Source organism: Dipodomys spectabilis, unplaced genomic scaffold (genome assembly GCF_019054845.1).
Source record: "Dipodomys spectabilis isolate Male_0828 unplaced genomic scaffold, ASM1905484v1 ptg000210l, whole genome shotgun sequence".
Taxonomy (NCBI): Eukaryota; Metazoa; Chordata; class Mammalia; order Rodentia; family Heteromyidae; genus Dipodomys; species Dipodomys spectabilis.
The window spans coordinates 3,333,251-3,469,993 of record NW_024870887.1 but is presented as its reverse complement, the minus strand read 5'-3'; the positions used below and the strand labels follow the sequence as shown (position 1 = coordinate 3,469,993).

Here is a 136,743-nt window from a genome sequence, read left to right as displayed (position 1 = left end):
CTTTTAGAAAACATGGAGTTCAGGCAGGCACTATTGGCTCATGCCTGTAATCCTAGCTACTCAGGAGGCTGAGATCTGAGGACCACTGCTCAAAGCCAGCTTGGGCAGAAAAGTCTGTGAGACTCTTTAATTAACCAGGAAAAAAAAACCAGAAGTGGAGTTGTGGCTCAAATGGTAGAGCGCTGTGAGTGAAAAAGTGAGCTAGGGCAAGAAGCTCTGAGTTCAAGCCCCGGTACCAGCATAAACCAAACAAAACCAAAAAGGATAGTTAGTCCTTTGTTTCATCCTGCAAAACTACAAGGAGGGTATCATCAAGCCATCAGGGGAATGGGCACCATCCACAGCAGAACTGCAGGAGGCTGCAGTTACCCAGCATGCTGTGGTGTCCTTGTACAAACAGCAAGATGCTTGCCAAGAGAGTTAATGTGTGTATTGAGCCTATCAAACATTTAAAGAGCTGAGATAACTCCCTGAAATGTGTGCTGGAAAATGACCAGAAAAAGAAGGAAGCCAAGAGAAAGGCCTCTGGGTTCAAATGAAGCACCAGGCCTCCCTGCCCAGAGAAAGCACCCTTGCAAAAAGCAGCCGAGAAGCCTGAGGGGGAACAACCCATCCTACGTGCACTCATGGCATAAATGGTGCCAAAAAAAACACCAGCCCTTGGGGCTCAGTGGTAGAGTGCTCGCCTTGCATGCATGAGGCCCTGGGTTCGATTCCTCAGCACCACATAAGCAAAAAGAAAAAAGCCGGAAGTGGCTCTGTGGCTCAAGTGGTAGAGTGCTAGTCTTGAGCTGAAGAGCTGAGGGACAGCGCCCAGGCCTGGAGTTCAGACCCTACAACTGCCCCCCCCAAAAAGGAAAAAAACCTGTCCAAATTCTGTATATTCTGGATGTTAGTTTGATGCAGAAATTCTTCTCCCACTTTTTCCCTTTTCTGTCTTTGATTATACCATTTCTTTTCACAGACTTTTTAATTTTTTTTTTTTTTCTTTTTGGTTGGTCATGGGGCTTGAAATCTGGGACTGGGCACTGTCCCTCAGCTCTTCAGCTCAAGACGGGTGCTCTATCACTTGAACCACAGTGCCACTTCTGTTTTTCTGGGAGTTAATTGGAAATAAGAGTCTCATGGACTTTCCTGCCTAGGCTAGCTTTAGACTGTGATCCTCAGATCTCAGTCTCCTGAGTAGCTAGGATTACAGGTGTGAGCCACCGGCGCTCAGCTTAAAATAGTTTTTAATGAAAACACCATCTTTCAGTAAAATGATTTGCATTACTAAATGTCAGTGGCTTACACCTGTAATCCTAGATACTCAAGAGGCTGAGATATGTGGAATTCTGGTTTGAGGCCAGCCTGGGCCTTCAAAAGAACTGGTTAAAACTTAGCTAGAAACATGCCTCAAGTAGTAGAGAACCAGCTGGGTAAGCAAGCTGGATACCACCAAATCCTGGTACCAGCAAAAAAAAAAAAAAAAAAGCATTTGTTTTAAATGTCAATCTGCTGTAGTATCAAAATTTATTGTTGCTCCTTGTTCCACAGGTTTTTGTTATGTTTTGTTTTCTAGCTGGTTTTAAATGCCCGACACTATGAATTGTCTCTGCTCTTAGATATGTGGTAGATACATTCTTTCCTACTCCAAATTGTGATAAGGTCAGGCCTTGGGGCTTGGTTCTTAAACACTTCCAGTTTGGGAGCTGGGAAGGTGGCTCAGTGGTAGAGTGTTTGCCTTATATTCATGAGGCCCTGTGGTTCGATTCCTCAGCACCACATAAGCAGAAAAAGCTGGAAATGGCGCTGTGGCTCAAGAGGTAGAACGCTATCCTTGAGCTGAAGAGCTGAGGGACAGTGCCCAGGCCTCATGACTGGCAAAAGCAAAAACAAAAAAAACTTCCAGTTTTGCATTCATTGAAGATACATTAAAATTTTTTTTTTTTTTTGTCCAAGACCAGGACTCAAACTTGCTATCTGATGCTTACTTTCAATCACTGGCTGCCACTCTCTACCAGCTGAGCCACGCCTGCAACCCTGAAGATACATTCTTTTTTTTTCTTTGTTGGTTGTGGGGCTTGAACTCTAGGCCTGGGCACTGTCCCTCAGCTCTTCAGCTCAAGGTTAGCAATTTACCACTTGAGCCATAGTACCACTTCCAGTTTTCTGGTGGTTTATTGGAAATAAGAGTCTCAAGGACTTTCCTGCCCCTGCTGGCTTTGAACCATGATCTTCAGATCTCAGCCTCCTGAGTAGACAGGATTACAGGTGTAAGCCACCAGTGCCTGACATTGAAGATCCATTCTTGTGAACTCATTAATTTTTTTCTAACATATTTATTATATATTTTCTCTTACCTGAACATCAGACTGCACCTACCTTTCTTCCTTCCTTCCTTCCTTCCTTCCTTCCTTCATTCCTTCCTTCCTTCCTTCCTTCCTTCCTTCCTTCCTTCCTTCCTTCCTTCCTTCCTGTTTTGCAGCACTGAAGATTGAACTCAGGGCCTAGTGCTTGCTAGACAGGTATTCTACCACTTGAACATTCCCAGCTCATTCTTCCATTGGTTATTTATTTATTTTGCCAGTCCTGGGGCTTGAACTCAGGGCCTGGGCACTGTCCCTGAGCTTTTTTAGCTCAAGGCTAGTATTCTACCACAGTGCCACTTCTGGCTTTTTCTGTTTTTATGTGGTACTGGAATCGAACCCGGAGCTTCATGCATGCTAGGCAAGCACTCTACTGCTAAGCCAGTTTCCCAAGCCCCATTGGTTATTTTCAAGGTAGGGTCTTGATCTGTGCTTAGTCAGGCCTGGACTTCAATCCTACTACTTGTGCTTCCCTGGTAACTGGGATAATAGGTGTATGTTATAATCTGTGGGGATGGAATTTTGTAACTCTTATGCCCTGGGTGGCATTGAGCCCATCCCCCTATCTCCACCTCCCAAGAAGTTGGAAATACAGGTTTGAACAACTTCTGCTTGCTCAATCTGCAGGTTGGTAAGATTATCATGGTGTTCAGGTGAAAACAGATGTCACAATCTTTTATGTCTTCTGGGTTTTATAACTTGTTTAACAATTCATTCTTTTTTAATTATTATTTTTCGTTATTTATGAGTTCAATGCCTTTTTTCCCCCTTTTTTTTCCCCAGAGCTGAGGACTGAACCCAGGGCCTTGTGCTCGCCAGGCAGGCGCTCTTCCGCTGAGCTAAACCCCCAGCCCCTCAATGCTTTTTTTGGGGGGGGTACTAGAGCTTGAACTCTAGACCCCATGCTCTTGCCTTATCACTCAAGGCTGGCGCTCTATCATTTGTGCCACACTTGCATTTCCAATTTTTTTTTTTTGGTTGGTCATGGGGTTTGAACTCTAGGCCTGGGTTCAGGAACTCATGCTCCTGAGTTCTTTTTGCTCAAGGCCAGCATTCAACCACTTTGAGCTGCAGCACTACTTCCAGTTTTTCAGTGGTTAATTGGACATAAGAGTCTCACAGATTTTCCTACCCAGGCTGGTTTTGAACTGTACGCCTCATACCTCAGCTTCCTGAGTAGCTAGGGTTACAGACTTGAGCTGCCTACTCCTAGCAGTTCAATACACCAGTGTCATTCTTTCCATCCTTCTCCTCTTTCATCTATCCCAACCCTATCCATCCCCAAAGAATTTTTTTTTTTGGGTCCAGTCGTGGGGCTGCCCTCAGCTCTTCAGCAGAGGGCTAGCACTCTACCACTTGAGTCACAGAACCACTTTTGGATTTTTTCTTTTTGCTTATGTGGTGCTGAGGAATCGAACCCAGGGCCTCATGCATGCAAGGCAAGCGCTCTACCACTGAGCCACCTTCCCAGCCACCCTCCCCCCCCCCCAAGGAATTCTTAACCCTTCATTATTGTTGCTTTGTTTATTTATTTATTTTTATTTTTGTTGGTTGTGGGGCTTGAACTCTGGGCCTGGGCACTGTCCCTCAGCTCTTCAGCTCAAAGTGAGCACTCTACTACTTGGAGCTACAACACCACTTCAAGTTTTCTGAGTGGCTTATTGGAGATAAAAGTCTGAAGGGCTTCGCTGCCTGGGCTGGCTTTGAACTGTGATCTTCAAATCTCAGCCTCCTGAGCAGCTAGGATTACAGGCGTGAGCCACCTGCAATGAGAGCGCTTGGCTCTTCAGATTTTTAGGAAGATCTGGTATTGAATTTTGTTTAGCATTTGTAAGGTCCACCCTGGGAAGGCAGACCTCCTCCCTTCTCTTGGCTAAGTCTCTACCTAGTACTTTGTCACCTAGGTAACTGGCACACCTGGAGGCAGTCACCGCCCCTCCCTCCTTCCCTCCCCCCCCTCCCGGCCATGTGGTCTCCTTCTCCCACCCCTGGCCTTGATTAAGTCCTGGCCCTACTGTGTGGTTCTATCTTTTTTCCCAGCTGCATGGGCTTCCAACTTGACTAGCGGCATCATGCAGCTTGAAAATAAACCTTTCCCCTGCCTGAATACTGTGTAGTGCTCTCTCTTTCCTCAGCTGCTGATTTAATTTACCCAACAGTAGTGTGTGTAGAACCAGGGCCTTGAACATACTAAGCATAGGCTCTACCAGTGAGCTCTATCTGTCTTTGACAATCTTCTTGAAATCAGAATTCTCAAATTCCAATTTAAACATTCCCTAAAGATCTAGGTAGGATTGAATTTGTGTATCAATTTGATTATCTCAGGCAACAACAGACTAGAAAAGACTTTTCTAGAATGAGGTGAGCAGCAGACACCACAGACTGCCCATTTAATCTCCTTGCTCTATATGAATTGTCCACAAGGCGTCCCCAATACCTAAAGCATGGAGAATGCTTACTACAAGCTCTTCTTGCTCTTTATGTAAGAACCTCTATAAAGAGCAAGCGGGCTTAGATGCAAAAGGCTTGACTTATACTATTGACACACAGAAAGAAATGTCCAGCTGGGTACCTGTGTTCATGCCTGTAATCCTAGGAAGGCTAAGATCCGAGGATTGCAGTTGGAAGCCAGCCTGGGCAGGAAACTCAGTGAGACTTTTATCTCCAACTAACCACCAAAAAGCCAAAAGTGGAGCTGTGGCTCAAGTGGTAGAACACTAGCCCTGAGCAAAAAAGCCCAGGGACAGGGTCTAGGCCCTAAGTTCAAGCCCCAGGACTGGGGAAAAAAAAAAAGGAGCATGTAACTCAAATGAATATGGCATGAATTGGGCATTATTGATAAATTGTCACCAGTGCAATGGTGCCACATGACTGGGTGCACAGTACAGTTGTGACATGTGACCCCCCCACAGGGACCAGACACTTCGGCACATGACCTCCATTTGCACTTGGCAATTCTGGTAAACAGTAGGGCATATGACCAACATGTGCACAGGATAAGGGTGTTGTAAGGAGAATCATCCTAGAAGCCACACTTGGGAAGGTTGGAATATTGGAGTCTTTATTATACAGTTAGCAGGCTGCAGGCAGACAGTCGTTACAAAGGCTTGCAGCCCCCAAATACACACTTAACACGGTTAGAAAATAGGCTAGAGAGAAAAGAAAGGACAAAAACAATACCGAGAAACCAATTCAGCTCTGATGAAGAGCTGAAATGGGAAGCCGTGATGACCGGAGATGAGACAGGAGACATCTCAGACACACATGAGGTATGGCGGCTGGGCTCCAGGCCTAAATAGGGTCCGAGAAGGGGGCAGGTCCACGGGACATTCCCAGTCCCAGGCACTGGACTGACAGATTCAGTAACCTATCAGCCAAGTGCCTGCCCCTGACTCCAGGGATCCTGGCATGTCCATGACCTGGGAGGCAGGTGATGGGCGGGGCATTCCCTGACCCCAGCATGAAGACAAGATGCCACACCCACTGGCCAGACTTAACCTCCTTACTTCAAGGGGGCATGTGTCCCTTTATTTTGTGTCCTCAGCACCTGGGGCATGTAACTGCCCAGGAAACCAGCACATGCACAAGGTAGTTGGAGCACTTGAACAAGGTGGTTTAGGTAGATGAACATGACCACCTGTGGACTAAGCATTTTAGGCATAAGACCAGAGCATGTGCAAGTCACTTTGAGCACGTGACCACCACACACACTTCACACTTTTATCACGTGACCCCCATATGGACAAGGCACTTTGGTCCTGTGTCTAGAACCATAACATTGGATCATGTGACCTTCGTGTTGACAGGGCACATTGGCCACATGATTACCATGTGGACATGGTGTTTTCATCATGTGATCACCATGCAAACACAGTACATGACACCTTGGTCACATTATTAACATGTGGACACTGGTTACATGATCACCATGTGGACATGGCATTTTGGTCATGCGATCACCACATGAATGGGGCATTTTGGTCATATCAGTGCCACATGGACATGGAATTCTTGTCATGTGATCACCACATGGTCACGGCTTTTTGGTGCAATGGGGGTATGTAATTACCATGTGTGCTCAGCCCCTTGGACATGTGATTTGCACTTGCACCTGGCACTTTTGACATGTGACTACTCTGTATAGAGTGCAGTTGGGACATGTGAGCCTCTCATGCACCCTGCACTTTATGTTTGTGACCGCCATATGTGCAGAGATGTGGCATGTGACCCCCATATGCTCTCAGCCCCTAGGGGAGGGACATGCCCATCATGTGCACAGAGTAGTTGGGGTACACGTCCCCCATGTGAACTCCTTCCTAGGAGTATGAGGTGGCTTTGAATCATAATCCCCAGATCTCAGCTTTCTGAATAGCTTGGGTTATAGGCATGAGCCCCTAGCACCTGGCCTACTGGACTTTCTGGCTCTATTACATAGCCCCAAGCATAATGGTGGCTAGTGTGTGTGTGGATGTGTGGATGTAGGGGTGTGTGTGTGTGTGTTTGTGTGTGTAGTCCAAGATCACAGCTTCACAGAATAAAACCAAAATTCTCAGGGTCAGCTGGCTAACTAAGATAAACAGTGACAGATTTTTAAACACTAAGATGTGTGTAGGGCGTGTTATAATCTGCAGTTTCTATTTATGTGACTCATAGTTTTAAAAAATGCCACACAGTGTTCCAAGCACTTAACAAAGAGTGAAACAGAGAACCAGCGGTCTTTTCTCTGTGGAGTATTTCACAGAGTACTTCTGCCTTTTAGTGGACGCTTGGGAGTGAAGATCAAAGTGGTGAAGAAATGATGAGGGTGAAAGGGAATGTTCAGTATGGGCCACAGTCCACTTCGATGCTATTTTTAAACTTTCTTTTTATAAGGGAGTGATTATGATGTACTAATGAAAAGGCTTTGGGGTACTGATTATAGGTGTGAACACTGGCATGCCACCCATGAATAGACACAAAGCCACAGCTCCATCGCCAAGCCACCAGCTCACTGCTAGTGAGCTACTCCCACTCCCACACTCTCCTTTTGGGGGGACGAATTACTTGTTGGCTGCACACCCCATGAACTCTGGACCATTGCCCAGGCAGCTCTGGAAATTCTAGTTGCCAGACTGGAAACCATGTGACAACTCTTTTAGTAAGTGTGTCACTCTGCAGACAGAAAAATATCATGACAAACACCTATATTTTCTCAGACTGGCTAGAGAACTGAGCCTTAGAGATAAAATTTTATAATCTATGCATGAGAAAAGAACATCCATTAGTAATATCATCTTGATTAAAGAGAAGCTCATGAGACTGGGAATGTGGCTTAGTGGTAGAGTGCTTGCCTAGGATACATGAAACCCTGGGTTTGATTCCTCAGTACTACATACACAGAAAGTGCTAGAAGTGGTGCTGTGGCTCATGTTGTAGAGCACTAGTCCTGAGCAAAAGAAGCTCGGGGACAGTCTCCTGAGTTCAAGCCCCATGACTGGCCAAAAAAAAAAAAAAAGGAAGCGCTCATGTAAGTCAACACCAAAGATGCAGTATGTATTTATTGATTCCAATCTGGATCCCCACTGTAATAATAGCAAAGAAAAAGACAGGAATCAAGAGTTCAATTTGCGAGGAGAGTGGTGGGCCCTCTGGCAGGAGGAGAGGCTCAGCCCTCGGGGAGCTGTGGATAAGGTGCTGCAGGTAGATAGATGTAGTGAGAGACATCAATAAAGCAATGTTAACTGGTGGAACCGAGCACAGAAAGGACCAGGAATGGAAGGTGCATTGTATCTCTGGCAAAACAGATTTGTTCTGTGTTTCTTTTCTTTTTTTGTCAGCCCTGGGGCTTGAACTCAGGGCCTGCATGCTGTCCATGGGCTTCTTTTGTTCAAGGCTGCTCTACCACTTGAGCTACAACTCCACTTCTGACTCTCTTTTTTTGTAGTTTATTGGGAATAAGAGTCTCTCAGACTTTCCTATCTGGTCTGGCTTGGAACCATGATGCACAGATGTCAGCCTCCTGAGTATCTAGGGTTACAGGCGTGAGCCACCAGCGCCACTAGCACCCAGCTCTCTGTTTCTTTCATTTTCCCCTTTCCAGGACAAGTATGAAGGCTACCGTCTACTTCTGTCACTTAGGGCAATGCATTTGAAAGTCATTTCTGTGTTATAACAGCAATAGTTTTTCCTTTTAATGGCTGGCTAGTGTTCTAGTTGTGTACCACAATGTGTTGGATTATTTTCAAGAGTTAGCTATGGGCTGGGAAAGTGGCTCAGTGATAGAGTGCTTGCCTTGCATGCATGAGGACCCTGGGTTCCATTCCTCAGCATAACATAAGCAGAAAAAGCCAGAAGTGGCGCTGTGGCCAAGTGGTAGAACGCTAGCCTTGAGCTGAAGAGCTGAGGGACAGCGGCCAGGCCCAGAGTTCAGGCCCCACAACCAACAACAACAACAACAAAAAGTTAGCTATTACAGGGACTGGGAAGGTGGCTCAGTGGTACAGTGCTTTCCTTGCGTGTATGAGGCCCGGGTTCAATTCCTCAGCACCACATAAGCAGAAAAAGCTGGAAGTGGCACTGTGGCTCAAGTGGTAGAGTGCTAGCCTTGAACTGAATGAAGAGCTGAGAGATAGCACCCAGGCCCAGAGTTCAGGCCCCATGACCTGAAAAAAAAAAAAAAAAAGTTAGCAAGCTACTATAATAAAAAAAAATGTGTGCAGTGGTTTTTCTATAAACTTACTTATTTGCACTTTTTTTTTGTTGTTTTTTTGTCGGTCATGGGGCTTGAACTCTGGTTCTGGGTGCTGTCCCTCAGCTGTTCAGCTCAAGGCTGATGTGCTACTGCTTGAACCACAGCGCCGCTCCCAGTTTTCTAGTGGTTTATTGGAGATAAAAGTCTCACTTTCCTGCCTGGGCTGGCTTTGAACTGTTGCACTTGGTTTTGAACTCAAGACCTTGCACTTGCTAGGCAAGAGCTGTATCACTTGAGTCCCATCTGTAGTTCTTGCTTTAAATTTTTTTCAGGTGTGCTCTTGTGTTTCTGCCTGGGAAGGCCAGGACTGCAATCCTCTTATTTATCTTCTTACATAGCTGGGATATCAGGTGTACACCACATGCCCAGAGTATTTGTTGAGATGGGGAATCTTACTCATTAATTTTATGCCTAGGCTGGTATTAGTCTGCGATCTTCCAGATCTCCAGATATCAAGTAGCTGCAATTACTGTGCTGGGCTAAACAGATTTTTTTTTAATTTCACTTACGTATTAGGACTAGTATTCCTATGTTATGTGGTATGTACATTTTCTAAAACTGTGTGAAACTTCCAAACTGATTTTCAGGGTGATTGTAAAATTTGCACAGGGCTTTTCAGTCTTGCTTGGCTTTTTTGCTCAAGGCTAATGCTGTACCACTTGAACCACAATTCCACTTCCCACTTTCTGCTGGTTAATTGGAGAAAAGAGTTTCTTGGAATAACTGTCTGGGCTGGCTTTGATTTTGTTTATTTATTTATTTTTGGGTCTGGTCATGGGGCCTGAACTCTGGGCCTGGGTGCTGTCCCTCAGCTCTTCAGCTCAAGGCTAGCGCTCTCCCACTTGAGCCACAGCACCACTTCTGGCTTTTTTCTTTTTGCTTATGTGGTGCTGAGGAATCGAACCCAGGGCCTCATGCATGCAAGGCAAGCACTCTACCACTGAGCCACCTTCCCAGCCCTGGGCTGGCTTGGATCTCAGCCTCCTGAGTGGCTAGGATTATAGGCACGAGGGACTAGTGCTTGGCTTCAGCGCTTTTGAAGCCCATTAGAGTAGGAAAAATGAGGTATAGTCAGCTAACAGCAACTACAGGAGATGTTCCTTCATGTACTTCCCTTAAGATCAAGGGAACAAAGTCATTTAGGGGAAAATGAAGCAGGATTACTCAAGGAAACCGAGGCCTGGTGAAGGCAAATATGGTATTTAGAAACTTAGAAATGCTATGTTTGTTTCAAAGAGCAACAACTGAATGCATTCTTTCCTGAGGGATGCATTTCTCATCCAAAGATTCACAACTGCCTGACAGGATGCCCCAAAATGCAGATAGCAGGGCATCTCCTAGTTTCAAGGATAAGGATCTGTTTTATGGCAGGATGCATTCTTCCCGTTTTCTGGTGATTAATTGGAGATAAGAGTCTCAAGGACTTTCCTGCTCAGGCTGGCTTTGAACCACAAGCCTCAGATCTCAGCCTCCTGAGTAGCTAGGATTACAGGTCTCAGCCACCAGCACCCAGCAAAAGATATTGTTTTGTTTTTTCCAGTACTGGATTTTAACTCAGGGTGTGAGGTAGGTGCTCTACTGTTTGTCACTTTTTTTTTTTTGGGTCCGGTCGTGGGGCCTGAACTCTGGGCCTGGGCGCTGTCCCTTAGTTCTTCAGCTCAAGGCTAGCACTCTACCACTTGAGCACAGTGCCACTTCCGGCTTTTTTCTTTTTGCTTATGTGGTGCTGAGGAATCGAACCCAGGGCCTCAGGCATGCAAGGCAAGCGCTCTACCACTGAGCCACCTTCCCAGCCCTCTTTTTTTTTTTTCTGTCGGTCGTGGGACTTGAACTCTGGGCTTGGGCGTTGTCCTTTATGCTCTTCAGCTCAAGGTGAGTGCTCTACCACTTGAGCCACAGCACCACTTCCGGTTTTCTAGCGTTTTATTGGAGATAAGAGTCTCACAAACTTTCCTGCTTGGGCTGGCTTTGAACCGAGATCCTCAGATCTCAGCCTCCTGAGTAGCTAGGATTACAGGTGTGAACAACTGGTCCCTGGCTTCAAATGCTTTTCTGAGGTTGAAGATACTCTAGTTAAGCTATTGTGATAACTGAACCCATTGCGGATGTACTGAAAGCCACAGAAGAGCCTGCTTTGATCAATTTTGTGTTACATGAATCTTATCCCATGGAATGTTGTCCTTGGGATTATTTATTGTGAAGCATGCAGGAATGCCTCACTCCTGGAGAAATTCTGATTGTACATGCAGTGATGGAAGCTGAGAGGTGCTGTGTCAACTTTTTACCTGCGCACTATCTTCTGATCTGTTTGGTGTGTGTGTGTGTGTGTGTGTGTGTGTGTGTGTGTGTGTCTGTGTGAGAGAGAGAGAGAGAAAGAGAGAGAGATCATAATAATATCTGTTACTGTCATTTGTAAGAACTTTCTCACAGACATTTGGGCTCCAAATGCTTCATATTATCCCCTATGGAATGCAACCAGCTATTTCTAAGCTTTTGCTAATGAATTGTCTTATTAATTGACACACAGGCTTAGTAGCTCAGCTATTTTGCCAAATATATTTTTAATTTAGGTTTGCTTGCTGCTGCTGCTTCTTTTGTCAAAGAATTACCAATGCCTTCATTTATATAGCATATTGATTGTCTTAAAATGATATAATAAAGCCAGGTGACGGTGGCTCACACCTGTAATCCTAGCTACTCATGAGGCTGAGATCTGAGGATCACAGTTCAAAACCAGCCTAAGCAGAAATGTCTATGAGACTCTTATCTCCAATTAACCACCAGAAAACTGGAAGTGGCACTGTGGCTCAAGTGGTAGAGTAAAAGCCTTGAGCTGAAGAGCACAGGGACAATGCTCATGCCCAATCTGGGCATTGGTGGCTCATGCCTATAATCCTATTCAGGAGCCTAAGAACTGAGGGTCATGGTTTGAGGCCAGCCCAGGCAGGAAAGTCTGAGACTCTTATCTCTAATTAATCACCAGAAAACTGGAAGTGGTAGAGGGCTAGCCTTGAGCAAAAGAGCTCAGGGACAGCATTCAGGCCCTGAGTTCAAGCCCTATGACTGAAAAAAGAATGATATGATAAAATGATAATGCAGGGCTGGGAAGGTGGCTCAGTGGTAGAGTGCTTGCCTTGCATGCATGTGGCCCTGGGTTCAATTCCTCAGCACCACATAAGCAGAAAAAGTCAGAAGAGGTGCTGTGGCTCAAGCAGTAGACTATTAGCCTTGAGCTGAAGAGCTGAGGGACAGCACCCAGGCCCAGAGTTCAGGCCCCATGACCAAAAAAAAAAAAAAAAGTAATTTAAAGGTAGAGTGTCTGCTTAACAGATACAAGGTCTGTGTTGGATTCAGTGTATCACCACCACGACTAATAATAATAATTATTATTGTTAATCAAAACAATAACATTGGGCTGGGAAGGTGGCTCAGTGGTAGAGCGCTTGCCTTCAATGCTCGAGGCCCTGGGTTCGATTCCTCAGCACCACATAAGCAAAAAGAAAAAAGCGGAAGTGGCGTTGTGGCTCAAGTGGTAGAGCGCTAGCCTTGAGCTGAAGAGCTGAGGGACAGCGCCCAGGCCCAGAGTTCAGGCCCCACAACCGGACCCCCCCCAAAAAAAACCCACAAAAAACCTAATAACATTATTTGTAAAAATGTATTAGGAAGTTTAAATTCTAGTCTAATACAAAGAGGTACATAGGGAGAAGAACCATCTTTTGAAAACCAAGCCTGAATTCTTTCTTGCTTTAGGTATTTTTCAGATAAGTTCTCATGCTTTTCCCTACCAGTTTGGACCATGATTTTTCTGTTCTCCATCTCCAGAGTGGCTGGGATTGCTAGGATTGAAGCACATGCATGGCTTGTTTTTTTTTTTTTTTTTTTTATGGCCAGTCCTGGGGCTTGAGCTCAGGGTCTGGGCACTGTCCCTGAGCTTCTTTTTTGCTCAAAGATAGCACTCAACCACTTGAGCCACAATACCATTTCCAGCCTTTTCTGTGTATGCAGCACTGAGGAATCAAGCCTAGGGCTTCATGCGTGCTAGGCAAGCACTTTACCACTAAGCCACATTCCCAGCCCCAGTCCCATGGCTTGTTCTTTGAAATAGGGTCTAACTTTTTTTTGGCGTGGGCTAGCCTTGAGCTCTCTGCCTCTCAAGTAGTACTTTCTTCTTTGACATGGATGAAATCATGTCTTTATTCATTGTCTGCACTAGCTGCAGCCACCTTGAAATCCCAAGGGGAAAGACACATCAACAATATTACAACAGCAAGATAGAAAGATGGACTCCATGGTGGGTGGATCCATGATGTCCCAAGCTCCGAGTCAGCCTTGGACCAGTGAAGAACTTGAGGAATTTTCTGTTTTCCTCATGTGTGGTCCTCTGTAGGCCATGTCAATTTGTAAATGATGAGAGGTGGGTTTATGGAGGAATGGAAATAAAAGCTTATTAAAGTTTATAGGCAAATTAAACAGTACTGTAGTCTAGAGTTCCAAGGAACTGTAATAGCATCCTAAAGGGGGAAACGTGTTTTTCAGTGAAAGCCCAGGACTTTTGAGCTCCAGTATCTTTCCTGGCATACTGCTGACACCAGCCTTAGGTGGGGCTCTTCACAAAGGCTTCCTCCCTCCTCCCTGGGGTTAGGAGATGCGCATGGCAGTCCTGCAGGTGGCAGAGTGGCTTTAGAGGAGAGTTTGATGGCTCTGCAGGTGGCTGAAAGAGTGTTAATCTTCAAATCTCCAATATGGATGAAGGAACAGAGGGAAGAATAAGATAAAACTTGAGAAAAGCAAACTGACTTCCAAGATGATTTGATGATTGGACTAAAATTAGAGCTGTGAATATCTTGTACGCATTCTGTCCTGCTACAATGGGAAACGCAAAAGTGTCTGTTTCAACGGACACATTTGATGCTTCTTTTTATATTTAGAAGGTTTTGATCCTGGGGTACATTCTTAGATATTGGCTAACTGAAGACATAGGCCAACCTCTTTGAGTCAGGACATTTCACAATACTATGATCTTTCATTTTTGTGAATTCAATTGACATGACTAAAGGCATTCCCATACAGTTGACACTGATATTATCTCTTTTCCTTATGAATTGTCATTTTTTTGCCAGAAAATTATGTAATAATGAGGCCTTCCCACACATCCTAGATTTAGCAAGTCTGTCTGATGGGAGTCCCTCCATATCTCTTAAGGGAATCAGAAAAAAAAATGGAAGGCTTTCCCACATTTCTTACATTGGTAAGGTCTCTCATTGTGGATTTGTTCATGTTTTGGAGGACTATTTATTCATATTTGGAGGACTATAAGGTTTTTCTCCACTGGGTTTCTGTTGCTGTCTACAAAGTTACTGGCCCACATGAAATCCTTCCGACACCACATACAAGCATAGAGTCTCTCTCCATGGTGATTTGAAAGTAACTCAACGATGAGAAAACCTTCCTACATTGCTTTAAGTGCATAGATTCTCCAGTGGGAGTTGCTTCATGTTTTCAAACGAGTCAAAAATAAGAAGGCTTTCCCACATGGCTTACATACATAAGATTTCTCTCCAGTGTGGATTCTTTCTTATATTTGAACAAGCCAAGGTTTTCTTTCCCACAGTCCTGACATACATAAGGGTTGTCTCCTGGGCCAGTTCTTTCTTGTGTCACAAGGAATTAGAGAAAGGCGTTCTCACATTGTTGACATACATAGGGTTTCTCTCCATTGGGAATGTATTCATGTCTTAGGAAGGAACTGCAAGAACTAAAAACTTTTCCATACTGCGTAGTAGGAGGACCCCTACTCAGGCAGGCAAGCCCACCTAGTCCAGAATGACAGAGCCATGGGGCCTGAACTCTGGGCCTGGGCGCTGTCCCTCAGCTCTACCACTTGAGCCACAGCACCACTTCCGGCTTTTTTCTTTTTGCTTATGTGGTGCTGAGGAATCTAACCCAGGGCCTCAGGCATGCAAGGCAAGCGCTCTACCACTGAGCCACCTTCCCCGCCCCAGAAAGCAACTTTATTGAGAAGGTTCTTACACTGACTGGTCAGGGCTGCAGCACAGGCTCCGGAGCTGATACTGCGACCCTGAGCAGCCCCCATGCTTTGGTTTTTAAAGGCAAAATCCATGAGGTCGAGCCGGCTTACACGCAGGTGATCAATGGGATTGTAACACATACAAAGGATTGTACAGTCAGACCAGACCACACACAAGTGGCCAGTGAGGTTACAGTTTGTAATGGCTGTTTAAACCAGTTTATCACTTTGGTTTAAAATGGCATGCAAACTTAGTGGGTAAGGTGAGGTCTACCTTTTGGTGGGCAAAAGGCAGAGTTTACCATAAGCATGTGCAAAAGGTGGGGTTTACCGTAAGCACGTGGTATCACCAATTTGAGCCAGATTACAATTTATCTGTTTTATGGATCAGTCTTTAACTAACAATCAAGGGTTGGTTAGGTTGTTAAGGGGAGGGGGACTAGAAGCATTTTTTTCATTCTGGGAACTAGGTCCAGAGATAAGGCCCTAGTAACAAAAGTCTCCTTAAATATTAGGGGGAAAAAAGGTGAAGTCACATTGGGCAGATGGAAGCTAGAGGATGGAGGCCTTTGATACAAGGCCCAGGAGACAAGCCTTATGTATGGAAGGACTGCGGGAAAGAAAACCGAGGCAAAGCTCAAAATGGAAGCATACCAGCTTGAGCCCCATCTCAGGGTGCACTTCACCTTTTATATTCCTTTTTTTTTTTTTTGGTTGGTCATGGGCTTGAATTCTGGGCCTGAGTGCTGTCCCTCAGCTCTTCAGCTCAAGGCGAGCGCTCTACCACTTGAGCTACAGCGCCACTTCTGGTTTTCTGGTGGTTTATTAGAGATAGGAGTCTCACAGTCTTTCCTGCCCAGGCTGGCTTTGAATCTCAATCCTCAGATCTCAGCCTCCCGAGTAGCTAGGATTACAGGCGTGAGCCACTAGCGCCCGGCTAAACTGTTTTTATTCCTATAGTCCTTCTCCATTAAAAGTTCTTTCATGCATCTGAAAGCTCTGTGGAGAATTGGAAGTTTTCCTATATTCCTTACAGCTTGGTCTTGGAAGAGAGCCTGAGACCAAGGCCACGCCTGATGCTGGTGCCCCTGGCAAACACCCTTGAAACTACCCACCCTTGAAACTCCCCAATCAAGATAAGATTGCTTTCCCACCTCCATCTCCCCTCGTTTCCATCTGCCTAATGTGACTTCACTTTTTTTTCCCCTAATATTTAAAGAGACTTTTGAAACAAGGGGGGAGCATCACTTCCTCTTCAACTGGGCTGAAGGAGACTTGATTGCCCTTCCCAGGCTTTCCTACCAAATAAAACCTGTTGGTCTGTTGAGGTTTGCCCCTTTCTGCTCTTCTGCTTTCCTTCCTTCCTTCCTTCCTTCCTTCCTTCCTTCCTTCCTTCCTTCCTTCCTTCCTTCCTTCCTTCTTTCCTTTCTTCCTTCCTTCCTTCTTCTTTCCTTCCTTCCTTCCTTCCTTCCTTCTTTCCTTCCTTCCTCTCTCTCTTTCTCTTCCTCTTTCTCTTTCTTTCTTTCTTTCTCTTTCTTTCTTTCTCAGTTCTGGGCTTGAACTCTGGGCCTGGGCGCTGCCCCTGAGCTCTTCAGCTCCAGGCTAGTGCTCTACCACTTGAGCCACAGCTCTACTTCCAGTTTTTTCATGGTTAATTGGAGATAAGAGTCTCATGAACAGGGCTGGGAAGATGACTCAGTGGTAGAGTGTTTGCCTTGCATGCATGAGGCCCTGGGTTCAATTCCTCAGCACCATATAAGCAGAAAAAGCTGGAAGTGGCACTACGGCTTAAGTGGTAGAGTGCTAGCCTTAAGCTGAAGAGCTGGGAGACAGCACCCATGCCCAGAGTTCAAGCCTCATCCCCAGAGTTCAAGCCCCATGACTGACAAAAAAAAAAAAAAGAGTCTCATGAACTTTCCTGCCCAGGCTGGCTTCAAACCACAGTCCTCAGATATCAGCTTCCTGAGTGGCTAGGATTATAAGCATGAGCCACTGGTGCCTAGTATATTTTTCTTTATCGTGAATGAGCTGGCCTATCACCTTGTATTATAAAACGGTCATCTGTGTCACTTTCCTGACTTCCACTTATATTCTTTTTCCATTTTCCTACTGAGCTATTGATCTTTTTCTTATTGATTTCTAGGAGATGTTTTCATATCAAGATTATCTCTATGATCATGATTGGAGTTCCCAGACTGTTGAATGGTGGTCATCCATCTTCTGATTTTGCTTATAGTAATTTTACCTCATTTGTTTTCTCCATACCTCCTTCACATTTGGGTGTGGCTCAGTGGTAGAGTGCCTGCCTTGAAGAAGAACAAAGAAAAACCAGAAGGAGGAGGAGCCAGGGAAATAACTCAGAAGACATTGCTTAGGGAACCTAGTGAATGGAAGTGTTTCAAGAAGGATGGAGTAGAACAGTATATGATAACAGAAAAAACAGTAAAGGGGCTGGGAAGGTAGTGTTGTGCCAGGCCGCAGACCCCCAAAGACCACCAAGGAGCCGAATTCGATGCAAGTACACAAGAGCCATTTATTGCAAGCTCCAGCCTGGACTCACAATTGTCACTGACACAGCGGGTCAGAGTTGTGAGTCCTGGCCACGTGTTTAGCAGGGTTTTTATAGGGTCTCCAGCAAGAGGAGGGGGTTTCCATCCTAGCAGTTACATGATTGGCTTAAGATTCATGGGCTTCTACATAATTGGTCAGCATTTCATGGACAAGTTTCGGAGTAGGCTCATTGGTTAGGAGCATAATCATTTCTGATAAGGGTAGGGGCTTTCCAACTTAGTGATTACAGGATTGGTTAAATCATACATAGCAAGCAGATCATTGGTTGGGATACATAAGACTAACCATAGGAATGCCGGCAACAATATATTTTTTACCTGTTTATGATTCTACAGCTGCTTTTTCCAGGAACTTGACCAGCCTGTCCATTTTCCAGTAACTGAGGTTGTGTTTCTCAATCCTTTGTCTAACCGGCAGTTGCTTGGGGTATCACTGCAGTTTCGATTGTGGGTTTTCCGAGAACTTTTCCAAAAACTGGTTCTTCCGACAACTGTTTGTACCTTAAGTGGCTAACTTGTGTTCTTCCTCAACAGTAGCTCAACAGTGGTAGAGTGCTTGCCTTGCATGCATGAGGCCTGGGTTTGATTCCTCAGCATCACATAAGCAGAAAAAGCTGGAAGTGGTGCTGTGGCTCAAGTGGTAGAGTGCTAGCTTTGAGCGGAAGAGCTGAGGGACAGTGCCCAGGCCCAGAGTTCAGGCCCCACGAGCGATGAAAAAGAAAAAACAGGAAAACAAGACCAAAGAAATTCACAGGAGATTTGACAAATGAGAGACCCTTAGTAATCTCAGCAGGGCAGATTTTATTTATTTGTTGTTTTCAGAAAGGGTCTTGAGGCCAGCGTGGCCTCAAACTTATGATCCTCCTGTCCAGCCTCTTTTTGTTTTGTTTTGTTTTGTTTTTTGGGTCTGGTCGTGGGGCCTGAACTCTGGGCCTGGGCGCTGTCCCTCAGCTCTTCAGCTCAAGGCTAGCGTTCTACCACTTGAGCCACAGCACCACTCCAGCTTTTTTCTTTTTGCTTATGTGGTGCTGAGGAATCGAACCCAGGGCCTCATGCATGCAAGGCAAGTGCTCTGCCACTGAGCCACCTTCCCAGCCCCATCCTGTCCAGCCTCTTGAACGATGCCATTTTAGAGGTCAGGCTGAGTTGGGCATTTGGTTGGAATAAGTTAGTGGGAAAAGGCACAGGAGATGGCAACAACAGAGAGTTCTTCTAGGAGATTGGGAGTATAACTCAGTGGTAGAGCATGTTCAAATCTATGGGTTCAATCTGTAGCACACGTGCGCGTGTGCACACACATACAGATGGGAAAGGGAACAATTCTTAAAGTTTTTCTACATGGATGGCAGGATAGGAACATAGAACCAAGGGAGTTTGCTTTAAACAGGAGCAGCCAGCATTCCAGAGAGTGTTTGCATGCTGATGTAAATCAGAGAATGATCCAGGGAAGAGAGAAAAGCTAGCATGCAAAGCAAGTACGTTAGGAATGAGGCCTTTATGAGGGATAATGAGGGTGGGATCATGACCTCCACAGGAGACAGGCTTCTAAGGGAGAAGTTACTTCATGGTGAGTGGGGCCATACCAGCTGAAAACCCATAAGGGTGGTAGTTAGCGCGAAGATGGAAAATGCTGCCTGGTGCTTCCTGTTTTGTTCATGAAGTATGAGTGGAAGGCAAGCTGGAAGGGTTCTGAGGAGAAAAAGAAGATGAGAAGTAACTATTTTAGAGTATAGAAAGGAAACACAGAGAAGAAGATTGCCCCAGAGTGATAAACGTCTTCTGGGGATTTTTGATGGAGAATTTCAAGGAAGACAATGAACACAGTTGCGTGTTTACTGTAGCTGTGTTTGGGTAAGGTGTGGAGTGGGAAGACTGGGCAAGGTTGAGATTTTGGAAAGGAGAGTTCAAGTAGCAACTACATTAGTGGACCAGAGCTGGATAGAGGAAACAAGGACATGAGGGAGCTGGCTAGCAAACCAGAAGAAGGTAAAATGAATTAGAGGTTGGAATAAGATTGAATGAAGAGCTACTGAACTGCCAACAGTGGCCAAGGTGAAATTGGAGAATAGGGACTAGAGATCAACATATCAAACCAGGATACTTGAACTAGAGACTCTGGAAATGGTGCCGTTATTGATAGTGATGAGGTTAAGGGCATACCACAGGAGGAGATGGTTATAGGGAGGCAAGAGAAAACTGGGATCCAGATGTTGGATAAATCATCCATCTGGATATTGAAAGGTGACAAGAATAGGGAGGGAGCTGGGCGCTGGTAGCTCACACCTGTGATTCTAGCTACTCAGGAGGCTGAGATCTGAGGATCACTGTTTGAAACCAGTCCAGGCAGGAAAGCCTGTGAGACTCTTATCTAGAATTAAGCATCTCCCCCACCAAAAAAAAAAAAAAAGCCAGAAGTGGTGGCTCAAGGGATAGAGCTCTAGCCTTCAACAACAACAACAAAAACAAAAAGCTCAGGGACAGCACTCAGGTCCTAAGTTCAAGCCCCAGGACCAGCACCAAAAAAGAAGAAAGAGGAGGAGGAGGAAAAGGAGAAGAAGGAGGAGGAGGAGGAAGGGAGAAGGACCAGGAGGAAGAGGGAGGGGAATTGGGGTGTCAAAGTCTTTCTGTGGAGTCTTCAGGGAATGATTTGGGGATTAGGAGAAATCACCAACAAGGCTATCAGGGGCCAATCAGAGGGCACAAACTTTAAAGGGGCTGGTGTTCTTTAAATTGAGGGAGGGGCAAGAGTTGCCAAGCAGTACTAAGGAGTAAGATTGGCGCTTGCTCACTCCATGTCCATCCGTGAAACTAGGGCCACATCTGGGTCTGCGGTATGGTCAGCTCCTCTCATACTATTTGAACTTAGCGGGGAAAGGATGGCTAAAGTATTGTTGTCAATTGCTTGTACCATTTTTAGTTCTTGTTAAAGTCCATTCTGTCACTGCCTTTGGCTCTCCTTCAGGAGGAAACCCTTCCTTGGCTTCATTTTTTTCCTCCTTTAATGTCCTGAGTGTTAATGTCCTGTAGTGGTCTGTAACTTAGTAATGGTGAAGTGTTCCATTCAGGACACTTGATCCACAGCACCATTTCTGACTTTTTCTGCTTATGTGGTACTGAGGAATTGAACCTAGGGCCTCATGCATGCACGGCAAGCACTCTACCACTAAGCCCAGCCCCAGCATGGGGACTTTTCTGCCTGGGCTGGCTTTGAACAGTTATCCTCAGATCTCAGCCTCCTGAGTAGCTACCAACACTCAGTTAAATAGGGTTTCTAAGGGCCTTAATGGAGCCGAATGGATCCCACTTTTTTTTTTTTGGTCAGTCATGGGGCCTGAACTCTGGGCCTGGGCACTGTCCCTCAGCTCTTCAGCTCAAGGTGAGCACTCTACCACTTGAGCCATAGTGTCACTTCCAGGTTTTTCTGCTTATGTGGTGCTGAGGAATTGAATCCAGGGCCTTATGCATGCCAGGCAAGCACTCTACCACTGAACCACCTTCCCAGCCCCCCAACTTTTTTTTTTAACTTAAAACTGGCTCAGGGCACGTCTCAAGTGGTAGACTACTTGCCTAGAAAGCACAAGGCCCTGAGTTCAAATCCCAATACTCAATAAAAGATTGGTTCCCAGAATACATCTGCAGGATAAAACATATCACCTATAGGAAGTTGGAAGAAACTTCTATCTTTGCTGTGTCTAGTGCCCCTGACAGAACTAAAAACTTGGCACAATCTATAATCTATACTTTAAAAAAGTTTAAGAAACCAGCAAAGTGGGGGCTGGGAAGTTGGCTCAGTGGTAGAGCACTTGCCTTGCATGCATGAGGCCCTGGGTTCAATTCCTCAGCACCACATAAGCAAAAAGAAAAAAGCCGGAAGTGGTGCTGTGGCTCAAGTGGTAGAGTGCTAGCCTTGAGCTGAAGAGCTGAGGGACAGTGCCCAGGCCCAGAGTTCAGGCCCCACGACCGGACCCAAAAAAAAAAAAAAAAGAAAAAGAAACCAGTAAAGTACATACAAAAATAGGTTTTAAAATAAGCAGTTTCTCTTTTGCTTTATTTAAGCAGAGATTTAAGGGATAGGAAGTATGGAGATATTTAACTGGGTTAGGATAATTATATACCAGCCATTATAAATCATTAGAAATCTAGCCCACCCTCTTCCTCCCTCCTGCTCCTCAAGAAAAAAAAAAAATCCTTCTTGGTTTCCTGCAAACTGCAAATATTTTCATTGGCAAATTGCACAACTTAACTTTCCTGTCAGGTCACTGGGGCAATCTTCTATGAATATGTTTACAATCTGGTTAAAGCATTAGCCTTTATAATGATGTTATCTACACACAGAGATAAGGGTAAATGCAGTCAGGACAACCTGCCTCTGCGATCGCTCTCAATTCAGTACACTGACTCAGTGATTGCCACCACTGAGGATGGTCATGAGCACTTCAGGAAAGATGCCATTTCTCCCGGCCTCTTCATAGGAGAGGACAAACATCCAACAGGATAGTGTTCACAAAGATCGCTCTTAGTCTGGCTATCTTGGTGACAGGCAGTCAATCACTATGCTTCATTTTCTCCATGTCCCTGGTTTACTTCTGTAATCATGACAAAACAGCAAGACTGTGCAGATCAACCAACAATTGTAGTCCTCAGTGTCCCTATTTAAAATGGGAGTCAGACACTCCCAGAATTTTAGCTTTACTGTTTTATCAGTTAGAAATACAAAACAAAAACAAAAAATAAAAAAACCCTACTCTAACATCTGTGTTTTATTTATTTTTGTGCTAGCTGTGTGGGGGCATGAACTCAGGGCCTGGGCACCATCCCTGAGCTTTTTTGCTCAAGGCTAGCACTCTGCCATTTGAACTATTGGTCTACTTCTGGTTTTTCCAGGCTTAATTGGAGATAGGAGTCTCATAGCAGACTTTCATGCCTGAGCTGGCTTCTAACCACGATCCTCAGATCTTAGCCTCATAAGTAGCCAGTATTACATGTATGAGCTAACTGCATCTAGCCTTTATTTATTTTTAATCATTATTATTTTGAGATAGGCTCTCACTGTTTAGCTCAGGCTGACCAAGAACTTGTGACTCTCTTGCCCCAGCCTCCTGAGTGCTGGATTTACAAGCATGTCCACCATGTCAGGCTATAATAGTGATTTTAATTGAGGGAAAAGGCAAACTGGAAAGGACAAAGAAACACAGATGCCACCTGAGGGGTGGTGGCTAAAAAGTGGGTGAGGGGGGCTGGGAAGGTGGCTCAGTGGTGGAGCGCTTGCCTTGCATGCCTGAGGCCCTGGGTTCGATTCCTCAGCACCACATAAGCAAAAAGAAAAAAGCTGGAAGTGGCGCTATGGCTCAAGTGGTAGAGCGCTAGCCTTGAGCTGAAGAGCTGAGGGACAGCGCCCAGACCCAGAGTTCAGACCCCATGACCGGACCCAAAAAAAAAAAAAAGTGGGTGAGGTAAGAGTTCTAGAAGTTTGGAGAAGGCCTGTGTAACTCAGACTTTAGAGGAAAGAGTTCCTCAACACTGGTACTGGCATACTTTTTTTTTTTTTTTGGTCGGTCGTGGGGCTTGAACTCTGGGCCTGGGCGCTGTCCCTCAGCTCTTCAGCTCAAGGCGAGCGCTCTACCACTTGAGCTACAGCGCCACTTCTGGTTTTCTGGTGGTTTATTGGAGATAGGAGTCTCACGGTCTCTCCTGCCCGGGCTGGCTTTGAACCGCGATCCTCAGATCTCAGCCTCCTGAGTAGCTAGGATTACAGGCGAGAGCCACCAGCGCCCGGCTGGCATATTTTTTATTGTTCTTTCCTTCCTACCTTCCTTCTTTCCTTCCCTCCTTCCTTCCTTCTTTCTTTTCCTTTCTTTTTCCTCTCTCTCTCTCTCTCTCTCTCTCTCTCTCTTTCTGTACAGTCCTTGAGTTTAAACTCCTGGGTGCTATCCTTGAGCTTCTTTTGCTCAAGGCTGATGTTCTCTCTACTTGAGCTACTGCTTCACTTCTGGTTTTCTGCTGGTTAATTGGACACCGATTTGTTTCAGCAATTTGTCTTCCTGAGCTGGGTTCAAACCATGATCCTCAGATCTCAGCCTCCAGAGTAGCTAGGATTACAGGCAGTGCCCAGCTTGTTTTGATTGGGTCACTACGCAGCCATAGGCTAGCCTCTGGCCTCCAGTCTCAACCTCCTTAGTACTAGGATTACAAGCATATACCCTGCTGACACCACAAGCTTCTAACAGACACAATAAAGTCTTCTTCTGAGAGAGAGGAAAAAGCTGGAAACTTCAGTGAAGTGTACCTGCCAGGATAAAGACCTGTCACCATCCTAGCACCCTGGCACTGAAAAGAACAGCAAAAAACAAGTCCCACCTTGCTCCTTCCATCCTGTGGGCTTCCTCTAGCGCCCTCTATTGGTGAAGAGTCTCCAAGTATATTTCCTATATATACTAAATAATATCCTATAATATAATCATATATAATTATATATGGTGCTATACAGATGTAGATATAATAATAAAACACATGTTTGAAAAGGAGGAGGGGAGGGAAAGAAGTTAAGGGAATATGATAAAGGTGGTGAACTTGTGTAAAGAATACGACACATCTATGAAACTTGCACAATGACATTCCCTTGTATTATTTAAAAAGAACAAAATTAACTGAGTCAGTTTCTAACCCATTTACTTTTTTTTCCTTTTTGGTACTGGAGCTCAAATTCTTGGCCTGGGATGCTTATGTTTTCAAATTGTGATGGGTTTCCATCTGGATGTAACCTCATCTTCTCTGTAGCAACACTTTAGGGATAATAGCTGAACTTTGCTTCAACTTCTGGCTTACCCAACTACTCTTTTCCTCACAGCATTGAGATCTTGATTCTTTCATATTCACCTGTTTTGAGTGCCTGCATTGCATTTGAGAGGGTAGACTCTAGATCTCTAGCAGCCTAGCTAGCCATGAATCAGCCATGGTTCTGGGCCAGATGACCTGGAATCTTCTCATTCAGCCTGGACCAAATCCAGTGGCTCTGAACCATCAAAGTCTTTTTTTTTTTGGCTGGTCATAAGGCTTGAACTCTGGGCCTAGGCACTGTCACTGAGCTCTTCAGCTCAAGGTGAGCTCTCTACCACTTAAGCCACATCACCACTTCCAGTTTTCTGGTGGTTTATTGGAAATAAGAGTCTCACAGACTGGGATGGCTTTGAACCATGATTCTCAGATCTCAGCCTCCTGAGTAGTTAGGATTACAGTCATGGGACACCAGCACCTGGCTCCACCAAAGTCTTGATACAGCTGTCAAGTTAGGTAGGCCAGACTGGTTTATTCAACTTGGTCTTTCTTCTTTGGTCATTCTTGTTTCTATTTTGATTCCTGGACCATGTGTTTTGTTACTTTTTCTGAGGTTAAAAAACCTCCAGGTGCCCATGGCTCATAACTATAATTCTAGCTACTCAGGAAGCTGAGATCTGAGGATCATGGTTCAAAGCCAGCCAGGACAGGAAAAGTCCTGTGAGACTCATATCCAATTAACCACCAAAAAGCCTGAAGTGTAGTTGTGGCTTAAGTGGTAGAAGGCTAGTCTTAACTAAAAAAAAAACAAAACCAAAATCGTAGTTGTCTTTGCGGTAACTTCTTGACCTACTTTAATTTAATGACACTGGTCTGAGGTCCCACTTCTGTCCACACCAACAACTCATTGGAAGGCAGCCCCTACCTCTTCAGGGTGCTTTCAGTGCACTATTCATAAGCCCAGAGCCAGCTCCTGTCCCCTGTTTTCCTGCTCAGCAGCTGGTCCTTTGCTATGTGGCAGACTTCTCTCTCACGGGTGATACTACCCTCACCTTCCCAAGCCAGGGGGATGACCATGGGGGAAGGAAGAAACCCAGGTTACACCAGGAGGAGACAAGTTCACTCCTGAAGCTCCTCCTCCTCCAAACAGGGATGGTGCTGGCAGTGTGAGTGGACATTTGCTGCTGGTGGTGATGAAGAGGAGAGAATAAGAAGGGAATCTGCTTGCTGGGGAAGAGTGTGGGATCCAGCATAAAGAATACAAAGCTAAAGCTGGGCGCCGGTGGCTCACGCCTGTAATCCTAGCTACTCAGGAGGCTGAGATCTGAGGATCGTGGTTCAAAGCCAGCCCAGGCAGGAAAGTCCATGAAACTCTTATCTCCAATAAACCACCAGAAAACCAGAAGTGGCGCTGTAGTTCAAGTGGTAGTGTGCTAGCCTTGAGCTGAAGAGCTGAAGGACAGTGCCCAGGCCCAGAGTTCAAGTCCCATGACCGACAAAAACAAAACAAAACAAGAATACAGAGCTAACCCATTGTATCTGCCCTGGGCAGAAGGTAGAGCTGTGGTGGTACAGTGACAGGGTCTGGGTTAGGATCAGTCTTGAATATTACCAATCTATCTAGAGCCCAGAAAATCTATCTAGAGTTGAACATTTCTGGTCTCAGGACTCCTTTACATTCTTAAAAAAAAAAGTGTGGCGGGGGAGGCTGGGAAGTTGGCTCAGTGGTAGAGCGCTTGCCTTGCATGCATGATGCCCTGGGTTCGATTCCTCAGCACCACATAAGCAAAAAGAAAAAAGCCGGAAGTGGCGCTGTGGCTCAAGTGGTAGAGCGCTAGCCTTGAGCTGAAGAACTGAGGGACAGCGCCCAGGCCCAAAGTTCAGGCCCCACAACCGGACCCCAAAAAAAAAAAAAAAGGCCAAACACTGGGTTGGGGATGTAACTTAGTGGAAGAGCACTTGCTTAGCATGTGCAAAGCCAAACCCTGAGCAACTTTTGCTTATATGGATTGTATCTATTGATGTAACCACACTAGAAGTTAAAATAGAGCATTTTAAAATATTTATTCTCAGATTACTTTAACCTAGTCTCATCAATACATAACATTTCTGTGAAAAATACTTTGCATATTAGAAACTATTTAGTGAGAAGGGTATTATTTTACATTTTTGTACATATATTTCATGTCTGTCCTAATAGCTGGATTCTCCTATCTGATTCTGCATTCCATCTGTTGCAATAACACATATCATAGGGCTTCTAGAAAATTCTATGATACTTGTGACATAATATGAATAAAAAAGGCAAATAGCTGAGCATAGAGGTGTACACCAGTGATTCTATAACTCTGTGTAACTGTGTAACCCTGGAGAGGAAACAAGGGGATCTCAAAGCCAGCTAAACAAGTGACAAATAGAATCTCTACTTCAAAAAGCACTTTGGTCCCTTAAAATACCTCCATATTCCCAGACTAAACTTTGAATACCTCTAATACCTTTAAACGACCTGATAAAGCAAGGGTCAGAATCTTTTTTTGTCATGGGGCTTGAACTCTGGGCCTGGATGCTATCTCTGAGCTCTTCAGCTCAAGGCTAGTGCTCTACCACTTTAGCCACAGCGCCACTTCTGGTTTTCTGGTGGTTTATTGAAGATAAGAGTCTCAGGGACTTTCCGGACCAGGCTAGGTTTGAACCACAGTCCTCAGATCTCAGCCTCCTGAGTAGCTAGGATTACAGGTGTAAGCCACCGGCGTCTGGCTCAGAATCATTTTATCTTTTACTTTTTTTGGGGGGGCGGGGGTGGCTTGAATTCAGGACCTGGGTACTGTCCCTTAGCTTTTTCTGCTTAAGACTAGTACTCTACCACTTGAGCCACATCTTTTTGTTTGATTGGAGATAAGAGTCTCATAGACTTTCCTGCCTGAGCTGGATTTGAACCACAATCCTCAGACCTCAGCCTCCTGAGTAGCTAGGATTACAGATATGAGCCACTAGCTCATGTCAAAAATCCTTTTCTATATGGCCAAGATTGTAAATATTGTAAGCTTTTTAGTTTCTATCTCAGTAACTAGAAGTAATACTTAATCAAGTGAGTGTACCTGTGTAACAATAAAACTTTATTTACAAAGATAGATGAGGGCTAGATTTGGTCCTCTGGCCCTACCCTTGATCTAGAATAGAAAAGGCTTACAAGGTTTGTGCCACAACAGGGAGAGGGTTGTCTAGCACATCCTAGCTAGGCTCCTATCAGAGAAGAGAGGAGGAATTTCTCTTGAGGAAGATTTGATCTCTTTCTATGACTCTCATCTCCTCTTTAGTGAACTCTACAGTCAGCACTGTAACTATCGCTAGGCCCCCTCTCACTCCAAGCCTCATCTCAGCCCCCAGCCCTGCCTACGTCCTACTTTCTGTCCTGTCTACCTGGGGATGGGAAAGGTAGCACAAGAAAACTGGGTGGACCAGGTCCACTTGAGTACAGATACCTCTCTGGCTCCTGAGCCAGGCCTCTTTCACGTCATTTATTTCCCACGTTCTTGTTAACTTTTGGAGCACTCTTGTTCTCAGGGAGCTGTTGGAGCCATATCTCAGTTGTTTTGCTGCCTCCAACTGCTCCTACCCACCAGTGCCCCCTAGTGTTGGTGTGGAGGAACTAGTCTCCTAGCAAGCAGGTGTCTTCCTCTACTGAAAGACAAAGGAAATCACTTTTGGTTCTGGTGGGAGCATGGATCCCAGCCCCCAAGGTAACATTTCTCAAGAGCAGCATCTTGCTTATCAGAGAGAGAAAGGCCCATCCCTTCCTCTGGTATCCCCAGATTTAGAGCCTGAGCCCCTGGGAGGATTTAGAGTTCATGGCCAACCTGGGCCACATAGTGAGATCTTGTCTCAAAAATAGTGTGTGTGTGTGTGTGTGTGTGTCCCCATTTCCTGGTGTTCATTTCAATCAATGTTATTCTAAATGATCAGATGCACATAGACATTACGCCTTGGTGTTCCTCTCCTAAGTAGGGGGGTGGGAGATTTTTTTTAAAGAGCTTATTCTACTGAGTTCCGTCTTCTTTAGTCCTCCACGAACTTCATCTTTCTTTTGTCCTCCCTTTGTTTCTCCACCAAGGTAATGTGGTCACCCTCAAGGCCCCAAGGGCTTCATGGAATGAGGTGAAGACGAGAATCTGACAGGGTAAGGCCAGGCAGCTCCAAACCAAAGGCCACTCAGGAGAAGCCCCAGGTTCTCAGGAGACCTCCAGTATATACCCCCAAAGCCTGCCCCTTCCTGCCTAGCAAGAGACTACCTGCAACGAACCAGGGGGAAATCCATTTGTGCCTCTCCTCACCACCCTCCAACTCAACCTGAGACGTTGCTAGTAAAAATAGAACATTCAGGGTGGACTTTTATGGTCTTAGAAGAACACTGCTCATGCCCTCCCACACCTGGTCTTTGCCCCTGCCTGGCCCCGTGCAGCTGCCGGGGAGCAGCCCAGCACAAGCTCTTCCAGGGTCCCGCTGCAGCAATGTGGTTCCAGGCAGATTTATGAGTTCAGCCTTGGCTGAGGCCTTCTCCCATGGCTCCCAGCCACAGCCCAGCTGCTCTCCCACACCCCAAGCACCTCGGGCTGGGACGTTCTGTGTCTCCTACCTCCGCCCCAGCTTGCTGAGTCACCCGCTGGCCCCCCTCTCCCTGCTGCCCCGGCCATTACCAAAGAAGAACAGACCCCAGCCTCTCCCAACCTGCCCAGCCCTCAGGGTGACAATAACAGCGGTGGTCGGACTCTCATCTGCCTTGGGTGCTACGATGTGAACAACAACAACAAAAAGGTGCTTCCTTCCCTACCTGGACATCAGGGGCCAGCTTTGCAACTATTACCTGACCAGGAAAGTTCCTCTGAGTATGCACAGACTCTGGGATCTGTCCTCAAATGATCTCTTCAGAGCCATCTTCATATTTCTGACCCCCATGGCAGGACTTAGGGAGAGCCTATTAAGACTATGCCTGTGGAGAGAGACTGGCCTAGGGGGCTCCTTTCCAGATCAATCTTAGAAGTAACTCCAGAGCCAATGAAGCTCTAGGCAATAATGGTATCAGGAGCCAGGGGGAGCCCCCTCTACTTCCTCTCCCCCGCCCCCCCACCCCCTGCCTGACTTGTTTTTCCTGGCGGTAAAGTTTCTAACATAAAGGAAAGATGATCATCATGAGGACACATAGTCTTGTGTAAAGCTTGGTCCTTCCTGGATACAAGTATATCAAGGTCCTTCAAAAATGTAGTAAATCTTTCATCAAACGAAGGACCACAAATGGCTGCCGGGTTCAGTGAAGAGCGAACCGCCTCTGGGATAAAAATCTTCTCCCACTGTGGGCTGAGATGTAGCTCAGTGGCAAAGCACTTGCCTCGCAAGCACAGCATCCTGGGTTCGATCCTCAGTGCCAAAAAAGAAAAGACAAAAACATCTTCTCACACTGGATAGCCCAGGGGTATCTGAGTGTCTCTGGGAACAGGAATGTAAGCAATGTGAGTTTAACCTGCAGCTATAACTCCTGCCAAGAAAAATGTGGAAGGGTGCAGGGCCCAGTGAAGGAGAGACACGTGATGAGGGGCAGCTGGGAAGACCCCAGTCCAGACACACACAAAATCCTAAATTCCTCGCTGCCCCTCTGACACTGCGGAGCATCTGGTGGAAAGATGGAAAAGCCTCTTCTCTTCTTCAATGTTCCTTCTGGCTCTGGGACCCTCCACCAAGAGCTGTAATCCCCTGTGTTCCCATCAGCACCTGGGGCTGTGGTTACCTGGCCCCTCCCTCCATATCTGCTCAGTTATTACTGTCTTCTGGCGGTGTGCAGAGGGCTGGTAGGAGCTGAGGGGGAAAAGGGAGGGGTGGTGCTCTAACCAGAATTTGAACCCAATGCACCCCACCCCCATCCTTTCCCACTTCCCTGATGCTGCCACGGAAGAGCCAGGGAAGACCTCTTCCCGGGTGGCAAGGTGAGGATACCCGCCCTGTGCTCCCTGGGACTCTCCATCCTGCTTCACTTCTTCCTCCTGCTGGACCTTGGGCGCAGAGCCTGAGTCCAGTCCAGTGGCTGAGAGCCCGAGGGGAGACAGTAGGTAGCATTGGTAGAAAAATCCAGGTCTGTTAGTGAGAGTCACAGTCCAGGAGAGCAGGATGGGTGTGAGGGTCATTTGTCACCGAGAGCTGACACGAGCGACTTGGTGGGAAGGGGAGTATCTGGCTGTCCAGAGATGCGGGCCTCCACCTCAGCATCCCTTGTTCTTTGATCAGAAGCAATGACTGTGGTGGAGTCAAGGCCGGAGCACTCCAGACCTCCTGCATAGAGACGAGACCGCATGGGCCACTTCTGCAAGGCAAGGGATGGGAACTGGGTTATATGCTGTTGGGCCACCTCTGTAGTCCAGAATCCTGGATACAGGAAGCTCCCCTTCCCTGACTGACGCCCTCTCCCAGCCATTGCACCCAGACCACAGAGGCCTCCTCACCACCACAGCATCCTGAGCCTGACTAAAAAACATTGGAGGAGCCAGCTAAGAGTGAGGGCCCTAAAAGGAGCAAGACATGATTGACAGGCAAATGGACAGGTGCGCTTGAGCAAATCTAGCAATCGCCAGGGGCTGGGCAATGGGCAGAGCAATAGGAGGGCTCCTTCTTAGCTGTGGTTCTCAAAGGATGGTTCTTCCAGCAGGAGCAAAAGTGATCAGAGAAAATGCCAGGAGACCTGGGCACCAGTGGCTCATGCCTATAATCCTAGCTACTTGAGAAGTTGAGACAAGACTAGTCTGGAGAATATACATGAGATTCCTTCCCAACCAGATGCTGGGCATTGTGGTGTGTGCTTGTCCCAGCCATGTGAGAGCCTGAGATCAGGAGGATCTTGGTTCCAGGTCAACCCAGCAGGAAAGTCCCTAAGACTCCATCTCAACAGAAAGAAGATGGGTATAGTGGTATGCACCTGTCATTCTAGCTATGACAGTAAGCTTAAGTAGGTGGATCATGGACCAAGTTCATGCCTTGGCAGGAAGCGAGACTCTATCTAAAAAATAACCAGTGCTTGTGGGTGAGGATGGGAGGGAGACCGGGAGGGAACTGGGAGAGAGGAGTGATGTTGTCCAAAAAGAAATATACTCATTACCTGACATGTAACTGTCACCCCCTGTATATCACCTTTATAATAACAATAAAAATATTTCTAAGAAATAACCGGTCAAGGCCCAGTCAAATTCCAGTACTGCTAAAATAAAATAAAAAAAATAAAAGTCAGGGGAGAAACGGGCTCTGCTGGGGCTGCGTTGGAAAACATTCTTCCTTGGCTAACTAATCTGCCAGAATTCTAAACCTGAACAGGGTCTCTCCTTTATTCATTCTTCATCATTTTTTTAAATTATTTTTTTATGTCACTATAAAGGTGATGTACAGAGAGGTTACAGTTTTTAGCTCATCAGTACATTTCTTTCTAGACAATGTCACCCATTCTTCATCATTTTTAATGGTCATGATCTACACATAAGTGCCTTACCTTGGTGGCCATTTTCTAACTAATGATCATGTTATGTCAACCCAGGACCCTGCACAGGTTTTCCCTGTGGCACATTTGTGTTCCCCATTTAATCTAAGAATTTTGCATATTAGCTTTTTTTTTTTAATGGGTCATGGGGCTTGAACTCTGGGCCTGAGTGCTAGCCCTCAGTTCTTCAGCTCAAGACTAGTGCTCTACCACTTGAGCCACAGCACCACTTCTGGTTTTCTGGTGGTTTATTGGAGAAAGAGTCTCATAGGCTTTCCTGCCCAGGCTGGCTTTGAACTGTGATCCTCAGATCTCAGCTTCCTGAGTTGCTAGGATTACAGGCATGAGCTACTAGCACTCAGCAGAGTTTTACTCTTGATTGGTTTTCCTCTCATGTCTGGTACTCTACTGCTTGAGCCATACCTCCAGTCCAGCTTTTTGCTGGTTCACTTGGAGGTCAAGTCTCACAGTTTTCTTTCTGGGCTTCTTTCAAATTGTGATCCTCCATATCTCAGTCTCTTGAGTATCTAGGATTATGGATGGAGTCATCAATGACAACCATAAAAATGAATTCTTCTTATGTGGGGAGTGTGTCATTACTGTGGTTTGAACTAAGGGCCTGGGAACTGCCCCTGAGCTTTTTTGTTCAAGGCTGGTGCTGTACCACTTGAGCCAGAGCTCCACTTTTGGCTTTTTGGTGGCTTATTGGAGATAAAGTCTCATGGAGTTTCCTGCCCAGGCTGTCTTTGAACTTCAGTCCTCAGATCTCAGCCTCCTGAGTAGCTAGGATTACAAATGTGAGCTACCTGGCTAACAAGCTCCTTGCTAAACACCTACTTAGTGGTTGTGAGAAAAATGTACAGAAGCAATTGTGAACAAGACACTCTAGGCTTAGCTGCATTTAGCCACTTGACCTCCCTCCACTCCTCCTCTTCCTCCATCTTCCACAATACACTTAAAGTACTTAGCCCAACTTCTGGTTTCTCTTTAATATCCCCATCATGATGGCTATTATTGCAATGGTAATTGTACTTCTCTTTTGTACTCTAGCAGAGAAGGTAGGCCCATTTCGTATATGCATTTTGCATATAATAAAGCAGAGGTTCAGAAAGCTAGGAACAGTCTGGTATCTGGTGGCTGCTGAAAGCCCTTGGCCCCACATTGCTGTCCCCACAGCTCAATTGCTTCTAGAACGCTGCTTCCTCCATAGAGGGTAGATATCCACAACTGGAGTCTAGAGAACATGGAGGCAGGCACAGCGAGGGAGAGGTGCCGCTGTCCACTGAGGACTCATCTGCATTTTATTTCTTTGCCCAAGCCCCAGCCCTAGAGCCTTCCTTCTCCCCTGACACTACAACCCCCAGAACCTTTCCCTCCTTTTGGAGGAACTGCATCCCCATGCACAGAGTTCATCAGCACCACACCCCACTGAGCTAGCCTCTCGGTGAAGCAGGAGGACACTGGTCCCAATGTCAGCTCTGCCCAGGACAGAGGCCCTATCCAGTGTGCCCTCATTCCCATGCTCTTCCCCAAAGCCCCGGATGTTAAACCTCCTCCCCCCGCCCTTAGTCCCCCAGCTCATGAGGTACCTTGAGAGGATGCAAGTAGCGGAGTCCACGCAGGAAGGGGGGCCAGGCAGGCCCAGGCAACTCATGACCGAGTGTGCGGGTGAGGTGGGCTATGTAGCTGGTAGCCAGTACCAGTACATCCAACTTGGAGAGCTTGGTGTCTGGTGGCACAGCTGGCAGAGCCGCCTGCAGGGCCAGGAAAGCCTGGCGCAAGGTCCTCACCCGGCTTCGCTCCCGGGCTGCGTTCTCAGGACTGGCTTCGCTCTGCACAGAGAGCCCGGATCAGTGGGCTGCCCCACCACCCCAGCGGCCCCTCACTTCTCACAGCATTCTAGGGCCACGTCTCCTGCTGGAGCAGAGATTTGGAAGTAGAACACTGCTGAGCCTCCCTGCTTCTCTGTCTAGCTGTTTTATAGCTGAGGGAGGCCTGGGCTGGCTTGGACGGCAATAGGGATGGCAAAGCTTGACTCAGAACCTGAGTCCTACTCCATGAACAGTAGTCCCTAGTCTGAATCCTGTCCTACCTACCCTTGGGGTCACAGGGAACAAGAAGCCAAGCCTTGCTCAACAGGGCTGACCTCCATTGACCCAGCCAGCCTCCGAGGAAGAGGCTGCTGCCTGCTGCTCCAGCACCCTTCTCCAGCCTCAGTTTCCTCAGGGGGAATGAGTTGGGCCTGCTTTCTGAGCTGTTCTTCTGGTAAGACTAGTTGTAATGTGTCCCAGCTGATCCGCACGGAACCATGAGCTTTAAGAGTAGCAGCTGTACCACTGAGGAGGCCCTCAGCACCCTTAAACCTCTGCTTCCCCCACCTCCCTCCTCTGGTCCAGGGTTTCCTTACCCTGCCATGAGCTGGCCCCTTAGCCCTGCTTCCTCGAGGGCTAGGGGCAGCTCGGCTCCATCTTTGGTCACTCCAGCTGGTCTCTTCCCATAGGTCCTGCCTTGTCCTGCTGGGACGGCTCTTCTTTCTGTCAGTGCCTGGCAGCGACCGTGCTTTGGCCTTAGTCCGGCCATGGTCCATTCCTGGCATTGCTGGTGCCCCTCGGGCCTCCCGCTGCGCCATGCCACTCCCCTGGGATAGAGAGCTGCAGCCCCCAGAGCAGGAACACAGTGCGTGGGGAGCGCCCTTGGGCTCAAGCTAGCTGGGACAAGCTGGCCATCCAGCCAGCAATGTCCACATCGGAGAAAGCTGGCGCCAACTCAGTCCTGCTTTGCTCCTTGCTCTGGGAAAATTGCCCACCCGGCACAGCCCCCGCGAGAAGCCTCGGCCTGCCTCCCATCCCGGCAGAGGGGTGGGGGCACGGGATGCTGGGAGTGGCCAAGCCCTGGGATGCGGCCCATGCAGAAGAAGGCAGAGGAAGGGTGGGAAGAAGTGCCCTCTGGGCCATGGCTGACCCCAATAGCAATCCTAGCTGGGACCCGTAGGTTCAGCTATGATGCTCAGGTTCATGGTGGGGTCCTGAACCTCTGTCCTGCATGCCGGCCCACATCCCTCACACATCCAGGAAAGGCCTCTCCCTCCTCTGGCCAATGCCTGGGACCTTCCAGCCTCAGAACACTACTCCATATCTCCCAAACATGCCCCCCACTTGGACCCACTGCTTTTACTTCTGTCTTTCCATGCCATCCAATGCCCCCCTGCAGCTCTGCCCAGAGTATGCTGCCATCCTTTGCGCTGTGTCCTTCATTTATGAAGACTTCAAACTCACAGAGCTAGTGTCCCTTACCTGGCTAGTTTCCTAACAGCTCCATGTTCTAGGACAGGCATTGTGCACAGTGCTTCATGCCTATGGTCTATTTCCCAGAGCAAGGCTGGAGGGAAGGAAAGTTTCCTTAGAGATAGGGAAAGTGAGATACAAGGTAAAATAACTTTCCCAGTGGCAAATCCATTAAGTAGGGACCAGGAGTGAGAACACAAGCAGTCATTGGACTTGGAAGGCCTTGCCCTTTACCCTATGTTCTTTTGCCACTGGGAATCCTGTTATTTGAATTACTCCAACAGACACAGTTCTGTGGCAGGGCTGGACAAATGAGGGGCCAACACAAGGGCTGCAGCAATGGCTCAGCACTAGAGTCCTTGCCTAGCAAGCATGAGACCCTGAGTTCAACTGCCTTACGGGGGCGGGGGAGGTACAAAACAACAAAACATCTCTAGAATTCTGTACACTGTAAATATACCTTCTAACAGGTACTTGTCCAATGCAGGACATGGTTTGATGTTGAAATTCAAGGAGTAACGCTGTCTAGGAAGCCCAGAATTCCTTCAGTGGTAGAGATTATTCTGACCTTGAGAAAGCTGCCCACTATAGGACCCAGGCCTTGAGTCTGCACACATGTGCGCACACATGCACACACACACATGCACACACACACACACACACACACACACAAGCAATGTGAGGAGCTCTTGTATATCAGTTAAGCTCATTGTGATCAGAGCACAAGTATGCACATTTCAATCCCCATGGATTCCAAGTAGCTTATAAGACTGCCAGTTCATTTAAGAAGAGTAAGGAAAAAAGAGTCAGGAAAGCATTATTAAGAAAAGGTGAGGGGCTGGGAAGGTGGCTCAGTGGTAGAGCGCTTGCCTTGCATGCTTGAGGCCCTGGGTTTGATTCCTCAGCACCACATAAACAGAAAAGGCCAGAAGTGGCGCTGTGGCTCAAGTGCTAGAGCACTACTAGCTTTGAGCTGAAGAGCTAAGGAACAGCGCCCAGGTTTAGAGTTCAGGCACCATGACTGGCAAAAATTAAAAAAATAATAATATTAATAAAAAAAGAAAAGGTGAGCTGGATGCCAGTAGCTCATACCTGTAATCCTAGCTACTCAGGAGGCTGAGATCTGAGATTGTGGTTCAAAGCCAGCCTGGGCAGAAAAATCTCTGAGACTCTTATTTCCAATAAACCACCAGCAAACCGGAAGTGGCACTGTTGCTCAAGTGGTAGAGTGCTAGCCTTGAGCTGAATAGCTGAGGGACAGCGCCCAGGCCCAGAGTTCAAGCCACACGACCGACAAAAAAAGAAAGAAAGAAAGAAAGAAGGAAAGAAAGAAGGAAAGAAAGAAAGAAAGAGAAAGAGGGGGGAAAGTGGCTCCTTGTCCAATGGATTTTGTGCATTTCTATGGAAACAAATCCATTGTTTCATTAGGCAATAGATTTATTTATTTACCTTCCTTGCATCAAGCATCTTTCTGTCTCCCCATCAGCACTGTCTACATGACTTGAGAATGCTGGGTGTTGAAAGCAGCAAGTAGGTCCTGGTAAATCAAAAATGATGATTCTGGGTCATCAATAAGATGTGTGAGTGGAAGTCGGCAGACAGCCAACAAGAGCAAGCTATGAGAGAGATGGGCAATATGCTCGTCCAAATCAAAATTAGAGGGCAGTGCCCTGAAGCCCCTCCAGAGCCCCTGTGATGGTATTAACAAACAATGGCAGAGGCTGGGAATGTGGCTTAGTGATAGAGTGCTTGCCTAGCATGCATGAAGCCCTGGGTTCCATTCCTCAGTACCACATAAACAGAAAAGGCCATAAATGGTGCTGTGGCTCAAAGTGGTAGAGCACTAGCCTTGAGCAAAAGAAGCTCAGGGACAGTGCCCAGGCCTTGAGTTCAAGCCTCAGGACTGGCAAAAAAAAAAAAAAAGGTAGAAGTGGATTTGTGGCTCAAATGGTAGAGTACTAGTCTTAAGCAAAAGAATGTCAAGGACAGTGCCCAGGCCCTGAATTCAAGTCCCAGGATCAGCGCGCGCGCGTACACACACACACACACACACACACACACACACACACACACACACACACACACAGATGGAAGAGAAAGCCAAGAAATTGGAAGGTGGCTGAGATGCAGATAAGAAGAGTGAGGTGTCCTATATAGGATCTTGGTTGGACTCTGGTTGAATAGTGAATGGAGATGGGCTGATACCCTGAAGAAGCTGAAACCAGAGAGATTCTGGACCCTTGATCTCCTTTTTTCTTTATCTATAGTCTGTTCTGGTTTATATTACAGTTCTGCTATGGTTTGGGGTTGATGACCTCAATATGACATGGAAGGCCTTGCCCTTCACCCCACACTGTTTTGGGAAGGCAAATTAGAATAGATTATAAGCTCTTGAGCTAGTAGTATTTGTTCCTAGGCTTGATTGGAAGGCAAATTAGAATAGATTATAAGCTCTTGAGCTAGTAGTATTTGTTCCTAGGCTTGATTGTTATTTCTTTTTTATTTTTTTTCTGAGACTGGGACTGGAACTTGGCACCTGATGCTTTCACTTATTGGCTGGTGCTTTACCAATTGAGCCATACCTCATTACTAGTTGTTATTTCTAAGGTTTGGGATGCTTTGCTTTTTCTCATGTAACCTGACAGCTCCCTGGAACTGTGGGACTGTGCAACATAAGAGACTGCTCAGAGTTGGAGTTGTGAGACTCTGGAGATGTAGAAGGAGCTGAATTCTAGAAGTTGGCTTCATGTAGTGACTGCTGATGTAGGGACCAGACTGCCACTGGGGAATGTGGACGGGGCTGGCTCAGCTAGGACGAATGCCAGGGAGAAAGGGTAGAGGATAATATTGTTCTATTTGGGGACTTTGATTTCTGCTTGAGACCAGAGGAGAGATGCATTTTGTTCAAGTTTTCAATATCATATAGTATTCACTGTCTAACTTGACCTGTCTGGTGAGTTTATTTGGAAAATATAACTCAGTTGCATTTGTCATGGAACCCAGACTAGTTAAATATTAGTATTCTGGACAAGTTTATGTAAAACCTTATATATCTTAGGAGATTCTGGGCATAAAATGAAAGTTATTTGCAAAGGCCCTTGATGATCTCAGAAGGAAATATGGAACTATCTCTTCAATTTGACCCTAAACTGGGTAGATAAGAGGTACTTTCAAGGTTCATGTGCTGTCCTGCTATAAATCAAACCCTACCATATCTCAACACAAAAATTCTACCATTTAATAAAAGGATTTATTTCTTGAAAAGACAAAAAATAAAACTGATTACATTTTTAACTTTCCAAATAGCTAGACTACCGATAGAAAAAGTTGCAAATAATATCCTATACAGACAGAACTACTATAGAACAGGATAAATTTATTTATTTTTGGGGTCCAGTAGGTTGGGGGCCTGAACTCTGGGCCTGGGTGCTGTCCCTCAGCTCTTCAGCTCAAGGCTAGCGCTCTACCACTTGAGCCACAGCGCCACTTCCGGCTTTTTTCTTTTTGCTTATGTGGTGCTGAGGAATTGAACCCAGGGCCTCATGCATGCAAGGCAAGCGCTCTACCACTGAGCCACCTTCCCAGCCCCCAGGATAAATTTATAAGCTGACATCCTGGTGCTCACCTGCAGTGTTGTGGTTTTTTCTTTTTATTTGTTTTTGTTGGTCTGGGCCTGGGCACTGTCCTTAAGCTCTTCAGCTCAAGGCTAGCGCTCTACCACTTGAACCATATTGCCACCTCTGGTTTTCTGGTGGTTAATTGAAGAGTGCTCAGGCTGGCTTTGAACCATGATCCTCAGATCTCAGTCTCCTGAGTAGGTAGGATTACAAGCATAAGCCACCTGCACCCGGCTTATTTCTAATTCTAAAAAGCAAAAGGCCAGATAATGTGTTGGAAACTTAATCCCCAAAGCAACAGTGTTGTGAGGTGGGACTTTTTTTTTCTCTTTTTAATTGTTATTATAAAGGTGATATACAGAAGGGTTACAGTTATATATTTCAGGTAATGAGTACATTTCTTTTTGGACAACACTACCCCTTCCTTCACTCTCTCCCATTTTTCCCTCCCATCCCCACCTAAGGTGGAACTTTAAAGTAATAAAGCACAAGAGTCCTCATAAATAGATTAAAGGTATTATTATTGTTGAAATGGGTTTATTTTCTCCATCAAAGCAAGTTCAACCCATATTGTTCTCTGTTCGCTTTCTTCCTCTTCCTCATCCTCCTACTTGGTGCCCTTCACCCTTCATCATGGAATAACACGCAGCAAGCCAGGTGAGAGTCCCTTCACCTTGGATCTCACAGAACTATAAGAAATAACTCTCTGTTCTTTATAAAACACCGAGTCTCAAGTATTCTGTTATAGCAACACAAAGTGCACTGAGACAACTGCCTTTGTCTGATGACACAGTCTATAAACCACTTCAGATGGCTGTGTGTTCTACGGGAATTGTTTTACTTAAATTCACTCTGACTGTGATGCTCATTTTTTCCCTAAGAGTTCACCAATTATTTAATAAACCAGTTGACAATCAGAAATGTATTGATTTTTCCTTTGTTGTTGCTGCTTTTTCTTATTTTTTGAGACAGGGCTTCCCAATGTAGTGCAAACTAGCTTTGAGCACCCTAGGAGCCCAGGCTGGCCTTGAACTTGTGATCCCCTGCTTCCACCTTGTTCTTTCTTTTTGAACTTTTCCCTATCTGCAGTTGTCTGGCATTTCTCTTATGATAATTATTTCTCCCAGAATACTCAGGGTAGTTCTTGAAGCAACTTCTTCCTTCTCTCCCTTACTGTATTTATAATCTACAAGATAAACAGAAAAGAAAATGGGGAGAAAAAGAAGGGTGGCAAAAGTTAAATTCTCTTAGACTACTATCATTAATCTATGCATCTCTGAAACAATCATTTGAAACTTTCTGAGTAGAGTGTGCTATAGAGCATTTGAAAGAAATGGAACGCAATGTTCTTAAGCCTTGGGTTGGAACGGGAGGTGGGAAGACTGTGTGGTAGATAACATCTCTAACAGGAAATGACCAGCAACTAAATCAACTGCACTACAATCTCACATTTACAACCTGGATGCCAAATGAAGAAAAGTCCCATTCACTTGGTCAACAAAAGTTTTGCTAAACATAGTCTAAGTAACACAAAACAAGACAGGCAATGGTCAGGGTGAATTGCAGTTACCCTAAACATTTTCATTACAACAATGAGAGGTTTTATTCCTCACGACACTACTGGACACCAATGTCCAGTCTTTTCTGATACACCTCCAATTTTCCACACAACAAGCTTAAGTCCAGCAAAAATTCTGACACCCTGCACCCGGCATTCACATCAGGCTCATAAATTAAAGGGGTTCAGTCCTACAAGACTGCCTCCATGTCAGATGCTAATTTGAGGTTCTAGAACCACCTGTACTTTTAAAATGGCTATGAACAGGAGTTCGTGTGACTGCTGTGTGTTTGGTAACGTGCGAGAGCAGCTCACAAAATTCAGTATATCATAAGGAATACAACTCAAGAATCTCTATGGGGGTGGGGCAAGGGGGACATAGCTTTCTTGCCCTCTTCTGGCATAGCATCCTTCTAGCACTTACAATGTGTTCACCAAGGTCTCTGAATCCCATTGCTAGTGGAGCTTTCATTACACAAGCCAAAAACTCTACCTATTCCTAATAGTATTATAGTGAATTAACTTTGGGTCAAAAAAGCTTCAGAACAACAACAAAAAAGGAGATAATCAGAAATACTGATCTCAGCAAAGCTTCCTTTTAATCCAGGTATCTCATCCTTATTTATACATATTTCTGTTGAGGGAAAATCTTGGCATTGAAAACAAGATAATATAGCTTTTTCCAGGGTTGGCTAGATTTAAATTTACTCTAGAAGCTAAGAAGTATGTGAAAAATTTTCACTTAGTGGCCTTACACTTCAATCCTTTGTAACTCTCTAAGGAAGCATTGCTCCTGAGGAACAAAGAATCTTGAAGGCACCAATCATGGGCAGCTTTTCTACTGTCAGCCCAGTGATAGCTCAGGGCAAGGCTCATGCCTCATGCACCATCTATCCTGGAAGTAGACTATTCAAATGATTAGGCAGAAAATCAATAGGGCCATAAGATGAGAGAAATACCATAAACCAGCTAAAGTTAACAGACATCAAAGAACATGCCATTCAACCAGACAATATCCATTTTTCTCAAGTTCATGTGGCACATTTTGCAAAACAGTCCATGTATTAGCCCACTAAAAGGTTGAAATCATACAAACTATGTTCAAACACAATAGTATTAGATAGCAACAAGAAGTAAGGTGTGATAGTGCATGCCTATAATCTAGCACTTGAGATATTGAGGCAGGGGAATCATCAATTTGAGGCCATCCTCAGCAATACAGTGGATTCCAGACTAGCTTTTGATACGTAGTGAGACTCTGCTTTTTTTAAAAAAAGAGAGAGAGAAAGAAACAATATGGGAAGCCGGGCACAGGTGGCTCACACCTGTAATCCTCACTACTCAGGAGGCTGAGATCTGAGGATCGTGGTTCAAAGCTACCCTGGGTAGGAAAAGTCTGAGAGACTCTTATCTGCAATAAACTGCTCAGAAAATGGGAAGTGGTGCTGTGGCTCAAGTGGTAGAGAGCTAGCCTTGAGCTGAAGAGCTGAGGGACAGCACCCAGGCCCAAAGTTCAAGCCCCACGACTGACCCCCGCACCCAAAAAAAACAATATGGGAAGACTTACAAACAAGTAGGAATTAAAACATTGACCCTTTACATATCAGTATTTGAATAAGATATTTCAAGGAAAATTGCAAAATTATTTGAGAGGAACGAAAACAAAAATAAGCTAAATGTATGGAATATGGCTAAAACTAAATTACAGCTGCAGATGTTTACATTAAGAGGAAGAAGAAATAATCCTGGATATGTAGACATACCTATAATCCTAGCACTTGAGAAGTTGAGTAAGGAAGATTATTAGTAACCAGGCCACACTGGGGTGCATAATGATACCTTGCTTCAATAAACAAACAAACAAACAAATGAAAAGAAGGATGATCTCACATCAATAACATTGAAAAACACACCACCTAACTGCCTTAGAAAACGGAGAAGGGAAGAACAAACCAAACTCAAATCAGACAGAAGAAAGAAAATAATGAAAATTAGAGAAAGAATAAATAAAACAGGAACTAGAAAAATAATATGGAACATTAAAAAAGCTACAAGAGCTGGGAAGTTGGCTCAGTGGTAGAGTGCTTGCCTTGCATGCATGAGGCCCTGGGTTCGATTCCTCAGGAACACATAAGCAGAAAAAGCCGGAAGTGGCGCTGTAGCTCAAGTGGTAGGGCGCTAGCCTTGAGCTGAAGAGCAGAGGGACAGCGCCCAGGCCCAGAGTTCAGTCCCAACACCAACCAAAATAAATAAATAAATAAATAAAATAAAATAAAATAAAAAAGTTACAAGATTTCATTACACAATGTTTGGTAAGATGAGCAAATTGACAAACTTTCATTAGACTGACACGGAATAAAGGTGAGAGGCCTCCACAATTACTAAAACACAATATGAGGGCTAGGAATGCATCCCAGTGGTAGAATGAGGCCTGGGTTTGATCCCTAGCACCAGAAGAAGTGGGGAGAGAAGTAAAGGAAAGAGAAAAGAAGAGGAAATAAAGCCGGGCATTGGGGGCTCATGCCTGTAATCCTAGCTACTTAGGAGGCTGAGATCTAAGGATTGCGGTTCAAAGCCAGCCTGAGCAGGAAAAGTGCATGAGACTCTTATCTCCAATAAACCACTAGAAAACTGGAAGTGGAGCTGTGGCTCAAGCGGTAGATCAAGGTTCAAAGCCAGCCTAGGCAGGAAGTTTGTAAGGCTCTGCGTGTGTGTGTGTGTGTGTGTGTGTGTGTGTGTGTGTGTGTGTGTGTGTGTGTGTGTGTGTATACCAGTCCTGAGGCTTGAACTCAGGACCTGGGTGCTGTCCCTGAGCTTATTTTACTCCAGATTAGTACTCTGCCACTTGAGGCACAGCTCCACTTTCAGCTTTTTGGGGAGTAGTTTATTAGCTATAAGAGTCTCATGGAGTGGGGCACTGGTGGCTCATGCCTGTAATCCTAGCTACTCAGGAGGCTGAGATCTGAGGATCATGGTTCAAAGCCAGCCTGGGCAGCAAAGTCCATGAGACTCTGATCTCCAATAAACCACCAGAAAACTGGAAGTGGCTCTGTGGCTCACGAGGCACAGTGGTAGAGCGCTCACCTTGAGCTGAAGAGCTCAAAGACAGTGCCCAGGCCTAGAGTTCAAGCTCCACAATCAACAACAACAACAACAACAAAAGAGTCCCATGGAGGGCTGGGAAGGTGGCTCAGTGGTAGAGTGTTTGCCTTGCATGCATGAGGCCCTAGGTTTGATTCCTCAGCACTACATAAGCAGAAAAAGCTGGAAGTGGCGCTATGGCTCAAGTGGTAGAGTGCCTGCCTTGAGCTGAAGAGCTGAAGGACAGCGCCCAGGCCCAGAGTTCAGGCCCCACAACCAACAACAACAAAAAAAGAGTCTCATGGATTTTCCTGCCCTGGCTGGCATTGAACCACAATCTTTAGATCTCAGCCTACTGAGTGAGCCTGGGAGTGAGACTGTTATTCTCCAATTAAGCACCAAAAAAGCTGGGAGTAGAGCTGTGGCTTAAATGGTATAGTGCCAGCCTTGAGGAAAAAAAAAAAAGCTCAGTCAGACACCGGTAATCCTAGCTACCAGGAGGCTGAGATCTGATGATCATAGTTCAAAGCCAGCCCAGGCAGGAAACTCCATGAGAATCTTATCTCCAATTAACCACCAAAAAGATGGAAATGGGGCTGTGTTTCAAATGGTAGAGCACTAGTCTTGAGCGCAAAAGCTAAAGGTCAGTGCCAGGTCCTGGATTCAAACCCCAGGATCAGAAAAAAAAAAAAAAAAAAAGCCTAAGATTAGAGTACAGCCCACAAACACATAAAAAGATGTGAAACATTATTAGTGAGTTGGACAAAGTGAACTAAAATTACACCAGCCTGGGCAAATAAAATCCTTGAGACTCTTATCTCTGTGAAATTTAGTTGTTGTTGTTGTTGTTTTGCTGGTCATGGGGCTTGAACTCTGGGCCTGGGCGCTGTCCTTCAGCTCTTCAGCTCAAAGCTCACACTCTACCACTTGAGCCACAGCGCCACTTCTGGCCTTTTCTGTTTATGTGGTGCTGAGGAATCGAACCCAGGGCCTCATGCATGCAAGGCAAGCACTCTACCACTGAGTCACCTTCCCAACCCGCCCCCTCTTTTCTTTTGTCGGTCATGGGGCTTGAACTCTAGGCCTGGGCGCTGTCCCTGAGTTTTCAGCTCAAGGCTAGTGCTCTACCACTTGAGCAATAGTGCCACTTCTGGCCTTTTCTGTTTATGTGGTGATAAGGAATCGAACCCAGGGCCTCATGAATGCAAGGCAAGCACTCTACCACTGAGCCACCTTCCCAGCCCATCACTTCCATTTTTATGGTAGCTAATTGGGGATAAGAGTCCCATGGACTTTCCTGCCTGGATTGGCTTTGAACCGTGATCCTCATTTCTCAGCCTCCTGAGTAGCTAGGATTACAAGGGTGAGCCTGCTTCTGTGAGACTATTATTTCCAATTAAAACAAAAAACAAAACAAAAACCCTACTCAATAAAAGCCAGAAGTGGTGCTGTTGCTCATGTGACAGAATGCTAGCCTTGAGCCACAAAGAGGCTCAGGACAGCACCCAGGCCCTGAGTTCAAGCCCCAGGAACAGCAAAACAAAACAACAACAAGCAAAAAAAAAAGCCACAATATGGGGCTGGGGAGGTGGCTCAGTGGTAGAGTGATTGCCTTTTATGAATGAGGCCCTGGGTTCGATTCCTCAGCACCACATAAGCAGAAAAAGCTGGAAGTGGCGCTGTGGCTATGGCTCAAGTGGTAGAGTGCCAGCCTTGAGCTGAAGAGCTGAGGGATAGCGCCCAGGCCCAGAGTTCAGATCCCATGACCAGCAAAAACAAACAAACCTGCTATATGATTCTATGTCATAGCCACTAAAATTGCTAATATCAAAAAAACAGCCAATAACATAGGTTGGAGAGGATAAAGAGAAATTGGAATTTTTTTGCCTTGCTGGTAGAAATGAAAAACAAAAAAGCAAAAAACTATAGCCGATCTGGAAGACAATTTGGTACTTCTCAAAATGTTAAATAGACAACATTGACTCAGAAATTCTACTCCTACATATCTACTCAAGATAAATGAAAACATATGTCAATATAAAACTTGTACAAGAATATTAAAGAGCACTATGCATGATTATCAAGAAGTAGAAATAAGCAATCCAAAATGCCTGTCAATTAAGGAATAGATCATTAAAATGCAGTCTATCCATAAAGAGGATTATTATTTGGCAAAAAAATAAAGAGAGCTGAAGTAATCACATGCAATCCAACAGAAATCTTTTTAACATTCAAAATGAAAGAAGTTAGGGACTAAAGTCCATTTATACGTGTAGAACATGTAACTCCATTGAAACAAAGAGACTTGTGGTTTCCAGGGTTTAAGGGGAATTAAGAATGGTGACTAATAAAGGATTTCATGGGGGGGGAGGGGAGGATCACAAAAATGTTCTGAAATTACTGGTGCTGGTGGCTCACATCTGTAAACCCAGCTACTCAGGAGGCTGAGTTCTGGAGGATAGTGGTTTAAAGCCAGTCTAAACAGGAAATAAGACTTAGTCTCTAAAATAACCCAGCAAAGAGCAGGGTTGGAGGCAAGACTCAAGTGATAGTCACCCTAGCAAGCAAATAAGAGTAAGCTCAAGAAGTTCAAATCCCAGTACCTGCCCTTGAAAAATGTCCTAAAATTAGGTTGTAGAGATGACTATAAAATCCTGTGACTAGAGTAAAACACATTGAATTAAACATGCTAAATAGGGAGACTGGGTGCTATGTAAACTGTATCTGAAGAAAGGTGTTATCAGCTATTAAAACCTATAAATACATCCCAAGAGAAGAACAAGTGTGGAGCTGGAGCCTCTCCTAGGAAAGCGAAGAAGTTAAAAGGAAGCTTGGCTCAGATAGGCTCTATGGTTGGTGAGCACTATGGATGGATTAAATGTGAGAGCTGTAAAAATGGGGGGTGGGCTGGGCAGGGCAGGAAAGTCCTAGAAACTCATCTCCAACTGGGGGTGGTACTGTGGCTCAAAGTGGTAGAGCACTTGAGTGAAAAAACTCAGGGACAGAACCCAGGACCTGAGTTCAAGCCCCAGGACAGGACAAAAACAGAAAAAACAAAAAGATAAGGACTGGGCCCTTAAATGGTGTGCCCAATAATTTTGCCTGCTTCACAGTTTTGTCAAGGGTCAGCCTTTGGCTGATCTGGGAAAGACGGGCCCAGAGCCTTGAAGAAGAGATTCTATGATGTCAGCATCGATCTTTATGACACAGACTGGATTGCTACGAACTGCCTTCAGGGAACAGGCCCTCAGCTCCCACTGGGGGCGGCAACGCCGCCCCTTAGAGTCCCAGTCTCCCAGAGCCTTTTACCAGCTGGAGCAGTTGCTGCTGTTGGGTGTGATAAGCCATCTCAGCCAGGACCAGGCTGAAGCAAAGAACACCAGTATTTGGAGAGACGAGAGTTCAGGGGAATCAGTGTGGCAGAAAACCAGGATGTTTGCCAAATCCCTGCAGGAGGATTAGAAGGCACAACCCTGTCCCACAGAAGACTCGGCCTGGCTAGAAGGAAAAGCTAGAGGGCAGCGCTCAGACTAAATTCTGGATCAGAGTGAGTTTGGGGTGAGAGATGCAGGGGGCAGAGGAGGTATGTTCTACTCACTGCTCTGTGACTCCATTTCTCTCTGTCTGTCTGTCTGTCTGTCTGTCTGTCTGTCTGTCTCTCTCTCTCTCTCTTTCTCCTCCTCCCCCTCCCAAGGTGTTCTCTTTGCTGAAGCGCCTGTGTAACACAGTGGAGAGAAAGCCTCCTTGGTTAAGAATTCACAGTACCAGAGCACCCTCCCTTCATTCCCACCTGTCTCCATCTCCTCTCCTCTTCTCCCCACTTTTTACATTCTCTGGAGCATTCAGACCCAAGGGTGGCAAAGATAAAGTCTTAGAGTTCAGCTTGGAAATTGGGCATCCAAAGCAGAGAAAGCCCAGAAACCAGTCCTCTTGAAGTCTTGGCCTTTGTCTCTTTCTCTACAGGTTCTATGGGCGTGTTTGCTTCCTGGCCTCACTTACAGTTGCTGCTGCCCTTCAATTCACAAGACAGCTCTGATTTCCATCCCCATATATCCCTCACCAATGGCTGGCAGTGAAGAAGCTTAGAACCAGAGCTGGGTGTCTAGAGGACTGGCTGTCTCCTTGGCAGTAGTTAATGCCCTTTGCAACATCAGACCCCCACCCATACTGCACATAGAAGGCAGCCCCGATTCTCAGCCACAGCTGGCCTCGGATCTCCGACTGTGCTAGGTCTCTAATCCTGGTCGGGTCGTGTCCCACCCCAGTCTCTTCTGGATTCAAGGCAATGTTGCCTCAAAACAAGGAACAGGCGCTGCTACAGAAAGCAGTGCCCCCCGGGTGCCCCCCTCAGAGCCCCTCACGATTTGTGGACTCCCTCCCATCCAACCCACCAACTCTTCCTCCCAAGCAGTTCCTCCCCACTTCCTATCCTCCTTTCTCTTCCCCCAAGTCTCCCACCTCCCCTCCTCCTAGGCCCCACTCACCAGGCCCCCTTTTCTTGTCTTTGGAATCAAATTCTAACGTTGCTCCACCCCACTGCTCCAAGTCCTCTCTCCCAAGTTCTCCCCTTTATTTTCACCAGAACTATACCTCTCTCTCCCCTCCCTGGTCCTCCTCTCCCTCCAACCACCCGCTGTACCTCTCTTCTCCCCCCACCGACCCCACCTCCCCCCACTCTCGCTGCCAGTCTCCCTCCCGCGGTCCCCCGGACCTCCCCAGCTCCACCACCTTCCCGTCCCCCAGCCCCAGCCTTCCGTCTCCAGGGGACCACGCTAACAGACAGACATGGCGGTGGCCTCCATGCAGAGACACCGGATCCCCTGGAGCGGCGGGGGGATGCGTGGCAAGCGAGAGGGACCCTGCGGAGTTCAGGGACCCAGGGGCCCTGGCCCTGGCCCTGGCGGGCCATCTGGGACACCGCCGCGTCGCCCAGGACCTGCGGCTTCTGCTTCTGCAGCGCCTGTTGTTAGGCACAACCGGCAAGGCGCCAGTCGTGGAGTATCCCATATGTCTGGTGTGTCTCCGGCCCCGCAGCTCCTCTTGCCCCACTCCCGAGTACAAGACTGGACCCCGCCTGCTTGCATTCCCCCAACTACTGCCCTGTGCACAGGGCCAGGAGTCTGCGCCTGTCCGCATAGGAATCGGCTTCGGCCTCCGTCTGGCTCGGGGCCAGGCCAGGGCCTTGCATCTGGTGCCGGAAAGAAGGCCGAAGGCAGGGCGTCGGGGCGAGGCCGCGCAGGCCCCGGGAGGTCCAGCAGCAGCTACCCAGGCGCCATCAACTCCGGCCCCAGGCTCACCCTCCCAGGCCGGGAGTCTCAGGTCTGCAGGCTTCCAATCACCAACCTCCACCCCACATTCCCGGCCTCCGCTTCCGGCACCAAAACAAGCCTCTGCCTCCCCGAGGCCCAGGGCTTCTCCTACCCCAAAGAGGCCTGCCTCTCCAGAGCCTATTCTCCGAAAATCGCCATCCTAAATCCAGAACCACGAAGGCGCCCGAGAGCACACCCTCCCAACTCCACCTTCCCGGCTAGGCCGCCCCAGATTTCCGAGAGTCCCCGAGACACCTTGAAGGGCTGGCTGGCCGGAGGTCAAGTGTCTTCTCCTGCTCTGAATCCTGGGAACCCCTTGTGGAGTCTCCTCTCTCCTGGCTGAAGAGAGGACCTAGGCTCCCAAGGCCCTAGTCGGCCTTCAATGTATCCAATAAAGCCCTATCCGGAGAAACGTGTGTCTCTGTACTGCTGCGCCCACACAGTGGTGCTAGGCCCCAACAGGGAGGGCTGACAAAACGAAGGGGTCAAGAACAACAGGTATCCTGTATCCCAGGAAGGCAAAGGATCCATAGTCCACTAGAACTTGAGAAGCACAGAGGACTCAGCCAGGCCCTTCATGTTTAATTCAACCCTGTTGACCAGACACGCAGCAACCTCCAACGATGAAGCCACTGCGCTCATGCGCGCATGCCTCTTGGGGGGGCACTGGGAGGCCACACGGCCCAGGTGCGCATGCTCCTTGCGGGGGACGTGCACTTCTAGCAAGGGATCCTCACACTGAAGCCCCAGGGCGTCTTCAGAAGAGTGGGGTGGGACTGGAGGGAAAAAAACTGGGAGACTGAGGGAAGGGGTGACATTGTCCATAAAGAAATGTACTCATTACCTAACTTATGTAACTGTAACCCTGCTGTATATCACTTTTTTTTTAAGAAGGGGGGGAGTGTGGGGTGCCACGCACTTAAGACCCCTTCCCAGGGCGCAGTCGGAAGGGAACAGCCATGGTGGCAGAAGTCTTTGTGAGCAGCAAGAAGAGAATGGAGCAAAGATGCTGTGGAGAATAGTGAATGGTTTCCTGCCACTAGAAAACAATGACTCGGATTTGATGCCAGGTTTGAAGGCCATGGTGCCTTGGGACGAATCACTTCCTCTCTGGAGTAAAATATAAACGTGTATCCAGGTGCAAACGGTCCTGATTCGAAAAGGGGGGTGGTGGTATTACACACTGGTCCTGGGGCTGGAACTGAGGGGTCCTGGGCGCTGTCACGGAGCTTTTGTGCTTAAGGCTAGCTCTTCGCTCACAGCTCCATTTCCAGCTTTTCGGTGGTTAACTGGTGATCAAGAGTCTCAGGGACTTTCCTGCCCGGGCTGGCTTCGAACACCTCCATCCTTCACATCTCAGCTTCTTGAATAGCTAGGATTACAAACCTGAGCCACCAGCGCCCGGCTTTTTTTTTTTTTTTAAAGAAGGGTCTCGCCTTGAATTTTTACGGACCTGCGTCTGCCCAGGATTTACTAAAACCTGCTCCGCCCGCCTCCCGGCCTCCCATGCCCCGCACAAAGATGGCGAGCTCGGGAGGACGGAGAACCGGATCTACGCCGAGTTCCGCAATCCCACGGCCGGCTTAGTGCTGACGCGTACCAGCCGCCTGCGCCTGCGCAGAGAGCCGCGGGCCGGGGCGCCTGCGCACTGCGCGCCTGCGCGCCGGAGTCGGACTTCCCCGCGCTGAGCCGCAGAGACCAGCGGTGGTTCGGTGGTGACCCGGCCCGCGGGTGTGGAAAGAGGGTCGGGAGCGCTCCTGGCGGCGACGCGGCCCCGTTCAGCAGCGGCAGGGGCCGAGGTCAAAGGCCGGGCGCGGCATGTCGTGAGCGCCGTGGGGTCGGCAGTGGACGCGCGGCGCGCAAGATGGACCGGCGCCGGGCTCTGGAGCTGTACCGGGCCCCGTTCCCGTTGTACGCGCTGCGGATCGACCCCGGCGCGGGGCTGCTCATCGCCGCGGGCGGAGGAGGCGCCGCCAAGACCGGCATAAAGAACGGCGTGGTGAGAGCGCTGGGCTCCCGGGCCGGGTCACACGGGGGGTCCAGGCTCGGACCCCGGCTGCGTGCTTTGGGTCCTGCTGTTTCTGGCGGGGAAACCCGGCATGCCGCGCGTCCCGGTGCGGATTTCGGCCGAGAACTTACTCAGCGGGCCGCTGAGAGACTCTTGAGGTGGAGTGAAAGCCGCCGCCCGCTGCCTGGGCAGGAAGACTGAGCTCGACCCCAGGAGTAGCCCCGGGGTTGGAGTTCCCCGTGTCGGGGAACCTCATCTGCCCTCCAGCCGCGCAGGTGGTACCCATGGCTAGGGTTCCTTCTCCATTCCTCAGTTTCATCTTGTAGTTCTGTAAACTGGAGACTGGAATCCCAGTCCTGCTTGCTGTACAGCTTGGGGAGACCCAAATAAGAGATGGGGATCCGTGACCTGCATGGTGCAGGAAGCAAAGGAGGAGGAGGGCATCAGGCTAGGAGGTGAGTTTGCCTTACCTGCCTTCCAGGCACTTCTGAACTTTGCCCGTCCTGGCTCTCTCTCTCATAGCACTTTCTGCAGCTAGAGCGGATTAATGGGCGCCTGAGCGCCTCCTTGCTGCACTCCCATGACACCGAGACGCGAGCTACCATGAACTTGGCACTGGCAGGTGACATCCTTGCTGCAGGACAAGATGCCCACTGTCAACTCCTACGCTTCCAGACCCACCAGCAGAAGGGCAAGAAGGCAGAGAAAGCAGGTAAGCTTTGAGAAAGGATTAACTGACTAAGATCCTTCTCCATCTCTAAAAAAATCGGGACTGGTGGCACACCACTGTGTAATGACAACTCAGGAGGCAGAGATGGGGAATATAGTTTTGGAGGCCAGCCAGAGCAAAATGTTAGCAAGACCTCATCTCAGCCAAGAAGCTGGGCATGGAGTTACACACCTGTCATTCCAGCTTCACAGGAGGCATATAGGTAGAAGGATCACTGAGGCAGGCCCTAAGTTAAACCAGAGACCCTATCTAAAAAAGTAACTATAGCCAAAAAGGACTATGGATATGGGTCAAGGAATAGAGCACCTGCCCAGCAAGCTTCAGGCCTTGAGTCAGTCAATCCCAGTACTCCGTCCCCACCATATAAAGGTGGGGTGGTCTCATAGTAGCAGCTAGAGGCTGTATATCACCTGTTATATAAAGAGGGTCCTGTATAAGATAGATGCCTAGATCCTGGGAAGGTGTTTGTGTTGCAGGTTCTAAGGAGCAGGGGCCTCGACAGAGGAAGGGGGCAGCCCCAGAAGAGAAGAAATCTGGAGCTGAAAACAAGCATGAAGGCATAGAACTCAAGGTAGAGAATCTGCAGGCAGTGAGGACAGACTTCAGCCCTGATCCGCTGCAGAAAGTTGTGTGCTTCAATCACGATAATACTCTGCTTGCTACTGGAGGGACAGATGGCCACATTCGTGTCTGGAAGGTATGGTGTTCCAGGATTGGGGAAGATGTGTGTTAGTCGCAAAAAAAAAAAAAAAAAGATCAGAATTGTGAGAATCTTAACGTGAGTTCTGCCAGACTTGTGAGTGGCCTAATGAAGAAACAAGGGATTGGGTTACTCTTACTATATACCTGGCCTAACCATGATGGTAGCTTGGCTGCAGGTACCCAGCCTGGAGAAAGTTCTGGAGTTCAAAGCCCATGAAGGGGAAATTGAAGACTTGGCTCTTGGGCCTGATGGCAAGGTAAGGAGATGGGGAGGTATAAGAAGGGGGAGGTGCAGGAAAGAGGGGGTATTTACGCTGCTTGTAAAATAAGAAGATGCCCTAACTGCCTATTTTTAAATTTTTTATTCCTGACTAGTTGGTGACCGTGGGCTGGGACTTTAAGGCCTCTGTGTGGCAGAAGGATCAACTAGTAACACAGTTGCACTGGCAAGAAAATGGACCCACTTTTTCTGAGACACCTTACCGCTACCAGGCCTGCAGGTGTGAAGGCCTGGGAAGGTGGCTGAAATAGGCTCCAGCCAGTGGGGATGGGTTGAGGGGGGGATGTTAGTGTGAAGAGATGGGGGGTACTGGGGAGGATTGTGGCCTTGTCCCGTTGCCCCATGCCTGACCAGGATATAGGAGGGCACAAACCATTCATGAAGGCTGAACAGCTCCTTGCCTGGCCCCCAGGTTTGGGCAGGTTCCAGACCAGCCTGGTGGACTGAGACTCTTCACAGTGCAAATCCCCCACAAGCGCCTGCGCCAGCCCCCGCCCTGCTACCTCACAGCCTGGGAAGGCTCCACCTACTTGCCCCTTCGGACCAGGTCCTGTGGCCATGAAGTCATCTCCTGCCTGAGTGTCAGGTGTGAGACAGTGCTGGCTTGGCTGGGTAGAGGGTGCTGGGGGGCTCAAGGAAGGAGGCCTGCCTGTCTCTGGTGAGTAAGGGTCTCTGCCCAGGCCTCCGGAACAAGGTGTACTCTGTTGTTCGTTGCAGTGAATCGGGTACCTTCCTAGGCCTGGGCACTGTCACTGGCTCTGTTGCCATTTACATCGCTTTCTCTCTTCAGGTAATGGGCAGAGTCGCACAGCGTGTGGGAGGGCTGCAGGCCTGTTCTACTCTGTGTGTAGAAAAGAGTCTGAACTCAGGGAAGCCCACTGGGGGTGGGGAGTACATTTCCAGAAGGAAGTTTCAACAAATTCCCTCACTAGTTTTCTTCTGCCCCCAGCGCCTCTATTACGTGAGAGAGGCCCATGGCATCGTGGTGACCGACGTGGCCTTTCTACCTGAGAAGGGTCGTGGTCCAGAGCTGCTTGGGTCCCATGAAACTGCCCTTTTCTCTGTGGCTGTGGACAGTCGTTGCCAACTGCACCTGCTACCCTCACGGCGTGAGTCATTGGGGTGGAGGGTATCACCCCACATTTAGCTGTAGCAAAAACCAGTCCCCTGTAGAACGAAGTGCTTGTTCATGACCATCTATCTGCCTCCTCCCTGAATGAAACAGGTTGAGGATCTTGGTTTTCAGGTTGTAAAGTCCCTCCTTCCACTCACTTCTTCCCTTCCCTACTCTCAGGGAGTGTTCCTGTGTGGCTGCTGCTCCTGCTGTGTGCTGGACTTATTGTTGTCACCATCCTGCTGCTCCAGAGTGCCTTTCCAGGCTTCCTGTGACCTCCCTTCCCCCTGGGACTTGGGGGCCTGGACACCGCTACTTTCTAGAGCGCAATGCGGGCCTGGACTCACAGTGCTCCATCTATTTGAGTCCATAGCTGAGACTGATGGGCGCTCCTTGTCCTTCTCAGTTAAATATTGCTGTAGCCCTGTGTGACTGTGGGTCCCCAGAGCCCTGCATTCAATTCCTGTGGATCCACCCAGGACAGAGGTGTCTGAAGTCCAGGCTATCCTACCTGCCTCTGTCCTCTGCCTAGTGGAGGCTTCAGAGTTGAGTTTGTCCTTCTCCAGAAACATGTGAAGGTGCCTAAGAGCTTGGAGGCACTGCCATCTTTCCTACAAAAACTCCTCCACCCCTCAACAGCCTTCACACGAAGCCCCTGGCTTTTGCCTAGTCATTCCTGTTAGGGTGAGAAGGGGCAAAAAGAAAACTCGGGAGTGGTGTTGTATGGGTTCAGGCAGGTAACAACAAACCAGCCAGTTTAAATACACAATGAGTTCCTGGATGGTCTACTCCAGACTTGAGGAAAGGGAAATGAACCTCAGCTCATTAGGCAGGAAGAATTGATATTTAATAAACAAGGGAAGAGTGAACTGAGACCCCAAATGGCTCTCTCTTGTCAGCTCTTTCCATTTTTAGACGAGTGTGCCCTGAGGTCCAGCAGCTCTGCCGGGTGCTGGAAGATGGCTCTGGCATACTGATGCAGGAGGCGGCTCATGTAGCAGTGCTGCCAGGGTAGCAGTCCTTCCAGGAAGCCAATGTGGCCACCGCGAGCTGTGACAAGCAATGCGACATTGGGAGAACGCTGGATGGCCTGCAGAGGAAAAGCTAGGAGGGGTTCAGAGGAGGTCAGAAACTTGGCCTTTAATGAGAACCCATATGCTGTCCACTTGCACCTTACAGTCCACTTTCCCAGGCCCATGGCTTCCTGACTCAGGCTACTCACCATGGGCTGGGGAGAAGGGGTCATCTGCCGCATTGAGGCAGAGCACGGGCATCTGGATGGCATCTACTTTGGCTCTTGGGCTCGATGCTTGGTAATAGTCATCACAGTCTTTATACCCAAAGGCCACAGCTGTGTAGCGCTCATCAAGCTGGCGAATTGTGCGGGCCTGCATGGTAGAGGCAGGATAGGCTAAGATAACAGAGGATAGGAAGACAGCGGACGAATATTGGACCAGTGGGGGTGGGGGTGAAATATACCTTTACCACGAAGTCTACATCCAACACCTTTTCAATCGTCTTTCTGTTTCTGAAAAGAGTACATCAGTTTGTCTTGATGCTTCTTGCATCTGACCCAAAACCTGCAGCCTCTGTCTTCCTCTCTTATGTGAGAAAGCCCAGATTAGAACTGACCCAAATACTGAAAGGGCCTGGTACACTTGCTATCCTAGCCCGTCTTTTGTCCCCTCCACGTGTCCAGAGCCCCTCTACCTGTCCACAAGCTGGCAGAGCCCTGCCGTGAGGGGCTGATTGAAGAGTAATGAGTTGAGGGGGGTCTCCAGCGAGCGCACAGTCTCAAAGGAATCCCAGCATGCAGACAGAGTCAGTCCTGCCACCAGCCTGCCAGCCTTCCCAGTTCGTGCCAGGTAGTTCAGCACCAATATACTGTAGGATTTGGCAAAGGGCCATAAAGAGTGGTTTGCCTGAGTGTTCTGGGGCAGAAGAAAAGGCAGGGACATGGAGGAGGGAAGAAAGACTGGACCCTTGGGTTAAGCAAGGTAACCATTACCCTCCAAAAGAGATGCCCACAGCCAGTAGTGGAGCTTGGGCATAGCGGCACTTTATGTGGTTCACAGCTGTCTCTAGATCTTCAGTGTTGCTGGCACAATAAGCCCTGTGGGTCTGAGGGCAAACAGGATCATTGGACAGGGAGGGAGGTTCTTGCCAGAGGTAGCAAAATGGAAGGACTCAGAAGTGGGGAAGGGAAGAACAGTATGAAGGTAGACAGAGCCCCATGGCCAAAGATCTCTAAAGGAACTGGGGACAGGGCCACCATGACAAAGGAGGGTACTACTCACCAGCAGTTCTTCCCCTCTGCTGCCTCGGTTATTAAATACGACGGCCCTGGGGTGCACACAGGTGTGTAAGTCAGGCCCTTCCCAGCCAGCCCCTCCCTTTCTGGTAGTTCTCAGACTTTCAGAGACTCTAGTGTGAGGGTCAAACTGCCTTCTCCCACTACAGGTTCTCAGCCACCCTCACCCCTGGGCTGTGCTCATCCTTACCTGTAGCCATCCCTCAAGGCTTGGTCAACCAGGTACAAGATGTAGGACTCCTGGCTACTGCCACTGATGCCTGGAAGTAGCAACACTATGGGCTGGCTGGTAGGGTCAGAGGAGTGGCCACTATTAGGCTGCTCAGCCCAGTCGAGCAGGAACTGGCCTCCATCTGGGGTTTGGATAACTTCACTGGGGTTTAGGAGAGAGAGACATACAGCTGGTATTAGGAATTTGATTACAAGTGTTCATCTCCCACCTACCCACAAACAAGTCCCACAGTTTGCTATAGGTATCATTGGAAGGCCTACTTTATGTTCAAATATATAGCTGGCTGAAGTAGATTGGGGAGAGATTGAATATTATCTCTGTGCCCTAAAAATCACAGGTAAATGGGGCAAAGATTACCAGTGTGTATGCGCATATGCGTGCACGCATGTGCCAGTACTGGGGTCTTAAACTCAGGGCTTGAATGCTGTCCCTTCCTTAGCTTTGTCACTCAAAGCTGGCGTTCTACCACTTGAGCCAGTCCTGGCTTTTTGCTGGTTAATTGGAGATAAGAGTCACAGGCTTTCCTGCCTAGGCTAGTTTTGAACCATGACCCTCAGATCTCAGCTCCCTGAATAGCTGGGATTACAGGCATGAGCCAGTGGCATTTGGCTGATTACCTTCATTTTAAACAGGTAGATTAGTGTTCCTGAGATACTTACAACTTCGTGTTGACCTTGTTCTGTCTCTTACCTCTGATAAGGAACTCGGCGTTTTGGCTGCATGAAGACTCGAAAGATAGTTTGTAGCCGTCCCTCAAAACACCAAAGCGTAGGGTAGAAAGTCTTCACAGTGATAGGACAGTATTGCTCCAGGAAGGCCAGAAACTGGGGCCCAGCAACCAAGCGAGGCCTCTGTAATCACAATGCACAATCTGCTTCACTGCCCTGGTGGGGTCCAGGCTAGAGATGCCCACACCAGAAGGTGAGTGACTCCCCAGACGCTAGCCTGGAAGACACTGCTTTGTCAAGGTGAGCATCCAGCACCTCAGATAATAAAATCGACTAGTGCCCCAAAGAAGTGTCACTTCTCCAGAACTGAACCCACAGCTGCTGACAGTACTAACTCCCAAGCTCAGCCTATCTGCACCTCAACCCCACCTGGGGGAGAACCTTTAAGAGCCAGAAATGTAACATAAACTGCCCAGCTGATTGCCTGTACTAGGGTTTGTTCATTTCCACACCATTTTATCTAACCTTTGCCTTATGCCTGAATAACCCAGTCATCTTCCTGAGGCTTGCTCTGGCCAGTTGGCTTCTCCCAGTTTTAGCACCTCATTGTCTGTACATTCTTTTAAAATGTTTTATTGTTATTGTAGAGGTGCTGCACAGAGAGGTTAAAGTTAAATAAGTGAGATAAAGAGTATATTTCTTTTTGGACAATGTCACCCCTTCCCTCACTGTTTTTCCCTCCCGTCCCCACCCACAGGTTACATAGTTCATTTTCAACTTAGTGTCCAGTGAGTACCATGGCTGCATTTGTTCTCCCTCTGTCACTCCGTTTCTGCACTCCCCTTTATCCTCCCAAAGACAGATAAGTCAAACAAGAGGAACAAAAAAAAAAAAAGCACGTAGGCGTTGAGCCTTTGTGGTCCTTCCCTAGGAATATCCTCCTTTGGTCTTATTGTTCCTTAATGTGTGTGTTCACTAGTGAAGGGCTTCTTTCTACCAGGACACCTCATTTTCTCTTACTTGTAGAGTCACTGCTGTTAGACCTTACTCTGCAGGAGGAATGATCCTAATGTGAACAGATGCTCCTTTTTGTCATCCAGGGGAAAGGCAACAGTGATGGGATTAACATGAGGTCAGATGACCACTTCTTTGCTTGCTTCTGGCCCGTCATAAAGTAAATAAGGGCCAGGCCACATGGGAGGATTAGTAAGGAGGAGTACTCAGAACAAAGTCAAAATGACTCCTCACTAACAGAGTGAGGCTGGGGAGGTAGCTTGCATTACAATAAGTTTGGGGTTTTTTTTTTTTTAGTCACTCATGGGGCTTGAACTCAGAACCTGGACACTGTCCTTGAGCTCTTTTCCCTTAAGGCTAGTGCTCTACCACTTTGAGCCAAAGATCCACTGGCTGGTGGCTCACACCTATAATCCTAGCTACTCAAGAGGCTGAGATCTGAGGATCACAATTTGAAGCCAACCGGGGCAGGAAAGTCCATTTAATTACCAGAAAATTGGAAGTGGCACTGTGGCTCAATATGGTAGAGTGCTAACCTTGAGTGGAAAAGCTCAGGGAGAGTGCTCAGGCCCTGAGTTCAAGCCCCATGATTGTCAATTTTTTTTTGGTGGGTGGGTGGGGGGTCATGGGGCTTGAACTCTGGACCTGGGCTCTGTCCCTCAGCTCTTCAGCTCAAGGCTAGCACTCTACCACTTGAGCCACAGTGCTACTTCCAGTTTTCTGGTGGTTTATTGGAGGTAAGAGTCTCACGGACTTTCCTACCCGGGCTGGCTTTGAACCCCAATCCTCAGATCTCAGCCTCCTAAGTAGCTAGGATTACAGGTAAATTAGGATTACAGTAAAATTAAAAAAAAAAATCACTAGATTACCATAGTACAGGTCCTGTCCCCAACAACACACCCCCCCCCCAAAAAAAGCATTTTGAAGAAACTTAAGGTTTAGTTTCCTCTTTCTTTAAAGTCCCAATCTTCAAAAGACTGGGCAAAGGATAAACTTGAGGGGTCAAGTTGTGTGACTGTTGAGAAGTGACTTGGCACTCAGACCCTATTACTTCAATGAATCATTGTATGCTCTATGCAGGCACTAGACTAACCTCAACTATATGAGATAAGCCATAAATAAATTATAGAGCTGGGTGCCAGTGGCTCACACCTGTAATCCTAGCTACTCAGGAGGCTGAGATCTGAGAATCACAGGTCAAAGCCAGCCCGGGCAAGAAAGTCCATGAGACTCTTATCTCCAGTTAACCACTCAGAAAACCAGAAGTGGCACTGTGGCTCAAGTGATAGAGCACTAGTCTTGCTTGAGCTGAAGAAGAGCTCAGGGACAGCACCCAAGCCCAGAGTTCAAGCACTATGACTGACCAAAAAAAGAAAAGAAATTATTGGGGTGGGGGCGGGGGAGATGGGAAGGGATGGGAAGGGGAAACAAAGGAGGAGGTAACAATGCTTGCCCATGTAATTGTAACCCCTCTGTACAGTATTTTCACAATTCAAAAGAAAAAGAAAAAAATTATGGGGGCTGGGAATGTGGCTTAGTGGTAGCGTGCTTGCCTGGCATGCATGAAGCCCTGGGTTCAATTCTTCAGTACCACATAAACAGAAAAAGCTGGAAGTAGCCCTGTGGCTCAAGTGGTAAAGTGCTAGCTTTGAGCAAAAGAAGCTCAGGGACAGAGCTCAGGCCCTGAGTTCAAGCCCCAGGACTGGCCAAAAAAAAAAAAAAAATCTAGAAATAAATTGGTTTGCTCAAAGGTACACAGCAACCAAGAGGCAAAGCAAAACAAGATATCACACCAATACTTATAAATAAAATTTGTTATATACTCAGTATGGTCTAAACATTGTACAAAACCATTTCCATGATTTTACCTTTCAGTGGTAAGTTCTATGAGATAGGTCCCTCTGTGTGAATAGATTTAAACATCAAATTACTTGAAAAATCACAAAGCTTGCCACAGCTACTTTTACAAACCAGGGGATCCAAACCCAGGTCTTCTTCCTCTTGAACTATGCCATTTAGACACTTCATATATCACCTCCGAATAGCCAAGAATTTGAGTTGCTACCAATTTATCAAGACCTTGATCAAAGAGCTCAGTTATGTAGAGCAGGCCAATAACTCTAGCAAAGTGCTTCTTGACTCAAGCCTAAGAATTAATAATATGCCACTGCCTGGAGACAAATCATATTAATCCTTGGGACTTCTCTTGCATTTTGATTAGTATTTGGAAGTCAAGAAAGGATTTAGGGAGTTGGACACCCACCAGTGGCTCATACTGTAATCCTAGCTACTCAGAGACTGAGATCTGAGGATCATGGTTCAAAGCTAGCCTGGGCTGGAAAGTCTGTGAGGCTCTTATCTCCAATAAACTACTCAGGAAAAAATGGAAGTGGCACTGTGGCTCAAGTGGTAGAGCACTAGCCTTAGGTAAAAGAAGTTCAGGGAGCCAGGCATCAGTGGCTCACACCTGTAATTCTAGCTTCTCAGGAGGCTGAGATCTGAGGATCATGGTTCAAAGCCAGCCAGGGCAGGAAACTCCGTGAGATTCTTATCTCCAATAAACCAATAGAAAACCGGAAGTGGCACTGTGGCTTAAACAGTAGAGCACTCACCTTGAGCTGAAGAGCACAGGGACAGTGTCCAAGCTAGAGTTCAAACCCCATGATCAACAACAACAACAAAAAAAGAAGCTCAAGGACAGTGTCTAGAACCTGAGTTCAAGCCCTGGGACCAGCAAAGGGAGCCGTGCTTAGAGTATAAAGTGGCAAAGGCTTTGACTTTTCTCTGATTGGTTACAAGCAAGGAAAATGGTCCACTCTGAACTGACTTTCCAAATTTGATGTATGAAGTAAGGCTTACAGAGTATTGTTAGATTTGGGCTTTTTCCATTGTTTTAAGGAAGATGTTATTTTATTATTGTTGCTATATTACTAGGGGTGGGGATTGAACCCAGAACCTCATACATGTGGTGTATACATTCTATCATTGAGCTAAACCTCTAACCCTTTACTTTTTAATTTTTATTTATTTTTTTCATTGGTCATGGGGCTTGAACTCTGGGCCTGGGCGCTGTCCCTCAGCTCTTCAGCTCAAGGCTAGCACTCAACCACTTGAGCTACAGTGCCACTTCCGGTTTTCTGAGTGTTTATTGGAGATAAGAGTTTCACAGACTTTCCTGCCCGGGCTGGCTTTGAACCGAGATCCTCAGATCTCAGCCTCCTGAGTAGCTAGAATTACAGGTGAGAGCCATCGGTGCCCGGCAATTTTTAAATTTTTTTTGCTGGTCATGGGGCTTGTCCCTGAGCTTTTTTGCTCAAGACTAGTGTCTACCACTTGAACCACAACTCCACTCTTTTTTTTTTTGGTGCTAAATTGGAGAAAAAGAGTCTCATGGACTTTCCTGGCAGGGCTGGCTTTGAACTGCAATCCTCAGATCTCAACCTCCTGAGTAGCGAGGATTACAGGTATGGGCCATCAGCACCCAGCTCTTTTTACTTACTTTATAAGCAATGCATACTAATGTAGAAAGTTCTGGGGAAAAAAATTTTGGGGGGGGTCAGTCGTGGGGCCTGAACTCTAGGCCTGGGCACTGTCCCTCAGCTCTTCAGCTCAAGGCTAGCACTCTACCACTTAAGCTTCAGCGCCACTTCTGGCTTTTTCTGCTTATGTGGTGCTGAGGAATCAAACCCAGGGCCTCAAGCATGCAAGGCAAGCGCTCTACCACTGAGCCACCTTCTCAGCCCCTGAAAATATTTTTTAAAGTCTAAATAATATAAAATCTCCCATAGGTCTTTAATGTTTTAATTTTAACATGGTGAATGGTAATCCCTCTGTACAACCACTTCTATATAATTTTTAACAAATATTTATGGTGTTCAAAATTGAACCCAGGGCTTTTTGCATGCTAAATACATGCTCAGGGCTGGGAGCATGGCTCAAGTGGTAGAATACCTGCCCTGTGAAGCATGCAGTCTTGAGTTCAATTCCCAATAATACCAAAACAAAAACATCAAGCTTTACCACTGAGCTATGCCCAAACTATTTTCTTTTGTGTGTGAGTTCCAGTCCTGGGGCTTGAACTCAGGGCCTGGGAGCTGTCCGTGAGTTTTTTTTTGCTCAAAGTTAGCACTCTATCACTTGAGCCACAACTCCACCTCTAGCTTTTTTGGTGGATAATTGGAGAAAAGAGTCTCACAGACTTTCTTGTCTGCACTGGCTTTGAACTCTGATCCTTAGCCTCCTGAGTAGCTAGAATTATAGGTGTGAGCCACCAGTGCCCAGCTAAACCATTTATTTATGTTTTGTCTGGCCTGGGGCCTAAACTCTGGGCCTGGGCGCTGTCCCTCAGCTCTTCAGCTCAAGGCTAGCACTCTACTACTTGAGCCACAGTGCTACTTCTGGCTTTTTCTGCTTATGTGGTGCTGAGGAATCAAACCCAGGGCCTCATGCATGCAAGGCAAGCACTCTACCACTGAGTCACCTTCCCAGCCCCTAAACCATTTATTTTTAAAAGACAGTTATCTTGGAAGGTATGGCTGAAGTGACAGAGTACCAGCTTTGAGTGAGAAGTCCTGAGTTCAAGCTCCAGTACTGGCATGCACACTTGTACACATGCACGTATGCATACACATACACACACACACACACACACACACAAACACAATAGTGCCCAAGCCAGCTCATAATTCCTGGGCTCAAGCCATTCTTCTGCTGCCTCAGTCTCTCAAGTAGCTAGAAGTACAATTGCAGGTGACACAGTGCCAGGCTTCTAAGATGCTTTTTAATAGGCTTGCTAGACTCAATTTTCAACAACAGATATTACTAAAAATCAAATGATTTAGCTTTCAGCCTGGCACTGGATGGCTCATGCCTGTAATCCTAGCTGCTCAGAAGGCTGAGATGCAAGGATCACAGTTCAAAGCCAGCCCGGGCAGGGAAATCCATGACATTCTCATCTCCAGTAATCACCAGAAAACCAGAGGTGGAACTGTGCTCAAAGTGGTAAATCGCTAGCTTTCAGCCACAGAAGCTCAGGGACCGTGCCCAGGCCCTGAGTTCAAGCCCCAGGACCAAAAAAAAAAGCTTTCCCTTAATATGTAGACCATGTATTCTACATATATTTTAATCTAAATTCAGTGAGAAAAATCTTCAAACTGATCAAAACCAAGATCAGTCACTCGGTCTCATGTAGAGTACATGTACAGACCTTAAGACAAGGCTGGATGCACAAGAACAAGTTTATTCCTCTGAGCTAGGTGGGAACCCCAGCCTACCCTCAGGGCTGGTAAATTGATGGCCTTGCAAAACTGAGGTGGTGTTCCAACCCCACAAGCCTGAGGTTCCACTACTCAGTGCAGCTAAAGAGAAACTTAGACCATTTAAACAGCATGCATCTCTCTGACCCTAGCCTGACTCCAAATGTCATTCCACATTATAGGGGGCAGCACCCAGTTGGCCCAGCTGTCAGAGAGCAATGTAGAGGAACTAGGGAGGCAAAGAACCCTATCTCCATTAGGTGATAATAGGGAAAGGGGTTCACAACCACCCAAGCTTCCAAAAAGAACTTGAGCCCTCTCTGGGGGCTGTCTCCCACACCCATGCACCTCAAACCCAAGGGCCAGAGCACTGGGGCCCACACCCACCTGGGGCACACATGCCCAGTAGTAGCCCAAGTAGAGGACAACGCCAAGAGGCAAGAGCAGGGAGAAAGTCTCGGTCCAAGAGCCGCTCTGGGGACTCAGGGAGAAAGCCAGCATCCTGTGCAGGTTGAGAGGTCCCAGCTCCCAGGCTCTGGGGCCGGCTCCAGCTCTTGAACTCTGACTCTTTCACCCCAGGTTGGCGCGGCCCGCCCCTCACGCGTCATTGGCCAGCCTGCGCATGTCCCGCCCCCGAGACCGGCTCCGCCCACCTCTGAGACGGCGTTGGGCGGGCGATCTTCTCCTAGTGACCCCGCGGCCAGCCTCGCCGACGGCCTCGGCCCGCCTGCCCTCCCGCCCTCCCTGCTTCCTGCTTTCCCTCTGAGGTTACGGGGTTACAAGCAGTGCAGCTTAAAGGACAGGTAGTACCCCGTCCCAGCCCCCGGCAGCTGCCATCTTGGTGGCGGCCATTTTCTGGCTCCTTTCTCCCTTGCAATGGCTAAATCAAGCAATCTCGGTCACCACGCTGTCACCCACTGGGCACCCATTCAGTGACCCACACGCACTCACCACCACTGTACGACGGTGGCATCCTCCTCCCTCCCCCAGGTTAAAGCCACCCATGCAATGTGACTACATCGTCTTGTACAGCCCCTGCCTACAGGAAAGGTACAGAGGTAAGGCACTCCTCACTCTCTCTGTACCAGGAACTGGGTACAGAAGCCCCAAATCCCTAGGATATAGGAATAAAGAATACACTAGAACTTGACTGCAAATGAGAATCTTACTGGTGCTCAGACACCAGAGAAGAGTCCAGGTATCAGTGTATGCAGGGGTCAAGGTATGTAATTCAGATGTTCTGGAGGAGATTTGAATATGATCTCAATGAATCCCAACTCCAGAGTAGAGCTGGAAAAGGGAAGGACTTTTCCATATCCCTCTTCTCTATTACCACACACATCATTGCTCCTTTGTAGCTCTGGAAGTCAGAAGTCTGACAAAGGTCTTCATTGGCTAAAATCACTGTTAGTGGGACTGAGTTCCTCTGGGAGCTCATGGGATGTTTGTCTTGCCTTATCTCTCTTCCAGCTTCCAGAGAGATGCCACATGCTTTGACTCATGGCTCTTTCCTCTAGCTTCACAACCAAGTGAACCATCAGTTCCATGACTCCAAACTCTGGTTTCAAAGTCATCTCATTACTGGAGAGTCAAGTAAGCACAGCTATCTGCTGCCACCTTGCATCTGGTGAGAGAGTAATTCAGAAAGTAGAATATCAGATCTGACCATTCGCCCCCATATGCCAAATAAAGACATGATAAAGGCAGAGAAAGGAGATTTACTACATGGCATGGATATGCCAGGGGACGATAACATTTCAACTGCTTTGAGGTATAGATATGTAGTAGGGATTTTTTACTCTTTTCTCCCACATTTTGTTAGCATTAGTTAACAGGGAGTTCATTCTAATATGTCCATATATGCACACAATATACCTTGATCAGACCCTCTCTGTCACTTTCCCTTGTGTCCCTCCCCCTTCCCCAAACCCATCTCAACAAACTCCAACAATTTAAACACACATATATAAAGTATTTTGACTATATTCAACCCTCACATTACTGGCTGGTGGTCGCAGGGGTAAAGATCCCAGATCCTTGGCATGTCCAACAAAGAACTGAATGAAGGTGCACACATGAGTAAAGTGGCAAATGAGGAGTTTGGGGTTTTTTTGTTTTGTTTGTGCCAGTCCTGGGAATTTAGGCCCTGGGCACTGTCCTGAGCTTTTTTTGTTCAAGACTAGTGCTCTACCACTTGTACCACAGTTCCACTTCTGGCTTTTTGGTGGTTAACTGGAGACAAGAGTATCATGGACTTTCCTTTTGGGGCTGACTTCCAACCACAATCCTCAGATCTCAGCCTCCTGAGTAGCTAAGATTGTAGGTGTGAGCCACCCATGCTGGGCTAAAACAAGGAGTTTAATAAGGTACATCATTGAGGCAAACAGTGGGCCTGAGCTAGGACAAACACATAGTTAAGAAAGTCCCCCCCCCCAAAAAAAAAGAAAGTTTCCATGTTCTAGAGTTTGGAGAGTGTGGGAGGAGTTCACAGTAATGACAGTGGGATGATCTTAGGGAAATCAGGGATTGTGACGACAAAATTTTGGAAAATGTCAAGTGTACAAATGTACAAGGTTGCCATCCCATAGTTTTAAGTATGTGTATGCTATGCAATGCACATGCCTGAAGCCTTACATGGGATTTCCTTTTGAAAAGGTCAGGTTAAGGATACATCAAGGGTTCCACTGTGCAGGTACAGTTTGGTTAGGACAGGCCAGAAGTTTTTCCACCCCCAAGGGAGAAGTCCTGACTGAAAACTGACCACTAATTACTCCCTAGGTGTGGCTATGGGAGGTACTAGGGAAGAGATGAAACTCATGTGGCTCTCCTAAGCCATGACCAGGAGAGGGAGCCAGTTTTACCATTCATTTTATTTTTGTCTGTTGTGGAACTTGAACTCTGTGCCTGGATACTGTCCCTGAGCTCTTCAGCTCAAGGCAAGTGCTCTACCATTTTGACCCACAGTGCTACTTCTGGTTTTCTAGTGGTTAATTGGAGATAGGAGTTTCACAGACTTTCCTGCCCGGGCTGGCTTTGAACCTTGATCCGCAGATCTCAGCCTCCTGAGTATTTAGGATTACAGGCGTGAGCCACCAGAGCCCAACCCATTCTTTCCCATTCTTTCCCTATAGCACTCTCACCCTCTCCCCTCACTATTCCCCATCCCACTTGAACCCATAGATTTAAATAAAACTGGAAGAAAGGGGAGAAAAGTATGCATCACTTAAAAGTCCCAGCTACAGGTGTGGCAGTAACTGGGGTCATCCCAGTTGGTCATTATCCCAATTATGGTTTTCCAGGATTTCAGAGAAGGTATTATCACTCCCATCACCTAAGGGGAGCAGTATGGTTCCTATGAAATTCCTCCTGCTCTAGGACACAGCTTCTTGATTATAGGCAATTGTTCCTCATTTGGGGGTGGTCTGTTCTACAAGTCTCTACTGTTCCTTAGGAGTAGTTTCAGTCCTGGTCATTAAGATATCTATCAGTCTTGTCTGTCTTGGAACTCCAGGTGATTGCAAAGTATCTGTAGTGAGAATGGCTTAGGGCAAAATGGAGGCAGGGATACCAAGCTTTTCTCCTGCTTTTAGTTTGTGGGTCTATATAAGGAATCAGTCCTTTCAGCAAAAATAGTATAAGTATCTATTACTAATATATTTTTCAATAGACTGAAAGTGGATGGGTCTTTACAGTGAGAATTACTGCATTAGCTTTTGGGATTTGAATACTTACTGAGATTGCCCCTGAGAAATTCCCATCCCTAGGTCACCTGTGAGTCAGGAATTTTTACCATATAATGCTTTCCCTCTGTTCCTCCTGTGGTCACCTCATATCTCTCTGCTAACACTTTTCCCTTTCAGGACTGGAGACCTCATTTTTTTTGGTTTTGTATATCCTCCCTGTCTATGGCTACCTTCTATCTATCCACCTTTCTTCTCCTGACTGACCTCTCTAGTCTGCTTCTTTCTTAGAACCTACTATAGTTTTGTTTTGTAGGTTGTGGTGTTTGAACTCAGGGCCTGGTCTCTGTCCCTGAGCTTTCTTGCTCAAGGGTGGTGCTCTTCCACTTTAAACCACAGTGCCACTCCCTGTTTTCTTATGGTTAATTGGAGATAAGAGTCTCACAGACTTTTCTGCTCCAGCTGGCTTTGAACCTCAGTTCTCAAATCTCAGCCTCCTGAGTATCTAGGCATGAGCCACCAGCACCTGGCCCTACTATAGTTTTTATCTCCGCCTCCCCCCCCCCCCCCCCCTCTGACAGAGAGTAGAGTAAGTGTCTGGGGATTCATTTCTGACTGTCAATCTCACTGTCTCACTGTCAATTAGTTCACTGTTTCTTTCTGGTCTTTGTTCCTTTTTATTTTTGGGTGAGTGACCTTGATCTCAGGGCCTAGGTGCTGTCCCTAAGCTTTTTTGCTCAAGGCTACACTCTACACTTTGAGCCACAGTGCCACTTCTGGTTTTCTGATGGTTAATTGAGTTAATTGGAGATTAGAGTTTCACAGATTTCCTGCCAGGGCTGGCTTTGAACCATGATGCTCAAATCTCAGCCTCCAGAGTAGCTAGGATTATGGGCATGAGCCACTGGTGCCCAGCTTTGTTTTTTTTTTTTTTTTTTTTGTCGGTCATGGGGCTTGAACTCTGGGCCTGAACACTGTCCCTCAGTTCTTCAGCTCAAGGCTAGAGCTCTACCACTTGAGCTACAGTGTTACTTCCCGTTTTCTGGTGGTTTATTGGAGATAAGAGTTTCAGGGACTTTCCTGCCCAGGCTGGCTTTGAACCGTGATCCTCAGATCTCAGCCTCCTGAGTAGCTAGGATTACAGGCGTGACCATCGGCGCCTGGTTCCAGCTTTGTTCTTTTGTCCTCACTCAGGTTCACTGATTTCAACGTCTTCCCAAGTTGTTCTTGCTTCATGCTAGTTTGATCTTAAATAGCTGCTGCATTGTACCAAGTCACTTGTTGCTAATTTCAGAGAATTCTGGGTTTGTTTTGAAAACTACAGATTATATAACAAGGTCCCTATCAGTTTTACTTCTTTGGACATTTGCTTTGTTAAGCAAGCTCTGAAAAACACATGACAATATATACTCATTAGTAGGAGTTGTTTCTTGGTTTACAGATTGTTGGCATTTTCTTTCTGTCTCTGTTCTGAATGCTCCTGATGACTCTAGGAGAAGAATAAGTTACTCCTTGGTATCTAAACTGCACAGATATTGCAGGAGTATAGTTTGGTCTTAATTGTCCCAAAAGGCCCATATGACAAAGGCTTGGTTCCTAGCCTGGCATTTGGGGGAGGTGGTGGAACTATGAAGAAATGGGGCCTAGTTGTAGGTCCTTAGGTCATTGGTAGCATGTCCTCTAAGCTGATTCTGAGACCTCACTCTTTTCTCCTATTTCTTTTCTTCTTCTGGGTCATGAAGTAAGTGGTTTTGTTCTGCCAGATTCTGGGTTCCTCTAGGAGCTTTGGGAGGAAAAAGGAGATAAGGAGACTTATTTCATGGCACAGGCAGCTATGCGAAGATAGCATTTCAGACCATCCTTGGTGTACAACATGAGTGATATGCTTAAATAGACAGGAACTCCAGGCAGGGGATGAAATGTATGCATGGTTGAAGAGTTCCAGTGGGCCTCTTTGGCCATTCTTCACTAGTCAGAATAAACAAGTCATGGTTGCTGGTGGGTGGTCTGTCCTGAGGAAGGAGGTCTGGTGTTCCTTAGGGAGAGGTGCCTGTGCTTCCTTGCCATAAGGATGCTAAGGATCCGTCTGTCCCTTCTGCCTTCCAAGGTCATTGTGAAGTGACTGCAGGGAGGATGGCTTTTATTTAATATATGGGCTCAGCAAAAGGTGCTTTGAAGCACATTTTCAGGCCTGCACCATCAGCTCTCTGTCTCTGTCTCTGTCTGTCTGTCTGTCTGTCTCTCTCTCTCTCTCTCTCTCTCTCACACACACACACACACACACACACACACTCCAGTCTATCTCCGTCCTGGTCTCGGTGACACATCCTCCTGCTGACCACAGGGAGGCCGGTAGCTGGCTCGGGCGGGGCGGTGGCTGGCACCGGCTCGGGACTCTGCCCGGCCTGGGCGGCGGCGGCTGGGAGAGCGACGACGTGGAGCGGCCACGTGGAGCAACTCGGGGCGGGTCGGCCACCACCCGGGCGGCGAGGTGCGGAGGCGAGGCCGGCAGCCTGGAGCGCGCAGGGAGCCGGAGCCCCAGCCCCGCGGGCACCGCAGCAGGTGGGTCGGGCCGTGCCCAGCGAGCTCGGGGCTGGGCAGGCTGCGTGGGCACCGCAGCGCAGCGGGCGAGGCGGCCTCCTAGCCGTGGTCCCGGCCATCCCCTGCGGTTTGGTCCTGGCAGGAGCGATGCGCTTGCCTCTGCGCACCCCTGGGGAGAAGTCATCCTTCAGGACAGGTAGAGCAAGTGGCTGGGAGGCACCCCGGAGAACCCTGCGATTTGGGGGTGGGTCCCCCAGCTCCCAGCCTTTCCCTCCGGTGTAGGATGCCCTGGAGCAGGAGGTGCCCTGGCAAGTTGCATTGAAGACCTGGAAAACTGGAAGGGCTGGAGATAGATGGATATTCAGCTGCGAATGGTGGGGCCCAGCCCAGCCCAGCCCAGGCGTGCGCTCCTGTGGCTGGGAAGTTGCAGCATCCTTTCTTGAGGAGTGGGAGGCACAGAGGGATAAACCAATGGGGAGAGTGCACTTCAGATAACTTCCTAACAAGCAGACATGGCACAGACAGTGGCGCTGAACAGAGATGCAGCGTAAGAAATGTATGCGCTAGGTGGGAAGTTACTCAAGGTAACCAGGAAGGTCCTGCTCCCTCCCCCAGCACTGGAGGAACATTCCCTGCCCCTGCCACGCAGTCCTCAGGATTCAGCACCTCCAGCCCCTGGGAGACAGGTACTGTTCATAGTGTGCGTGTGTGTGTGTGTGTGTGTGTGTGTGTGCATACAAGCATGTGCTTAGGGCTTGAACTTAAGGCTTGAACACAGTCCTGAGCTGTTTTCCTCAAGGCTAGTGCTCTACCACTTGAGCCACAGCTCCACATCTAGCTTTTTGGTGATTAATTGGAAATAAGAGTCTCATGGACTTTCCTGCTCGGACTGGCTTCAAACCATGATCCTCAGATCTTAACCTTCTGAGTAGCTAGGATTACAGGTGTGAGCCCCCAACCCCAAGCTGTTGTCTTCATTTTAAAGATGAAGATTCCACTCTTTGGAGAGGTGCAGACTTTGGCCTAGCTCACACAGCAGGGTCAAGAGGCAGGATTTGATCAAAGGTCTAACCCTCAAGGCCAAGATTTCCTTCTCTGTACTGTGCAAAGGTTTGAAGAAATCTCATGCAGAAGGTCACTGTGAAAAAAGTATGCATCTAAGAACTTCACTGAACGATATCACAACTGTTAACTAACAGTTATACTGGCTTTCATGTGTTTATTAGGGCAGTTATATTCATGCACAGTATAATTATAGGAAATGGTTTGTTTTTATTTGACAAGCAGTGGTTTGATGGCTGTTTTATTTCTGTTGCTTACAAAAACCTCTGTAGGGACTGTGAAGGTAGCCCAGTGGTAGAGTGCTTACTTTGCATGCATGAGGCCCTGAGTTCAATTCCTCAGCACTACATAAGCAGAAAAAGCTGAAGTGGCGCTGTGGCTCAAGTGGTAGAGTGTCAGCCTTGAGCTGAAGAGCTCAGGGACAGTGCCCAGGCCCAGAGTTCAGGCCCCATGACTGACAAAAAAAAAAAAGTAAGCATAGCAAGGCTCTGGTGGTTCATGCCTATAATCCCTCCCCCCCACCCCCAGTCTTGGGGCTTGAACACAGAGCCTGGGCTCTGTCCCTAAGCCTCTTTGTGCTCAAGGCTAGTGCTCTACCACTTTAGCCACAGCACCGCTTCTGTCTTTTTTGAGTAGTTTATTGGAGATAAGAGTCTCACGGAGACCTTTCTGCCCAGGCTGGCTTTGAACCTCCATTCTTAGATCTCAGCCCCCTGAGTAGCTAGGATTACAGGCATGACCCACTGGCACCCAGCCCAAGATCCTTATCTCCAGTTAATCAGCAAATAGAAATGGAGGTGTGGCTCAACTGGTAGATCACCAGCTTTGAGTAAAAACGGTAAAGAAGAGCATGAAGCCCTGAGTTCAAGCTCCAGTACCAATACAAATGTGTGAGCATGAACATGTCAGTCACATTGTACCACCCATTACACATTAAATGAGGTGTTAGTTTGACTCTTTTTTTTTTTTAGTTGGTCATGGGGCTTGAACTCAGGGCTTTGGTGCTGTCCTGTCCCTGAGCTTTCTGCGCTCAAGGCTAGTGCTCTCTACCACTTGAGCCACAGTGCCACTTCTGTTTTCTGGTGGTTAATTGGAGATAAGAGTCTCACAGAGGGCTGGGAAGGTGGCTCAGTAGCAGAGTGCTTGCCTTGCATGCATGAGGCCCTGGGTTCGATTCCTCAGCCGCATAAGCAGAAAAAGCCAGAAGTAGCGCTGTGGCTCAAGTGGTAGAGTGCTCACTTTGAGCTGAAGAGCTGAAGGACAGTGCCAGGCCAAGAGTTCAGACCCCACAACCGGGGAAAAAAAAAAAAAAAAAGTCTCACAGATTTCCTGCCCAGGCTGGCTTCAAATTACAATCCTCAGATCTCAGCCTCCTGAGTAGCTAAGATTACAGGCGTGAGTCATCAGTGTCCAGCTAATCACTTAGTTTTATTTCTTTTGTGCCAGTCCTGAGGGTTAAACTTAGGACCTGGGTGCTGTCTCTTAGCTTTTTTACTTAAAGCTGATGCTCTACCACTTGAGCCACAACTCTTTATTCTGGCTTTTGGCTGGTTAATTGGAGGTAAGAGTCTCCTGGGCTTTCCTGCCTAGGCTGGCTTCAAGCCATGATCCTTGGATCTCAGCTTCCATTACAGACGTGAGTCACTAGCACCAGACAAAGTAGCCAAAGTTTAGTGATGATAATGAACTTACCAGAGATCAGAGGAGAGTCAGTGTTGGGACTGGGACTTGCAAGTGGGTCAGGCTGGTTTCTCCAGCTCTGCTCTCTTGACTGCACATACAGACGTGTGTGAGGGTAGCTCGGGCACTGCTGGGCATGTGCGGGACATAGGACCAGGAGGACAGTGATAGCAATTTGTGTGGGGAGGGCTCAGAACCAAGGACATAATTTACCAGGCCTGATCAAAACTGATTTTTTCAAGACAGTGACAGCAGAGCAGTAGCCAAGCCCAGGGAGAGGCAGAGGCCCTTCTGAGAGGAAGCCGCAGTGTGGCTTGTCCATGTTACCCATTCTTACACAGTTGGTGTTCTGATTATTATTATGACTTAACAAATCACTCAAAACTTGGTAGCTTAGAATAGAAACTAGGGGAAAGCCCTGTGTCCAAAAAAGTCTCCATATTCCCTGGGCCACTACTTATGCTTACAAATGATTTCCAACTTCTGGGCTCCATCCCCAGCATTAGGCATACTGTTGAACAGCTAGGGTTGAAGAAGCACTGGTCCTTGCCTTCCTTGCTCCCTGGCTGGCTAGCCAATAGGGCTAACTCTTTAACTTTGATTAGGCTCTGTGGAAATCCTTTCTTCTTTCTCCTCATTAAAAAATCAATGTGTGAGCTGGGCGCTAGTGGCTCATGCCTATAGTCTTAGCTACTCAGGAGGCTGAGATCTGAGGATCGTGGTTCAAAGCCAGCCCTGGCAGGAAAATCTGAGAGTTTCTCTCCCTCTCTCTCTCTCTCTCTTTTTTTTTTTTTTTTGCTGATTGTGGGGCCTGACTCTGTCTGGGCTTGGGCGCTGTCTCTCAGCTCTTCAGCTCAAGGCTAGTACTCGACCACTTGAGCCACAGTGACACTTCTGGCTTTTTCTGCTTATTTGGTGCTGAGGAATCAAACCCAGGGCCTCATGCATGCGAGGCAAGCACTCTACCGCTGAGCCACCTTCCCAGCCCATCTGTAAGACTCTTATCTCCAGTTAACCACCAGAAAATCAGAAGTAAGTGGTAGAGCACTGGCCTTGAGCTAAAGAGCTCAGGGACAGCACCCAGTCCTAGAGTTCAAGCACCACAACCGACCAAAAAAATAAAAAAATCAATGTGTGAGCTGGGCACTGGTGGCTCACGCCTGTAATCCTAGCTACTCAGGAGGCTGAGATCTGAGGATCTCGGTTCAAAGCCAGCTAGAGCAGGAAAGTCCAAGAGACTCTTACCTCCAGTTAACCACCGGAAAATAGGAAGTGGTGGTAGAGTGCTAGCCTTGAGCAAAAAGAGCTCAGAGACAATACCTAGGTCCTGAGTTTAAGTCCATGAGAGGAAAAAAAATCAATTATACAGATATTCTCACAAATTTCTCCTATCTCTCTTTGTTCTTGGACACTCTGCTAGGTTTAGTAGAACTTATCTGCAATCCCTACACTTGGAAGGCTGAGGCAAGAGGATCATGAGTTTGAGACCATCCTGGAGTATATAGCGACTTCCATATATGCCTGAGCTACATAGCAAGAACCTGTCTCCAAACAACTACAAACTCTTTTTGTTTTCATTGTCAATTATGGGGTTTAAACCCCCCACGGGAGGCTCAGTCTTTGAAGTTCACAAATGTCCTCTTCTAACACATTCAGCTGGGATAATGAGTTTTGACAGTTCTGAGAATTTAAATGACTTCATTGTCTCCCGTGGCCTGGTCCTAGCAGTGAAGCAGATGGGATGGAGGAAGTAATTTGAGAAAATCCAGGTGGAGAGGTTGTGTGAAGAAGGGAGGGTATGTGTGAAATGGGCACAGAGCAGTCAGAAAACTTTTGGCAGGAGAAAGGCCACCTTGGGTAGCAGGCGCTGCCCTACCCAGGCATGTCACCTTCTGCCCTCCCCGTGCCCTGTGAGGCCTCTCCTCAGCCCAGGTCACAGAAGGCGACCTGAGGCCGAGAAGGCACAGCTACTGTACTGTGCAGCCACATTTGGAACTTAGCTTGTGGTTAGGGCCAAGACCCCTGGACTTTGGACTGGATTACATTTCACTCAAGGCCTAGCACTCTACCACTAGAGCCACAGTGCCACTTCCGGTTTCCTGAATGGTTTATTGGAGATAAGAGTTTCACTGACTTCCCTGCCTGGGCTGGCTTTGAACCACAATCCTCAGATCTCAGCCTCCTGAATAGCTAGGAATACAGGCATGAGCCACTGGTGCCCAGCCAATCCTCCTGTCTTAATCTCCCAAGTAGCTGGGATTATAGGCATGTACATACAATTTCTGTTTCTATCTTATTTGAGTCTTTTCCTAATTTTAAATTTTTGCAAGCTTTAAGATGAAAAAGAATATATAGTTCTACTTTATCACTTTCATCTTACTGATAAGATAGTACCTCATTTATAGTAGATGCTTAAGAAATATTAAGGAACAGACTGTGGGCTTAGCTTGGTGGTTGAGTGCTTACCTAGCATGCATGGGGACTTGGATTTGATCCCCAGTGCTGCAAAAGAAAAAAAAAATAATGTATATCTTTATTCCTCAAGTATATTTGCTCTTACTTTCTGAGAGTCTTGCTTGCCCTTCTGTGTGTGATAATTCCAATATAGCAATTCTGGTTTTTTGGCCTAATTTTGCTATTGTTTTACTGGCTTTTATTCACAGTGCCTTACTTCCTTGTATATTTATGACCTTTTGGTTAGTTTGTTTGGTGCTGGGTATTAAACCCAGGGTCTTGGGCACATTAAGTGAATGTTGTAGTACTGATAACTCCCCAGGCCAAGAATCCATGTTTCTTGAAAGTTCATCAATGGAATTCTTTGATTGGAGTTGGTTTTCTCCAGGGAAGATGAGGTTTTCCTCTGTCAACCACGACCACTATCACTTCAGAATAAACAAAACCTGCCTAGCACCCGAGGCTCAAGCCTATAATCCTAATCTGAGGATCGAAATTGAAAGGGAGCCCACGCAGCAAAATCTGTGAGCCTCTTTTCTTCAATTAACTACCAAAACAAGCCAGAACTGGAGCTGTAGCTCAGTGGTAGAGCACTAGCTTCAAGCACAAAAGCCCAGATCTGATACAAAAATAAATAAATAAATAAAACCTGCCTTAGGCTTTTTGAACCCTACAGATAGATCAATTCAAGCCTCAATCCCATAAGGCAGCAGGCTGGTTTAAAATTCTCAGGAAAGGTATTTTTCTTCTTCTCCCTTCTCCTTTAGCACCAGGATCAAAGTTGGTGAGTCTTCTTTGTCCTTTGCCACAGTAAGCTTTGTTCACCTTTGTACCAGGTTGCTATTAAGAATCCAGACTTTATATGGGAATCTGCTATTCATTTCTTTATCTCTGGTCTCCTCTGCTGCACACACCACTCAGACTGATAGTTCAAGTTCACATGGGCTGGGTTTGGCATACACTTGAGGCAAAGGCTGACATTAAATTCACTTTTCCCCCAGATTACTGGTTTCACCCTGCTTTGGTGAGAATCTCTTGCCTACTCAATGCTTTTTAAAGAACACTTTCTATTTTTGTCCAGCTTTGTAATTACTTTGGGACATTTACTGTCATACTTCTAGACATGAAATATGTCACAGTCCTGTCATTGGGCTGTGACCGACCAGAGATCTCTGGTCCAACGGTCTTCCTTGAATGAGCCCAAGACATTGTCTTCTCTCCTGGGCACAAAAACAAAATCTCAACTATCTATGGTGCCAGCTGTGTGGGTGAATGCTTTTTTTTTTTTTTTTGCTGGTCCTGGGGTTTGAACTCAGATTCTATATACTGGTAGTCTCCCCTTCTAGCGGACTTCTGTGCCTTCCTGCATCTTGCTCAAGGCAGCGTGTTTTTTTTTTTTTCTTTTTTGTTGGTTGTGGGTCTTGAACTCAGGGCTTAGGTGCTGTCCTTGAGGTTTTCTGCTCAAGGTTAGCGCTCTACCACTTTGAGCTGTAGCTCTACTTCCAGTTTCTGAGTGGTTAATTGGAGATAAGAGTCTCACAGACTTTTCCTGCTCAAGCTGGCTTCACACCACAATCCTTCGATGTCAGCCTCCTGAGTAGCTAGGATTATAGGCATGAGCAATCAGTGGTTAGTTGAAGGCAGCATTTTTTGATCTTCTCATGGGCCAGAGTCACTGCTCTTCCTCTCATCTCTGAGGGAATCGATGTCCACTTACGGGGGGCGTAGAACTCAGAGAATCTGCTAAAAGCTGTGAACCTTCCTCTAGGAAAATGCAGTGCTGGCTGGATTGTAGGGTACCATGCTAGAGGGTTAGATCATCAAGCAACAGATGAGTTTTTCTCCCTAGAGATGGGTTTGGGGCCTCAGGGGTGGGCATCTGCTTCCATGGAAACTCATGTTATACGTACCTATCTCCTTAGGACTTACCAGAGAGCTTTGTGCCCTGTTTTCAACCAGTCCATTTTGTATATGGTTGTCTCCATATAATTGAGTGATTACTTTGGTAACCACGGTGCCACTTCCAGCCTTTTCTGTTTATGTCGTGCTGAGGAATCGAACCTCATACTTGCAAGGCATGCACTCCACCGCTGAGCTACCTTCCCAGCCCCATATTCTATCATTTGAGCCACGTCTCCACTCTAGCTTTTTGTGGTTAATTGGAGATAAGAGGCTTTCAGACTTTATCCTGCCCAAGCTGGCTTTCAACCATGATCATCAGATCTCAGCCACCTGAATAGCTAGAATTACAGGCATGAGCCACTGGTGCCCAGCTAGCTAGTTGATTTCTAATAAATACAAATTAATCATCTATCTTCCCCTTTGCCTCTGTAGGTTTGTGTGTGTGTGTGTGTGTGTGTGTGTGTGTGTGTGTGTGTGTGGTGTTGATGATGGGTTTGAACTCTGGGCCTGGGCGCTGTCCCTCAGCTCTTCAGCTCAAGGCAGGCACTCTATCACTTGAGCCACAGTGCTCCTTCCGGTTTTCTCGTGGTTTATTGCAGGTAAGAATCTCACAGACTTTCCTGCCCAGCTGGCTTTGAACCATCTTAGTAGCTAGGGTTACAGGTGTGAACCACCAGCACCTGGCCTCTTTTTGTGTTTTTAATCTGACCTCTCTGAGGTCCTCCCTCCCTATGTATAAAATGAGTGGCCTAAAGTACAACCGGCATACTTGAGTGGCCCTTCACTGAGAACCTCAGGGACTATGAGGAACAGAGCCGTGAAGAGCCCACCTCTCCCTAGGACTGTTTCTCCAGACAAGCTCTGATTTATGAGAACTCTTTTCTGAGTAAAATTCCATGGGAGATGGCTGATATTCATGTATAGGTCTCATATGGGGTGAGTCTTGTCCTCTGGGCTCCTGTTTGTAAAGGCAAAGAGAGAAGGCATTTCTTTGTGAGCCAGCTGATTTCTGACACTGTGACCCTGGATCTGTTCCTAGGTCCAGCTCCAAGAAGAATGGTACCTTGGATCATGAGTGCATTCATACTGCCACTGCTCCTGCTCCCACTGGGCCAAGCTGCTCCCAAGGATGGAGCCATCAGGTAGGAGGGTTAGGGGTGTGAGCTGTGGGCTTGGGCTGGGAGTCTCTGAAGGATGACCTGGGCCTCTCTGGGAGCCAGGTGCTTGGACTCCCCTCCCCCAACCTCCTGCCTTGTGCCTGTTAGAATGGTACAAGGTGGGCATTCAGTTCCTGGTTGTTGACTCCTTTGCGACAGAGTGCTTAGCTCCAGTGCAGCGTGGAGTGCTGAGAAGCTAGGGACAGGGAAGAGTCTGTGGGAATGACAAGGAACTAGAGATCATTAGCATATCATTTCTATTTTATTAGAACCCATTTCTAGACACGGTGTTTATCCATGCTGCGCAGTACATATCATGTGTAGGAGGGAAGGTAGAAATAGCCTCCAGGACTGGCAGCAGTGACAAAAATGGCCTCAACAGCTCCTGCTAGCTCGCTGCCATCATGGCCTGGTTTATATGTAGCCCCATCCAGAACTGGGTGCAATGTTCTGAGCATTGAAGGCAGACCAAGAGATGCGCAGCAGACTGAAACCCCAAATTGAGCTAGCTATCATGTGTCATGGAGCAAGCTGGCCTGTATAAACCTGGTCAGTGCCAGCGCTGAAGGAAGTTGTTCTAAACCATGTTCCCCTGCCACTCAGTAGGCTGTCACCTCCCATTGTCTACAAGGTATGGCTTCTTCTGGTCTTGACTACCAGATACCTCCTTTGGGTTTTTGAACCCTTCTTCCTTCTCTTCCTTCTTTCTTTCCTAGAGGTACTGGGGACTGAACTTAAGAGTCTGGAGTAGCAAGTGCTGTCATTTGAACCATATACCCAGTCTCTGTGTGTGTGTGTGTGTGTGTGTGTGTGTGTGTTTGTGTGTGTGTGAGTACTAGGGCTTGAAATCAGGGCATCCCACTCTTGCTTGGCTTCTTCACTCAAGATTCTACCATTTGCTGGGGCTGGGAAGGTGGCTCAGTGGTAGAGTGCTTGTCTTGCATGCATGAGGCCCTGGGTTCAATTCCTCAGCACCACATAAGCAAAAAGAAAAAAGCCGGAAGTGGCCCTGTGGCTCAAGTGGTAGAGCGCTAGCCTTGAGCTGAAGAGCTGAGGGATAGCGCCCAGGCCAGAGTTCAGGCCCCACGACCAACAACAACAAAAACAAAAAGGATTCTACCATTTGAGTCACATCCCCAATTCCTGCCTTTTGCTGGTTAATTGGAGATAAGAATCTCATGGGCTTTTCTGCCTGGGCTGGCTTCCAATCTGAGTAGCTAGAATTAAAGGCATGAGTCACCAGCTCCCTTTGCTTGTCTTTCAGATAGGATTTCAAGCTAAATTTCCAGGGGCTAGTCTCCTGCCATAATCCTCCTACCTGTGCCTCCTGAGCAGCAGGGGTTATAGACATGTGCCAACATACTCAGCCTTTCTTTGGGTTTTCTTTTTTTTTGGGGGTGGGGGGCGGGGGTCTGGTTGTGGGGCCTGAACTCTGGGCCTGGGCGCTGTCCCTCAGCTCTTCAGCTCAAGGCTAGCGCTCTACCACTTGAGCCACAGCGCCACTTCCAGCTTTTTTCTTATGTGGTGCTGTCGAATCGAACCCAGGGCCTCATGCATACAAGGCAAGCTCTCTGCCACTGAGCCACCTTCCCAGCCCCTTCCCAGCCCTTTCTTTGGGTTTTCTAAAGACTAAATAAGGCAGCTGCAAAAACAGCCTGAGGGATTGACGTTCTGATTGCTAAGGCACTTGAAGGTTCTCATCTTAAGGATTTTGGGAATTCAAGGAACGGCACAATTCCCTTTGGGTTGAGAAGTCAGCCAGGAGGCTGGGGCATGGAAGGCGGGTAGGCTGGCCCTCAAGGAGGTTCTCTGAAAAGCTGGTCTTTCCCTCCCTACTCCAGGCCAGCCCCTGAAGAACAGCAGCGGCTCCTGCCCAACCCCTTTGAGCCAGGTCCAGAGCAGCTTCGGTGAGTAGCTGGGCTGGGGCCGTCAGAAAGGTCAGGTCAGGCGTGAGAGACTGGATGTGCATGGCGATTTGCCTCTTTTCCAACAGGCTTCTGCAGAACTACCTGAAGGGCCTGGGGAAGATGAAAAGGGAAGAGGAGCCAGAGGCCATGAACCGGGAGCAGGGTGAGGAGCCGGGCTGCTGGGCCTGGGATGCCCGGGGCATTAGTGCTGGCTACGGGCCTTCCCCACAGGCCCTGTGCCTCTCCTAACCAGCTTCTCCTCTCTAGTTCTCCTCTACCTCTTTGCACTCCATGACTACGACCAGAGTGGACAGCTGGACGGCCTGGAGCTCTTGGTCATGCTGACAGCAGCTCTAGCCCCTGGACTCGCTGACTTTCCCATCAACCCAGTAAGCTCCACATGAGACTCTGCGGTGCTTTTCCATTATGGTTCTCGGTAGAGCCTCTATAAATGGTGGCTCACACTTGTAATCCTAGCTACTCAGGAGGCTAGGATCACAGCCTAAGGATCCTTGAGGATCACAGTTCTAAGCCAGCCCAAGCAGGAAAGTCTGTGAGACTCTTATCTCCAATTAACCACCGAAAAGCTAGAAATGTAGCTGTAGGTCAACTGGTAGAGCACTAGCCTTGAGCAAAAGAACTCAGGGACAGTGCCCAGGCCTTGAGTTCAGGCCCCAAAAACAAAACAAGAGCTGGGCACAGGTGGCTCATACCTGTAGTCCTAGATACTCAGGAGGCTGAGATATGAGGATCTCAGTTCAAAGCCAGCCCAGGCAGGAAAGACCATGAGACTCTTATCTCCAATAAACCACCAGAAAGCCAGAAGTGGCGTTGTAGCTCAAGTGGTAGAGCATTCACCTTGAGCTGAAGAACTGAGGGACAGCGCCCAGGCCCAGAGTTCAAGCCCCATGACCGACAAAACAAAACAAAAACAAAACAGAAAAACAGGAGTAGGGGAGGCTCCAAAGCCTCTACGGCAGGGCTGGGGTATCGGATGGGGCAGGCCTCTTGAGAACACGTCTGGAAACTCCATGGGAACTCTGTTGTACTCCCATAGGTGATCCTGGTTGTGGACAAGGTGCTTGAGACCCAGGACCTGAATGGAGATGGGCTCCTAACCCCGGCAGAGCTCGTCAGCTTCCCAGGAGAAGCCCCCCGGCATACAGAGCTCCCAGGACTCCTAGTCCCAGCTCTGCAGGAGCCCCAAGCTACTGGGAGGCAGGCCCTATCTGCTAAAAGCCCACTGAGACAAGAAACCCAGGAAGCCCTGGGATCCAGGGAAGAGGCATGGGGCCAGGAAGCAGCCGGAAGGGAGGCTTTGCAGCCTCTACAGGAAGCTGCACATAAACCAGGAACTGAAGGCGATGCCCCAGCTTCCCTCGTCCCTGAAGCCAGGGGACAGGAAGTGGCTGAAGATCCCCCAGGTTCTGAAGGAGAGGCTAGGGAACAGGTAGAGGTGGAAGGAGGATATGTCCCAGGTCCCAGACAAGATGCTGAGGAAGAGGCAGAGGCCAAGGACAATGGCGGGGAGGTCCTTCTGGGGGAAACACTGGAGTCCAAGAACCTCCCAAACGAGTTTGAGGTTCATAGTATTCAACTGGAGAATGATGAGATATAGACATTGAGGATACAGGCTTGCAACTCTCAAAATCTCAGTGTCAGGACACAAGCCTAAGGGGACAAGAGCCACCTTGGAACTGGATGTAATGGCCCAGACTAGTGATCCCAGCACTCAGAACACAAAAGCAGGAAGGTAGTGTGTTCAAGGCCAGCCTAGACTACATAGTGAGACCTTGTCTCAAAACCAAAAGAATATAAACCAATTTCTGTGGCCCCTTTGGGGGCAACAGCAGGAGACATGTCTTTCTGTGTAGTTCAAGGAGACCCTAAACTGAGAGACAACATTCAGATTCAGACAACCAATAAAGAACAAAATGAATTTATCTCTTGGGCTATTCTGCACTGGTCAAGCTTTGCCAGATCCTATCAGGGATAGAGTTGGGGTGGGGATGGGGGTGTGTGTGTGCGATGGACAAGCATCTTAGATTCTTAGATTCAGCTTTCCCAGTGCCTCTGACCTGGAACTGTCAAAACAGCTAAGTCTGCACCATGATCTACAACCTGCAGCAGACAGCCCAGGAGAAAGCACAGTCTGTCTCTGGAGCCTGAGGCTGCTCCCACGCCCTCCACAGGGTGGTCAGATACCAGTGCCCTCTTCCTACCACTCAGGCAGATGGTCTGTGTCACCCTGCACCTGCCCTCCTGTCTCTGGTAATACAACAACTACCATTTGTGAGAACCTCCACACAGGTACCATGCCGGCATTTCCTGTAACTTCCGGCTTTTATCCACAACAATTCTATAACCAGACAAAACTGGGGTGCCCTCGTTTTGACAAGCTGAGATGTCATTTTGACAGATGAGGAAACTGAGGAAGATAAACTGAGTAATTTCTTCTAAGGTGACACACCAAATTAAAGGACAGACTTGCAGATTTGCCATTCAGGTCTGTCTGACTCTAAAGCCCATGCTTTTTTTTTTTTTCTTTTTCTTTTGTCAGTCGTGGGGCTTGAACTCTGGACCTGGGTACTGTCCCTCAGCTCTTCAGCTCAAGGCAAGCACCCTACCATTGAACCATAGCTTCTGTGGTGGTTTATTGGCGATAAGAGTCTCATGGACTTTCCTGCCTGGGTGGCTTTGAACTGTGATCCTTAGATCTCAGCCCCCTGAGTAGCTAGGATTACAGGTGTGAGCCAGCTTTTTTTGGGGTGTGTGGGGGGGGGGGGGGAGAGAATGCCAGTATTGGTTCTTGGATCAGGGCCTCATATCTCTCAGCTGTTTTGCCCATGGCTGATGCAATACCATGGAGTTTTGCAGACTTTTCTGTTCAGGCTGGCTTTGAACCACGATCCAGGTCTCAACCTTCTGAGTAGCTAGGCTTACAGGCACGAGCTACTTAGCACCCAGCAATGCTCACGCTCTTGATCCTATTACAGGGCCTCACCTCCTACTCCACCCTACCCCGCCTCTGTATCTGGTTACCTCTGTGGCTGAGATACTGAGGCAGGCAGGGAGGGTGGAGCACTGGAGAAGGGATTTTTGGACAGCAAAGGCCCCATGGAACCACAGAGCAGGCTCCCTGCCCGCTGCTGATGTTTGGCTTCAGATCCTGTGGAGTCTACACAGCACAGGGCCCCAAGGAGCTTTTCTCACTGCTTCTGGTTGTTCTGTCGGCTGGCTGGGCCTACGAGCTGCTGTCTGTCCTAGAGAAGGGTTCAAGGTCTCACGCCCGGAGCTGCCACCAGAGAGATTGAGGACAGCTGGCTGCAAGGCTGGGACACTTCCTGCCCCTGGGGCCTAGACAACCACCCCTCTGAGCCTGGCTGGAGAGGTTAGTTTGGAGAATGGGGGATAAAACCTTAGGAATCTGAACCAGAGCAATTCAGACCTCAAGAAGGACAAACAGCCAGCCGGAAGCAGCTGGTTTGGGGAAAGAGATTTATTTGCTCAGCGGCTGTGCAGGATGAGATATGGTGGGACAAAGGGCACCAGCAGTGTTTCCCATCTTCCCAGGAAGCAGGGCTGGGGGAGTCAGGCTGGATGGAGGAGGGAAGCAACAGCAGGCCGTGCGGTCAGCCTCCAAGGGGAGAGGAGCTGGTGCCCCGGCCACACAGCTCTCACACAATGCCATCGAACCCCTGTAGGCCACACTTCGTGCCAGCCACCCGGCAGCCAAACCTGAGTGAGTCTTCCATGCTGTTCCCTGGAGAGGGGAATAGCAGCGGGGTCAGCGTGCTGTGCCAGACAGGGCCTGGCCCCAGTCCCCAGAGGACCCCATGGCACTCACCCTTTGAGAGGCTGAAGATCACAGAGGCATTGAAGGTGTCTCCAGCCCCCAAAGTGTCCACTACCCGAGGTGGTGGGAAGGCATCTGAGTGGAGCAGCTGGCCGTCAGGGCCCAGGGCATCGGCACCCTCCTCGGCCCAGGCACAGATGAGTGTGGCCCTGAAAGAGGTCCACTTAGCTGAGAGCACACCCCGTTCCCCCACACAGCGGGGATGACCCTTGAAGGAGAGGCTCACCTCCCCCCATGTCCTCTAGGGCCCCTTCGTGGCTTCCTTACTCACCCCTTCTTCACACGACTGTACAAGCCTCTCAGGGCTTCCTCAGCTGACTTGTACCCCAGGTGTTTAGCTATGTCTTTGCTGACAAACACCTGTGGGGAATGGAAGAGAGGCTGGCAGCCACCTCAACACTCACCACCGCCAACCTGGGGTTGCCCCCCTCCCCGTGAAATAACACAGCCCCCCCAATATAGCTACATAAATCCCCACGTGGCATCTCGCTGTCTCACAGGAACACAATTTTATGTTTGCTTAGAACACACCCTTGTGAATAGGAACCCCAAAGTCCTGGTCCATTCGTTCTAGCATCAGAGAACTGAAAAACCAGAGTGGATCTGGAGCGCCATCTTGTGGTAAAATCTATCCCTGCCCACTTTAATAGTGCTAGTTCTCAAGAGAGCATTATTTGCTTTTGTTTCCCACACACAAATAGGCCCCCCCCCAAAAAAAAAACAGGTTTCTCTAGAACTCTCTCTTTTTTTTGGGGGGGGTCCGGTCGTGGGGCCTGAACTCTGGGCCTGGGCGCTGTCCCTCAGCTCTACCACTTGAGCCACAGAGCTACTTCCGGTTTTTTTCTTTTTGCTTATATGGTGCTGAGGAATCGAACCCAGGGCCTCATGCATGCAAGGCAAGCGCTTTACCACTGAGCCATCTTCCCAGCCTCTCTCTAGAACTCTCTTAACACTAGCTGTACATTAGAGTTTCCAGAGATAGCTATGGTAAAAAATAAAGAAGACCTGGCTTCTAACCTTACCAGTTAAATAACAAAGAAACAAACAAAAAATGAGAGTAGCTGAGTGCTGCTAGTCAGGAGACTGAGATCTGAGTATTGATATTCAAAGCCAGTGTGAGCAAGAAAGTCTGAGAGACTCTTATTTTCAATTAACCAGCAAAAATCCAGAAGTGCCTGTAATCTAGCTACTCAAGAGGCTGAGATCTGAGGATCACAGTTCAAAGCCAACCCCAGGCAGGAAAATCCGTGATACTCTTATCTCTAATAAACCACCAGAAAACCAGGAGTGGTACTGTGGCTCAAGTGGTAGAGTGCTAGCCTTGAGCTGAAGAGGTGAGGGACAGTGCCCAGGCCCAGAGTTCAAGCCCCATAACCAAAAATAAATAAATAAACAAACAAATAAATCCAGAAGTAGAGCTGTGGCTCGAGTGGTAGACGGTCTTGAGTGTAAAAACTAAGAGACAGTACCTAACCCCTGAGTTCAAGCCTCATTTCCCCTGGGGGCATGGAGGATGAGGAGAGGGAGAGAAAAGAAAGTGAGAGTGAGTGAGAGAGAGAAAGAGAGAAAGGAGAGAATGAGATTGACTCAGGCATCCATACTTTTAAATTATGTACCAAGGCCCGAGACTAAGATTCAATTCCATTTCCCCCAGTCCTGCCCATTACGTGCAAGTCTCCTTCCTGCCCTCCCCTCATTCCTAGTGGCTGCCACCTGCACTCCAGAGATCAAAGTGTCTTGGAACCTCAGAGAACAGCTTGATCTCCATACTTTGCAGAGGAAGTCTGGGGAGGCTCAGAGGGAAGGTGCTGTGGCTCTCTGGACACTTACCCAGGAGCTGCCATTTGGAGCTGATAGGTAGGCAGGAGCTCCCCCCCCCCACCAGCCCCGTTAAGAGCTACATTAGCTGAGTGTGGCAAGGGGCAGCTGTGGTGTACTCACCACCTCTCCATAGCCAAATAGCTGGAACAGCTCCTCCCGGGGCTTCTCTATCTCCACAGACACCCGAATCTTCTGCTCTGGAGGCTGCCTGGCATTGTGCTGTTCTATCCGATGTAGCATCTTTACTTGTTCTGATGCATTCCGGCCCTGGGGCAGGATAGGGCTAGCTCAGGAAGTGCTTGGTTCATAGAGCTCATTCTGGGTGAGGAGGTAGAGGGGTTGGAGGGGCTGGACTGGAACCCCATCTTCAGCTACAAAACTTTAGGGCTGTCACTGGACCTTGGAGACCTTATTCACTAGCTTTGCCATTTGACCAGCGAGGCGATTACAAAATAAAACAATATGAATGCAATGGTGCATGCCTGTAATCCCAGCACTAGGGAGTGCTGAGGCAGAATGATCAAGAGTTCAAGGCCAGCCTGAGCTATATATCCAGAAAGAGAATCTTCCTCTGTACCCATCTCCCTTCTACTACCTTCCATTTTTTCTTTCAGAGCCTCATGCTTGCTAACCAGGTGCTCTGCCACTTGAGCTACAAACGCCAGTGTTCTGCTTTTAGGTTATTTTATAGATAGGGGTTTTGTGGTGACTATAATCATCCTTCTGACCTATTTACCTCCCAAGTAGCTAGATGACAGGGACATGCTACTACCCTGGGCTTGTTTTGTTGAGATGGAGTCTAAGTAACTGTTTTGCCCAGTCTGGCCTCACACTACAATCTCCATCTCCCAGATAGCTGTGATTACAGGCTTCTGTAACCTCACCATGTTGAGCCATCACCGCCAACCTCTTTTCTGGCTTTTTGAGATAGTGTTACTATATAGCCCAGGGCAGACTCCAACTGACAATCCTCTTGCCTCAGCCTCATAAGTACTGGGATTACAGGATATTGCTCACATCGAATGAGAGATAGACTTTCTGAAGGATCTACAGTAATTTGAGCGACAGTGCTAGGATTGGAACTTCAGATTTCTAGGTTTCCTCTCATCCGGACTCCAAGACTTCTTAGAGTGATGGCTCTCATTTCCTTTATTAGGGAGCTGAGTCAGCCTGTCTGAGCCCCCACCAACACACGTAGAACAGAGCTTGCCTCAATGTGGATCCATTTGAACCGGGTCAGATCAACCTTCTCGAAGTCCTTAGCAGACACATCTGGCAGGTTCCTAAGCCGCAAGAGGTAAGGGGCAGAGAAGGCGCAGAGTGAGCTCCGCTACATTAGGTTTTCAAACTGGCTGCGGAAGACCCTGGACCTAATAGTGCTGCCAGCAGCATGGCAGGAAGCTGAGAAGCATAGGGTTCTCAGGATAAACTCTAGGATGAATTCTGTCCCAGTTGGCTGATGTATCTCCTTTTGAGTTGCTGGAGGCTAGCTCTCCGCCCTAGGAGACCACAATATCCCAGAATGCTCAAGTGCCAGGGACTACACTTCCCAGAATCCCTCTTGCTGGCAGCATACAGCTCCCAGCATGCAGTGCCTCAGTGAAGTACAAGACCCAAGCCAGGTGCTCCTTCTAGTCCCACTTACTTTTGGTACCACAGCATTGTGAGCTTGCCTGTGACAGCAAGAACACCCTATCCTGGGTTTGGCAGCTCCCTGCGGACTAAGTTGTCACTTGAAGAAGAGTTTGTGTTTAGCTGGTCTAGGGGTGGAAGCCCAAGAAATGGTCTGTCCCCCAAACTCCTTGGCCAGAGACCTATCACAGCTGGAGTCTTCCCTCCAGGTTCTGTTCCCAGCTGTGTGACTGTGGTCTTTCTGAGGCTGATGACCCACTGGTACCCAGGGCCCAGAGCTGTTGCCTTGCAGGCCTGCTGCAGTTGGAGGTATGTGTGTGAAGACTCCTGGAGTGAGGCTAATGGAAACATTTTCCCTCCGAATTCCACTCCCATGCTGTGAATGCGATGTCCTTGATCAGGTGCTGCAGATTGTTACTTAATAGGCAATAAACTGTCCAATGATAGACTGAAGGTCACTGCTAGCATATATGTGTGATTGCGTGTGTGTTGGGATAGAACCTAGCATCATAAAACCTTTCCTGGAATGACTTCTCCTCTCCCCCAGAATCCTGGGGCAGCTGGCCTCCAGCCCTCCCAGCCCTAACCCAGGATTTGTCATGTACAAGGTTCTCAGAAAACTGGACCTCTTAATCTGAAGAGTGGCAAGCTCATACTTGGGTCTCTCATGACATCTGGTGGTCCTGATTTTCCAACTCATTGTTCCCCTTTCTCCTCCTTCAGCAAGGACTGAAAATCCTGTGTGGCACATTTGGTTTGGTTGGTTTTTGCCAGTCCTGGGACTTGAGCTTAGGGCCTGTGCATTGGCCCTGAGCTGCTTTTGCTTAAAGCTGGCACTCTACCACTTGAGCCACAGTGCCATTTCCATTTTTTTCTGTGTATGTGGTACTGAGGAATCGAACCCAGGGCTTCATGCATACAAGCACTCTACCACTAAGCCACATTCCCAACCTGTGTGGCATGTTTGGTGTGTGGTGTGTTTGGTTTCATCTTGGTGGGACCTTTGGAGCATCATCCCTTTTGAACACCTTGATCTCAGCTCCTTGGTGCCATGCTGCAGGCTGGCAACTGTGACACTGACTTTAGAAAACCCAGTGAATCCATTAGCCCTTCAGGGATTCATAGGGGTCAATTTACATCTCCTACCCTCTGTCTTGGGAATAGATTCTCCCACTCCAAGCTGCCGATTGGCTAATTACAGAGGATTGGCTAATTACAGAGGAATCACATCAACAATTACGTTCTGTACAGACTTGCCTTCCCATCCTTGGTGTTGGCCAAAGCCAAATGACCATGTAGAGAAGAGCCCGCCCCTCCCACCCCACTTCTCCTCTCATTGGAAGCAATTAAAAAATCACCAAACAGCTTGGCATGGGGGCAATTTCTGGCATATAGAAGCCATGAGGTGGGGGTGGGGGAGCAGTGGGAAGCCCACCATGGTGGGAACTGATTGGTGGGTTGTGGCAGGGTGAGGCCAGGTGCCTTACGTGTCGTAGAGCAAAATGGTACGAGAACCATTGGAGGTGTTGACGATGCAGCAAGAGCAAGGGGTGTCCCCTCTGCTCTGCCAGGCCACGTGAGACACATCCACGCCCCGCCGTTTGAAGTCAGCCACCAAGAAGCTTCGGGTGGAGCCCGAGCCAAGGAGAGGGCAAGGAGATAAAAGTTAGAGCCTACACATGGCCTGGATCTTCCCCAGGCATGGGGAGGAGGTGCTGGAACACATGGGCCTCTGGGAGAAGAAGAGTCCTGTCCTAGGAGTTGAGTGACGGCGCTAGCAGCTTGCAGAGAGCAGACAGATGCACAAACCTGTAGGCATGCAGGATGGTGCGGCTACCACTGGCTTCGCTGATGATCACTGTGGAAGTGGGAATGGAGCCTGTAGTTTGATAGACAGCGTAGCGTAGATCCACGGAATAGCGGCGGAAGTCATCCAGGACAAAACTGCCAGGGTGGAGCAACCCAGGGGAAGGGCAGTTCGGCAAACATTGGAGGGAGCTGGGAGCTAGATGGCAGGGACACTAGAGACCTTGAAAGGTAATGGAGCAAGCAGAGTAGAGGCTGGGCGAATCCTAGTCTTGTCACAGGTTGTGTTGTACTTAGGGTCAGGAGGAGCATTTCCAGGGTCTGGAACTAGGGTGCAGAGCTAGGATTTGGAAGGGGTGTTTGTTATTGTTTATTTGTGGTACTAGGTTTTGAACTCAGGGCCTTACACTTGTTAGGCTGGCCTTACACTTGAGCCAGGCCTTCAGCCTTGCTTTTTGCTGGTTATCTTAGAGGTAGAATCTAGTGAACTTTTCTGCCTGGGTTGGCCAGAACCAAGATCCTATAGATCTCAGCCTCCTCAGTAGCTAGGCTTAAAGGCATGCCCAGCTTGGAAAAGACATTCTTTTAGGTCCTGACTCCAAGTCGGGCTGGAAAGAATTCATTCTTTTTTTTGGTCCGGTCATGGGGCCTGAACTCTGGGCCTGGGCGCTGTCCCTCAGCTCTTCAGCTCAAGGCTAGTGCTCTACCACTTGAGCCACAGCACCACTTCCGGCTTTTTTCTTTTTGCTTATGTGGTGCTGAGGAATCCAACCCAGGGCCTCATGCATGCAAGGCAAGCGCTCTACCACTGAGCTACCTTCCCAGCCCAGAATTCATTCTTGTTCAGAAAGCTAGACCTGGGTAAATTCGAAGTCTAGAACTTCTATGTTGTTTGAAACAAGTAGGTGTGGGCATTCATGCCAAGCCCAAGCAGAATTAATAATTACCAAGGTGATACTTTGTTCCCCTCCCAGCTTCCCTGTGCATGTTCATGCCCATGGCACTGTCCTCTCTGGAGTCCCTTTTAGTTCTACTGTGATTCCTTACTCTACATCTCTTTCAGGATGCCCAGCCAGGAAGTGGTGCAGTCCTAGTGGGCCTGCTCACTGTCCTGTCCTCCCAAAGCCAGGCTAAGGCTGATGAGCAATGAGCTGGCTTCAGCAGCTGAGGTCCCTCTGTATGGACCCAGTCCATAGTGATTTCCTCCAACGACAGACTCTAAGGATGTCCCTTCAGAAAGACTGAGCCAGCAGAACTAGGCCAGCCCCAGACATCCCTAAAAGCATAGGAACTGGCAACTAGCCCAGCAGCCCAGCCACCATCCTGGCATATCTCATTGCGACTCCATTTTCAGCAGCATCAAAGCTGAACAAGACAAGGTTGTAGGCACCAAAGCCTCTAACTCAAGAGTCCTTCAAAAGGTAGTTCCCCTCCCCAAGTATCTGAGATTTGGTTTTGTTGGCCAAATAACATTTGTACCCACAGTGTCTAGCATGGTAGGTGCTCATTAAATATTTGCAAACACACAGGAATTCTGAATGGCCTACCTACCAACATGATGGCTACGAAAAGAAGAATCTGTCACCCTAAGCTGCAAGCCTGCCTCCCGCCAGGAGGAAAGAGACCATTCAAGAGAGCATGTGTCTCCAAGTCCCTCTGTCCCACCTCCAGGGCAGGCTTTCTGCCTCTATTTGTCTTGTGCCAGTTCATCAAAGCATGGAATCTGGCTGCGGCTCAGGTTGTGCTCTGGCAGCAACCCCCTCAAACCAAGGTTCAAAGGGCTGAGTGTCACAAGCCAGTAACCTGGCCATCTGCCCCAGAGCCCACAAGAGGGCAAAGTGTGGGCCTCACCTCCTGATAAGTGCTGCTGAGTTGGCAGAGCCAAGGGTTAAAGGGCCCGTGAGTCCCTGAAGCAGCGAACATGGAGAAAGCGCGTGGGGCACTTTTGGATTGTAGCATCCACAGCGAGCTAGGAGGCGTGAGTTCTGGACCCAGCTTTGGCACGTGGCTTCTGGGTGTCCTGAGCAGGGATGTTCTGTTGCTCCTCTAATGAGCAATGACATGAACACTAGCCCTGCCCCTCCACTGGAAAATGAACCAGGCCTCTGCCCTGGGACTGTGGAGGGTGCATATCCCTGAGGAAGTATGAGTATAGCATGTTCCTAACTGCCTTCTGCCTGAAGTACAGCCAGGATAAAGGACATGAGAAAGGAAAAGGCAAGTCCATCGCAGAGCCTGTAGGAAGCAAAGGAAGGAAGGAGGTAGGGATGCCTAAGCAGCTCTATGGCAAGCTATGGAAAAGAAACCGTCAGAGCAGCAGTAATTCCTGAACAGTGAGGGCCCAGGAGTCTCGCTCTCCACTGAATCCTCTCCTATCTATTTCTTCTTCTTCTTTTTCTTCTTCTTCTTTTTCTGATCATGGGGCTTGCACTCACGGCCTGGGTGCTGTTCCTGAGCTTTTTTGCTCAAGGCTAGCACTCTACCAAAAGTTCATCTTCCAGTTTCCTGATGGTTCATTGGGGATAAAAGTCTCATGGGCTTTCTTACCCTCAAGTCCCAATCCTCAGATCTGAGCCTTCTGAGTAGCTAGGATGATGGGCCTGAGCCACAAGCGCTGGCTCCTCCCACCCATTTCTGATGGTTCACCAACCATTCACTTCTTTGCCCTGGCCCACTCAAGGTACAGACATTCTGCTCTCTACACCCTGTGATTGACTTCCCCCAGTGGGCAATCCCCCTGGACTCACTCAGCAACATGGTCACGGGCCAGTGAGCCCATGAAGGCACAGGGGGCTCCAAGCAGGGAGAGGACGGTGCAGGAGTTGGACGCATTGCCTCCACGTTGCCATCTCTGGGACAGGCACCTGCAAAGCACAAGGTAGATTCCTGCAGCCCTACCGGGCTGCTCCCAGGTGAGGTAGAGCAGACACCAGGTCCCTTAGTGGGCCATAGAACGCAAGAGCCAGGGGACATCCCAGGTAAACACCTAGATACCAGCTCATTCTCTGCATGAAGCAGCTGAGGATCAGCCAAGGGAGGGGCTTGGCTGCCAGCCAGCTCTCTCTCTCTCTCTCTCTCTCTCTCTCTCTCTCTCTCTCTCTCACACACACACACACACACACACACACACACACACACACACACCCTGGATGGTTTATTCAGGCTCATGGCAGGGATTCTTTGGCTGTTCCAAGAGAATCAGGAAACCATATGCTGGGGTCCACCACATTTTGAAGGCTCTACCAACTGGGCTATCTCCTCTTCAGTACAATGACAGCTACTCTCAGAAAGCTGTTATCTTCAGTCTCCTTCTCCCTGACCTGGTCGACTCAAAGAGTTCAAAGACTAAGTGTCACTCCCCAAAGGGGACATGTTTACTACCTGCTCCTGTCTCAGGAAAGCCTACTTCATTATTAATTGCAGAGCCGCAAAACAACATGAGCAAGCAGGAGAGCAAACCCAGTGCAGTGATCATTTAAAAAGTGTGTGGAGCTGGGCGCTAGTGGCTCACACCTGTAACCCTAGCTACTCAGGAGGCTGAGATCTGAGAATTGGTTTAAAGCCAGCCCAGGCAGGAAAGTCCCTGAGACTCTTATCTCCAATAAACCACCAAAACCAGAAGTGGTGCTGTGGCTCAAGTCTCAAGTAGTAGAGTGCTCACCTGGAGCTGAAGAGCTCAGTGACAGTGCCCAGGCCCAGAGTTCAAGCCCCACAACTGACCAAAAAAAAAAAAAAGTATGTGGAGGGCTGGGATGTAGTTTAGGGGCAAAGTACTTGCCTAGCATGCTTAAGGCCCAGGGTTCCATCTTCAAGATCAAATGTGTGACCTGGGTGCTGGTGGCTCACATCTGTAATCCTAACTACTCAGGAGGCTGAGATCTAAGGTTTGCAATTTGAAGCCAGACTGGGCAGGAAATTTTCTATACATTTTCACTAAATTACCAAAAATCTGGAAGAGGAGCTGTGCCTCAAGTGGTAGAGCACTAGCCTTGAGCAAAAGAAGCTTAAGACAGGGGCTAGGAAGGTGTCTCAGTGGTAGAGTGCTTGTCTTGCATGCATGAGGCCCTGGGTTCGATTCCTCAGCACCATATGAGCAGAAAAAGCCAGAAGTGTGCTATGGCTTGAGTGGTAGAGCAATTGCCTTGGGCTGAAAAGCTGAGGGATAGTGCCCAGGCCCAGAGTTCAGGTCCCACGAATGACAAAAAAATAAAAATAAAAATAAACCAGCTTAAGACAGCTTCCAATGCCTGAGTTCAAACCCCAAGACTGGCGCACACACACACACACACACACACACACACACACACACACACACACACACACACGAAAGTATTTGGGAGTGACTTTTACAATGTTAAAAATTCAAAAGAGCTGGTGGTTCACACCTGTAATCCTAGCTACTCAGGAGGTTGAGATCTGAGATGGAAGCCAGCCCAGGGAAGGAAAATCTGTGAGACTCTTATCTATGATCACAGAAAAAGACACAAGTGGCAATGTAGCTTACATGGTAGGGCATTAGCCTTGAGCAAAAAGGAGCTCAAGGACAGCACCCAAGCCCAGAGTTCGAGCCCCAGGACCAGAACAACAACAACAACTCAGGCACCTACACACTTTGGTGAGTTCTCATTTATGCTCAAGCAAGGCAAACAGTGTAGGTGGCTACTTCTATGTGCCAGCTCCAACAGAAGTAGTCGTAGTAATAGTAGTAAATGATAATAGTAGCACCTTACAATAAGAGAAACAAGTGCCAAAGAGTCATCAAGAGAAATAACCAAAGCCAAGCTTGAGACTACATGCTTGTAGTCTCAGCAACTTCAGAGGCAGAAGCAGGAGGATGGCAAGTTTGAAACCAGCCTAGACTACTTAGCAAAACTGTCTCAAAATATAAAACAACAAAAGAGAATTCAAACTAGAAAATTTAGGCCAAGCCATATTTGCATAAAATTCAACCCTGGAGTTCCCTTCAGTTTAGGGGAAAGGAGAGCGCTGGGGGAAAGGATGCATTTTTGTAGGGGATCAAAGATCTGTCAAGTGTCTTAGGATTTTGTTTTTTCTGCACAACGGAGCCTAGAGGAATGGGACCTGCTCAAAATCATATTAATAGTTAATGACACAACTGACATCAAAGATGAGTTTTCCAAAGCCATTGCTATTAATCCTGTAATTTTTTTTTTTTTTTTTTTTTTTGCCAGACTTAGGGCTTGAACTCTGGGCCTAGGCAATGTCCGTGAGCTTCTTTTGCTCAAAGCTAGCACTCTACCACTTGCACCACAGCACTACTTCCAGCTTTTTTTGTGTAGTACTGAGGAATCAAACCCAGGGCTCCATGCGTGCTAGGCATGCACTCTACCACTAAACCACATTCCCAGCCCTCCTGTAATTTTTTGTTAGTACATTTTAATTGTATAGAGTGAGGGGTTTCATGGTGACATTGCTATACATGCATGTAATATAGTTTGATCAAACTCACCCCCTCTACCACTCTTTCTTGTTCGTTGATGAAAAGCACTTAGGTCTAACACCCTAGCCTGCCTGTCTGCCTTCCTTCCTTCTTTCCTTCCTACTTTTCTTTCTTTCTTCTTCCTTCTTTCTTTCTCTCTTTCTTTCTTTTTTTGTGCCAGTACTTGGGTTTGAACTCAGTACCTGGGTGCTGTCCCTTAGCTTTATTGATCAAGACCGGTGCTCTACTAGTTGAGCCACACCTCTACTTGCAGCTTTTTGCTGGTTAATTATAGATAAGAGTCTTACCAATTTTTCTCCCTGGACTAGCTTTGAACTAAGATCCTCAATCTCAACCTCCTGAGTAGCTAGGATTACAAATGTGAGCCGCTGGACCCCTGTGCTATGATGTTGCTAAAGATGAGACATTTCACTGAGGAACACTTCAAAGGCACACTGACACTGCCTTTGCAGAAGTGCTCAGAGTGCAGATATTTTCTGAAGGCTTCTACTGGGCAGGGACTCCAGGAGACAGGGGCCACTCCTCAGGGGAATGGCTGAGTTCCAAGATCTGAGGTCCCTGGGACAGGCAGGGCTGATCCCAGAGCTGGTTCCACCTTGATAAGTAATTAGACATACACAGCAGCACACCCTGGACCCCTGGCAAACAAAGCAGCTCAAAGGGTAAACTCCATAAGACAGGCAGCAACAAAGGGACAGGAAGGATGAGACCACAGAGGGCTGGAGCATTAGATTCTGAGCTAGGAAAGCTGTAAGAGCTGTCTGTCTTGCCACTTGTTAAAGAGATGGCCTGGTCAATTTTCTCTAACTCTTCAGCTATAAAATGGGTTTGATTGATGCTTTTCTGTTCCTGGAGAAAGTGTGAGATAATGCATGGGCGGCGGCGGGGGGGGGGGGGGGGGGGGGGCACTAATGTGGACCCAAAGCAGGAAGAGCTCACAAGCCTCCATTCCAATTAGCTTCAGGGCTGTGAGCCCTATAGAGTCTCTCACCAGAGTTCACCTTGAGCTGTCATGAGTAGTCACCTGATTGGAGTATCCCATCTTATGGAAAGCCTTCATGGCACAGCAGCAATAATGGAGAGTCCTCGTCAAAAGTACAGATAAAAACCATCAAAGAGTCGAGCATTGGTGACTCACACCTGTAATCCTAGCTACTCGGGAGGCTGAGATCTGAGGATCACAGTTCAAAGCCAACCCAGGCAGGAAAATCTGTGAGACTCAAGAAAACTGGAAGTGACGCTGTGGCTCAAGTGGTAGAGTGCAGCCTTGAGCTGAAGAGCTCAGGGACAGTGCCCAGGCCCAGAGTTCAGGGCCCATAACCGACAAAAAAAAACATCAAAGAGCTCAACTACTACTGGACAACTAGGAAAGGATTTCTTCTATGTTAGTCACCTATCTTTGTGACTAAAGGACTTCTGGTAGACTGTGCTTGGGATTTAGTATCAAAAAATAGCTTGTTTTGGCTCATAAGCCAGTTTATTCCTAATCTGGAGAATCCCCAGGTTTGCATGTAGTTCTAGTGAGCCCTGAAATACAGGCCACTCAAGTCTCATCCGTTTGACTGTTCTAGAACAATCTCATTACTTATAACTACATTATAAACTACCTTGCATCCTTTTTTTTTTTTTCATTTTAGCAATGGGTGGGATACACATGTGGTAAAATAAATCAGAAATAATTGTTGCTGACAGGCAAGTACAGAGGCTTGGATTTATTTTCCTTAATTTTCTTACCAACTGTAAACCCTTGGACAAATCACGTTATACTGCAGTCACTCCTTGTGATGGTCCCACACTGTCCCAGGATTGAGATGGGAAGTGGCTAACACTGCTGACCAAAGCTTGGGCCTTGAGCCCAGCACAGTGGCTCATGCCTGTGATCCCACCACGTGGGAGGTTGAGGCAGGAGGATAGTTCAAGGCTAGTGTGGCTACACAGCACGGTGCTCTCCCTCTCTGCCTGCCTGCCTGCATGCATGCATGCCCCCTCCCCCTCTCCTGGATGTTATTCTTAAAAGCCTCCACTCTTGTCTCGGGCTGAGTCCCCAGGCACAGAGCACCGGCAGGCTGGCCTTGCTGTCTCACTGTGGAGATCGCAGCCCTGCAGTCTTGGCCGCAGGTTGCAATGGGCCCCTGGGGTCTCCGAGGGGCCTGGGCGCCCCTACCTGCGGTCCGTGTCCTCCTCTGGGTACTTGTCTACCACATTAATGACGTCCAGCACCACCAGCCCCACGCACAGGATCTGCTTCTCTTCCATGAGGCTGCTCGCCGCTGGGCTGACCGGGGCCTGCTGGGCTCTGCCTCCTGTAAGCCGGCCGGGTCCCCGCTCCCCAGGGTCCTCCCCAGGCTCCTCCCCGGAGGCGTGCCAAGCTCCTCCCGCAAGAAGCCTCGGGCAGCTGCAGAGCGCAGGTTGCCGGCCGCTGGCCACGCCTCACCTGTCAGCCCGGCGGCCCAGCCCCTCCTCGGGCGCAGCCCCTCCTCCGGCGCGCAGCCGGGCAACCCGAGGATGCAGAGCGGAAGCGCACAGCCGCGCGCCACCTCCCGGCCTGGCCTTCGCCCGCCAGGCGACTGGCGACTCTGGACCGGAGCTGGGCCGAGGGGGGCAGCTGCAGCCACCACGCAGCCCCCAGGAGCGGCCTCGCGCTGGGGGCACGCCCTGCTCGGGAGCCCGGCCCTTCCCATCCGCGAGGAGCCCTGGAGGTGGGCGGGCGTCCGGTGGCAGGGACTGAAGTCTCGGGCGCAGCGGCCCCTAGCGGACGCCGGGGGAACCGACGTGACCCGGCGGAGGACCCCGCAGGGACCCCGCATCCCGGCCCACCTGGCGACCCGCACTTCTGGGGCTAAAGAGGGTGGAAGGGGGCGGGCGCCGTGGGAGGCCCGGGGTCCCCAGCCAGGCTGTCGGGTCCCGGCTGGCAGATTTTTGTCTCCTCATGAACCTATACTGGGGCAAAATGTTAAATTTTTGTAAAAAAAAAAAAAGTGTCTTTATTATTCCTGAATAGTTTAGAATGACGGTGGCGTTGCGGGCCCGGGCACGCCCTGGATAGAGCCAGGAAGTGGCCTGGAGGCCGGTGGAGGGAGGAGCAAGGGGTGCGAGGATCGAGGATCAAGGATCCAGGATCAGCTCCGGCTCCTGGAGCGAGGGTCCTGGGGCGTCCGGAAGGGCCGTGCTCAGGCCGATGCCTGGGGCTGGATTGGGGGCGCCCGGGACCCCGCGCCCGCGTGCCCGGCGCGTGGGGAGGCCGCTCCGGGCGTCTGCAGCGCGGCGGGGCTGGTGCAGCGGCTCCCCGAGGGCTGGGTGCCCGGAAAGGCTCCTGTGTGGCGGTGTGGCGGTGGAGACGATGCGGCTGGTCTACGCGCGCTCGAGCTCCAGGTCCCCGTAGAGCAGAGCTCCGCTGAAGATGGTGAGCGGCTCCTCCGAGTGCGCGAGCTGCCCCATAACCAGGTCGATACAGACGGTGTCCCCGGGCTGCAGCGGCAGGATGAGGCTGAAGACGCCCAGAGCGCCGGGGCTGGGCTGGCTCTCGGCCACCGGCTTGTTCTCCAGACCCTCGGGTTCGTAACCCCCCGAGTCGATGCGGGCCACGCCCAGGTTAGAGCGGGACAGCACCGCCTCCACTTTCTCGTGCCTGTGTCCCGTGAGCACCGCGCTCAGCAAGTAGCGGCCCGCTAGTGGCGCGGTGAACACACCTGGGGACAAGAAAGGACATCGGGGGAGACGTGGCAAGGCCTGGAAGACTTTAGGGGGCCCTCCTAGACCACAGGGGAAAGGCCTCTTTTGAATTAGGTGGACAACTATAGGGGAATTGCGCCCTACCCCCTCATTTTCCCTTCTGTGTGTGTGTGTGTGTGTGTGTGTGTGTGTGTGTGTGTGTTTCCCTCTTTTAATTTTTTTTCCCCCTGTGGATGTAGAGTTGGGAACCAAAACTCAGGGCCTTATACATGCTTGGCAAATGAGCTAAATCACCAGCACCATATATATTTGTCAGTACTGGGGTTTGAACTCCCACTTGTCTAGGCTTGCCAGACAGATGCCCATCCCAACGCACTTAAAATAGACCCCAGTAAAGATCTGGGGAGGGAAATGTCCTCTTCTCACCTATTCCTTCAGCTAAAGAGCTAAAGCTGGGGTGAGAAGGAGTGAAGTAAAGGAGAGAGTAGGAGTCATTTAAACTAGAGAATGAATTCATGTTATCTGAAGAGGCAAAAATAACACTATCACTGTCCTGCTGTAGCCATTTCCCTAAGTATCCAACCCAGGAAGTACTCAACCCAGTACCTCCTTTGCTCACCTGTCTCTGGGTCATAGTAGCCTCCATCATTGAGCAGGATTCTGTCGAAGGGGACTGTGCCTGGTTCTGATCGGGGCAAACTCAAGGCAGCTGAAAATGCCACCCGGGGCACAGAGATTGCTGGTGCCCCCTCCTCTCCTGGGTTAGGGTAAGGTGGATGTTAGAATAGGTCATTAGTCAATTTGCTGGTTACCCTCCCCTCTACCCAGGCAGCCCAATGGTTTCCATCTTTCAGCCCTGAGTTTGGCTCTCTTTCCTCCAGAATTGAATGAGAACTTACCCTGTTCACCTTGGGGACCTGTGGGAAGAGGAAAGGGAGCAGTGAGAAGTAGGGCAGCTGTCATCAAGTCACTCAGCAAATATCTGCTGCTGAATTTCTTTCTTTCTCTTTCTTTCTTTCTTTCTTTCTTTCTTTCTTTCTTTCTTTCTTTCTTTCTTTCTTTCTTTCTTTCTTTCTTTCTTTCTCTCTTTCTCTCTCTCTTTCTTTCTTTCCTTCTTTTGTCAGTTGTGGGGATTGAACTCTGGGCCTAGGCACTATACCTGAACTCTTCAGCCACAGCACCACTTTTCTGGTGGTCAATTGGAGATCAGACTTTCCTACCAGGGCTGACTTTGAACCTTGATCCTTAGATCTCAGTCTCCTGAGTAGCTAGGATTACAGGCGTGAGCCACTGGTGCCCTGCCTTGCTGAATTTCTTTCTACTCTGCATGCTAGGTAGATTTCAAAGCTGGAATAGGGTACCAAGAAAAGGAGGAATGGGCAGGGTCTGTTTTGTTTAATTGCTGGGCTGTGAATCCTAGCCTTCCGCCTTTCACATCCTAGATGACCCTTATAGCTCATCCTTAATCTTCAGTATACCTGTAGAACTAATATATCCAATGGTCAAATACAGCGACCATCCCAGCTCCTAGTCATTTTTTTCTCTTTCCACTGCCACACATTAGAACTCCTCAATTTCTTACCTCTTCCTCCTTTCTCTATGAAGATCAGAGAATAGAATTTCATATCTAGGGTTGCCCAAGTAGGTAGCAACTCTGGCTATATAACAAACCCACATACCTGGTGGTCCAATGGGTCCCTTTAGTCCATCCTTGCCTGGAAGGCCAGGAGGTCCAGCAGGGCCTGGGGGGCCCTGGACTCCAGGAGGCCCTGGGGGCCCAGCCTCACCCGAAGGCCCTATGGCGAGAAAATTAAGTGGAGGGAGAGTCATAAAGGGATGACAAAATTGTGTGGACATGTTGGTTTCTTTTTTTTGGGGGGGGGGGGGTCTGGTCGTGGGGCCTGAACGCTGTCCCTCAGCTCTTCAGCTCAAGGCTAGCGCTCTACCACTTGAGCCACAGCGCCACTTCCGGCTTTTTTTTTTTTTGCTTATGTGGTGCTGAGGAATCGAGCCCAGGGCCTCAGGCATGCAAGGCAAGCGCTCCACCACTGAGCCACCTTCCCAGCTCCACATGTTGGTTTCTGAGTGGCACCTCCACCCCCAGGTCTGAGCAGTCAGAAGAAGGGGAGGGAGTTAGGATCTTGCATCTTCTCTCTGGACATAATGACTCCTGGGAAAGTGGCTGGGGCTATAATTTGTACTTGGGAGAGCCAAGAGGAGATATATGAGATGAAGGAAATGAAGGAAGGAGGAAATGGCTGTCCTGCCTCCCTTTGCTCTCACCAGTGAGATCCTTCAGGCTGAGCTGCTGCAGGCGGTCTTCCAGGAGCAGCAAGGAACTGTTGAGGGCACTGAGCCGTCTGCCCAGGCCTGCTTGTCCCCCCAGCAGCTTCTCTAGCAGGGCAGCCTGTGTCAGGGAGGTGCTGTTGGTTTCCCGTAGCCCAGCCCAGAGCCCAGCTACGTGTCTGGAAAGGCCTTCACGCAGTCCTTGCAATCCCGCAGCCACAGTGTCCAGCCGCTCACAGACTCCCTCAAGGCGACCCAATCGCCCCTCCAGGCTGGGGCACTGGCCAGCCTGTGCCTGCCCCTCCTCCAGGCCTCGGAAGCGCTCCTCACTTTCTGTAATGTGCTCTGTTGCCTCCTGTTGCAACCTGTTGATCTCAGAAATGATGCTGTCCTTGGTGGCCCCGAGGTCTGCCAGATCCGCACCCTGGCCCTCCACGGTGGTCTGCAGCTCATGCAGTGAGTCATTGAGGGAACTGAAGGTGAGAATGACCTCAGACAGCTCTCCTTGCAGGGCCTGAAGGGCTGAGCCTGAACTGCCCCCAAACACGCTGAAGCCATCCAGGGGCCCACGGCTTGGTCCTCCAACACCTGGACCAGCCCCAGGGCCCCGCGGAGGTAACAGGGGACAGGAGCAGCGCTCCACACCATCCCGAAGGCGGCCCAGCTCCTCTTGGACACCACTGCAGGCCCCACAGCCCTCGTCTCCACGGGCCTGCAACAGATCCTCCAGTTGGCCCAGCTGTGTAGCTGTGAGATTCAGCCGCAGTGCGAGTTCTGAGGCTGCCTCCTCCTGTGCATCCATGCGCTCCTGGAGCTGGCTCAGGACCCCTTGCAGTTTCTCCAGCAGGACCTGCTGGGCCTCTCCTGCCGCCCCTACCTTATGCAGGCCCGAGCCCACCAGCCGCAGTTGGCCCTCACTGTCCAGCACTCGACGCTCCAAGGCCCTGAGGATCTCACTGGCTGCAGAGTCCTGCTCCCCAGGGACTGCAGAACAGAGCTGCCCACATGCCTGCACAGCCCCTGCCACCTGTTCTTCCAGGAGATCCAAGCGTCCACCCAGTCCCCCACTCACATTAGCCAATAGCCCCTCCAGCTTCTCTAATCGGCCCCGGGTAGCAGGCAGCCAGTGGACTAGGCCCCCGGGTTCCTTGGGCCAGCCCTCTTCCTGGTCCTCTGAGGGACCCAGGGTAGAGTTGAAGCGATCCTCCAGGCGAGAGAGGCGGGAGGCTAGGCTGGTATAGCCTGGGGGGTGACCCCCTTGCCCAGCAGCTCCTCCCAGCTCTGTTCCGCGTCGCCCGCTCAACACTGTCACCGAGCCAGCCACTACATCCAGCCTTCGCTCCAGCTCTGCCAGTCGTCGGCCCAGCTCTGGAGGGCAGCATTCCTGAAGGGGCCTGCGACCCATGGCAGGTCCCAGGAGCTGCCGCTGCCGCTCCTCCACAGCAGCCAGTGATTTCTCCAGTGCCCGCAGCCGCTCCCTGTCTTCCTGCTGCTGCTGGCGGAAGCCATCTAGCCCTGCCAGGCACACAGAGCAGGATTCCTGCAGCCGCCGCTCCAGCTGCCTGAGCAGCTCCTCACTGGGGCCAGCTGAGGCTGGAGCCGGGACTCTGCCTTCTCCACCACTACCACTATTGTGATGGTTGTTGAGGTGGCCCAGCTCTTGGTCATGGGTGGAGACACGGTTGTCAAGCAGTTGCAGTTGGTGCTGGATCTCATTGAGGGTTTCGTGCACGCCAGGACGGGCAGCTGCATCTGCTGGCTGCTGCCTCCCATTGAAGGCTATCTCCACGGCCCGTTGCACGTCTTCTGCCAGGCGCCCACTCAGCCCCTGCAGGACACCCTGAAGGCCTTGCATCTCCTTGGTCAGGCTCTGCACCTGCTGCTCCAGCTGCTGCACTTTCTCTGACTCCCCAGGACCTGAAGAGAGGAAAAGGAAGAGCACAGAGGGGCTGAACCTCAGAGCCCAGTGCCTACCTCCTAGGCCCTGCTTACCCTAACCTGGGGCTGGGAATATGGCTTAGGTAGAGTGCTTGCCTAGCATGCATGAAGCCCTGGGTTCAATTTCTCTGTACCACATAAGCAGAAAAAGCTGGAAGAGGCGCTGTGGCTCAATTAGTAGAGTTCTAGCCTTGAGTATAGAGAGGTTCAGGGACAGTGCCCAGGTCCTGAGTTCAAGCCTCAGGACTGGCAAAAAAATACCCTACCTCTGGCAAGAGTCAAAGGCTTCACTGCCCCTACCTCCCCTTTGGATGATTTGGGCAAGAAAAGAAGAAAGAAAATTCCATTCACTGAATTCCTCTAGGCCAGATTTGGATTATGGCTCCATATTCCTTCCTACAGATTCTCCCCAGGAAGATACTCTTAACTCTTACCTTTTTTTTTTTTTGGCCAGTCCTGGGGCTTGAACTCAAGGCCTGGGTGCTGTCCCTGAGCTTCTCTGTGCTCAAGGGTAGCACTCTACCATTTGAGCCATAGCACCACTTCCCCCCTCCTGGCCTTCCCTCCCCCGCACCCCCTCCCCATTTATGTGGTACTGAGGAATTGAACCACTAAGCCACATTCCCAGCCAACTCTTTCTTCCCATTTGATGGCTTGAGAAACAGAGAACCAAAAGAATGAACCAGCTGGTTAATTGTAACAAATGGCAAAGCCAAATTTCAAATCCAGATTATCTGTCTTGCCATCAAGCCTGTTCTACTTCTCCACAGTGTCTCTTAACTTTATGGATATTGTCATTTCATCTGGGAAATGAAATGGCGCTATCTGCTATCATGGGACTATCAAATGACACAAAATGGGAGGCACTCTGGACACCACACAGTAGCAATGACTGGGCACACTTCCCTACAACACCACGGGGACAAACAAGAGCTCGGTGACACGCCTGCTGGGATTCTGGCTGGATGGTTAGAATCAGCCAGAAGTTCCTGTTTCCCTAATTATAGTATGGCTATCTCTTTGTCAGAAAAACAGCACATCCGGTGTGCCTTTTGTACACAAGGGAGTGAAGACAAGCAAGGACTGCTGCATTCTGGGACCTGCAGTCTCCAGAGGCCATGGAGGGGTCTGGGATCTGTAGTCAGATGCAGTGCATGCTAGGACTTGTAGTCTCCACTGTTTTCTCCATAGACAGAGCTTCCCAAAGGAATTCCCTCCTTCTGCAGCTGTGCCCAGCTAGGAAGGATCTTGGCCACATGTGGGCGTGTGTGAGCACACTCTCTTTCTGCCTCTTTCCCCATCTGGTCTGTCTTTCTGACTTCCCTGCTCATTCTGCCTGACAGCCATGTGTGTACGCGCGTGCGCTTACACACACACACACACACACACACACACACACACACACACACACACACACACACACACACACACACACACTGCAATCTCAGAATCTCACTAACTGGAATTCTGGTTCTCTCTTCCCTCTGATTTAGCGTGTAATGGTTTCCCTTAGCAGTTTGGCCCCCAGATTTTCTACCCAGGATCCCTACTCCTTTCCAGCCGCTCCCACACTCACCTTCTCCCCCTAGTCCACTGAGATGGCTGCCCGCACTGGAGCCAGAGAGATTGGGGCGGGCAGGATGGGGCCTGGGGTGTGGGGTAGAGAGTGCAGGCCCCAGTGCTGAGGCAAGACCTTCTCCACAGTCATCACCCCTATACCCTTGGCAGCACCGCCATTCCATATCTGTCACTGTCTTGTAGGCCACACGGTAGCGAGGACGGAAGAAGTTCCGATACCTGGCAAAGGTAGAGGGGGAGTCTATTCTCTCTATGCTGTTAGTGACCCTGGTCCCTGTCCTCAGAGATCAGCAGCTGCTGAGGAGCAATGACTGTATTTCATGCTGGGTCCCCCTTTCTGGCCAGTATGTGGCCTTGCTCAGTTGACAGCTGTCAGCTTTTTGTCCAAGAGTCAAATCTCTGCTCCTTCTCCCCTTGTCATATGCAGGAACCTTGAGCTCCTGACCTGTCCCAGAGAAGGCTGGGGGCCAGAGGCAAGGGAATTGTGCCTTCAATATCCCCCCAGCCAAACCGCTGCCCTAGCATCTCCTCAAAATGGCTCTGACTGCAGCCCTGTCATCTCCCCTCATATCAGCTTTGTACAAACTCCCTGCATGGCCACCAGCCTTCTGCCCTTGCTAATTTCCCACCAAGTTCCCATTTCCCCATGCTGGAGGCTCACATGATGCTTCCGGGACATTGGGGCTGGCCCCAGCTGCAGGGTTGGTAGTCAGACTTGATGAAACTTTCTACTCCATCTTCAAGGACACAGCTCACAGTCCGGGTCACCACATAAGCACACCAGTTCCTGTAGACACAATCCCAGACCAGGGATACACGCCCCAGACCAGGATTCAGAGGTTACCAGAGGGTCTGACAAAGGGCCTCTGGGGACCAGTGAGAACCAGGGCTCGGGCAGGGGCAGCCCTCACCCCCCACGCCTTCCTGTTTAGCCATAGCAGATAAAGACTTTTCAAGATGGGGGGGGGGGGGAAGTACAGAATGGAAAACCAAAACTGAAAGAAGTCAGTACTCATGGATGTAGTCTTGGCTACTTCTAAAGTCACACAAATGCTTGTCCCAACTGGTCATACTATGTGTACATTGGCCAGCTTGGTATCTGCGGATGATCCCCTGGATATAGACCTCCCACTGCACAGAGAGGACAGAGCAGGACAGAGTATGGTCAGGGTTAAGTAGAGAATAAACCACTGATGAGCTCTGCCCCTCTTGGGGTTTGAGCGCTGCCCTCTTGGCCCCATTCAAGCTGGCCCTTGATCCACAGCTGGGGAGCAGACCAGGAGTGGTGTTAGAATTACAGGATCACTGCATGGGCCAAGGAAGCCCTGAAGATCCAGGGCTGGCATACAGCTGGCACCAGGCAGGAAGGCCTGGCCCATTTCTATGAGAATCTTTTCCCTGGGCCCTCAAAATGCAGGTCCTCATAGGGAGGTGGTGGGAGCCGGTCCTCCTCCCACCATAGATCACCTGGGCTCTGGAACACACCCTACAAGAAGATAGGCATGTGAGGGGCCATTGATGGATTGGTTTTGTCTCTCCCCTCTTTCTTGCATTAAAAGTACAGCCAAGGAAGGTACCCAGCACACCCATACATCTTCCCGCCCCCCTCCACCCTGGGCTGGGACACCCTCTTACCTGTGGCGGCTGGCGGGCCGGGGAGCATTCTGGGCCTGGGGCCTCCCAGGGCTGAGGGCCCCGTTGCCCCCTGTGTAGAGGCTGTAACCTCGAGGAGGGTAGCTGGCAGCTTTGGTGGCTGCAGTCAGCAGGCAGCAGAGGTAGCAGCTCCAGAGGGTGCTGGGGGCCATGGTGGGGGACTCCTTTCAGCTCTCAGAGGCACATCCCGACCTGACAATTAGTGCCTCTGCCTGGCCCTGGGGGATGCCGCTGCTCCCAGGCTCCACGGGACAGCACGCTGGGCCGGCCCTGTGCCCCGCAGGAAGCCAAGGCCGGCAGCCCCCAGCCACACAGGCCCAGCCACACGCCTCCTCCTTGGCTGCCAGGCCTGACCCCTCTCCCCCTCCTCTTTCCTTCTCAGACTCCTGTCTGTCCCTCCCTCGGTTCCTTCCGCTCTCCTCTTCTGCACTTCTGAGGGGAGTCTGTTCTCTGGGCCCCTGGCCTCCTGCGCCTGGTCCCTGCCCTTCTCAGATGCTGCTTCCTGAGCCTCCACCCCCCCCTGGCCCCAGCTGGCCCTCCTCTGGTCTCCCTGCCCTTTTCCCTGATGACCAGATCCTGGGGGGTGACAAGCTTTACCCCTGTGGCTTTTCAGAGGCACAAGAGTGACTGTGAGGCGGGCCAGCCTCCTCCCTCCTCTCTCATTCCCCTCCCTTCCCCCCTGTCTGGCTGGCGGTCCAGCCTCCCCCTTCCTCCCCCCACCTCTCCAACCATCGTGCGCCACATCTGCTTCTTGTTAACTCTGGGAGAGAGAGAGAAAGAGAAAGAGAGAGAGAGAGGAAAAAAAAAGGAAAAACAGAAATGTGGAGTTGCTGCAGGGCTTGGGGCCAGGCTCTCAGACAGGACACATGGAGCCAGGGCCAGAGCTGGACAGGAGGCCCAGGACTGGTGACCAGGACCGGGAATAGGAGTTAGAGTCCCAGCTCTCCTGGGCCAGGACAGCCTCCCATGGGAAAGGATGGGGAAGGAGGGAGGGAGCCAAGGGGAAAGCAGGAGGCAAGACTATATAGGGGAGAATGAATGTACAGGGCTCAGCAGGAGCTCCCTCCCTATCTGGTCCAGATGCCTCTTTTAGAGACGTGAACACTAAGGCCCCAAGTGGGAAAGTAACTTGTTCAGGGTTACACAGAAAGTCAATGTCCTCTAATGTACAAATCAAGCAACTCTAAACACCCAGGTCAGTGACTCAGGAGAAACAAGTCAGAGAGAAGAGACAGCAGCTCCGGGGGGGGGGGCGGGGGGGGGGGGGGAGGAGATGGAGGCAGGCAGGAAATCCAGAGAACACAGAAAAGGAAGAAAGGAATCAGGAAATGGGGTGGGGTGGTAGTGATAAGTTAGGTCCTTTTACTCCCTGGCCTAAGGGCCAGTCCCCTCTCTTCAACAGGCCAAGAGCCCTCAGCTTGGCATGAAAGCTCCTGGTAAGATGTCTGACCTGCAAGCCTGGCCTCCTCTTCCAGCTGTGCTCTGAACCAGGCTTTCCCAAGTGGGAGAAAAGGTATTAGATGGAGGGGAGACACGAAGGTGCTGGGCACTGTGATGGTGCTTCTATCACAAAGTCATATGGAAGACTCAGGCATTGCCAACTAAGAAACAAGTCAGAGAATAGAACACAGTCCCTAAGCGGAGAAGAACCACCAGAAAGCAGGACAGATCAACTGCCAAGAGGCCAAGACAAAGGGATGATGTGTGTTCTGGCTAAGAGGAGGGGAGAAACAGCTGGCTGCTGCGGTAGTCAGAGAAGAGCAGCCGGAAAAGACAGAAGTTGAACAGCACTGGGTGGCAGGGAGGAAGCAAAAAATAGAGACCTAGGAAGGGCAGAGATTTCTGTCAGGGAATATGGCCTACCTGTTTCCTTCTTTACAATGCAGAGATAATAGGAGTAGCCTTTATCCTAGCTTTGTGAGGATTAAGTAAGCTAATATATGTGAAACATTTTAAACAGTACTTGGAATATGATAAATGTTCAAGTTATGTTAGCTTTTCTGTGTGTCAGGAACAAGTAGGGCAAAAATCGAGAGGCAGATTATGAGCAAATTAGGGAAAGGCTCAAGTGACAGATAATGAGATTGGATTGTAAGGTTTTAGAGTAGAGAAGCACAGGTATACACAGAAAAGACTCAAAAGGTCCGATACTGATTGCTCACACCTGTAATCCTAGCTACTCAGGAGGCTGAGCTCTGAGATTGTGGTTTCCTGCCCAGGCAGGAAAGTTTGTGAGACTCTTATCTCCAATTAACTACCCAAAAGCTGGAAGTAGAGCTGTGGCTCAAGTGGTAGAGCACTAGGCTATGAGCAAAAAAGCTCAGGGAGAAAATCCAGGCCCTGAGTTCACGCTCCAGGACCAACAAAAAGAAAGGAAGGAAAGGAAATGAAAGGGGAAAGGAAAAGAAAGGAGAAAGGAGAAAGTGGCAGGAAAGGGGGAAATAGAAAAGGGTACAAGGAAAGAGAAGGAAAGGAAAGGAGGTGCCAGCAATCAATGGACAGAGTATCAGGGACCAAAGACTATAGTCTCACACCAACTAGCATTGTAATTTTGAGCAAATCCCATGCCATCATTGGAAGCTTGCTCATTGTCTAGGACCCCTTCCAAATTCTACATTGCAAAATGATATGGACAAGCTTGGATGGTAATAATGGCCATGAGGAAAAAAAGAGGAGGTTGTGATTGCTTGGTGACTGTGTAGGTAGTAAGGGACCAGATGGAAAGACACACCAGAGAAGATTCCAGGGTTTGAGCCAAGATGGGGAGGTAGAAAAGAGAAGCAAGTTTTTGTTTTGAGGTATTAGGATCTGAACTTAGGGCTTCATGCTGTGCTTGCTATGCAGACATTCTACTACTTGAGCCATGTCCCCAACCCAAGAGGAGAGTAAGCTGGAACTATATATATATATCCATAAGATGGTTAGAAATGAGGATCTGGATTCTAGGAACCCCTTATAAAATGATCTTTAGAATAGATGCTACCAAATCTTCAGCATGACTGTGGGTGATCTGCCTCTGTGTCTGATGACCCAGAATATGACCCTGATGGCTGGAAGAAATGTTTGTGCAAAGTCAGGGTGGTGAAAATAAACACCAGAACCAAGAGAAGTAGAAATTTGTGCCCGTGCCTTACAAGCCTAGGGACCAGCACAAAGGGAGATTTAAAAGAAATGTTCACAGGGGATCCTATCTCAAGAATCTGTCTGTGGAGGCTAGCATCTTTGTCCCTGACTCTGGCAGAGAGCCTGTCCACTTCCCTTCCAGATTGCTCTGGCTGCTGTTATAGGTTTTCTTCTCTATTCTTCATCTTCTCTCCCTTCGGGGCCCTCTGGCAACCTAAACAACAACAACAACAACAAACATCTCAACCATCTTGTCACTGCCCTGTTACTACTCATTTCCTCTTCTGTCCCTGGAGTTAAAAAAATGTTACAACAGTTTAATTATGTCAACTCAAAAACGCTGGCTTTGAAATAATTCCAGTAGGTTGCATTTCATTTAGCCTTGTAATTAGGAGCCAAGACTAGAAGCTGAAATAAATGTCTGTGAGATTACAAATAAATCAGTGGCTCCTGGGTTACTGGGGAGAACAATTCACTGCTGGCCTGGTGATGGGAAAGCAGGCTTCAATGGAAATTAAGGCTGGAAAGGATGCAGTGGTGGTAGTGAAGGTGGCAGTGGTATTATGGTGGTGGCACACATTTCCAGCCACAAATTTCTAAAAGCAACTGGAAATAACTGCGGACACCAAAAAAGGTTAAGTTGCTGGAACACTGGAGCAGGGCCTATTTAAAACTTCTCCCAAATTGGGATTTCCAAGAATCTCATGCCAGTGAGAAATCTTGCCATACTAGACAACTAACTCATTCATTTTAAGTATCACAGACTGAACTCTGAGTTCAATGTTTTCAGGGACAGGACAGTAGGGGGCACCAGCAATGTCTAGCACTCCTGTCAAAAGATTGAATGTAGGGAAGAGAAGGGGAATCATGAATTGGACTTATGTCAACCAAGATGGGAATTCAAACTTGTAGAGTCTTGAGCCAGTTGCCTGCAGCTCACACCTGTAATCCTAGATACTCAGGAGGCTGAGATCTGAGGATCACAGTTCAAAGCCAGCCCATGCAGGATAGTCCGTGAGACTTATCTCCCAGAGAACCAGAAGTGGTACTGTGGCTCAAATGGTAGAGCACTAGCCTTGAGCAAAGTACTCAGGGACAGTGCCTAAGCCCAGAGTTCATAAAAAAGAAAAAAAAAAGAGTCTTGAGTCAAAGTCCACTGCTTCCCAAATGCATACATTTTCCCCCTTTCAATCTTTCTACCAGGCACAATATTTTAGGAGCATGGACTTGGTCCAGTCTCTTTCTCCAGGTCTTGCAGATTCCAAACTCTGAAGCCTAACCCTAACCTTTTGTCCTTTCCTTGAAAACATCACATGAATCAGAGATTAAGCTCCAGTGTCCCTTCCAATCTCCCTTCTCAACTTCCTTCAGGATGCAGTTTTGCCTGTCTTATTTCCCATATCATTTCAATCAGTTTGTTTTTCTGTTGTCCTTAGTTCAGTTCTAGATACCATTTTTTTTTATTTTCTCTTCCAAGCACTAAGCCAAATGATCCATTCAAGGCTGATAAAGATTTGCTGACCTAGATACAGGAAGTGCTGGAAGGTGAAGAACATTTCTGGGTGGTTTTAAAAGAAATCATTTCTCTCTTTTCTTGGACTCTAGGCTTTCTCTCTTCTCCTGGACTTTAGAACAACCTATTGTGTCCATAGTCCCAAATGGAATATAGAATGGAGGTGAGAACAAGTTAAACTGACTTTAATCAGTGGTAGACCCTTGGCAAGATTACCCTCCAGGACTCAGGTTTTTCTTTATAAAATGAAGTATTAGTGGCTCATACCTATAATCCTAGCCATTCAGATGGCTGAAATCTGAGGATCATGGTTCAGAGACAACCTGGGAAGATATATCTGAGAGATTCTTATCTCCAATTAATCGGTAGAAAGCTGGAAGTGGAGGTGTGGTTCAAATGGAAGAGTGCTAGCCTTGAACCAAAAAGCCAAGTGAGACCACAAGGACCTGAGTTCAAGCCCCAGCAAGATTGTGTAGGAGTGTGTGCGTGTGTGTGCACACACACACACACACACACACACACCCCTTGACGATGCCCTTCAGCTGTGGTTGTCTGCTAGTAAGCTAGCTTAGGACAGCTTTGGAAATCTGAAGCACTTCTAAAGGCTTTCTTTCATATCGTCTGTAGGTAGAAAGTTTACCTTCCGTGGTAGCCTAGAAGAATTGCTTTTTTTTTTTTTTTTTTTTTGGTCGGTCGTGGGGCTTGAACTCTGGGCCTGGGCGCTGTCCCTCAGCTCTTCAGCTCAAGGCGAGCACTCTACCACTTGAGCTACAGCGCCACTTCCGGTCTTCTGGTGGTTTATTGGAGATAGGAGTCTCAGGGTCTTTCCTGCCCGGGCTGGCTTTGAACCGCGATCCTCAGATCTCAGCCTCCTGAGTAGCTAGGATTACAGGCGTGAGCCACCAGCGCCCGGCTTAGAATTGCTTATTTTTAAAAAGGAAAGGCTAGTTCTGATTCAACAGTAGACCCAAGTGTCTGGTTGACTTGGATCTGCTTCACATTTCCAGGAGGCAGGAAGCATAATGATGTGTAATCCTTTAGGATCCACACCTGCCTTCTCCCAGAGAAGAGCTGGGAACACACAAGCTCACTGAGGGCTGCATGGGGAGTGTGTCTGGGTTTCACCGTTATGTGGAGGAAGTTATGTGGGTTGGGGATTCTAACCATGAAACTTCTGGGAAATGGTGTGGGAAAGGGGAGTTGTGAGGGGAGGCCAAGGGAACCGCACACCATTCAAGGCGGGACTTGAGTTAGGAGCCACCCCCCTGAAAGGGGGCGGGGTTATGCTCAGACACAAACAGTTCACGTCTGGTCTCAGGCCGGAGAAACCCACTTTGAGATGGTTTAATCACAGCCCATGGTACGCACAGGAGGTAGGCTGGTCTCCCGTCCCAGCTGTTCCAGCCCCACAGCAGCTCCTGTAGAGTTTTCTTTGGCTCGGAGAAGCAGAGGACTCCCCTAAGCGCTGGTTCCCCCCCCCGCCCCCCCAAACCAACTGGCTTCCATTACCCCTGACAGCTCCGGAGCCACAGCTTAGCCCCCCAGGCCTGTCTGGCTGCTGGCCGTTCCCTTTTATGGTGAAGCTGAGAGAAAGCACGGAGTGACGGCGGGACGGGCGGGGGAGGGGGTTCTGGCGGGCCAGGACTGTAGCGAAGTACCTCGCCCTTTACCAGAGACCCCGGTCGGACGAACCGCAGCCCTCTCTTCTTTCTCCGCCCTGAATCACCCCCCCTCGTGTGTCCCAGCCTTTCCTCCCTTGGTCCGTCCCGCACATGGGGCGGGGGCGGGGGCGGGGGCGGGGGGGAGAGCGGGGGTGATTTCCCACTTGGCCGAGGTCCCACCGCTTGGGTTTGGATTCCGGGAGAGTCCACCCTATTTCCCGCGCCCTTCTCTAGGAGCGGGGTACAGGCAGGGAGCCTGCTTAAGGCAGGTACTATCCGTCCGAACGGCGAACGGCTGGCTGGCAGTGGCGAAGGAGCCCCGGCATTGCCAGCCCTGTCCAGCCCCGTCCTCACCGCTGGAGCGACCAACGGGCAGGACCCAAAGGAAGCACCTGGCTGGGCTGGGCCGGGAAGCTAAGGGGGTGGAGAGGGGGGTCGAGCAGGAAGGGCTGGAGCCTGCGGGTCACGCCCAGCCTCCTGCGTGGCCCGGCCACCGCACCCTCATCCTTGCTCACTATTCTGCTCCGGGGGGGGGGGGCGGCCCCCCACTGATTCAATAACCGCGACCCAGGTCCCCCGCCAGCTGCAGCCAGCTGGCCGACTCTGCACGAGGCCCCGCCCCGCGGCTGGCGGCCCCGGGGCCCCGCCCCGTGACTGGACTGCTCCCAGGCTCCGCCCCTCGCACGCCCCACGGGAGCAGGCGAGATAGAGGTAGCGGGGCTAGAGAAGCCATTTCGACTGCGCCGCCCGGCCGGAAGTGCCTTGTTAGACCCTAGTCCGCCTTACGAAGTTCCGGTTCAGGCCTCCTACCTCGAGTTGTGCGCCGGCGGAGCCGAGCCGAGCCGAGCCGGTCAGGTGAGGGACACGCAGGCGCCGCCGTCTCTAAACACCCTTGCCGTGTCTGGACGTAGGGGCCGGGGCCAGGGCCAGGGCGAGAACCCGTCCCGAGGGCGAGGAGAGCGCCGCCCGCGGCTCAGTCCCTCCCTTCTCCGCAGGATGATCACGGACGTGCAGCTCGCCATCTTCGCCAACATGCTGGGCGTGTCGCTCTTCTTGCTTGTCGTTCTCTATCACTACGTGGCAGTCAACAATCCCAAGAAGCAGGAATGAAAGTGGTGTTTTCTCCGCCCCAGGTAACGGTCCGGGGCGGTAGCGCCCGTCCTCGGAGAGCGGAGTGGCGAGGCCGCGCCTGGGCCTGCAGGGTTCGAAACTTCAAGTCAGAAAGTGTGGGCCAAGCTTGATGCGGTGCAGAGCCGAGCTCCTTCGTCCGCACAGACTGCCATGCGGTGCCCGGCCCCTTCCCTAAACTGCTCCCTGCTACAGTAGGGGTGTACTTCCAATCCTCAGTCCTCATCTTGAGGCCCTGATGGGTAAACCCCAAGTTGGGGCTATGATTATGAGGCGCTTACTGCAGTGTGTACAAATGCTCTGAGGATGTTTTATAAAAACGAGTGGGGAGCCAGGCGCTCACGTCTGTAATCCGAGCTACTCAGGAAGCTAAGGCCTGAGGATCGCGGTTTGAAGCCAGCCCGGGCAGGAAAAGTCTGTGAGACTCTTTACCTCCAGTAAACTCAGAAAAAGCTGGAAGTGGCGCTGTGGCTCAAGTGGTAGATCTCTAGCTTTGAGCAAAAGAAGCTCAGGGACAGAGCTCAGGCCCTGAGTTCAAGCCCCAGGACCGACCAAAAAGGAAAAAAAAAAAAAAAGAATAGGGCTCTTCAGTAGCCCCACTTTCCCCAGATTGCAGAGGCTTTATTTTTTTGTGAGGGGTGCAAATGTAAACTTCTATAACATGTTCTGAGGCCAAGGGCATTGGTTTTCGGGTTGGCTGCTATAGACTCAAGCCAGAGAGAAGGGGAGGAGGGGTTGGGAACCAATCTGAAGTGTGGGTCAAAAGTGTAATGGAACAGGCTGAAATGGGAGTTGGCTGCTGAAGGATTCCTCAGAGGAAAGCTGCATTTTTCCTTACCTCAGATCTTTCCCCCTCTTTTCTAGGGTTCCAGGACATAGTCTGAGGCAAGATGGAGGGTGTGAGGGGCCTTCACACTTCACTTCATCCCTTCTACCCATCACAACATACAAAGCAACTACATCTGGATTTTCCCAAACAACTTTTATTTCCTCAAAGTCTTCCTTAACCCTATGGAACAAGAAGCTGCCACTGGATAGGGCCCAGTATAGGGGCTGCTTTCTTTTCTATTCCCTCCCCCCAAATACAAAAATATAGATATATTTCTTGTGGTCCCCAAATCTTGTGCTGTGGAGGGAGGGAATGGGTGGCAGGTCCCTATTTTGTCCTGTCTCAAATGTTCTGCAAGGCCTCAAGAAACATTGTGACTGCCATTTCAAGGAGTTAGAATTGCCACATGAAATCAGCAGCCGAGGAAGGGAACAAACATATTTCCATGTTCCCCCACCTTGTGGTTAAATCCTGGGTATGAAGGTATAGGCATTATCAGACCCGGGGAGAAACAGTGAGTGGGGGAGATTTAGGGACAAAACAAACCTCAGGTTGGCCCAAAGGCCCCCTGCTATAACAAATCCGGGGTGGGGAGTCAGATAGTGTACAGGAAATAGGAGAAAAGGCAGGAGCAGAGTGGGGCCGTGGGGGGCCAGCCTGAGGCAGCCTGCAACAGAGAAGAGAGATGAATCAGGGCTGTGATAACTGCCCCTTTTCTGGTCTGTTAGGCAGGTGCTGAGAAGTGAAAGGGAAGTGAGCTAAAGATGGGTTAGGATAGGTAGGTTGACTACTGTACAAGAGATTAGATGCTTGTACTAGCTAGCTAGCTCCTAGGTCTTTAGGCCCCAATTAGAAATCGTTTTCTTGTTCTTTGAAGTTCTGAGGTTATAATGGGTTTCTGTAGTCTTTGGAGTCAAGGGATTAAGGAAGGGGTAAAATTGTCCTGAATGGAAGAAATGGAGATGAAGGGATAGAAGAAATGAGGGATGCAGAGCGGGAATGGACTCAGGCTCACCCTGATGTAGCAGAGCTGAGTTCGGGCTCTGGATCACTGCTCTCTCTGGTCCAGGGAACAGGGGATGTGGGGCCTGAAGAGCCTCTCATCCCTCTGCAAGTCGTCGGTGAGCCCCGGCACAACCTGGGCCTAGCCTGTGTGGACAGTGGTAAGCTAAGAGGCTGGGTTCTTCTATGAGCTTTTCCGCTTCTAGAGTTTCCATGCATAATAGCCTAGTATCGAAGTCAACAGAGGTCCTAGGACCTTGAATTGCTGGGCAGCTCTTAGCTGAGAGGATGGAGACTGGATGTCAGCTAGAGAACTGAATTCAATCCGTGACTATGCATTCCAAGTCTTACATAACGAGGGATGGCAGAAGGATTTGGCAGTGGCTTTCATGGGTACACCGTGGCCAACAGCTGGCTGAGTAGAGAAGCACTGTATAGAAAGATGGACAGTAGGCTTTCCTAAGCACTTTCCACGGGCCTTAGCCCCTGCCAGAGCAGTTTAAGTGTCACTCTTCTAGTCAGCTTCTGCTTAAACCCATCTTAGCTAAACTAGTATGGGATTTAAACTGAATTGGAGGTGGTGGCAGGGCCGTTCTAGGAGCAGTGACCAGATATGTTACCTGGGGAATCCGGGACCCCTCTTGGCGGAAACTCTCCTCGAGCAGGTCTGGGCAGAAAGAGAGGAGAAGCTAAGGGCAAGGGGCAAGGAAAGCCACAGCTAGCAGGCTGGACTTAGAGTACATCTAGCAGGGACAGATGGGGTTGGAAGCAAGCAAGACACCTGGCTGATGAGGACTGGAGTAGGCAGGCTCCAGAGCAGCTCTCTGATATTGCTGGAGTAGAGGCTGTAAAGCAGGGCTGAGCATTTTCCCTCCCACTACCCAGGTGTTGAATAGTGCCTTGCTGGGTCCTGCCAGAGTTGTGCCAGGGACTAGGGAAGGCCCCCAAAATTTTACCTGCAATCGAGTTCTGATGCAGGGAATCCGAGCACTAGTCCCTAGAAGACCTTTTCCAATCACCATAACAGCCTCTGACTTGTCCCCCGAAGACAAGAGTGAGCAGCCATTCCCTAGAGAACAGAGGAAACTGATCATCAAGGTAGGGGCCACAGAAGAGAGGAGACCACTTCCTTTAGATCAGTTTCTTGAACTTCACCCTCTTATTTTTTCAGTGCTGGCAACTGAACCCAGGACTTCATACATGTTAATATGATGTCACTGAACTATATTCCCAGTTCCAAACTTTGGCACTATTAATATTTTGCACTGGATAATCCTTTCTTTTAGGAGCAGTCTTGTACATTGTAGGATGTTTAGCAGCATCCCTAACCTATGCTGTCATATGTCCCCTGGAGGCAAAATGGCCTAGTGAGGCTCTAGTCTGATTCAAGCGATGGCATAGCAACTTTTGGCTAGAATCAGAACCTATCCTAGCTTAACTAGTGTGAAAATTGGGGCCCAACCATCTGTGTAGACTTTTAAGGATAAGGTCTACTGGAGACCTGGATTGAAGGCTGCCCAGTAAGAATTGACAGGTTGCATGTAGCAGGCTCTATTAAGAAAGAAGATATTGGACTTGAGTCTTAGAGAACAGTTTCATCCAATCCTTTACACAGCTAGATGCATAACTTAAAGGAAGAGTGGATGGCATGGATTTTGTATGGAAAAAAAAGCCTTTTCACATTCTCCACTGTTCTCCAATGTTGCATACCTCTTGAATTTATGGAACTTGCTAAGTAGCACTTTGCAGGTAGAAAAAGTTCTTAATTTCCTGAACTGTAGAAATGAGGATTAAATTAGGTAAGGTGCATAGAGCAGTGGCTGGCACACAATACATATTCAATGTCATTTATTTTGCAAACTCATTAAATTACAGCTTCTGTACAAAGGCACAAGTGTTAGGGGTTTAGGGTGCCAGGAGGATAAATGATGAACCCTGGAGTGGCTTGCATTATATCTGGTTAAGCAGGAAGTCAGATTAGGTGGCAGTGTGGCTGAAGGAGTTTCTTTAAGTCTACTCAGGAGCCTCAACTAAGCCCTTAGTGGTCCAGAAGGGAGGAGATTGGAATTTAGGGACAGTTGGTACAGACCTGATATGCTCAGTGAATTGGGTAGTAAGCAGGAACCTATGTTGCGAGAGGAGGCTGGGCCAGAACTAGCAGAAGTTGGGGGTGGGGCTAGGCTGCTTGCAGTAGGGCGATGGTTTAGTGGCTGCTGCCGCTTTCTCCTGTCTTGGCTTCTGGGCTCTGAGTGGAAAGGACACAAGCAGGTCAAATGAGTTAGGCACCAAGATACTCTGCTGGTTCCCTTTGGTCAGACAATGTCTTTCTTTAAGCTTGTCATCAGAACAGCACCTCTCTTCTACCTCTTTTTGTTTTCTGAAACAAAGTCTTGCTACATAACCCCAGATTGTCCCCAAAGTTGCCATCCTGCCTTAGCCTCCTGAGTACTAGGATTTCAGAAATTCAGGAATGCACCACCATAGCAGGTTGCAGCACACCTTTTCTGAAGCAGCTGTAGAATGGGTAGTAAGACCTTTACTATTCCAGCACTCCATCTCCGCTCATTCATTTGCAAGAAGTTAATGAGTTTAGCGTGGCAAACACAGCTTTCCTAGGTTCTCATCTACAACAGTTCCTTTTCAAATTGCTCATTCTTGTCCCTTTTGTCAGTTTTACCCACCATTCTGACTTGGTCTACTGAAAACTCCTAAATCTCTCTCTAGCCCTTTTCACTAAAATTCAGTTCTGTCTGTTGGATATGTCCATGACCAAACAATGTTTTTCTCTTTGTCTCTCCCTGTCTTGTTAGAATCTTGTTTGGTCTTTCTACTCTTTCTTAGTATTTTGGTTTGTGTTTACTCAAATCCTGCCTTTCCATTACTAATGTCTAGACACATCTTTCACTTAGGTTTTTTTTTTTTAGTCAGTAGTGGGGTCTGAACTCGGCCTGGGTGCTGTCCCTGAGCTCTTCAGTTAAGGCTAGTGCTCTACCACTTGAGCCACAGCGCCACTTCTGGCTTTTTCTGCTTATGTGGTGTTAAGGAGTCAAACCCAGGATCTCATGCATGCAAGGCAAGCACTCTACCACTGAGTTACCTTCCCAGCCCACTTAGTTTTGGAAAAAAAAACCTTTCCTAATGGCCTGGCCCCTACTGCTACTGTGTGGTCCCTTTGGAATTTGTTTCCCTTTCTAGAGGTACCTCTATGAGGCAGCTTGACAATCATTGACAGAATTAATTGCTCTCATTACTTTATTGTCCTTTGTTTACATGACTGGTCATTGTTTATGGATCATTTCTTGGAATTTAAGGGCATACAGTTATTCGTTGGGACAGTGCTGTGGTCCATCCCTGTGGGGATGGCCAAATTCTGAAAGCTGGGACAGATGGTGAATTGAAGACCTGCAAGTGTGGCGGGTCCTTGTTACAGAGGGAGAGCAGGTGCCAATTCAGGGGGCAGTGATAAACTGACAGTTGACCCTTAATACATGTGTTAGATTTGAGAAAGCCTCAAATTTGGGAAGTAGGTGACAATAAGATCATCTTATCTAATTATACTAAGAAGTAACAAGCAGTATCAAAAACATTTCTGTTTTTTTTTTTTTTTGGGTCCGGTTGTGGGGCCTGAACTCTGGGCCTGGGCGCTGTCCCTCAGCTCTTCAGCTCAAGGCTAGCACTCCACCACTTGGGCCACAGCACCACTTCCGGCTTTTTTCCTTTTGCTTATGTGGTGCTGAGGAATCGAACCCAGGGCCTCAGGCATGCAAGGCAAGCGCTTCTACCACTGAGCCAACTTCTCAGCCCTCAAAAACATTTCTGAAAGCCAAACATAGTGGGCCATGCCTCTAATCACAGCAGGAGGGCTGTGAATTTATCTTTGCTACATGGCAAGACCCTGTCTCAAAAAGCAAAAGGAGTATTTCTGAAAGGCCTACAATTTAAAACACTATCTCAGTACTGGATTGGTGTCTGTAATTAAAGCTATGTGAGAGAGATGGAGTGGAGTGGCTCAAGGCCAGCTTGAACAAAGAACAAGACATCCGTGTGTGTGTGTGTGTGTGTGTGTGTGTGTGTGCGCGCGCGCGCGTGCGTGCATGTGTACGTGCCAGTCCTGAGACTTGAATTCAGAGCCATATGCTTTTTCATTACTTTTTTTTTGTTGGTCGTGGCGTTGAACTCTGGGCCTGCGAACTGTCCTTGAATTCTTCAGCTCAAAGCTAGTGCTCTACCACCTGAACCACACCCCCACTTCCAGCCTTTTCTGTTTATGTGGTGCTGAGGAATCGAATCCAGGGCCTCATGCATGCAAGGCAAGCACTCTACCACTGAGCCACCTTCCCAGCTCCCCCCTCCCCTTTTTTTCCCCTCAAGGCTAGCAATCTACCATTTGTGCCATACTTGGCTGTTTGGTGATTAACTGGAGAAAAGCATCTCATAGACTTTGCTACCCAGGCTGGCTTCAAACTGTGAGTCTCAGATCTCAGCCTCCTGAGTAGCTAGCATTGTAGGTATAAGCCATCAACACCTGGCTGACAAAATCCTATCTTAACCACTAAGCTGGGCATGGTGGTATATGCCTAGTATCCCAACTACATGAGATGCCATAGGTAAGAGGATCATGTCAGGCTGAACAAAAATGTGAGAACTTACCCAAAAAATAACTGAAGTTTAAAAACGGACTGGGAATAGGGCTCAAAATCCTGAGCTCAAACCCCAATACAGGAGGCTGGGAATGTGGCTTAGTGGTAGAGTGCTTGCCTAGCATGCATGAAGCCTTGGGTTCAATTCCTCAGTACCACATAAACAGGAAAAGCTGGAAGTAGTGCTGTGGCTCAAGCGGTAGAGTGCTAGCCTTGAGCAAAAGCAGCTCAGGGACAGTGCCCAAGCCCTGAGTTCAAGCCTCAGGAATGGCAAAAACAAAACAAACCCCAATACAGTATGTAAGAAATCTCAGGATAAAAGCCAATCTGACATGGGTATCAAGTAGTCTGAAGAGTCTAAAACAACCAGACTTTAGGGGGCTAGTTAGAATTGGCACAGAGATGCCAAGATGACAAGTTGGGCAGACTCATGGCCACAGTCAACCTAAAACACTAACCACACCAATGACCTAAGAGCAGTACTCAAGGAGGACTCAGACCAGGGTGATTCTAGGTGCTGGGGCTGTGGTTCAGGTGGTAGAGCGCTAGCCTTGAGAGAAAAAGCTAAGGGACAGCACCCAGGCCCCAAGTTCAAGTAACAGCACCAAAAAGGACATCTGGATGATGTCCAGATGGTAGTGGACAATAGAGGGAAATAGTGAACTCAAAGAGAAAATGCTGGGCTCATTGATAAACACAGGTATACTGAAAGCACATTAAAGGATGAATCCTATGGGGAAGAAAAAAGAACAAGTTAGTAAAAATCTTTGGGACATTTGTAGGTCTTGGTAATAAGTGGAATGTCATTCCAAAACATATGAAACAAGATAGTCAAAGGGTACAACAAATGTCAGTGCAAAAATGGAGATGGTATCATGGAAAAGACACGAGATTATAACCCAACTCCTGCCTCTAATCTGAGTTTCAGGATAGAGGACAAGAACTGACTTAAGAGAAAGGCTTGGTCTAGGAAGAATCAAGCATTTGAAGATGGCACTTCAGTTATCACTAAAAGACTTATGGAACTACCTGTACTCAGAGCCTGCTTTCATGTTTTGACTTTCTACCCCTGGTGTGATCCAGGCCTACTCAAATCATTGTTGAGATAGAAGGGGAAGCCCCATTCTGTTTCTTGGTTTTAAGCTATAGCAGCTTAAGCTGAGTATAGAAGTGACATGTGAGGTTATGATAGAGTGTTTTGTGACAATGACACATAGGTTCCATTTGAGGATGGCAGGATAGCCCTGGGGCCAGGGATGGAGAGGCTGAGCTAAATTGACTTTAGCTTGCATTGGTTAGAATGGATGTTCTAAAGCCTTAGTTTAGACAAGCTAAATTATTTGTACCTTCATCCAGCATCATCTTTTCAAATACCTTTGCGACTATCGGCAGACATAGTCCATGAGATGATCACAGGCCTAGTTAATACCCTAAGAAAGGCAGGAAGAGGGGCTGGGAAAGTGGCTCAGTAGTAGAGTGTTTGTCTTGCATGCATGAGGCCCTGGGTTTGATTCCTAGCACCACATAAGCAGAAAAAGCCAGAAGTGGTGCTGTGGCTCAAGTGGTAGAGTTGAAGAGCTGAGGGTCAGTGTCCAGACCCAAGAGTTCAGGCCCCACAACCGACAGAAAAAAAAAAGGAAAGGCAGAAAATGAGGCCAGTATTAAGTTGGCTCCCAAGTAAATTTTTTGGTAAATGCTGGTGCTAAGATGTATTTAGAACCATTTCCACTGGTTTAGTGGAAAAAGTAGAAGTGGTAATTAATGGGTTACAACTAAGTCCTGCTCACTAGTTCAGAATGTGATATTTGCGGGCTGGGAAGGTGGCTCAGTGGTAGAGTGCTTGCCTTGCATGCCTGAGGCCCTGGGTTCGATTCCTCAGCACCACATAAGCAAAAAGAAAAAAGCCGGAAGTGGTGCTGTGGCTCAAGTGGTAGAGCGCTAGCCTTGAGCTGAAGAGCTGAGGGACAGCGCCCAGGCCCAGAGTTCAGGCCCCATGACCGGACCCAAAAAAAAAAAAAAAAGAATGGGATATTAGCTATTCTACCTAAAGTTTTGTCTCAGCTAAGCTAAGTCATTAAGGAGACCAAGAAAGAGTTCTAATAAGCCAGGCACTGGTGGCTCATGCCTGTAATCCTAGCTACTCAGGAGGCTGAGATCGGAGGATTGCAATTCAACGTCAGCCCAGGCAGGAAAGTCCATGAGACTCATCTCCAATTAACCAGAAAACTGGAAGTGACCTTGTAGCTCAAGTGGTAGAGCACTGGCCTTGAGTTGAAGAGTTCAGGGACAGCGCCCAGGCCCAGAGTTCAAGCCTCATGACCAACTCCCCTCCCCCCCCCCCCCCCCAAAAAAAAAGAGTTCTAATAATCCCAGGTTCAAGTGACAAAGCTGGGAGAGAGGAAAGTGCATGTAATAGTGTTAGCTAAAGATGCCTGTTTTTAAACCTGAGTACCTTGACCTTTCACTTCTATATTCAGCTGGATTGGTTGGAGAGCCAGGAAATAAGCTAGAACCCAGGGCCAGGACAAAGCAAGTGAGGTACCTACGGTGCAATACTGAAGGACACACTTGAACGACCCTAAAGGTGAGTGCTCTTGTGTCCTAGGAGCCTCATCTGCCTCCTAGTCTTTGTCCTGCCTGAATCCATTCATAACATTTCCCCTCTCACCCTGGCAGGCCTTTCTTTAAGCTTTGTTTGCATCTGCTTTTGCAGAGTATCTTGTAGGCCTTTTATTTCTCACTCTATCACTGCATTAGCTATGCTCCAATGACCATGTCTTCCCCCACATCTATAGAAGCTACAGTGTCTGTCTATGCTTCTGAGACTGTGTGGATTGGAACTGTACTACGGGTCTGGGAAGGTGGTACTTCAAGAGTATGTTTTGCAGCTGGAGAGATCTAGGTAGAGAATGTCTTAGTGCTAAGGTCAAGGTACTTAAAGGTTTATTCAGAACTTTTTAGCCTTCTGTCCCAGCAGCATTCCTGTTTGTCCCAAGTTGGCTACTTGCTGACCTCTGCAATGCCAGGAGTCCATGACTGACTGGGCCTACATCATTTCTGAAATTCCCTGAATAACCAATCTCATGTGTGTTCTAGCCAATAAAGGATAGCCAATAGAACTCCAGTGGCTCATGCCTGCAATCCTAGCTACTCAGGAGGTTGAGATGTGAGAATTGCAGTTCAAAGCCAGCTTGGGCAGGAAAGCCCATGACACTCTCATCTCTCATCTCCAATAAACTACTCAGAAAAAGCCGAGTTCAAGCCCCAGGACTGGGGCCAAGAGGGGGGGGGACAAGGGGGAGAGGAGGATGGAAGGTTGTGGGGGGAGGGGATCTTTGTCAAAGAACAACCCCAGCCAAGCATGTAGCTTATACTTGTAACCTTAGCTATACTTGTAACCTTAGCCACTTGGAAGGATTGCAGTTCATGCGGTTCAGGTCTAACCAAAGTAACACAATCACTAAGCCAGACATGGTGGCATGTGTCTATCATCCCCATCCCAGCTCCATGGGAGACAAATAGGAGGTTCATGCCAAGCTGACCTAAGAAAAATTTTGAGAGTCTAATTCAAATGATAAAGCAGCCGAATATCAATGGCTCACACCTGCAACTCTAGCTACTCAGGAGGCTGAGAACTGAAGATCACCGTTCAAAGACTGCCCAGGCAGTAAAGTCCATAAGCCTCTGATCTCCTAATAACTATCAGAAAGCCACAAGTGGAGCGGTGGCTCACATGAGTAGAGTGCTAGCCTTGAGCAAAAAAGCTAGGGGATAGTGCCCAGGACCTGAGTTCAAGCCCCAGTACCAGCACAAAAAAAACAAAACAAAACAAAGCAAAAAGCTGATGTGCCTCTCTAGTAAATGTAAGGCCATGAGTTCAAACCTGCTAAAAACAAATAAATAAAAGTCACTAGAAAGTATAGCTAGTTTTACAGTTGAGATTTCTGAGGCCCAGGGCCCGTCATATTTTTCTAGCTCAGAAAAAAAATATAGTGGGGCTGGGAAGGTGGCTCAGTGGTAGAGCGCTTGCCTTGCATGCATGAGGCCCTGGGTTCGATTCCTCAGCATCACATAAGCAAGAAGAAAAAAGCCAGAAGTGGCGCTGTGGCTCAAGTGGTAGAGCACTAGCCTTGAACTGAAGTGCTGAGGGACAGCACCCAGACCCAGAGTTCAGGCCCCACGACCAGACAAAAAAAAAAAAAGAAGAAGAAAAAGAAAAATATAGCTAGATGTAGCAGAGACTAAAAAGCTAGTTATGAGGAACTGAGAAATACCACAAAGCAACAACATAAGACAGATCACACTGAATAAAGACAAGATGAAGAAGCAAATGCCCAAAGAACACAGGAATTGGAAGTCAAGATTCCTGGGATCTCATTTTTCAACCCCTTACAGTAGCTCTGGTATTATTGCTTTTATCTTTACTCCTTGTGACCTAGTCCTTACAAATACTTACACAAGTCTCTAGAGTGTCTGTTCTTCAGCCATGTTTTCTTCTAAGCTCATTTACCTGTGGGACATCCCTTTGTATTGAGTTACCTGGCACCTGTATGTGATCATCCCTAGATCTTCAACCCAGCACTCATTTTCTCTACAGTCTGCCTGTAGGGTATCTTCATATAGATAGCCTAAGACACTCAAGCAAGTTGAAATTAATAATTTTCACTTTGTCTTCTAATACTGTCTTATTGTTATCATGAGTTTTTCCTCTATCTTATAGCCTTGAAGCCTTCTTAGTTCCTCTCCTATCATGAATCCTGCCACTTCTCTTTCTAATATTTAGATTTATCCCTTTCTTGCTGACCCTGGTACAGGCTGTAGTCATACCTAAGGCTCCTATCTACCCTTTCCTGTTCATTACAGTACAGGATCTTGTTCTTACCCTATGTATTAGTTTCATAATCCATGTTTTCTGGACACCTCAACTTCTCACTTCTTCCTACTTCCCAGGTGAAGGGCCATGGTCCCTTGTATACCAGGCTATATATACATGCTTTTGTTTTCTACCCAGGAGCACTATTCCTGATCCTAGATGTCATTTCTCATTTCTGGAATGCTTTTGTCATACTACCTGTTCAAAGCTATTTTTCACTACTATATGCTATACTCTGGGGTCTACCTCCTGCAATAGTCTTTTTTTGTTGTTGCTGGTAAGGGGGCCTGAACTCTGGGCCTGGGCGTTGTCCCTCAACTCTTTAGCTCAAGGCTAGCACTCTAACACTTGAGCCACAATGCCCCTTCCGGCTTTTTACCACTTGAGCCACAATGCCCCTTCTGCTTATGTGGTGCTGAGGAATCAAACCCAGGGCCTCATGCATTCAAGGCAAGCAATCTACCACTGAGCCACCTTCCCAGCTGCAATAGTCTTTTTTTTTTTTTTTGTCGGCCGTGGGGCTTGAACTCTGGGCCTGGGTGCTGTCCCTCAGCTCTTCAGCTCAAGGCGAGCGCTCTACCACTTGAGCTACAGCGCCACTTCCGGTTTTCTGGTGGTTTATTGGAGATAGGAGTCTCACGGTCTCTCCTGCCCGGGCTGGCATTGAACCGTGATCCTCAGATCTCAGCCTCCTGAGTAGCTAGGATTACAGGCGTGAGCCACCAGCGCCCGGCTGCAATAGTCTTTTGAATAGTGTCTTAATAAACCTTTGTTTCTCCTAAAAAATAGAACCAGAACAAAAGTTTTTCTCAACTGTACATTCTTTATACCTATTATGTTGTTGATCTAGCATAGTAGGTCACTAAGTGTCTTGGATCTTTAACGTATACATGTGTTTTTATATTTTACTGTCCTGTTTCCTCTATTGAGTTTCAAGTCAATCAGCCAGGAATTACTAACACTGCATATTTTCCATTAGTTATCTGGGGAAGTAATAGAGAAATAGAATATATGTCCCTTAGCTCAAAGAGTTCAATACAAAATTATTCATTCAGAGGGAAGCCTGGAGAATGCCAATAATTAAGGTTGAAAACTGATTGGTATCCTCCAGTGATGGCCTAGAAAAGGCTCTTGAGTAATTTGCTTTGTAGTCAAAGAACAAGAACTTATTCGGATGAAGGAATTCCCAGGAACTGAGTTAGTAGTTAGAAGAGGCTGACTGATGGGCTGGGAATGTGGTTTAGTGGTAGAGTGTTTGCCTAGCATGCTTGAAACCCTGGCTTCGATTCCTCAGTACCACATAAACAGAAAAGACCAGAAGTGGCACTGTGGCTCAAGTGGTAGAGTGCTAGCCTTGAGCAAAAGAAGCTCAGGGACAGTGCCCAGGCCCTGAGTTCAAGCCTACGATTGGCCAAAAAAAAAGGAGGCTGACTGAAATAGAAAGATAAACAGAGCTAGAGAGAAATGCAACACAAATGGTAAAGCATTTGCCTAGCAGGCTTGAAGGCCCTGAGTTCAAACTCCAGTACCACAAAAAGAAAAAGAAATGGAAAAATGTATCCAGGTTTAGTATAAGGAACTAGGTATATTGGAAGAGAAGGTTGACACTGCCACCTAATGGCTGTGCAATCTTGCTTCTCCTTACTGTATTTTTTTTCTTCTTTATTTTGGGACAGGATTTTGCTATCTAGCCTGGGCTGTCCTTGAGCTAGCTTACGATCCTCCTGCCTCAGATTCCCAAGTGCGTACACTACCACACCCAGCTGGACAGGATATCCTTCAATAGCCTAAGTTTCTTCATCAGAAAAATGGGAACACCATCCTTCCACAGGTCCTGGTGAGAATTAAATGAAATTAATTTTTCTTTGTTGCCATTGGAGTTTGAACTCAGGACCTTGGGCTTGCTACACATGTGTGTTTTCCACTTGAGCCACACACTTGACCCATTTTTGCTTCTATTATTTTTTGAAAAGGGTCTTGCTTAAAAAAAAAATCTTTGTGGAGAAAATTTATTTTGTATGCATAACATTACCCAAATCGATCAACTGGGCATAAAGTAGGTATTCCTTGTTACAGGAATGAGGGTCTCACTTTTTTGCCTGGGTCAACCTGGACCACATTCCTGTTTATGTGCCCTGCATAATGGGGATGACAGGTGTGCACCACTGTACCTAGCTTTTTGTTGGTTGAGATGGGGTCTTTTTTCCCCCAGTCTGGCCTTAAATCATGATCCTTCTGATCTGAGCTTCCTAAGTAGTTAAGACTGCCTGTGTGAGCCACAATACCCAGTAAAGGAAATTATATGATACTGTCTTTTCACTGTTAAATGCTATTTATATAAGGCATTGTTACTTTAATTACTGTCATAAATACAGTGCATAATTATCCTTTCCCAATCATGATAGAACTTCAAAGAATACAGTTTAGAATATAAAGAATCGAGTTGAATATCAGGGACAGCACATCTTCACTGGCTAAAGCTAGTAAGGATCTCTGTAGCTTCTCTAACGGAAAAACCAGCACAGTCAGACTAGCTGCCACTGACCCAGTGCTGACTCACTCTCCTAAAAGCCAGTCTGCAAGCTGACTGGCAGGAAAACATTTAATATCAATGGGTACAGCTGAAGACCAGCAAAGTTTGTAGCTCCAGCTTATAAACTTCCATACTGTGGCAAGCTAGCTCCAACCAGAGGACTTGCACACACTGACTTGTATAGTACATTTCCAGAAGTGGCACTACAATAGTCTTCCTGCCACAATCTAGGCATTCCAAGTTACTTCTCTTCTTTTTCCCTAGAATAGAGTTTTGATCCAGAATCTCACATTATCGGGTAAAATCTAGGGATAGTAACGTATAGTTGAGCAGTTGTGCACACTACTGGAAAGGAATAGACTTGGTCTGAGAGCCCAGAACAGAAGCTGCTGCCATTGTTTTACTTTTCTTTGGAAGAACTGGAATACTGATACGATGTTTTGAGAAATCTCTGAAGCCAGAAACAATTTCAGCCTCTAGAAACTGGATAGGCACTCATCATTCTGCAATTCGGTTTCTATGGACAGTTAGTGCATACGGCCCCCAAGAAGATACAATGACATTGTCTTTGATGTGAAGGCTCCATGTCTGCTTGGCATTTCATCTCTGGAAACGTTCCCAGGTCCTAGCATGAGCTAAAGCCCCAGGACTTCCACCTATGGCCATACACATTACTGCTCTGAATCATGTCGCAGGGAACACCAAGCTCGAAGGAGAGGCTGCAGATTCTACTACAGGCTAATTTTATTGATTCACACCTTGGTCCCAGGCTAAGTATATAATATCTTCAAGTTCTCACTTCCCCCAGCAATGCCCCAAACAACTGAACACCTGCTGCAGGGGCTCCCAGACTGGCTTACCTCTGACGGGGCCCAGCACCCGGTGGCTGACCTTTTGGGTGCTACAGCCCAGGCCTGGAAGCCCTGCAGGCCGACTGCCATGAAAAGGAAAGCTTGGGGAGTTCTTTATCTGTGGAGAATTTTGTTGGCTGTTGCTGCCAACACCAACACTTGTGCCAGTGCCAAAACTTCGAGCCCGGTTCAGAGCATTTTCAGAGCAGGAAGTAGGCAATCCACTGCAAAAAAAAAACAAAAAACAAATGTCAATTAAACCTAGGTCAGAGTGGCAAGGTCCCTACCTTTCCCCAGAATCTGATGCTCAGTGAAGCTACATATCTGAGCTAAGACCCATTCCCAGGAATGAGGGAGGAATTCATGCCCATGAAAGGGGCCTCCATCCCTGAGCATAGCAACTAATCTCAGAAGGACCATCCCAAGAATTTCCCCTTTATTACCTTAGTGCAGGCTCTTTAATTCCTTTCAGTCATTCACAGCTTTTGAGAGCTGAGACCTGCCCACCTTCACCACAAAAATAATAGCTTTTGTGCACACTCAAGCAAAGAGTCCTCTGGCCTGATTATCAGATCCCTTAGAAATATGTGGCTCCAGGCAAGAGGAAAGAGGATCCCATTCTCAAAAAGTAAATAAAATTTACTGACATTAATTTACCCAGAAAATACCACCTGGCATTTTTAGGAGTGAGGAAGGAATACAAATCTCTCAGAAACCCTACTTTGAGAATCTACGCACTTTCCAACCCTCTCTCCTTTCCATGTTGCTGGTCTTACTTGTTACTTTTGGGAGGAGTTCGAGAATATCTCTTCTTGTTGACACCCACAGTCATACTGCTGGTCAGGCCTCGGCTGTTTCGCACATGCCTCAGCATCCAGGCCCGCAGGTTGGTGAGGCTGCTGTGCTCTGACAGTACAATTCGGGGCCATGGGTTACATTCTGCCATGTCCAGAGCTGCAATGGCCATAGCTCGTCCCACCTGTAGGGAGTCCACTTTGGTTCAGCAGCATGGTCCTTTAATTCAGGTTGCCTTTTTTGTAGGTACCCTAGCTTTTGTGCTCAGGCTGTGTATCTCAAGTATGTTTACAGCTGTTAGGGAACCATTTGGGAATCTTCATCCATTTTGCTAGAGATAGGTATGCTTGCTGGCTAGCACCATGAAGAAATTCTCCTAACAAGAGTTTAGATAACTTGTCTCACCTATAGCTCTTTCTACCCTTACGTGTCCTAGAGTAAATGGGATTACCAAGACCATAGTAGTGGGGTACTGTTAAGCTCAGGAGAGTATAAGCCCCATAGAATATGAAGGACAGCTCAGAGCTGCTTGTTCTGATTCCACTGTGCTAGCATTCTCTGGTCCAGGATTAGACATCGTGCCTGTTTATCCTCTCCATGTGGAGCAGCCCATACTCCTGTAATGGACACAACCATGTCTCTGCAAAGGACCTTAGAGTCAGGCAGGAAGAGTAAAGACCTTTCCAGACTTTGAGGTTCCCTCTTTTCCACATAACCCAAGGAATCATACCTGCTCAAATAGTTCCACAGTATATCTGGAGGGGAAAGCTGGCGGGGGAGGAGGGCTGGCACGCCCGTTGTCATGGCAGGCAGCAGGAATGCTGTTTACTGAGCGTCCAGTGTTGTAGTTGCATTCAAGTGTGTAGCTAAGACACAGAGACTTTTATCAGTGTCCTGCCTGAACAGACCCCAGGGGACAACTCAAAATGCTCTAAGTAGTAATCACTTGAAATTAAGTGAAGACAAAGAACACACTAATAATACCAAGCAACTAGCAACTACCTTGGCACTACACCATGTACCCAGGGAGTCAGACTAAAGACAGTCCTGCCAACTGTGAAGCTCTCTTTTAAGATTTGGGCTGTCCCACCTCCCTAAGCACCCTGGACTGGGTATCGTTTTCTTTAGGGAAGACATTTCCTCAACTCTATCCCAGTTTCCACCCAACCTGTGGATTATCCCTGAGGCTTTGTAGATTGCCACGCGGCCGCTTCCCTCTTTAGACTGGCCATCTCTACGGTCTCGGGCATACATGTTCTTCTCTGAGAAATTGCAGCCCTGGAAGTCAAAATGGGCTGAATTCAAGGAGATGAGCTTTGGGTACAGCATGTTTTCCACCTGTTTAGGGAAGGAAACGACAACTCAGAAGGAGAGACAGAAAGAAGGGACAAGGGGCAAGGAAGAGATGATAAGCATGCAGCCATGTGACTCAGTAAGTATGTAACATACACCATCAAAACCATCAGCAACAATCAACAGTTCTTCAGTCCCCACTGTCTGACATTTCTAGGCACTAAGAAGGTATGATTCACCTCCTTTTAAGTTCTTCGTTTCTTCTTTTCAATAATGTAAAATTTTCCTTCTGTCCTGGTTCTCTAAAACTAGGACTGCTGGACCCTCACTCAGATGTAATGTCTTGCTGTAATGCCTGAGACAGAAAGCCCTAGTGCCATCTCTTGGCCCTTTGAAGCTCATGCAGAGATGGTCTGCACAGGATTTCCTGCCAAAGGCTTTCCATTCCTGTTTGGTGACCTAACCATTATCTCCTAACCTGCAAACCTCCCACAATTAACAAGGTCCTCAGGACTCTTACCTGGGTGCTCTCATCATTAAAGCTGTTTCCATACATGAAGCAGCCCCTTTTGGAAGCATGTCCATGCAGGTCTACGTAGTAGGCAACACCACTCTCTTTTGGGGGGATGGTGTCAGGAGCTGGCTGTTCAAGGTCAGTAGACTTTGGGGGCACAATCCACACACCACTAGCCTTCTGTTCTGCTGGCTCTGTCTCAGTCCAGGCCTCAGGGTTTTCCCCATCAGGTGGCTGCCCAAGGTGAGCTTCATTGTTGAGATTGTTGGCTTTCTCGAGGTCAGAAAGAGGAGCCTCAGGAGGGAGACGAGAACTGGGTTCACGTTCAGGGGGACTCTTGGAGCTCAGACGCGAGTGCACGTGGTGGTAGAGAAGCACAGCTTTAGCTCCATAGATGGCTGGGTGCAGGATAGCATCAGGTTTCAGATACTGACGGTTCAGATTCACGCCACGTGAGTCTGTGCTGTAGGATGATAATGACTGAAGCAGAATCTAGTGGCGTACTTAGCAGAGGAGGCACTAGAGTAGTTAACAAGGAGACTATGCAAGACTGATCAAACGAGATGCTGAGATTGTGTCATGAAAGAAGACATGACCCATCTGACCTGCTGTCAGTCCTACCATAGAAATTTAAGGCTAGCTCCCTCTACGCAGATGAGCCTAGACCTATCAGGTTTGCTCCTTTCCAAGAGTGCATTAGATACAATCATATCCCCTCTCAGATCACTACAAGACTAAATGGGTATGCCCTTATTAGTGTAAGAGAACACAAGGAATACAGGAGAAGCTAGAAGGCTGAAAGTCTCACTGAGAAGAAGTACATGAAGGAGACAGAATAATCCAGAAGATTGAGGATGCTACTTACCGGTAGTGGCCCCGGACCACACCATCAGGGTTCAACATGGGAATCAACTTAAAGACAAAGAGGCGACGTAGGGTTTGAGCTCTGGGATCATCAGGTCGAAGGATGAAGTCCAGAAAACCATTGAAGACAAAGCTAGATGGAGTTTCCCCAGGGTGTACCCTGCTGCTTAAGAAGAATATCTGAGGTAGAAAGGAGAAAAGACATGGGGTCAGTTATGCCATAGTTTCATTTTGGCATACAGGGGCTTAGGGTGGGTGAGGCAGGAAGAGCCCCTGGGCATCCACTGGCTGAGTTTGCAAGGGGAGCAGGAGCTCACCTTTCCTCAGGCTGCAGGCAGAGCTGGGTCCTGGATACCTAGTGATTGTCAAACCTTAAGCTATCCACACTGGCCAGAGCTAGAAAAAGCCCAAAGTGCTACTTTTATGCTGTCCCTACTCACCCTCTTGCCTGTGAAACGGAATGGACGGGGAGTGCTGGTATCAGGAAATAGCTGTTCTAGACGGGGCTCTCGATCTTCTCGAAGCCCATGGCAAGAAGAAATTGTTAACAGATCTACACGAAGTCCATCCAGAGAATAGCACAGGAGCTCCCGGTGATAATAGATAGTATCTAAGGGGCTGCAGGGAGAAAAAAATCATTGCACCAGGAGACATTCTTTGAAGTCCTAGTAAGAAGTAGGCCTTGTCACCAGCCTTCCCAATTCCTCACACTGTTAAATGAGGCTAAGGACATGGGTGGGATTGTACTGCCAGAATTGCTGCAGAGTACAGGACAGATGAACTATTGTTTCCCCTCCCCAAGCTGTGGCTCCCCTGGATAGATTACTTTGTGTAGACAGAGTTGTTTTCTGTGGGGACAGATGCAAAAGGTGTTCTGAGCTGCTATAGTATTGCATAATTGATGTGAGCTGGGATAGTCAAAGGCTTAAAATGGGCAGGTGGTGATATGCTGAGTACAGGGTCACAAAGAATGTATTTTCAAAGCCCTATATTCTATATGGAGAAAAAAACTGATGAAGTTTTGATTCAGAGCTCATAGGACAAATTCCAGAAATAGCAGAGGGGCTGACTGATCCAGGATGATATGACAGGAATAAGAATGGAGATTGCACCTGCCATGGGTAGGGTGATTCTCCGGAAAGCGTTGGTCTAGCTGGGTTAGCAAATCCTGGCAGTCACTGTAGGAGAAGGGGTAGCAGAAGGCGAAGAAGGTAGTGGACCCCCGACCTTCCACGAAACGGTGAACAAAGGACAACACAAACTGCGTCTCTGTCATCTGAGGAGCAGAGGAGGAAGAAGGAGGGGCAGCATGCCGTCCATGTCAGAAGTGCACTGTTGGAGCCACCAAGAGCTGACCTCATGCCCTTTCCAATGTTACCACCTCCCTCCCTCATACTTTCCAATGAAAACCAGCTTCTTCAGGCCTGTTCAATCAGAGACTTATCTTGGACTCCAGCTAGTGGTGGAAAGAACTTGAGATCCTGCCTACCTACTCCTCTATAACAGGCAAATTCTACTTTTCTCTATTAGCACCCCGTCTTTGTTCTTCATAGAGAACTTACCTCAAAGGTGGGCCGGTCTCGAATGCGTTCCCAGCGAGGCCGGGAGGGCAATGTACGCACAAAGGGAGCCATGCCCTGGGAATAGAGTTTGCTTTGCTTATTCATGTTCATAATGTTGATCTTGATGAGTCTTCCCGGGGATCCTCCCCGGACACTGAAGTAGAACCATGACCTGAGGGCCAGGGAGAGGCAGGTCAGTACATATGAAAGGGCTGAAGATCGGATAAGTGTGAAAGCTGGAGCAAGGCAAACTGGCACAGGATCAAAGCAGCAAGGAGGGGATGGAATTGAAGGGACTGTGCTGCTATGAACAGGCTAGCCAAGGGCTGACTGGAGCGAAGATCTTGGTACCTTGCCACGCTTTCTTCCACCCTCCCCATCTTTCCTCGTACCTGTTTCCATTCTCAAATTCTGTCTCAGCACAGTCTGGCCGGGTCCACACGTTGAACTCATAGTCAGGGGAAGAAGTAATACTGCTCGTGAGGGCAGAGGCCCCCCCTCCTACTCCTTCCCCATCAGTAGTCACAGACTCCACCTTCTCCACATGGGCTAGGTTCCCTGAATCAAAGCGAGAACTGAACAGCAATCCCCCACAGCGCAGCTCCATGGTGGGGCTGGGAAAGCATCCTCTTGCCCCACTCTGGCCCTGAGAGCTGGGGGAAGAAAAATGAAACAAGATTTTTTGGCATCTTTGGATAAATAAAAACGGTCTTAAGTAATTCTCTGTGAAGCAAAAAGCTCTGTCCTTAGAAAGTACTGAAGTGGCCTTCCAGCAAAGCCAAGAGCCAACAGCGTTTTGACCCTCACACTGTGGAATTCAGTTTAACTACGGCACAGCTGTTCCCAATGCTCAATAGTTTAACCATGCTGAGCTTCTTTGTAGGTAGACTTGAGAGTTGAGAATAACTATTCAGGGGGCTGAGAAGGTGGCTCAGTGGTAGAGCACTTGCCTTGCATGCCTGAGGCCCTGGGTTCGATTAATCAGCACCACATAAGCAGGGGAAAAAAAAGCCGGAAGTGGCATTGTGGCTCAAGTGGTAGAGCACTAGCCTTGAGCTGAAGGACAGTGCCCAAGCCCAGAGTTTAGGCGCACGACCGGACCCAAAAAAAAAAGAGAATAACTATTCAATACATACACACCCACTACAGCACAGGCCATCTTGAGACTCCCCATTCTTTGCCTCTGTTTCTTAGATTGGCTCTGCACCTCTAATGCAAAACAATCAGGTTTCTAAGTTTGAGTAGCTTCCTCTCTCCATCTGAGTGTCTTCACAAGCACTGACTAGAATTCTACTGTTGCTTCCTGGAGCCCTGGAAAGGTTGGTTCCCCCCGCCCCACTTTTATTTTATTTTGCTCCTACACTGCGCCTATTATAGAAGAAAATTACAAAAAGGTGCCGTTCCCAAGTTAAAAGAAACTGGACAGTTGCCACCTGCTCACCTAGACTGCAGCTCAGTTCCAATTAGGGCGTGGGTCCGTTTCCTTCCCCCGCCCTAGGACACTGGAGCCCTGCAAAGGCTTCCCTGGTAGTTACTGCTTTGGGTGTCCTAAGTACCCCTTAAGAGCCTGGGCTGGCAGCCCCACTTGGGGCAGCGAGTGGCTCCTCGACTCCCATCTTTGGAGCCCCTCACACTGATGGGCTGGCCTCGAGCAGGATGGAGTTCCGAGGCAAAGGAGGGGTGGAGACCAACGCCCCGGAGGGCTGCGAGGGCGGACCCCGGGGGGTCAGAGGTGAGGCCACAGGACGGGGGTGGGGCCGGGCAATGGGGCCGCGGGGGCTGGGTCGGCAGGCCGGGGGGCGGGGTGGCATTCGAGAGGTGCTCGGGCCGAAAAGGGCTGCGAGGAGGGGGCGGGGCCGTCCCGGCGGAGCCCCTCACCTCTCTCCGGGCCGCTGCTCCCGCTCCCTGTCCCGCAAGCGAGGCGGCACCTCGGGCCCCGGCACCAGGGCCCTCCACCCAGGACCCACACAAAACCTGAGCGCCGCGGTGCCGGGACCCCGCTCTGCCAGGAGACAACAAGTCTCTCTCCGATTGGCCGCGGCCGCAGCTGGCTACCCGCCCAGTAAGGCGCGCTGCCATTGGTCGGCGCGCAGGGTTCCGCGCACGTTAGCGGGTACCTGCGCGCTGGCGGTTTGGGGGTCTCCCGAGGTCCGCGCGGCGCAGGCCTTCGGCCGGGGCTCGTCCCGGGGCGGTTAACGCTTGCCTCCGAAGGCGGGGAAGGCAAGGCGACGGAGCGAGAAGCTAGACCACACTTACCTACGAACAAAAGGAAGTCGTGCGAAGCTGACCCTAATCACTGCCTCTCCCCCTCCCCGCGCCCCGCATGTCTGTAATAAAACGTCGCGGAGACTTGCGGGTCTTGGTTACTGCTCCGTGTGTTCATTTCTCACGAGCGTGGATGGCGAGAGGGAAAAAAAGGCGAGTGGAGGATGCGGGCATCGATCCCGCTACCTCTCGCATGCTAAGCGAGCGCTCTACCATTTGAGCTAATCCCCCGGCTGGTCCAGCTGGCTTTGCTTTTGCCTTACAGGGTACTCGGAGCGCCCAGCCGCGCTCGTGCGGCGACGATGTTTATATAAAAGGGAACAACCTACCGCCGTAACGTGGACAAAGCTTTTCGGGACCAGACACACAGCAGTTACACACAGACCCCGCTTTTTAAAGAAAACACGCATCGAGACAGACGCATCCAGTTCGCAACCTCTCACCGTACCGCGTGACTGCACTGGACACGGCCACGGACGACCTCCGGCACCCGCGGGCCGCACCCTCGCAAAGGCGCGGCCCACCTACCACTCTTTCCTCGGTCATGAGACCGAGAGCAAAAGAGAGGCAGAAGTCCTTCGAGCCGGAATCGAACCAGCGACCTAAGGATGACCAGGTTGCTCCACTACAGTCCTCCGCTCTACCAACTGAGCTATCGAAGGCTCCGCTGCTCCGGGGCGCTGCCAGCCGCCCTCTAATGCTTACCGCGCCGCCGTCCTCCGGGGCGGCGGAGCTGTTTGGTTTTTAATCAAAGCTTGCTCCGGGTCCCCTCTACCCGCCTGCGGAGCAGCCCGGGCCAGGAAGCCCTTCCGGTCCTCACACAGCAAAGGAAGCCGGAGACAGGGACGAAGCCGCCCGAAGCCGCCCTTCCCCGGCCGGGACCGGGAGGCCGAGCGTGAGCTTCCCGGATAGTTCTCCGCTTTTGATCAAACGCTAGCAGCGTCCCGTGGCGCTCCCTACGGGTCGCGAACTCACGGCGGGACGTCCACACGGCTGGGCCGGGGGGCCGGGGCTGGGGGGCTGGGGGGCCGGGGCCGGGGCTGGGGGGCTGGGGGGTCGGGGGCCGGGGCCGGAGGGCTGGGGGGTCGGGGGCCGGGGCCGGAGGGCTGGAAGCGGGGACCCCGCGGGCAGCTTGTGCTGGCAAGGTGCACGCTGTCCCAATCCGAGGACGCGCACCCACCTCACCAACCCACCAACCCCGGGGTCGATCCGTGCTGACCGGAGCGCGGGTGAGGCCGACCCTGGAGCTGCGGGAGGCGAGCGCCGGGCCGAGCCCCGGGGCGGCCCGGGACGGAGCCCCGGCCGGGCGGCCTGCGGCGCCGCGGCCCTCCTCCCCGAGCAGCGCGGGGCCCGGGCCCCGCGTTTCTAGCCCTGGTTCAGTCTGACTCTGCTCCTGCCGCGTCGGGGAGCCCCAGCCCGCGGCAGGTTTCTCAGCACGGCAGTTAGCGTGCTAGCCACTCCGAGCACAACTGAATTGTGGCGCTCTGAGCACAGCTGGTGCGAAAGTCACATGGTGAAATGAACCTGCCCACGGTGAGCAGTGCGGGGGCGCTGAGTGCACCCACGGTGCCAGCAGATAGAACCTCTTGAATAAGTTCTTTTCACCGAGGGGGACCCCTCCCACACAGATAGATACCTTTAAATAATCACTACCCACCCACCTCAGTTCCCCTCATTCCCCGGCAACCTCTAATTGGCTTCCTGTCTGCTTGCCTCTTTCTGTAGATTTCATATGAAAGAAACTGTAAAATATATGATCTTTTGTGCCTGATTTCTTTCACTTAGTATTATTTTGAGATTCATCTACGTTGTGGCATGTATTGATATTTCATTTCTTTTAATGGCTGAATACTACTCCATGCAGTGGATGGAATACTAATGTTAGCCTTGCTAATATTATCTATCAGTTTACCCATTCATCTGTTGGTAGATATTAGGCTATTTGCAACTTAAACAATTTCCCTTGAGTATATATCAGGAGTGGAATTGCTGTGTTACACAATAATTATGTTTAATTTTTGAGGAACGGCCAAACTTTTCCCCATGGAAGCACTATTCCCACCAGCACTGAATGATGGTGCCCATTTC

The 136,743-nt window shown here is 48.7% G+C and overlaps 9 protein-coding genes and 2 non-coding genes across 16 annotated transcripts; 4 read left to right on the top strand and 7 right to left on the bottom strand.

Annotated features, from left to right (window-relative positions):
• Positions 1-29,585: 29,585 nt before the first annotated feature.
• Positions 29,586-34,651, bottom strand: Tcf23 (transcription factor 23). Of its 2 annotated transcripts, XM_042696827.1 has the most exons (4): positions 34,440-34,651; positions 34,368-34,409; positions 33,550-33,792; positions 29,586-30,799 (listed from the first exon to the last, which is right to left on the bottom strand). In XM_042696827.1, the coding sequence occupies exons 1-4, from the start codon at positions 34,587-34,589 to the stop codon at positions 30,620-30,622; spliced, it is 615 nt and encodes a 204-aa protein (XP_042552761.1). In that variant the 5' UTR covers positions 34,590-34,651; the 3' UTR covers positions 29,586-30,619. The 2 variants fall into 2 exon arrangements, with proteins under 2 accessions (XP_042552761.1, XP_042552760.1); XM_042696826.1 differs by having other exon boundaries at positions 34,368-34,651.
• A 13,134-nt stretch (positions 34,652-47,785) lies between these two features.
• On the top strand, positions 47,786-48,973 carry Prr30 (proline rich 30). Its single transcript, XM_042696636.1, has one exon. It carries the CDS (start codon positions 47,786-47,788, stop codon positions 48,971-48,973), a length of 1,188 nt encoding a protein of 395 aa, XP_042552570.1.
• A 1,493-nt stretch (positions 48,974-50,466) lies between these two features.
• Positions 50,467-54,525, top strand: Preb (prolactin regulatory element binding). The gene is made up of 9 exons (XM_042696677.1): positions 50,467-50,808; positions 51,340-51,529; positions 52,024-52,244; positions 52,426-52,506; positions 52,625-52,749; positions 52,942-53,115; positions 53,247-53,319; positions 53,479-53,638; positions 53,824-54,525. The coding sequence occupies exons 1-9, from the start codon at positions 50,674-50,676 to the stop codon at positions 53,916-53,918; spliced, it is 1,254 nt and encodes a 417-aa protein (XP_042552611.1). The 5' UTR covers positions 50,467-50,673; the 3' UTR covers positions 53,919-54,525.
• Positions 54,471-63,689, bottom strand: Abhd1 (abhydrolase domain containing 1). Its single transcript, XM_042696678.1, has 9 exons — positions 63,511-63,689; positions 56,877-57,037; positions 56,145-56,327; positions 55,941-55,986; positions 55,652-55,764; positions 55,354-55,527; positions 55,123-55,171; positions 54,866-55,031; positions 54,471-54,747 (listed from the first exon to the last, which is right to left on the bottom strand). The coding sequence occupies exons 1-9, from the start codon at positions 63,622-63,624 to the stop codon at positions 54,539-54,541; spliced, it is 1,215 nt and encodes a 404-aa protein (XP_042552612.1). The 5' UTR covers positions 63,625-63,689; the 3' UTR covers positions 54,471-54,538.
• Positions 63,690-63,909: 220 nt separating this feature from the next.
• Cgref1 (cell growth regulator with EF-hand domain 1) lies at positions 63,910-81,434 on the top strand. Its single transcript, XM_042696712.1, has 10 exons — positions 63,910-63,926; positions 64,114-64,181; positions 64,594-64,716; positions 69,148-69,365; positions 69,960-70,030; positions 77,482-77,584; positions 79,441-79,506; positions 79,593-79,669; positions 79,774-79,895; positions 80,564-81,434. The coding sequence occupies exons 6-10, from the start codon at positions 77,499-77,501 to the stop codon at positions 81,122-81,124; spliced, it is 912 nt and encodes a 303-aa protein (XP_042552646.1). The 5' UTR covers positions 63,910-63,926; positions 64,114-64,181; positions 64,594-64,716; positions 69,148-69,365; positions 69,960-70,030; positions 77,482-77,498; the 3' UTR covers positions 81,125-81,434.
• Positions 81,435-82,990: 1,556 nt separating this feature from the next.
• On the bottom strand, positions 82,991-96,418 carry Khk (ketohexokinase). 3 transcript variants are annotated; one of them, XM_042696627.1, is made up of 9 exons: positions 96,247-96,418; positions 91,369-91,485; positions 88,625-88,759; positions 88,303-88,437; positions 86,394-86,466; positions 85,304-85,450; positions 83,634-83,722; positions 83,354-83,511; positions 82,991-83,269 (listed from the first exon to the last, which is right to left on the bottom strand). In XM_042696627.1, the coding sequence occupies exons 1-9, from the start codon at positions 96,336-96,338 to the stop codon at positions 83,184-83,186; spliced, it is 1,032 nt and encodes a 343-aa protein (XP_042552561.1). In that variant the 5' UTR covers positions 96,339-96,418; the 3' UTR covers positions 82,991-83,183. The 3 variants fall into 3 exon arrangements, with proteins under 3 accessions (XP_042552561.1, XP_042552563.1, XP_042552562.1); XM_042696629.1 differs by lacking the exon at positions 88,303-88,437; XM_042696628.1 differs by lacking the exon at positions 88,625-88,759 and having other exon boundaries at positions 96,247-96,413.
• Positions 96,419-97,048: 630 nt separating this feature from the next.
• Positions 97,049-105,837, bottom strand: Emilin1 (elastin microfibril interfacer 1). The gene is made up of 8 exons (XM_042696626.1): positions 105,192-105,837; positions 104,218-104,343; positions 103,555-103,775; positions 100,038-101,957; positions 99,434-99,550; positions 98,654-98,671; positions 98,374-98,511; positions 97,049-97,771 (listed from the first exon to the last, which is right to left on the bottom strand). The coding sequence occupies exons 1-8, from the start codon at positions 105,359-105,361 to the stop codon at positions 97,434-97,436; spliced, it is 3,048 nt and encodes a 1,015-aa protein (XP_042552560.1). The 5' UTR covers positions 105,362-105,837; the 3' UTR covers positions 97,049-97,433.
• A 6,414-nt stretch (positions 105,838-112,251) lies between these two features.
• On the top strand, positions 112,252-113,735 carry Ost4 (oligosaccharyltransferase complex subunit 4, non-catalytic). The gene is made up of 3 exons (XM_042696700.1): positions 112,252-112,361; positions 112,502-112,639; positions 113,499-113,735. Exon 2 carries the CDS (start codon positions 112,503-112,505, stop codon positions 112,614-112,616), a length of 114 nt encoding a protein of 37 aa, XP_042552634.1. The 5' UTR covers positions 112,252-112,361; position 112,502; the 3' UTR covers positions 112,617-112,639; positions 113,499-113,735.
• Agbl5 (AGBL carboxypeptidase 5) lies at positions 113,626-134,380 on the bottom strand. 3 transcript variants are annotated; one of them, XM_042696697.1, is made up of 15 exons: positions 134,269-134,380; positions 132,783-133,043; positions 132,391-132,562; positions 131,941-132,104; positions 131,269-131,446; positions 130,830-131,008; positions 129,971-130,427; positions 129,326-129,495; positions 128,888-129,023; positions 128,139-128,341; positions 127,372-127,586; positions 116,555-116,710; positions 115,422-115,534; positions 114,479-114,612; positions 113,626-114,130 (listed from the first exon to the last, which is right to left on the bottom strand). In XM_042696697.1, the coding sequence occupies exons 2-15, from the start codon at positions 132,995-132,997 to the stop codon at positions 113,959-113,961; spliced, it is 2,664 nt and encodes an 887-aa protein (XP_042552631.1). In that variant the 5' UTR covers positions 132,998-133,043; positions 134,269-134,380; the 3' UTR covers positions 113,626-113,958. The 3 variants fall into 3 exon arrangements, with proteins under 3 accessions (XP_042552631.1, XP_042552632.1, XP_042552633.1); XM_042696698.1 differs by lacking the exon at positions 134,269-134,380 and adding an exon at positions 133,832-134,040; XM_042696699.1 differs by lacking the exon at positions 113,626-114,130 and adding an exon at positions 115,086-115,132 and having other exon boundaries at positions 114,480-114,612.
• A 433-nt stretch (positions 134,381-134,813) lies between these two features.
• On the bottom strand, positions 134,814-134,886 carry Trnaa-agc. Its single transcript has one exon. It is a non-coding gene; the product is annotated as a tRNA-Ala (tRNA).
• Positions 134,887-135,229: 343 nt separating this feature from the next.
• On the bottom strand, positions 135,230-135,317 carry Trnay-gua. Its single transcript is given in 2 exon segments — positions 135,230-135,265; positions 135,281-135,317. It is a non-coding gene; the product is annotated as a tRNA-Tyr (tRNA).
• Between the last annotated feature and the right edge of the window lie 1,426 nt (positions 135,318-136,743).

Excerpts from the sequence above, each read along its gene's own strand:
- Tcf23 (XM_042696826.1), bottom strand. The coding sequence starts at position 34,589 with ATGGCGCAGCGGGAGGCCCGAGGGGCACCAGCAATGCCAGGAATGGAC. Across the intron at positions 33,793-34,367 it reads AGGGGCCAGCTCATGGCAGG|AGCGAAGCCAGTCCTGAGAA; the intron begins GTAAGGAAACCC and ends CTCTCTGTGCAG. Across the intron at positions 30,800-33,549 it reads GCTACTTGCATCCTCTCAAG|AAGTGGCCCATGCGGTCTCG; the intron begins GTACCTCATGAG and ends CTTGCCTTGCAG.
- Preb (XM_042696677.1), top strand. The coding sequence starts at position 50,674 with ATGGACCGGCGCCGGGCTCTGGAGCTGTACCGGGCCCCGTTCCCGTTG. Across the intron at positions 51,530-52,023 it reads CAAGAAGGCAGAGAAAGCAG|GTTCTAAGGAGCAGGGGCCT; the intron begins GTAAGCTTTGAG and ends TTTGTGTTGCAG. Across the intron at positions 52,750-52,941 it reads TACCGCTACCAGGCCTGCAG|GTTTGGGCAGGTTCCAGACC; the intron begins GTGTGAAGGCCT and ends CCTGGCCCCCAG.
- Cgref1 (XM_042696712.1), top strand. The coding sequence starts at position 77,499 with ATGGTACCTTGGATCATGAGTGCATTCATACTGCCACTGCTCCTGCTC. Across the intron at positions 79,670-79,773 it reads GGCCATGAACCGGGAGCAGG|TTCTCCTCTACCTCTTTGCA; the intron begins GTGAGGAGCCGG and ends TCTCCTCTCTAG. Across the intron at positions 79,896-80,563 it reads CTGACTTTCCCATCAACCCA|GTGATCCTGGTTGTGGACAA; the intron begins GTAAGCTCCACA and ends GTACTCCCATAG.
- Agbl5 (XM_042696697.1), bottom strand. The coding sequence starts at position 132,997 with ATGGAGCTGCGCTGTGGGGGATTGCTGTTCAGTTCTCGCTTTGATTCA. Across the intron at positions 132,105-132,390 it reads GAGACCGGCCCACCTTTGAG|ATGACAGAGACGCAGTTTGT; the intron begins GTAAGTTCTCTA and ends TCTGCTCCTCAG. Across the intron at positions 129,496-129,970 it reads TTAATGATGAGAGCACCCAG|GTGGAAAACATGCTGTACCC; the intron begins GTAAGAGTCCTG and ends TTCCCTAAACAG.
- Prr30 (XM_042696636.1), top strand. The coding sequence starts at position 47,786 with ATGTTGCCTCAAAACAAGGAACAGGCGCTGCTACAGAAAGCAGTGCCC.
- Ost4 (XM_042696700.1), top strand. The coding sequence starts at position 112,503 with ATGATCACGGACGTGCAGCTCGCCATCTTCGCCAACATGCTGGGCGTG.
- Khk (XM_042696627.1), bottom strand. The coding sequence starts at position 96,338 with ATGGAAGAGAAGCAGATCCTGTGCGTGGGGCTGGTGGTGCTGGACGTC. Across the intron at positions 88,438-88,624 it reads ACCATCCTGCATGCCTACAG|CTTCTTGGTGGCTGACTTCA; the intron begins GTTTGTGCATCT and ends CTCCACCCGAAG. Across the intron at positions 83,270-83,353 it reads GATCTTCAGCCTCTCAAAGG|GGAACAGCATGGAAGACTCA; the intron begins GTGAGTGCCATG and ends TCCCCTCTCCAG.
- Emilin1 (XM_042696626.1), bottom strand. The coding sequence starts at position 105,361 with ATGGCCCCCAGCACCCTCTGGAGCTGCTACCTCTGCTGCCTGCTGACT. Across the intron at positions 104,344-105,191 it reads CGGCCCGCCAGCCGCCACAG|GAACTGGTGTGCTTATGTGG; the intron begins GTAAGAGGGTGT and ends TTGTGTCTACAG. Across the intron at positions 101,958-103,554 it reads CAGTGGACTAGGGGGAGAAG|GTCCTGGGGAGTCAGAGAAA; the intron begins GTGAGTGTGGGA and ends TCCTCTCTTCAG.
- Abhd1 (XM_042696678.1), bottom strand. The coding sequence starts at position 63,624 with ATGCTGGCTTTCTCCCTGAGTCCCCAGAGCGGCTCTTGGACCGAGACT. Across the intron at positions 57,038-63,510 it reads ACTGGGCATGTGTGCCCCAG|AGGCCTCGCTTGGTTGCTGG; the intron begins GTGGGTGTGGGC and ends TTGTGATTACAG. Across the intron at positions 55,172-55,353 it reads CTCTGCCAGCTTGTGGACAG|AAACAGAAAGACGATTGAAA; the intron begins GTAGAGGGGCTC and ends TACTCTTTTCAG.